The 141,395-nt window shown below is 42.7% G+C and overlaps 5 protein-coding genes and 2 long non-coding RNA genes across 12 annotated transcripts; 4 read left to right on the forward strand and 3 right to left on the reverse strand.

Annotated features, from left to right (window-relative positions):
• Nucleotides 1-2,879: 2,879 nt before the first annotated feature.
• On the forward strand, nt 2,880-17,057 carry LOC142602623 (uncharacterized). Its single transcript, XR_012836376.1, has 4 exons — nt 2,880-3,102; nt 3,498-3,732; nt 9,746-9,933; nt 15,485-17,057. It is a non-coding gene; the product is annotated as an uncharacterized LOC142602623 (long non-coding RNA).
• Nucleotides 17,058-17,958: 901 nt separating this feature from the next.
• DUSP13B (dual specificity phosphatase 13B) lies at nt 17,959-42,051 on the reverse strand. The gene is made up of 4 exons (XM_010307744.2): nt 42,032-42,051; nt 27,122-27,313; nt 26,196-26,416; nt 17,959-18,391 (listed from the first exon to the last, which is right to left on the reverse strand). The coding sequence occupies exons 2-4, from the start codon at nt 27,310-27,312 to the stop codon at nt 18,180-18,182; spliced, it is 624 nt and encodes a 207-aa protein (XP_010306046.2). The 5' UTR covers nt 27,313; nt 42,032-42,051; the 3' UTR covers nt 17,959-18,179.
• A 1,970-nt stretch (nt 42,052-44,021) lies between these two features.
• On the reverse strand, nt 44,022-62,845 carry LOC104638038 (dual specificity protein phosphatase 13B). 2 transcript variants are annotated; one of them, XM_075758617.1, is made up of 5 exons: nt 62,711-62,845; nt 61,936-61,964; nt 47,606-47,795; nt 46,261-46,481; nt 44,022-45,125 (listed from the first exon to the last, which is right to left on the reverse strand). In XM_075758617.1, exons 3-5 carry the CDS (start codon nt 47,746-47,748, stop codon nt 44,899-44,901), a joined length of 591 nt encoding a protein of 196 aa, XP_075614732.1. In that variant the 5' UTR covers nt 47,749-47,795; nt 61,936-61,964; nt 62,711-62,845; the 3' UTR covers nt 44,022-44,898. The 2 variants fall into 2 exon arrangements, with proteins under 2 accessions (XP_075614732.1, XP_075614733.1); XM_075758618.1 differs by lacking the exons at nt 61,936-61,964; nt 62,711-62,845 and adding an exon at nt 54,921-55,370.
• Nucleotides 45,017-68,048, forward strand: LOC142602624 (uncharacterized). 2 transcript variants are annotated; one of them, XR_012836378.1, is made up of 6 exons: nt 45,017-45,149; nt 49,881-50,027; nt 52,883-52,965; nt 57,880-57,977; nt 59,698-60,126; nt 64,740-68,048. It is a non-coding gene; the product is annotated as an uncharacterized LOC142602624 (long non-coding RNA). The 2 variants fall into 2 exon arrangements; XR_012836379.1 differs by lacking the exon at nt 59,698-60,126.
• A 2,748-nt stretch (nt 68,049-70,796) lies between these two features.
• On the reverse strand, nt 70,797-73,774 carry DUSP13A (dual specificity phosphatase 13A). The gene is made up of 3 exons (XM_010300937.2): nt 73,587-73,774; nt 73,082-73,299; nt 70,797-71,983 (listed from the first exon to the last, which is right to left on the reverse strand). The coding sequence occupies exons 1-3, from the start codon at nt 73,745-73,747 to the stop codon at nt 71,784-71,786; spliced, it is 579 nt and encodes a 192-aa protein (XP_010299239.1). The 5' UTR covers nt 73,748-73,774; the 3' UTR covers nt 70,797-71,783.
• Nucleotides 73,775-80,993: 7,219 nt separating this feature from the next.
• Nucleotides 80,994-99,787, forward strand: SAMD8 (sterile alpha motif domain containing 8). Of its 3 annotated transcripts, XM_075758614.1 has the most exons (7): nt 80,994-81,138; nt 82,651-82,805; nt 88,806-89,413; nt 91,150-91,245; nt 91,993-92,110; nt 92,940-93,090; nt 94,044-99,787. In XM_075758614.1, the coding sequence occupies exons 2-7, from the start codon at nt 82,707-82,709 to the stop codon at nt 94,346-94,348; spliced, it is 1,377 nt and encodes a 458-aa protein (XP_075614729.1). In that variant the 5' UTR covers nt 80,994-81,138; nt 82,651-82,706; the 3' UTR covers nt 94,349-99,787. The 3 variants fall into 3 exon arrangements, with proteins under 3 accessions (XP_075614729.1, XP_075614730.1, XP_075614731.1); XM_075758615.1 differs by lacking the exon at nt 82,651-82,805; XM_075758616.1 differs by lacking the exons at nt 80,994-81,138; nt 82,651-82,805 and adding an exon at nt 86,352-86,627.
• Nucleotides 99,788-116,264: 16,477 nt separating this feature from the next.
• VDAC2 (voltage dependent anion channel 2) lies at nt 116,265-128,529 on the forward strand. Of its 2 annotated transcripts, XM_075758620.1 has the most exons (10): nt 116,302-116,439; nt 117,123-117,177; nt 120,635-120,706; nt 121,728-121,777; nt 124,022-124,174; nt 124,263-124,315; nt 124,768-124,995; nt 125,897-126,047; nt 126,581-126,638; nt 127,466-128,529. In XM_075758620.1, exons 2-10 carry the CDS (start codon nt 117,144-117,146, stop codon nt 127,555-127,557), a joined length of 891 nt encoding a protein of 296 aa, XP_075614735.1. In that variant the 5' UTR covers nt 116,302-116,439; nt 117,123-117,143; the 3' UTR covers nt 127,558-128,529. The 2 variants fall into 2 exon arrangements, with proteins under 2 accessions (XP_075614736.1, XP_075614735.1); XM_075758621.1 differs by lacking the exon at nt 117,123-117,177 and having other exon boundaries at nt 116,265-116,439.
• Nucleotides 128,530-141,395: the final 12,866 nt, after the last annotated feature.

Raw genomic sequence — 141,395 nt, forward strand, 5'->3', positions numbered from 1 at the left:
CCTAGGCAGAAGGCAGAGAGACCAGTCAGGACAATCTCATGATACTGGGAAGTAGCCCATTGGTCTCTGCGCCTCCTTTTTGGGGCCTCCCAGCCCCTTCTGTTGAGATGTCCATCTTGGAAGCGTTCCAAGAGCTGTATGTGCTGCTTGCCTCATCTTCCTGGCTCAGAGTGCTCCCTACTCTCACCCCAGTGCATGCAAACAGCAGCCAGTTGTCGATGTATACCCACTGTGGAACTCTTTTCATCTCTTGCAAGAAAAGAAACAATTTTCTGCGACTGCAAATGCCTGGCCAAAGTTTCAGGTTGCCCAAGAGTTTTTTTTCCAAAGTATCCAGGTCTCACAGTGGGTGCCATTAATTTTCAGTGGGACACAAGTTCCTGACTATGTCAGGTATTTTTAGTGTTGCTTCAAATCCTTACAACCACCTTTGTCATCCCCTGCCTGCTTAAAAGATAAAAGTTCATCCCAGAAGGACTAGGACCAGACGTGGTCATGGGCTGTGGCTAATGCTGCAGTACAGATGTGAAGAAATAACAAACAGTTTCAGTTCAAGTTCTGGGCATTGGATCTGCTGCTGTTTCATGCTAACAGCATCACTGTAGCCAAGTTTCTGTATTACAGAGCAGCCAAGCTCCTCCCTGCCAATTATTCAGATAGTCGCTCTTAAAACGAGAAAGAGCTTAGATGTTAGAAACCTGCTGTGCCTTCTAAGTTACCTTGGAAGGTTGTTGTGCAAATTAATTCTATACTGATAACAGAGAAACTTTGTGGAGGAGGAGATACAGACCCCGTATAACAGAAACTAGCAGCAGTTGTTTTATTTTTATCCCTGCAGGCGACCCAGTATGGGGGAATATGGGTAAGATGATACAGCAGACCAGACCGGCAGCGCTGGCAAGAGGAGGCTATGTAAGGTGTGCGATGGAAGGTCTGTGCAGCCCGGCGTGGGGATGGGCAGTGGTCTGTTGCTTCTCTTGGGCTGTCACTCCCCAAGGTTATCTTTCTGATGTCAGATCGATGGCATGACAATATTTTGTGGTATTGTTTTTTCAGGCTGGCATTTCGAGTTCCGGGAATATTAAGCTGAAACAGAAGTATTTGTTTGTCTGCCTGGCTGTCAAAACAATACGAGCCCTTGTGCTCCTCTCTCCGTAGGGTCCCAAGAACATGTAGCGAGGGATTTTTCACCTCCTGGAAAATGTTCTATTTTTGGGATCGGTTCTGTATGTTTCCATTAGTTTTGCTTTTGTTAAGTAAAAAACACTAGCTGCTGAGATGTTTTGAGGGTGGCCAATGACTTAGAGTGCTTTGGAGCCTGGACACATTGGAAACACAGCAGGAAGGCTCTTATTTTGGAAGAGGGAAGCACCTGCCCTCTGGAAAGTTGAATAGTTGCCTTAGGCTACTAAAGCAGATGTTTGTCATGTTGTCGGTCACTTTTGAAAATCTTGGCTAAGCTGATGATGGCACTTTGAACATGCGGATCACTCCCCCTTCCTGGAGCCTTGAATGCATTCAGCCCGCTCATGTCTAGCGTGCAGGTCCCTGCTGTTGGTGGTTGGCTCTTGCGTGTGGTCATCTGCTGGCCCCACGGTCATCTGCTGGCCCCACGGTCATCTGCTGGCCCCGCAGCCAAGAACAGCGCCAGGCACTGTTCAGATACACGATAAAAGGCAAGTCCTAGCCGTGGGAGCTGGTGTTCTAGATAGAAGAGACAAAGGCTTTGGTGGGAAAAAGGATGACACCCAAGCAGAATGAGCAAGACTCTGGCCAAAGAAATGTCACAGACCAGCTTCCTAGGTGGCAGTTTCTGTGGGACAGAGTATGGAGCTGTGGGAAGGATGAGAGCTAAAGTCCCACTCAGGGGGGAAGGGGTGAGAAAGGGGAAAAAAAAACCTCAAAAACTTTAAAAAAAAAATTTTAAAAATCTTAGGAGGACTGAATTTCTTCCACAAACACTGGGTAAAGAAAAGAAGGGAGAGAAATGATAGATTTCTGGCCAGACCACACTAGCGGTACAGTTGGAAAAATCTGACACTCTGTTTTCTAAGGCTTGAAATTTTTATGTTGGTTTAAAATAAAAGCTTGGAGTAAAGTTCTGCTTTAGAAAACTTCCCTCCCCCATTCCAACCTGGTGGACTGGAAGATTTCCTCTTTTGCTACAAAATATGCTATTATTTGGAAAAGCTGGGGTTTTAACAATTGCATGGGAAGAATAAGTATATAATTATATTAGATTGTCCTAATGGACATTTGCAGCTGTACTGAGATGCTAACAGCATGCAGAAACCATTATGTTTCCAGTTGTTTGGCAAAAGTTAAGAAACCTTATATATATATATATATAATTTTTTTTAAAGTTAACTATAAAGTAAATCCAGATGGTTCTCTCTTGCACAGACAAGCAGTCTTCAAACTAGACATATAGCTGTAGCCTGGCTATAACTTGTTTTGATTACTGCAGATAGAGAGAAATGTTTTAAATGACTGTGCACCCTCCTCGCAGAATGCTGCCCGCCCTCAATTCTTGCTGAAGTCAACTGGCGTTTACGCAGCACTACATAAAACTTGTCTGACAATACCTTGTGTGCATGAGTATCTAGCTGGGTGTTACTTGTTTAATTTCTCTTTATACTGAATTATTGCTTAATGGCCCCCATCAGGGGCTGGGGCTCTGCTGAGGCAGGTGTTGCAGACCCATAAAACAAAAAGGACAGTTACTGCCCTATGTAACCTACCGTTTGAGCTTGAGTTTGTCCTTCTCTCTTCATCTCCTGGTTAAGGATTACCAGAAAATATTGGCTGTATGCTTATTTTTGATTGATATATTCAGAGTTTTACTCGATTCTTTAATAAGCATTGCCTGTTGTGTTCATTACTGTATTTCAGGCACATGTCTGTTGTGTTAGCTTCGATCAGCAGGGGAATCGGAATCACGTTGACTCGTGAGACCATTCTGCAAATCAAATCAAAGGACAACTTTGCTTCACAGAGCAAGGATTTCAGTGTTTGAATGTTTTAAGTCATCACATTAGGAGCATTTCTGAAATTCTGAAAGTAGGGAGAACTGAAAGGTCCATCAAAAATGATAGATTCATGGTATGTTACTTTTTATATTGTTTAGTATTAGTCAATAAGCAAGTGTTCTTGAAGATAACAGTTGATGTTGTTTGTCCAAGTAGTAAAAGGGGTAGAAGTACTGGTTTATGAGCTGCTTGGGCAGTGTTGTCAGGAGGGTAACTTGGATTTGACCTGGTAGGAAGCAAATTTACTGGCTGGTGCATCTCTTGCTATGTCTCTGACAGGGCTAGTAGCCCAGCAGTAATGGCTGTGTTTACAAGACAGTATTTGAGGCTAGGGACGAAGCAAGCTCCTGGGGGCTAGGAAGGAAGGACCCCGGCCGTGAACGAGGTTCCCTGGGCTTGGGGGTGAGGCTGGGGCCGGGGCTCTGAGAGGCGTTTTGTTCACTGTTCTGCTTTTTCTCTCTCTGTCAGCAGAAAAAATGTTCTGGGAGATTTGTGTTCAAGCGGAGTATAGCTCCCAAGACACAGTAATGTGGAAAAATACGGGATGAGGGCTTTCTTGTTACCTTCCCATACCGAAGAATGCCGGGAACAGGAAGGTCTGGGGCCCCAAACTGCTTACTCCCCTGTTTCTCAGCTGATGCTAAGAGGAAGCCCTGTGAGAAGAGCATCTACCAGAGAAACCCTGCAGAGAGAGTGTTAACCAGTGAGTACATCATGCTGTGCTGTGCAGGGCATCCTGACATGCTCCTGAGGTCCAAAAATCGGGCACCTTCAATAGTTTATACCATTTAAACAGCCCTACAAGGAAAATGGCATTGCCAAAATTCAAGGTGGTTTTGTCCCTAGCATGCCACAGGATTGCACTTAAATTCTCTTGATGACAATTTGGGAAACTGCCACAGTCTGTTTCTCCTCTTATTGTTCATTGGGATAACAAGGGTTTTTTCTTCTCCTTCACTATATCCTTAATAACATGTTGCTGTAGAGATTCCAGAAATGTGTGGTTCCAACCTAATCCTAAGCATAGCGTGTTTTTAAAAAAATAAACAAAAATAATGCATAGTTGGTACGTAACTCTGATCAGAAAGTTTTGTCCAGACATGCTGAGAGCAGGTTTCAGGTCAGAGTAATCTCATGGTATACTGAGTGCCAAATCTAGACTTAAATAGACCTGAGAGCCAGGAATTGGGTTGATACTTGCTGTCCTCTTGGTACAGGCTTCTGGCTGGCAGTGCAGGTAGAGAAACAGCAGAGTTGCCATGCTGGTGCCATTAATCCGGTGTCTGTACCACTGACCGTGGTCAGTAATAAGAGCCTTAAAGGAAACTACATGAAATCTGTGCCCCCCACTTATGGGACAAATTCTCTGCCCCGCAGAAAATCTGTTTAATCTCCCCACTCCACCTCCTTAGATAAAGTTTGGCTGGAAGCCTGAAGCATGAAGTTTTACAGCTTTTCCAAAACTATTTCTTTTCTTCCAACGTAAATTGTCTCTGGTGGTGGTTTTTCTTATTTATGTGACTTCTCTTTATTCTCTTTAACTCTTCCGTGCTCTTCGCCTCCAAGTGTTCTGATAATGAGTTCAACAGACTAAATAATGATAATAACTTATGACATTAAGTAGTTTGAAATATGTCCCCTTTTCATTTTTTCCTGAGCCAGCTTGGGGGAAGTTTTCCCAACCGCTGCTCAGGTGCAGCTGTTCTGCCATACTAGGAACATCTGGTCCTGTGGTACCATATGGTTACGACCCCAACCTACCCCGTCCTCCTAGAAGTAATCAAGTACACTTCAGGTCGTAAAACCCCACAACAGCAAAACAATGCCTCATAATCCGCCAGGAATGCTCCACACCACCTGAAGGCAAGTGCCTTTTAATGGCTTTTTTGCTCTGAGTTTGATCAGGTTCCAGACTCTTTTAAGCTGAGAACACCGTAAATATAGGAAATGAGGTACTCCATTTCAGGAAAAATACAAAAGCCAGACCAAGTAGTTCTGTGAACTAGAAATAGAGTTGTTACACTATGAGAGATAGCAAGACTGCCTTAATAGATGGCATTCAAGTGCAGCTGTTTATGGGTCTTAACTGGTGTTGGCCCACAAAACGCATACTTAGAAAGGAAATCAGGGAAAGCTAACACATGCCTGGGGGCTTTGAAGTTGTTATTATCATCCACATGCATAAGAACAGGAGATCCTCTCTAGTCCAGCAAGTACTGAGAAATGAATGAGTTTGGCTGGCGCGTACATCAAAGGTCTTCACTTGTAATTTGCTTAAGAGATTAAAAATGAAATATGAGGGAATTATTGAGGAAGAGCAAGCTGCTGTTTTTTCCCCCTTGCAGCAGGAAAGAAGAACAATTGAGCATCTATTCTGGCTGAAAGTGATTACTGAAAAGCTTTCTGACAACCTTGAGCAAAACAGCAGTTGCATCTTAGTTTCACTGACATCAAATAAGCATTTGATTTACAGAGACCCAATTGGACCTGTCCACTGCCAAGGAGTGTCTTTGAGAAGCAAACAAACTTGATAAAGCTCGCTCTTTACAGAACCACAATCTCTAAAGCAATGCATTGCCAGACCATGAAATGTGCTCTGCATTTTAGCTACCAGAAATGTTTTGCTTCAGAAATAAACTAACAAAAGCTAGTGACAAACACTCAAGCTTGCTACTGTTCCCTTTTTCCTGACAAACGTGATTTTTACTGAGGTTCTCCAAGAGACTGAGTAACCACTAGGAAGGAGACAGTGTCGTCAAATCATTAAGCCATGGTTGGACTGGGAGATGTGAAGGCTTGATAACAACCACAATCGCCTGGGATAAAACTGACTACAAATGCTTTTGAGGTGGAAGGAGGAGAGAAATGGCTTCCTGGAGCAGCTTCCAGTAGGAATGCAATGTCGGAAACCTATATTTTACGGTTTTGAGGAATAATTGTGATGAATTTTTGAAAAGCATCCAGAGATGTTGGCAGAGGTCTAGATCATGTCAGTTTCCCACCCCATGTCCCTTGCTGTTGGTGAGTCAGAGATTTTGTGGAATGACTTGGAGATTCTGCGTCAAGATCAAACACCTCAGAAAAGAACCTGGCCTTTTTTGGCGCTAACACAGGAATCATGGACGTTAGTCCACAAACTGTATGACCCAAAATGAAAGATGCTGACTGCAGATAATTTCTATGTTCACTTTGATAGTTTCTTTGATAGCATAAAATTTGTAATACTTGCTGACTGTATATCCAGCATGTGCTTTATAACCTTTTCTCCCCTTCACCACACAAACTCTTATTCCGTGTTCTTGGTCCACATTATCTCATTTAGATTGGGATTTTACCTGCCCTTTTATGTTCCAAAATGGGTACTCCTAAAAAAAAATTCTGACTGTAACTTCGTTGTACGTAGAGCAGGTGATCATCAGTCCAGCTCATGTATTGTTTTATGTCAGTGAGGCACAAGGCAGGACAGTAACAAATGAGCGCATGTTTCCCAGTCAGAATTAATCAACTGCATTTATGAGAATTACTACTCATAATTTTTAAGTTAAAATGTTAAAATAGTCTCTCTTTGTGAAACCAGCCAGTCTCCCACACCTTTCAACCCAGCCATATAAACATGCTAGCACTGAGGATTTTAAGGAAAGCTTTTAGCTTGACCCATTGCTTTTCCATTAAGACTCCAAAGCACTCGCATTTCTCCACGAATCCATTCAACACACTTTATTTCAGCTGTTGCAGATGCTGAGTTCAGTATGAATTATGAATTCAATCCCCTGCATTTTCCTAATTTACAGACAACGAAGTGACAGCCAATTGTTTAAAAGAACATTCATGTAGAGGATTTTTCATGTGAATTAAATGAACTCAAAGCTACAGCAGACCTGAGAACACCGCCGGGTGCCAGAGAGGAGCGTGCAGAAGGGTGTCAGGAGATGTCCTGCCACTGGAAAGGGAGTGCCCAGGGACAGGGTTGGCTGTCAGGAGCTCAGGCTTGAGGACTAAAACCGTGGGAAAGCTGGATGGGTGGTCAGTGAGAGGATTTAAAAAAAAAAAAAAAAAAAAGTCTTTCCAGGAAAAGAGGACTTGGGACTGAGATGCAGAACTGAAGTTTTTGGAAAAAAATTGAGCTATCAGTAGGAGTTGCTGCCTATTGCAATTATAGCTCACTTACTATCAGAAAAGTGATATGTATAAACACTGCATAAAATTATTGCTAAGCATATTTTTGAAATGTCTTGAATTTTTCAGTGCTATGAATAAGCCTGGTTTTAGAGAGAACTGTGCTGCATGTCAGAGATAAGTATGTACAGGTTTTACCTATTGACTTATCCCTTTAAAAAGGGAGGGAGGGAGCGGGGAGAGGGGGAGAGGGAAGGAAGGAAAACTTGAAAGTAGAATACATCAAATATTGTTTCCTTGGAAACAAAGAGGAAGATTACATCACAGGGTTCAAGCCTATAAATAGAAACCTAGCAGTGCAAATGCAGAAGAAACTCTTGTTCCTAGAGGGAAAATTTAGAAATGAAGATGACCTCCCTTTAGACACTGCTGTCACAATGCAGTCAGCACAACCTGATCTTGAGGACCAGCAGTAAATTTAGCTGACAGTACATGACAGTCTTCTCTCAATTAGTTGTAGCGTTCAGCTCAGGGAACTGGTTCAGTTGGTGAGAAGAGGTACAATTTTCAGGCTGCTATAAATACCATCGGTGTCTCCAGAGCCCTGCTATGTTGCTGTGGCAGAAATTACTAAAAGTCTTCAGCCTGAACTCTAAATCCTTCGGGCAGCCATGACAGGACAGTGAAAACCTCAAGCCCGTATTTATGTTTGTGAGAAACAACCTGTGCGAAGCTCTGGTGGGAGTTTAGACCTTTGGACAAGATGAGCTTTGGCTCACGGGAGCAACTCAAGGTGCGTGTCCTGCCACTTCTCTCCCTCTTTAGTCACCCTGCGGTCATGCAGCAGTTGTGCTCATGGCCAAAGCATCCCTCTGCCCCTGGGAGGGTGAGCAATAGCATCAGAGGAAGGTCTAAAGGGAAGCAGAGGGGGATGGTGGCTTGGCACACACCAGGCGGCCCCACTCCAGCCTGCTGCAAGCTCGTGGTCCCAGCCGTGTCGTGGGGCCCGTCTCTTGCAGCCTGCTAGCATTAATGTGGATTGCAAGTGTTTGCTGTTTCTGACTTCTATTCCTTGATGTTATAAAATGTTTATACCATTAGTTACAAAACCAAATAATGATGTTTTTGTTGTTACAGATGGGTTCCTTTACACTATGTAGCGGTTCATCTTATAACGTTTACTTTTTAGTGGCATGCAACTTTCTCCCTGCTTCTGCGCCCGAACTCTCATCTGAGTATGTGTATACAACACTGCTAAAAGGGTAGCTTCAACCTTGGGCAATTCACGCATCATATGGGCTAATGGAGCTAAATCTTCCCTCTAAAGACTAAAGCCTTGTATAAATGGTATGGTCTTTCCAGATGTTTAAAATAATAAAATTTTAAAAAATAATTGATTGGTTATGGCTCTGTCAGTAAATGATTCCTTTCAAATTGAGACACAGATTTGTTCCATCAGTTTGTATGTGATAACACAGGGCCTGGTCAAATTTCCACTTTCTGGTGGGAATCATCTCAGTTTAAGTAGTGATCTGAGTGTGATTGACGGCTCACAAAGGGCTGTTCCTTCCCAAAAGTGACAGAGCAGAGCTTGGAGCTGCTGGTAAGCGAAGAGATTTGTTAAATGTCCCAATGTCACGGATGTTGATGAAGCCGTAATATATATGTGTGTATACATCCTTCCCTGGCACTGCTCATTTTAAGGCATAGCCGAATAAATGAAACAGCATGTGCTCCCAGCTGCTTTAGCCCTAGGACACGTCTGTGGTGTACCAGGTGGCAGTACTCTAGCTCTCGTAGCTTTTTCCATGTCTCATAACATGGTACGCACTCCTAAATCTACCAGAGAATCTCAGCTTTCCCTGGCAAGGGGAGAGGAGGAGGAATACAAGTTTATTGCCCTTGTCAAGAAAATAATGAAAACAATGAACCTTAAGGCAAATAATAATAATAACAATAAAATCCCATGCTTTATAAAGACATTCGCACAATGGAAAAGGATGGGTGGGTGATACAGGAGTTGAACATCTGAACATCTGGAGCTGGCAGAAATACAATCCTTGCTTAGGTAGATACAGGGGTGATTTGTATGTGTGTCTGAGTCTAGCTGTGATTCGGGATCCAAGGTTGTGATTACCATAATAAACTTTAAGATCCTAGGCCTGTAACTGTCTAGTGCTAAGGGAAATCTGGATAAGATTTGAACCTTGTAGTTTGTGTCAATCTTGAGTTAATCTTATGTTTTAATTTGAAAGAATTGTAAGGAATTTGGCATACCACTTTTGATGGGAAAAGTGGTTGGGGTGGGGAGGTGATCTTGATATGGTAGTGCTTTCTTCAACTTGCTTTGGTTTGCTGCTGTAATCTCTCATCTCTGTGAGTCATTGTGCCTGCACAGTTTGCTTTTTTTTTTTTCAAAATGTTTGTTCCACATTGTGAACTGATATTCCATGGTGTAATATTCTGCCAGTACAGTCGCAGCACCCCAGAAGTGCTCTTGCAGTACATTGCATGGGATAACTACTAGAATTTACAGAATTTTTAGCCTCCCATGATTTTTTTGTTTCAAGTAGCCTAAAACTTATTTCTTTACTTTTTAGGAAGCCAACATCTTTATTGGCAGGCAGATATTTCTGAGCATTGGGATGACTGTTCTCAACTTGACTAACCTGAAAAAGATGTATTAATATTCATCTCTTGAAATGCTTTTGGATGACTGGCCAGATGGACCGCTATGGCACTGATACTTGACATCTGACCAAAAGGATCTGGGATAGCAGAGATGCAGGTAAGATGGCATTTGTCTGTAGTGCGAAGCAGGATGGGTTAAAAATTAGAAGGCTTGCTGGAGGTTATAGTGACCATAAAATCAGGGTGTAATCACACGGAGGCGTAACTGAGTCTAAACCAGTTGGTTTTGTTGGGTTTTTGGTTGGTTGGTGGTTTTTGGTCTTTTTCCCTTCCATGAAAGATGACAGTAGGTAAGGACATCAGGTGAATTGAAGATTTGTGTGAATTGATGGAAAGCAACTTTGGTTTTAAAAATCTAAATGCTCCTTTCTGTTACTGCCTTCTCCCGAGCACTCCCTACCTCCCTAAAAAGTAACAGACAGCTATTCTGCCTGGTCAGATGAGCTGTTTAAATTAAAGCCACTCCATAAGACTAATGTGCATGCCAGGACTGTTTTCCTTGGTACAGTTTGCATTTCTTGTTATATGATGTCTCCTTTGATTAATTCCAATAAGTAGGAAATGAAAAAGATGGTCAGTCTTGATTTTTTAATCAGTTGTGTGTTCCAGTCAGGTATCAGCTAATTACATACAGACAATTAACAGTTGCATCTCAGAAATGTGTTGCTTAGCTATTGAATGTCCAGAACGTGCAAGGCTGGGATTTCCCCAGGAGACCTGAGGAGGAGAACAATCTCCCCTGGCCCGTGGCGGTATTTGGTCCCACCAGCCAGGAGCTGCTGCACAGCCTTTCCCAGCAGCCGAGTGCTGCCTGGCAGGGGGTGGCATTTCTTCACGAATGGAGATTTTTCTTCTGCAAAAACTCTTGGCCGGGCAAGACCTTCCGGTTATGATTTCTTGAAATCATCTTGTCGTTGGCTGTTACGGACTGAACCCTTCAGAAATGTTCCCTGCGTGGGTGACCTGGCCAAATCACATGTGCTGGTACATCCAGGCGTGGTCATAGCTACAAAAATTGTGCAGCTGATTTGTAGTTATACGTGCATGCACAGAGGATTAGAAATGAAAGTCAATGAATAGAACAGAGAGTAAAAAGTAAATTTAATTTTCCAAGTATGCTTAGTTTGAATAGTCTCTGATAAAATGCTGTTTTCCTCTTGTGAGAATGGCAAAGAAAAGTGTCTTTGAGTCCAGCCCTGGGATCCTGCTGTGTTTCTCTTGTGAATGAGTAATGAAAAGTGGCCATTCATTGCTGAATGATTATTTTTCCCCTTCAATGGAGGCGGGGGGTGGGGGGGGGGGTGGGGAGGGAAGAACCCTCCAAAATCCAAGGCCTCTATGAGTACAGCAGACTAAAAGCATCAGGAAACCTCTGGAGGGAAGTAAAAAGTTATGAATGGAGAATAAAATATTGGTGCGGAGCGAAAGGGCTGTTGTGTATAAAGAGCAGATGGGAAAATGTTGAGTTTGAAGTTTAAAAGACAAGGATCTGAATCTCATTCAGCTGAGCAGGGGGAAGTGGTTTGGGTTTCCTTTCCTTGGAGGTTGGCTCCATTTGATGAATTGTCGAGATGTGCTATAAATGTTTAAGATTTATAGGAGAGGCTCCAAGTAATACTAATGAGCAGCTAAAAATAGATATGATAGGAAAATATAAACTGATGAACAGATCATCCAGCATAACAATAACTTCATAATCATGTAACTGTTGCCAACTGAAGATGGGAGACATGGCATGAAAATGAGCTTTTGTTTTTCACATCTGAAAGTTAAAGAAGTCGGAGTGGAAACAGATGTTCTCCAAAACAATGTGTCAGAATAACTCTAGTAACAGCCAATTGTCACCAGAGCTGAGCAAATAATTCCTTGCTTGCTCTTTGCTGGCTGATGGTTTTCCAATGATGGGTGGGGGTTTTGTAAAGAATTTATTTATTTATTTATTTACTGTAAGCAACCTAAATGGTTTTTGTGCAAAAATTATCAGGGTCTCACTTCTTACAGTTCTGTCCTTCTCGGGTTTTGGGAATTTTTGTCTAAGAACGGTTGGTCCTCCAAATCAATCTTAAGGGCTTTGATAAATAATTTTGGCTGTAAATTTTTGTGAATATTTCATTGTTGATACTATTGAATTAGGAAGAATTAGATTAATTAGATTTTTTGTTTTAATAGAAAGGGGTTTGTAGAGCAGCAACTGGCTTTCAGAAGAGTTTTACACTGGGAATAACCACAAGGCTAGATCTTGTCCGCTAACAACAGCAGAGTTGAGCTTTCAATTTTAGGGTCTGTCTGCTGAACACCTACAGAAGAGAAACATTCAAGTCAATTGGGTGATATGTGGACAGACTGAAGGATCAAAGATCCTTTGTGCTGCTATGAATCTCTGTGCTGGGCACCTACTGAATGCGCTGGAAGATCTTTGTGGTCATGAGGATGACTGGCAACCAGCAGGATCAGGCTGCAGGAACTGAAAGACCCTATCCCTTGATGAGTGGCATTTTCTGTGAAGGGAGGCTCTGCCCACATCTTGGGCAAGAGACAGATCAGACGTGTGAGCTGAGTCCCAGACCTGCTTTTGAATTTTACCTGGTTTAATAACTGATGTTTTTGTCAGCTGGCTGGATTTTTGCCATGCAGATTTTCTACTTGTACTACTGTGAAAATATGTTTATTTGCAATGGTATTTCCATTGGGAGATACTTTGTCTCCAGGGTAACTTCCCTGAGAGTGGTTTCAAAAGTTAGTCTGTGGAGAGTACTGCATCTTGTTTTGCAGTCTTCAAACGGCCCTTTATAAAGGAAAGTAAAAGATGTTATTCTTTTTCTGGTACTATTTTTGCCCCAACTTGGCCCCTTCTTACTGTCTGAAAAGTGGGCAGACCCAAGTAGGTGTACTCAAGGATTTGACAAAGATGATGTGGATTTCACTGTAATTTAGTGATCGAGTGAGAAAACACTAGATGGGACATGTCATGGCAACATCGTGGAAGTAGCTCTGTGCCAGGGTGGGGAATGGCTACTGGCAGAGGAGGAAGGAAAGGAAAGATTTTTTTTTTTTTTTTTTTTTTTTTTTGAGGGTGAGACAGGAACAAGGTTGCTTGAACAGCCGGCGTTGTTGAGCATGAAAATGATGGAAGGATGTTATGGAGGCAGAAGCAGGAGGAGGAGAGACAGAACCAGATCCTCAGCTAACATCAACGGGTATTTTTAGGAGTGCTTCCTGGGAGTGCTTTCTGTATATAAACAGTCGAGGTTCCAGGAGGCAGTGGTGAGGGGGAGCGGTATAAACCAGTGATACTTGTACCACAAATAGTACATTGCAAAGAGCAAATTGTTTGACTTTATTAAACTGCAGCCTCCTGCAACAGATCAAGGGTCTAGTTTCTAAGCAAAATAATTGTAGGCTAAAGAAAACTTAACTGTTGAAAGCCTCGTAGGCCCTAGATTCCTGTTTGACTTGGCTTCAGGAGCTGCATATACTCTTTGAACCTCAGACTATGAAGTAAATTTGCAAAGCATAAGCTATTTTGAAGCCCCTCTCCACAGTAACACATAGCTCAGCCTTGTTATCAGGAAGATACAAGACAAAAAATAATTGGAGGAGAATATTGTCTGGCAAGTGGACTTGACAGTGCTTTGCAATTCTGGAAGGGCTGGCAGGAGCTGGGCAGATCTGATCTAGACATCAGGGTTATGCAGAAGAAGTTCACTTGGTCTTGGTGAGCAGCGCCAAAGCTAAAGCAGAATTGAGAGCCATGGGCTAAAGTGGAACAGGCCAGTGTAATGAGGAACCAGGGGATCTGCTGTAAGACTGGCTTGCCTTCATCCTGCCTACAGGCGCTGGCATGTTACTTAGGGTGCTGTGTCTGAAGAGCAATCGGTGTTCATTCATCAGTCATGAAGGCCGCAAACAGAATGGTTCTTCTGGAATGTGGTCAACTTAGGCTTGGCCAGTGGCTTGGTACTCAACCCTGACAAGTTAGTATTGGTCACACTTAGTTAAGTGTTGTGTTTTGGTGGTGTCTGGTGGTTTTTTGGTGGGGTTTTTTTGTTTGTTTTTGGGGGGTTTTTTTGGTTGGTTTTGTTGTGTGGGTTTTTTGGGCTGTGTTTTTGGGTTTGTTTTTTTTTTTTGAGAAAAAAGGCAAAAGCTATGAATTAAGAAGTTCCCATCAGAGGGCCATTCTTGCTGCAGAAACCCCAAAGCTACCTGTGCAAGGAGGAATGAATTAATACACCGACAAGAAAAAGGCTGACACTCTTAGTTGTTGCCACTATACATGGTGCATACCTGGGCAATATCCTGGCTGGCATTTCTTTCCATGGGAAACCTGTCATTGGCATCATCTTCTTCCATGAAACTTGTTGAAAATTTCTATCCTCCCTTCCCTTGGCTCCTTGCAGAGCAGATTTATGGTCCCACTTTCCTTCTACAAATAAAACCCTAAGTGTAAATCCAAAGGATAAATAACACAGTGCAGACATGCCCGCAGCAATATTCTCTGTATTTATCATTGCTGAAAGCCTGGGAGGAAAAGCTGGTGAAGGCAAGATATCTCATGTGAGAAAACTATTCTCATGCTTCCCTGCCAGTTCTGGAAGCTGGAGAGCAATCCCGTTGTGCTTTTCCCCAAAATCCTGCTGCAGCTCAGGCAAAGTCATCCAGGTGCCTTGTCTGTGAAAAGGGGCTAAGATACCCCTCCTCCTTCACAGGCTCACTGTGTGGAAAGTACACCAGCTCCACCGCAGTGCTGGAGGTTGCTTCTTCATAAGCACACAGAATGGATAGGTGCTCGTAAATAAAGTTCAGTGTTTGCTCTGCACTGGGGAAGGAGTAGGCATGGAAAAGATGGTAGCATCAATGCTGCTCTGTCCATTAGTATGTCTGAACCTGCCATTCTGATCACTTCCACCCTGCCTGCAGTCTCAACTGACATTGCTTTTGGCAGGTAATATTTAGCGAGGGCACTGGACAAATGTGATTATAGCTGGTGCTGCAGAGGCAGTACACCTGCAGGGGAGAGTGGGGCTTCCTCTGCCTGACTCAGCAGCAGCAAAAATGACAGCTGCACGCCAGGACCAAATGCCTTGTTGTTAGCAGGCATGGCTGTGGTGGAAAGAAGGTGTTCTTTGTTTCTCAGGCCAAACTAGTAGCTTGCAAAGAGTCAGCAACTCTGGATCTTTAAATTGTAGCACAAGATATACCTGCACCCACCCCCAATATTGTTTTCATTTCCTGTGTCTTGATTCCAGCTGTAATTTTAAGAGACTTTTGCTTAACTAAGCACAGGGGCAATAAGCCACCTCAGTGTGCAACGCACAGTCAGAGATTAGGACTGCTTAATTGTCATCAACTACTGAGCCTGCACTTGTGCCCCTGCCATACTGCCTCCATGATGCTGCATCCCTTGCGTAGAGGGAAGGTCGTGGTGGGCTCAGGTACTGTCATCTGCTGGAGGGTGGAGAAACTGCGAGGAGATGGAGGGACCTGCCTCCCACTGCCTGAACTTTGCAGCAATGCAAAGTGCTGGAACCAGCCCAGGCTTTTCTAGAAAAAGGAATTTTATGTCCTGGGGTTGGATAGCTACGTGATTGTCTTTGGGTCAGTGTTTTGACCTTTTGTTCTTTGTTGTTTGGTTGGTTTTGTTTTTCCAGGTTGAAAAGGAAGCATCCATTATACACCTGTACAGTGACATCCAGCCAGCAGTCCTGCTTTGCCAGTGCCCTGGCTTTCCTGGTGGGCTGCAGCTCCAGCCGGACTTACTGCTCCCACGCAAGTCACGCGTGGCAGGGGAATCTACGACTGTCCTTGGCCAGCTGAATTAGTCCTGCAATGGCCAACAAGCCTTAGCTGGGGTAAATTTAGGCTCAGTCACTCTGACAGGAAGTTGTTCACTTTCAGTTCTGCCTGCAACCACAGATGTTTCCAGGCATGCAACTCGCTGGGAATTATGACCTGTCCTGCCTGGGCTCAATGCACGGAGATTTTAGATCCGTTGTGTTTCATATATAACCTTGTGCTTTAATATAGCGCCATTTGGCTTGGCATAGGCTGAGTTACAGAGAGGTGAAGGGAGTGGTTAGTAAGGCAACTGAAAAGACTAGTCACAAAACGGCTTCGGCATGGTCTGCAATAAAAAATGATCCCCAGGCAGACCGAGGTGGAGGAGACCCAAGTGCCAGGAGTGGTTCAAACACCATGCTCACTGAAATCTAATCTCCTTGCTGTGGCAGCCAGTAAGAGGCCTGTGAAAGCTATAACTTCACTGATTTTTTTCCATCATTAGCTATAAGCTCCCTTTTGGACGCTTACGCCAGTCTCAAAGGATGGGACCCTTCTGGAGGGAAGACCTGTCTCTCTGTTCCCTGAGAGGAAATTAGTCTGTAGCATTGCTTGTGTTTTACTTACTATGTTTATAAAGTGGAACTACCACCTGAATTTCTCTATAGGCTCTGCAGGGAAATCATGTTTCCATATTGCATTATGAGAAAAGCAGTGGAAGTGTGCTATGCTCAGTTAATTTTTTTTAATGTACGGAGGCAAAGGAAACCAGTTCAGAATGAGTATATGCTTCTCTCTTTCTATTCAACATCCATAGTACTGTAAATACAAACTGCAGGGTACTTTCAGAACTGCAGGCCTTTAAGACCTCTCAAGGGAAAACATCACACCAAATTAATCTGCCGTCAAGTGGAAATTCTATATTGTTTGCATTTGCCAATGTTCTGTATGTGGCTGTAATTGCACTGAAGCAAATATCTGCTTCGAGTTCTTCACAAGATTAAATGTGGCCAATTGGGCGTAAAAGAGTAATCAAAATGCAGAGCTGCTGCTTTGGATTTGTTAGAGGCATTGCTCATTTTTGCTCTGACATGATGACACTTGGTTCTGGCTTTCCATTAAAACAGGGAAATTTGGGGAATGTGATTTGGAGTGCCGGGTTGCAAGCCAAGAGGAGGACGTTTCTGTCTGGCACTGCTGCCACCCTGCAGTGCACTGGCGGGCAGTGTGCCCTGAGCGTGCCCCTTGCTTTATGTGTGCAAGGGGACACCTTCCTTCCCTCCGACCAGCAGTGAGGCTGTCGATAGCCATGCCCCAGGGTGTGGTGTCTGGCTGCGACCTCCAATATTTTGTGGTCTTTTCAAGTTCTGAGTATTTTCCATAGATGTGAAGCTAAAAGGACTTGTGAAGGTCCCAGCAAGAGCCTCCATGGCTTGTAACAGAGAGAGCCCAAGGTCTGAGTTGGATCTTGACTAGTGTCACCGTTTCACGCTAAAGGAGCATGTCAGCTTGCAAAACCTGAAGTCTTGCCCTGTGCCAGCTGGATGTCAAATGTTAAAGATTTGCTTAAAAAAACTCATGCTTTCTTGTTCTTTTTACTAGTTTAGCCCTTTTCTCTCTTGCTATATAAATGCAGTGTGCTGGTTTTGGCTGGGATAGAGTTAATTTTATTCATAGTGGCTAGTAAAAGGCTGTGTTTTGGATTCGTGCTGAAAACAGTGTTGATAATAGAGATGTTTTTGTTATTGTTGAGTAGTGCTTCCACAGAGCCAAGGCCTTTTCTGCTTCTCACACCACCAGCAAGTAGGCTGGGGGTGCACAAGGAGTTGGGAGGGGACAGAGCCGGGACAGCTGACCCCAACTGAACAAAGGGATATTCCATACCATACGACATCATGTTCAGTATATAAAGCTGGGGGAAGGGGGGGGTGGGGGGGCATTTGGAGTGATGGCGTTTGTCTTCCCGAGTCACCATTACATATGATGGAGCCCTGCTTTCCTGGAGATGGCTGAACGCCTGCCTGCCGGTGGGAAGTAGTGAATGAATTCCTTGTTTTGCTTTGCCTGTGTGTGTGGCTTTTGCTTTACCTATTGAACTGTCTTTATCTCAACCCATGAGCTTGTTCACTCTTCCAATTCTCTTCCCCACCCCACTAGAGCGGGGGGGAGTGAGCAAGCGGCTGTGTGGTGCTTAGTTGCCAGCTGTGGTTAAACCATGACACGCAATTATAAGCAAGTAAAAAGTCTTTTTTCAAGTTGACTGTGCTGGCTTTTAATTCTGCATGAAACCCCAACTGCTCCCTATGCCCTGCCTAACAGGTAGTTAAATAAACAGGCCCGGGTGGGCAAAACTGCCAGTTTGCATCCTCCTTTATTTGGTTTTCTTTCCAATTAGTGGGCTTATCCAAAAAATACATACTGAACTCCTACCAGCTCGCTCACGCTCAGCCATTTCCCAAGGCGTTTCTCAGTGCAGCTACAGAGCAGTCCTGACAGCATCCTTGCACTGTCTTTAGTGAGGGCAGCACCTCTCAGTCCAATGCCAGGAGACATGCCCCCTCGGCACTATCAGGCTTCTGCTCCCCTGCCTTTTCCCCTTCCTAACTGGAGGTCCAATTCCCAAAGCTGCTTGAGGAAGCCAGAGTTGGGGCAGATCCCTCTGTGAGCGCGCACAGTCTGAATTGCATCAGCGAGGGACATATCTTCACAGATCATTAAGAAAGCGAGGACAAGTGTTGCAGATCGACTGATTCCCATTGCACAGTGAACTAGTACTTTGCCTGGAAAAAGGAGAGAGAGAGAGATGCAGTTTATTCCAGGAGGCCAAATGGTGGGGTTTATCATGCTGGAGCAGAGCGTGAAGTGGTGCTGATACTGGTGCCAAGCAAGCAGGTGTGCGCAAGCCCTGCAGGGCAGCCCTGGTGCAGTGCTGGTTGGAGAACAGTAGGGTTTTTAATGGCTGGGGACAGAAAACTCATAATTGTATTCCAGGATCCATGATTGCTTGTTTGGGCTTAGCGGTCAGCCTCATGGCATGCCCTTAGCCTTCCTGCCCAGCCTGCCATCCGTGTTGTCCCTGCTTGCTCACATGTGGTTTTGGGAGTGATGTGCTTGCTGGCAAAGCTTCAAGTCTTCATACCTGAAGGCCGTGTTATGGGAAGCAGCCTTGGCAGGTTGGTTACTACCAAAGGGCCCGGAAACTTGGTATATCAAATGTGCAATGCTCAGGAGTGCTTGCTGCTATTACAGGAACCCTCCTGGTTTTCCACAAGCTCTTTTTTCTTCTTTGCTTAGGGCAGTAATGCTTTCTGAGGGTGCTGACTGCTGCCCAGACCTTGTTGGAAGCGTGTGAGAAAATGGGCGTTAGCATTAAGAACAGCTCCTATTTGCATATGCCATTTGCGCCAGCTTCCTTATGTTTTTTATTTCTATAGCCTACCATGTACATCTATAGTCACTATCCTTCCCTAATGCGTTTATCTTCCCTTCTGTTATTAGGTGATCACTAGAAAAAACAATGTATGAAATATTTTGAGTTCCTCAGATTTCAATGTGAGGTATGCATCTTCAGTAAGGGTTCATTAAGAGTAATATCATGACTCCTTCCATGTTGCTGTAAGCAAACGTCAGGGAAGAACTTCTAGGGATCCAGGACCGTAGCTCCCTCCTTTCCTCTGCTCTGATTTTGGTTTTTCTGCTGTGATGACTAATAGAAGCAGCCTGAGAAATGCAATTCTGTAATATGACTGCTTCCCAGGCTTCTAATGTGTGTCTTTGACCCATTCTGGAAGAAGACGAATTTTACTAATTTTTTTTTTTAAATGGTCTTATGTGTGAAATTAAAGGAAATTTTATCAAAAGGATTGCTTTCAGATGGAAAAATTCAGGTTTGTAGTCCTTTCCCTCTGTATATGAATAAAGAAGCTGCCTGCAACCTGAAAACCTGCATCTTCCAAATCTTGTAAAATGCTTCAACTTTCACAAAAATGGTGTGATTCAATGAGAAATTTTTAATTGGAAAAAATATGTTCTGTTGTTCTACTCAATTATAGCCATGCCTAAAAATTTCCAAACTCTCTTGTACTTTGCTGCAGTCAGCTCTGGTCTTTTCATGGAGACCATGGCTCAGCAATTGGACATTATTAAAGTAATCAGTGATTAGAATCAGATTTGAGCTCCTGACCACCTAATGGACAGCTCTGTCTCCTGTTAAGGCAGCTGAAAAAAAAATGTATTGTCTTTAGCATTAAAATTTCAGAACACTTCTTCACTGGAAATCTTCACAAGTTTGAAATGAAATATTTTCTGCATTTTTAAAAGATTTTAATTTTTTAGACCGTCATATTTGTAGTCTCTTTTTACTAATTGTATAGCTGTAGAAAATGCAATTTAACAACAATACAATTTATGTTCAGAAAAAATGAAAAACAGTAAAAAAAAAATCCCATGTTGCTGCTTTTCCTTTGAAGGTGGAATAAAGTATTTCAGATGCCACTTCTTTGTAAAATTGTAAGGAGGGGTAGAAAGAACGGACAGCTTTCAGGGCTAGTTTCTTATTTTGTTTGTGCTTACAGCATCTTAATTTCTCTATTACCCGGGAGTGATACAAAAATATCCTTGCTGGATGATGAGCCTAGATCCAGCCCAAACCCTCAGACTGATTGCCCCCATCTCCCTGGGTGTTAATTCTAGGTACTTTGTGCACAGCTTTTCATCTTAAATCCCATTTTGTTTGTGACAGAGTATTTATTTAGCAACCGTTCCAGTTCTGACTAATGATGATGGCATAGCCACATGCTCGGAGAGCTCGAGCATGTGTTGTAAAAACCTGCTCTGGCCAGCAGGTTGAGAGAAGTGTTGAATTCCACAATGTATGTGACACAGCCCCCTTTCATTATCCTGGCATGAGAAATCTGAGCTCAGCCCTAAAGATAGACGTGTCTTCAGTAGAAATAAAGGGACAAATATAGTCTCCAAGGAAGCGGTGAAAAGAGCTCTGGTGACAGCAGACTTGGACTGGGCATTGAAACCTTTGGGGGAAGGAAGAGGATTTTCCAAGGTAATGTCAGTTTTGCAGAATTAGAAGATCAAGGGATTTCTATTTGTGTTTTCCCATTCAGATACAGCTTCACAGAATTTACAGAGATACTGATGTCATTATTCAAGTTAAATTCTATCTATCTGTCAATTCCATTAATTCCATGGAGATTCTTGGAAATTAAGTCCTACTTTTTATGGGAATATGGAGAAATGCTTTGCACCCCTGCTAAAAGATAATGCTAATTTGCATTTTCACTAGACTTTTTTTTCCCAATGTGCTGCACTATCATTAGCCTTCTCACCAACCTTGTGGGATACGTGTGCTGTATTATCGTCCCCACTTCAGATCCAAATAATCCAGATCTGAGATTTTCAGAGGAACAAAAAGGAGTCAGGAGCACAATTTCACTTTGAGAAATACCACGAATAGGGCTAAGTCCAAAAGGTGTTTCGAAAATCCATGCTTTGGTAATTTGCAGTAGGTCTTACTGCAACATAGTGGTAGGTACTGGGGAAATCCAGAGCCTCACCCTAATGCACACCCCGGATAACAGAAGCCAAGGAACTATATGTTCTGAAAAAATTCTTGGAACTAGAACCACTTTTTTTTTTTGTCTGAAAACTCTACTAAGCTACCAGCACTCTACAACTAAAAGAAAAAGAAATTATATTTATGGTTTGAACTGTACCAGGAGGGAGAAAAACAAACAAAAAACCAACCAAAAAGAGATGGCCTTGATGTTGGATTTGATTCTGAATTACTAAATATTTTGAAATTCAATCTATATTTGGCCAGAAATTGGATGGGGGACAGGAGACTTGCTATTCTGAACCTGATTTCTGTAAAATTGCTCTTAGGTCCATTTTTTTTTTTTTTTCCACTCAGATGGAGCCTTCTGTCTTGGAAAATGCTCAGCCCCACCTGCAGTCCGAAACTGAAGATGGGGCTGAGCACAGGTATGGAGGCTGCCATTAAATATTGCCCAAGGTTTTTTTATTGGGGGCACAGAAAGCAGGACAAATTCCAGGCTCCTGCTTGTACAGGCTGGCTCTACTGTTTTATATCTAACTCTGTCTGAGAGAAGGAGGTGGCGAGTAAGAACACACTGAATTTTCTTCCCTGCTTCTCTGTCTTATCTGCACTTCAAAAGAGTCCTCCTAGATCAGCAAGTAGCTTTAGAAGGTGTCTCAGAAAAAACCTGGACAAGCCCCAACCATTGACCTTGGACCTAGTCTGCATGGTGTTCTCATGTACTTGTTCCCATGAGGATGCAGGTATATTATCTCTTTTACATGTGCAATATATATTCCACATTGTTAGCCTTTGTTTCACCACGCACGGAGGTTATGATAAATGCGGGTGCACTGACAATAAAATGACTGTTTGTTGCAGATAAATCAGTCATGTGAAATGATTTAATTAATGTAAAATTGCTCTAATGAAAGCAGATTTGAATTTACTATGTGATTATTTGTAGCAAACAAATTGAATGTTAAACTTGAGTCAGGAAACAAAAGCTGTGTTGCTATTTGGTTCTGTTTGCAGGCTCAGACCCTCGTCTCTTGGCAGTAGCTGTAAATGGGTTAAGTGGCACTCTGAACCCCCCCCATGCTATACTGCATTTGAGTAGTGCCTGAAGCACGTCTGCGCTGTGTGGGCTGACTGCAGTGGTCTCGATAACAGCGTGTTGCATCAGCCTCTTGTGGGGGGCAGCCGAGATGCACCGTCCCAGCACGGAGGCTCGGATTCCTGGGTGGCTGCTGGACCACGGCCTGGGAAAGCAGCGTTCACAGAGGCAGTCGTGGTGCGTGCCCCTGTCATGGGGTGGGCAAAGAAGTTATAACCAGATCTTTTGTACCACAGAATCCATGCCATAAGCCGACATCCTCCAACTCTGCCCTCCCCGCCCTCATTTGTTTTAAGATACAGTGCAAAGAGAAGTTGGACTCATCCCATATTAGAGGGCCATGTTGCAACCTTCTCTCTGAGCGTGTAACAGGATCCCCTAGGAATAATGGGATTAACTGGGGAGAAGAGGGGGCATTTAGCTTCTGGCATTATTAAATCTTGCAATCCTTATTTGAAATGTTGCACTGCACATCTCAAGCTACTTTTTGCAGAGGCAGACAATAACTGTCATCTGGCTGGGATTTGTGCAGAACAATAACACTTGGTTTTTAACAACGGATTATGGATATTATATCCAGCTCATGCCTGCTGTAACTCTACTGACATCAAAGGGTTTGCACTAGGGATAAAGTTTGCACATTCAACTTCGTTGGCCAAATTCAAGTTGGGAAATTCAATGTTGTTGAACAAATCAGTCATTAAAACACATAATATCTTATTGTCCTTTTGCTACTCATCATTAACTGAGCTAAATGTCCTGAACTAGCCCTTGCTTTCTTGCAGGATGGATTCAATTTGGCTTAAGACCAGACTCCAGATCCGTCACCCGGAGTGAACGCCCCAGCTGCCCTTGCTCCATTGAATCCAGCAGAATTATGCTGCTCAGCAGGAGGAGAGCTCAGCTGGGCTAGAGGTCCCCATGGGCTCTTCCCACTCCACTGTGGTTTTCTCATCTCCCATTACATTTTAGCCACTGTCCTGTAGCCAAGTGCAGAAACAATTCTCTATTTCTTGATTAATCAAGTGTCTATTTAGTCAGAGCCACAACCAGCAAGAAGCCTATGGAGAGCTTTAAATGGTGGCATGCCCCTTCTTCCCACGCCCCCTGAAACAGGTAAGGGCTGTTGTCTGCTGGAGAGTGGGAAGTTAAACTGATGTATGCAATGCACCTATGGCAGAGTCAAGAGAGAGGATGCTTCTCTCCTAAGTTAAGCTTCTTTCATAACCACCACCACCAAGAAGGCAGCAGGAGAGGGAGCCTAGCTTTTAATTTGTTCCAGTGAAGTGGAAGAAGGGAGATGCCTTTGAGGGGGTTTGCTGTTTCAGGAAGTTAATGGGTGATTTTAACCTGCCTGTTTTAAACATGTTCAGAGGTCAATAAAAGGAGAAGCTCTCTACTTGGGAATCTTTCTCTCTGCGCAGTGCTAGTTTAATAGTTCTCATGGCATGCTTTCATCTGTGCTCTCAAGTTCTCTTTCCCTCTATCTTCTGCTAGACTTTACCAAACCCTGCTGATTTATGCTTAGGTTTAGCTGTGCTCCAGAAAATGCAAATTGTATAGATGGCCATGCAAAGGGGTGAGATTGATATCCAAGGTGTTGCCCCTTGAGCATAAGGGAGAAGGCCAGTACTTCCATGACACCATGTTTTCCTTGCAGAAAAGAGGGCAGATTGATCATCTGCTGAGCCTTCCCAAACAGCTCTGTTATGGCATGGCTGCAATAGTAGTGCGTGTATTTCTTAATCTGTACAACAAAGATGATGAAGGAGGTTGTTCAGGGTGTGATGCAGCCATTGACCACTGCAACAGGAATAGCTCCCAGTTAGGAGCATGTGAGTGCATGCTCGCTCGCTTCCTTTTGCTCAGGCTCTGGCATCCAGGTAAAAAGAAATTGCCTTAAAAATAAATTCCTTCACCAAAGACATGTTCTGTTCAGCTAAGGTAGAAATCTGGAATAAATCTTGCCATGCTGTTTTTCTGGACTTCTAGCATTAGAAGCTAGATTTTAGATTGCATTAGATTTTTTTTTTCCTTCAAGCGTGATTGGAGTAACAGTTCTTACTTAATTCTGATGTGTATTTGATTCATAGTTTTAGGTATGTTTGTGCCTCATGTAGTCTTAACTTTGACTTATCCTCCCAGGTGAAAAAGATAATTCCATTAAAATAAAAAAAATGTTGAATTTGCTTGTAATAGTTAAGCAGCAGTCTTAAATGACTTCTCAATCAAACATCCTGAATTTAATATGAACAGGCCTCTTGTCACCTGCTATAATTTTTTGTTCAGCATCACTGCTTATAATAAATGCCATATTTTCTCTTCTTCTAAATAATGTGAGTAACAATTCCCTCTCTATCTCATCCCTGCACAGGTCATGGGTATTTAGCTGCTAAATTTCTGTACCTCAGGAAATTATGCTTCCAGAACATCTTGTTTATATATTTTCTAAACTGTTGCACTTTCCTTAAAATGATGAATGTCAGCAACAGCTGGACTGTATATGATTGAATTTCACCTTGTCTCCATTCCCAGAACCCTTCTTCCATATGGAGTTGTGGAGCAATATCTCTAAAAGCATGGGAGTGGGGATAGATATATACTCTAGACATGATGAGTTCATTGTGTTTGCCTTGAGCCCTAACTTGTTCTGCATTCATAGCTTTAAGTATTTAGGCGTACATCTTGCAAAGCACTGGTTTTGTTTGCTTTTGTGGCCACCATGATTCATCTGTTGTTTTCTGTCTTTTGTCAATTGATTTGGAACTTTTTTTTTTTACACACGCATGAAAAGATTTTTGGATCTTACCTTTCTCTGGAGCACCACCAAAAATGACTTCAATTGCAAATAGCATATGCTGTAATAGCCATGGGTGCAGATCCAAATTCCACAAATATGTTAGTGGTTTTGAAATCTAAATGCAGCCCTCAGTTGCACAAAGGCAAACACTTTCTAACTGGATGGATCAAGCCCTCCAAACAGCAGTAAATGCTGAGGTATCTAGCATGGTGGTGCACTATTTTTGCTGACTGTGTTTCCCTTTCCTAGCCTGTATGTTGTGGATCAGATCTACTAGCTGCATATGATTAAGCTGGGTAGTTAGTATTTTAGGACCTTGACTGATATTAAAACTCACCACAATGCAAGCAAAATAATTTGCTGAGTGTATAACTTTTCTCTTAATAAACAACTTACTTTTGAGTGGCTAGCTGTACAGTTTTGTGGCACAGCAGAGACTTGCTTTTCTGAAGGTTTGTCCTTAATAGTAATGATCCCCCACTAGCCTCAGGCCTCTGGCATTGTACACGACCTGTGTTTAGTGAGTCCAAGGATTTTGCAGGTTATCTTCCTATTTCAAGGTTATACTCCTCCTAGCAACAGCATGACGTTATCTCCTGGCTGGTGGTGTTGCTTTAGGTTCTCTCCTACAGAATTGCTTCCCAGCAAGTTCTTCCCTATCCTGTGTTTGTAGGACTTGCACAGATTGTAGCATTATAGTTGATTCTTTTAACTCAAATATGAGGCTTGCCCTTGTCTCTTTTCCCCATCCCAGCTTTTATTTTAAACCTCATCACTAATTTGAAAAGATGGAGCATACGCGCCTCCTCCCAGGTCAGTGTGTCCCTATAGGTAATAAAGGACACTTGCTATTTTGTTTTTGCTAATGAATAGCATCAGGCATAGGGAAAACCCCTTTGACAGCCTGTTCAGTGTATTCTTCACTGTTTCAGGGGAACAGGGGAGCTACCACTCACTGTGGGAGTTCAGGAGGCAGGCATCGGTGCTACTCAGTTTGGGTATCTCCATTCTTGCCCACATCTGCAGGTGGTTGGTTTATGCCAAATACTATTTGATAACTTGCCCTACTTGGCTCCTATGCAGAAGGTATGCAACATGCACAGGTGGTCTAGTTACCTCTTGGGGAATTCAGTGCTGCTCTTATGTATCGAGCAACTGGGTAGAAGTAAATGCTGAGATCAAAGTTTGGGTTGTCCTCTGCTTCTACTCCATAGTAATCCACAGACAGGTCTTTGTAGAACTTGGGTCCGGTGTCAACGCGAAATTGCCCAGCAGCAGCATTCACAACATGGGAGATGCCCATTTGGCTCAGCTGTACTTTGTCACGAGCGACATACCTGGAAGAAGGACAGTGGGTTACGTTTGCCTTCTGCATTATGATGTGGAGTAGAACATGCTGCTGATGGTGCAGTTTGTTAAAACCGCATGAAGTTGTAGTGGCTATTTTCTGGCAGGCTGATCAGGTCCAAAGTGTCCACCAAAATGCTTCAAGACAAGAGTGACTTGTTAAGAAACTGACTTTTATATTTCCTGCATTTTTGTCCCAAACATCAGTTTAGGTTGTTCTTCTCAAACGATGGAAAATAAAAAGGTTGTGGTGGTGGTATTTCTGCACAAGCCAAGAGTTTTCTGGTTTGCTTTCTCACCAAGTCACCTCTGCTGAGCATCTGTCAGTTCAGAGGACTGATGCCGTCTGGCAACGTGAGGAGAAAACAAGGTTGATCCTGTTTTACCTAGGTCTGGCATGACTGCCTGCAGTACCATTGCCATGGCCCCACCAGGCTCTTGCAGTGTGGGACTTCCATACTAATGCAGGATGAGAAATCGGAAGGGGGAAATATTCTTTTTGGATACTTAGGATGCCTTTTTTCTGTGCTACAGCATCCTATGTATGGTTCAGCCTTGCTGAACACTTAGACTTACTGTGAGGGGTCCCCAAAAAGAGCCTAGCTCTTTTTTAAATAGAGAGTGGTAGATTTTGGGGGAAATAAGTTGGGGGCTAAGAGTTGCATTAACAACTTCAACCCTTCCCTCTCTCTTACAGGTCTCCCACGTAAAGGTTTGGCCAGACTTCATCCACGTGCCCGGTGGGATGTGTGCGTGTCCAGAGCAGGCGCCGCAGCTCCTGCAGGGACGGCGTTCTGGCGCTGCTCCGGCTACCGGGCGTCCGGCTTGAGGCACTCCTTATCTTGGGGCGCAGTAAGTCCCCGCTGCACGGGGAGTCCCAGGCCATCCTGAAAGGTGGAGGGCAGATGTTCACCATGAGCCACAGACATTTCTGAGGTCGCCCTCTCTTCCTCTCACCTTCCCTTACGCCCTCACAAAGCTTGCCCGCAGTTGGAACAGTAAGCTTTTTGGGGAAGATACTGTCTTTCTCTTGTGTGTTTATGTGCTTTACCACAGCAGAGGCCGTGGCTGGACTTGGGAATACTGTTGTAATCTAAACAGCCGCAGTCCACTGGCTCACGAAAGTCCTGTGTTGTGGCTCAGACAATGATTTTGAAGCTGTGCTTCTTAAAGTTTTATATTATTATGGCAAATTGAAAGCGAAAGCTTTTGCAGACTACTAGGCTCAGTAGGCTTATTTTGACCTGACTACTCAACCCTTCTTTCTAGGTATGTCAGACAGTCAGTTAAAACTTCATGATTATATTTTTAAAGATTTTTTTTCCATAGGAAGTGGGAAAGTTCATACTACTATCTGGAATTCTAGACACTGTTACCACCGCAATGAAACAGCCTGGTCTTTGATATGCCGGCACGAGCGGTCGACTTTCAAATGGAAAGAGGCAATGCTATGAAATGTAGCTACTCAGTAGGTATAGAAACAAGTTATGGATTTAGTATGCTGAACCTTTCCTTTAACTATGTAACTAGGACTTGCTTAAATATACTTTATCTGATTTGTCTTTTATAATTTACTCAACAAACTGAGCTGAATAGAATTGGTCATGCAAAATCTTATTCACTGGTTAGCTCTTAATTGTCAGCTTCAACAGGAGAAACTCTGTCAGGAGTATTTTGGTTCTTTCCAATGGTAGTTACCAGCCATACTTGTCCTGATAACAAATGCTCATGGTAGAAAAAATCTGCATGAGTAAGTTATAATGATTCCAGCTGCCATTCGTATGAACATTAATATATATTTTTAATAGCTTGTTTCATTTGCATTCTTCTCCTCTCTGTTCCCTCCAAGAACTATCCCATTTCTAATTGTGAAGTAAGTACTTTAATTACAAAGAGAAACACTTTCTTTAGGCATCAGTTTATCTCTGGAATTACTCTGTTCCCATGTGCTAGGTTTCTTTTGAAATAGTGGTTCCTTGTGTTAGCTATTGATTTGAACTGTTGTGAGGATTTTTAAGAGGCAAATAGGAATTCTATTTTTACCAGAGTTCTGTTTTCAGAAATTGTTTAATATATACATATATTTTTTTCTATGTTCTAAAAATTAGTCAGGCATCTGCATTACAGAGATATTAGGAAGTCTGTCAACTCATGCAGCTTTAGAACAGAAGCATCTGTCTAGGACGTGGGTGAAGTTGTAGTCAATGAGTCTTGCTCTGCCACTGACTGCTGAGTGTCCTTTGCTTAAATGATTAGAGTGGTGGTTTGGGGTAGAACAGTCCAGGACAGCAAACCTGAAGTTTTCCATCTTTCTGCTAAACATCTCTATAACTTGCAGATAGGTTGCATTCACGTTTAAGCACTTCCATCGACAATTTCTTTCCAAACACTAACTGTGGTGAAAGATTTTCCTAGTTTCCCATCAAAGTACTTTGACTAGCCCTAAGCTCACATTTGGTGCAATTTCATTGAAAAATATTTGTCTTTGTACACACAAAACCAGAGAACGAGTCTGAAGACTAGCGTGCTCTGGGAGCTCGTTGCACCTTTATATTAATCCATAGTTTTGCTGAAGGAGAAATGGAGCAACTAAGTCCCTGAAATGTCCACAGGAACGAAGGAGGGAAGCAGGGACTGTTGTGTCAGTGTTAGGCCACTGAATGTTGACTAGAAGCCACCCTTCTGCCGTGCACTTGGGTGATTTGCCTTGCCACCCAGCTGCCAAGAGGGGCCCTCGGCTATTTCAGTACACCACCTTCTGCCACCTTCACAGGCAGCCTTGTCCTCTTGAATACAGTAATTTTTCACCAAATAACAATGTTCCCAGGACGGTCTTGTATTGTCTGTATTACAAAGAGCTCCACTGTGGAATGTGCTCCCCTCCCAAATGTGCATATCTCCTCCAGTGTCAGCTTTGACTGTGAAAACAAAAGCAGATGTTCTTGCCCATTTTGGATGGCTTTATGCAAGAGGAGGCGTGGAGGAATTCCCATACTGGAATGGACATCTTCCATTGATTTTGATAGCTTCTTTACCACTGGCCGCCCCAGTGCCCACCGTGCCAGGTCTGCCTGGCTCCCGCTGGTGATCTCAGACACCAGCATGACTTCTCAGATCCCATGCAGGAGGTCTGCAGCAGAAGTGGGACTTGCATTTCCTGTGTCCTGACCACAGGGCCGTCTGCCAGTTCATTAAATACTTTCAAGAGTAACAGCCTCCTCCAATCCTTCCCACCTCATAATATCTGCAGCAAATGTTCCCCTTTTTTGATGTCTCTCATTCCTTGCAGTGCAGCTAATGACCACTCTAGGGCACTTCTCACTCCCTATAAAGTTCCTTTCAACTGTTTTGGATTTTTTTTCTTATTTACTACTGCCTGTTTGCTTGCCTCTCACCCTGTCCACTGTATAAATACTTTGATTTTCATATTACCTAGCCTCAGAGGACTGAAGGCTGCTGTCAGCCTTGCTTTCCTAAGCCTCACAGGAGTAGAGAATTACAGGGCACTGTCCAGAAGTTCTGGTAGTTTTGTGATGTTCAGACTGCCATTAAGATGGGGAGGGACAGGCGGCAACTCACTCATACGGCTCTTCCGGGGAGCTGTGCTTTCCAGGTCCATAACTTCATCCCTATAACAGCTAGGTGGACAACTCTGAAGTATGGCACACCTTAGGAAACGTGCTCCTTCAGAGATTTTTTTTTTTTTTTTTTTTTTTTGGAATTTGTCTTTCTAGAAGGGAACATAACTGCATAGGCTTGGCAAAAGAAGGTAGCGTGTGCTTACGTGGATATCGAAAGTTGTGGAATAATGGTCTTTATAAGATGGGTGTGCTTCTTCAGAATTATTCTAAGATGACTTTCAGCTTGTGCTCACACTGGTCTTGTATTCTAGCAAAGGAATTTACTCCTGTTGAAACACAGACGTGAACTGCTGACGCTGCATACAAAACTTATTCCATCTGCAATCTGGTCACATTTGTTCAACTGGAGAACAGCATCAGTTCATGTAAACTCTATGTCCAATAAAAACAAAGGACTGGGGTTCAAATTTCAAATGTGAAATAATTGGAACTAACAGGCTGTGAATGATTCAAAAGCAGAGAAGTCTCTGTAGGACTATTCAACGAATATGTTAAATAATGAATACACTGCAAAAAATAATAGCTTTCTGTAGAAAATTTACAGACAGGAAAACAAGGCAATTTTTTTTCTGAATAAATGACTGCTCAGTTCTAGCATCAGTCTAACATTTTTAACTCACTAAATTTGTACATGCAAGTGTCACTTCTGAAATGCACATATTTAAAGAAAACAATGTTATGATTAAAATTTAGTGTAATGTTTTATAAGGGGCACAAATAGATTAAACCAAATTAGTGTGAAAGGAAAATGATTATATGTAATAATGTGGTGGTTCTTAATTTTAAAAATATGGTTTTAGTGATTCTCAGCTCAACTCCTCTATATTCGCTTTTTGTAGTGGATCTGTTTCTGTGATGTGTGTCGTATGATTGAGCAATACAATTTTAAAATGCCAGTTTCTGAATGATATTCACATGAAATGTTCCTGATCTTTGCCCTACTGGAGTTGTATTGCAGTAATTATTCAATTGGGTAGGAGAAATTTTACCATTATATTTAGATTAATTTTGAATTGGTTTGTACTACAACTGTAATTGTATCTGAACTGTGTAATAGAATTTCCTTAATTATGACTAGCAGAAGAATTGCAATCAGAGGCCTATCGCAGAGCAGAAGGTCATTCTGATCATCTAGAGTGACCTAGAGCATGACACAGGCCATATGTGTCACCACGCCATGCCTGCATCTGTAGCCCCTTTTCTGGAAACCCACTCGTGGCTTTGCTGCAGTAGGGCTATGAGAGTGGCCAGGTGAATGGTTCCTTATATATGGAATATCCCAGGAAGAAAGGAAAGTGGTGCAGTGAGACGTCACAGAGACTATCTCCCTCCTGAATGTTTAGGCTTCCTCCCTTCCCAGCAGTGAATGCTCCTGAGGACTGCATATGCTGTGGATGCTTTGGTTGTTTTTCAATTATGTCAGTGATTATAGTTTTATCCGTAACATAATTAGTGCTGTTCAGTGGCATGCTGAGGAGAGGGCCTTTAGAAACAGGTACCCTTTGACAGGTGTCTCAGTCCTTGGAAACATGTGCCACCTTTTATCCAATTTCTCCAACACCATAGTAATTAATTAAATAAGAACAAATTCAAAAGTCAGTGTAATTTGACAATTTGGCATTACATTGGTAGGAGATCAAGCTGAGAGGATAGTGTGAGGGCTGAGACAGGGTGACACCAAACCCTGCAGCATGATGTTGTGGAAAGTCAGGAGGAAAATTCAACTCTTGTATCTAGGATATTTAGTAGAAAGCCTTTATGTGCCCTGCTTTTCCTTACATTTCCCAATGCCAAGATAAAGGAGGGAGCTGAGTGTAATATCAGGATGTCAGTGCTCTCATTTCAATGATGTATTGACCATTTTAACCATCCCAGGCATTATGTTGGCTTTTGTGTATGGGTAGAACATAGCCATTTTACTCTGGCTTTAGTAAAAATATTTTTGAATTTTTAAATGCTGAGAGCAAAGTGCTCCACATCCTGTTTTTTCTCAAGCTGGTATGTGCTGTAACCCTGTCATCTCAGTGAAGATATCACTCTGACTGTGCTTCAGACAGACTGTTTGATTTGTGGTGGTAAAAGACCAGGGCTGAAGCCCAGGGCTTGGCCAAAGTAGGTCGTGTCAAGTTCATGCCTATCGTGTATTCAAAAGTCATAAACGTTTCTCAGAAAGCCTATCCCTTGGAAAGATTCCTCCAAGATAACATATGTTTGAAAGAGGGTTTTGTGTTGCTACATCTCCACACAACTGACAAATATTACTGTCATCATTCTTTCTTCCTCGATGTTTAACCCGATAGTCTCACTGGAGCCATAATTTATCAATTGCTAGGAGCGCTACAGGATATAGGTGGTATGAATCAAATACAGCGATGACTGAGGTAGGGCTGGCTGGACTTGAAAGCTGAGGCGGTTTCCAGGGAGGCACAAGGTATTTGAGTAGCCAACTGTTTGTAAGAAGATCTCTCCAGCAGCTGGAGGATGTAATCTGAACAGCACTTCCAAATTTAGTAGGGGCTTCCAGACCCACAACTTTAACCCAGCTATACGTTTAGGGTAAGGCACCCACTTGGTGTGACTTGGCAAAATCCATTTGGATGGCCTTGCTCTCAGCAGACCACGCAGAGCCTATGTTGAGGAGCAGACTAGCTAAATTAATCTCTGTATTGGACAGCTTTGAGCAGCACAAGGAAGAGGGAAATATCTGATCGTGGGGTGGGGGTTCCCCCCTCAAAAATTTGGTACCAAGTTTTCTGCCCTAACTAGAGAGGGATTGTGACGCCTCTCCTCTGTCCGGGTAGAACAGTCCTCCATGTGACATCCAGGGAAGTCAGCAGCGACATTTCTGATGCAAATCACTACTCAAATGTAAGGAAGAAATTAATCAACCCATCTTGGTTCTCAAATATGCTGAATTTACCACAGCTTCCACTGATGTTATGGGAGCCAGGCCTCAGAAGCCTCAAAAATGTCTAACTTTTTCATAGCAAGTCTGTGGACAAGGCTCAGACCTGATGGGTTTGACTGTTTCAGGATGTACATCAGCATGCAGGCCCTGAGGCAGGGTGGCCTCGTTTTTGTCTGTAACTGCAGTATAAAATATTCTCTTGTCATCAGCTGGTTAGTACACTTGCATTTACCAGCCGTGTGTGTGGTTCCTGACGGTGACTAGACAGAAGCAACCATCCTTTCATGTGCAGTAATGTTGTATCAAATGTGCAAAACTTGGCCACCTGCTGATTTTGCTAATTTTTCTGGGTCTTGCATGAATATTTATTCTTTAGCCACAGGAAATCATCTCTGATTCACAGGAAATCATCATCTGAGTGTGCCCACACTGCAGCTTTGACTGGATAAAAGAGAAGTGGAAAAAAATGGGCAGCTAAATGGATTTTTTTTCCTGATCCACCCCTTCTTCATGGAATGCAAAACCAAAGGTTTTCTGGAGACAGACGCATTTTTGTAATATAAATGGGATCCTAACTATGTTTCTGAGTCAGGACAGAGGCTGGGACTCTGCACCAGGCAGGAGTGGGGACATGGAGAATGCTTTACAGAAACCATGGCTGATAGGTAGCACCACCAGAAGGATTGCGGACACAAGAGGAGATAGCTCATCCACCCCAAGCTTTTCTGTGGCTTCTTCACTACTGAAGCTTGGGGTTTTGTTGCTGAATAACCTTTTATTTACTAGTTACAAATTTTACATGCCATTTTAATAGTGTGCATTGTAACTGTTTAAAGCTGTGCATTAAACAGGCCCAGACACTGTTAACAATCTGCATGTTATGATATATTTTTTGTAACTGTTTGTTATAGCATCACCTATTAAGAATTTATTACTAGTGCATTTTAGGTGGTGCTTTACAGTCATTTAATTACAGCCATCTAGCAATCATTACATAAATATGCATCGAGAGCAAGAACCCCAATACAAGGTGACCCGAAAAGCTTTTACCTGCCAAGACCAGAGTTCAGGCCCTCAGGTGGCAATGATATCATCGGCATATGCAGGGAAACACAAACATTTAAAGCTGTGCAGGGAGCTGTGTTCCTCCCGATGCTAGGTGTTCATGAAGTCATCAGCTGGAGCAAGAGCACTGTAGAGCTCTAAGGACCTGAACTTGGCTCTTGGCAAGCAAGCAAAGGAAAGTCGTTCCCCTCCAGCCCTAGTCCCAGAAAAGATGCAGAGCTTTTGGCTGTAAGCACAGAAGTTCAGCTGCAAAATTGGGCCCTCTGGAGCGCCTTGGTACTCCTGTGCTCTCAGCTGCCAAGTGCATCCTTACACCCATTAACCCAACCTGATCTGGTAGAGAATCAGACACACTGCATATGACCCAAAGACAGTAGCTGGTCCAAAATGCATCTGCCACATATTCATGCAATTTGTCACTGAAACAGCATGCCCACATTTGAAAGTCTCTCTAGCTCCCTGCCAGGCTACCCTTCCTAGATGAAACATCATTGCTAGTTTCTTCAGCAGTGGACTTCAGCCATCAGACTTGACCAGTGATCAGTTCTGACAGTCTGTAATTCCTTCCTCCATTCAGTACTGGTATTTTTCACTCCCTCTTGAGAAAACAAACATCCCAGTCTACAGTATTGTAACACTAAATGGCTCTTGGATGTGCTAGATTCATGAGACACTCTTGCTATCCCTATGCTGCCATTTGAAGACAAGCTTGCCTAAAATTCAGTTCTTCCTGTGTAAGGCTGGCTCTTCTCTTGTATACAAGGGTTGTTGCATTGCTTTATCTCTATTGCCTCCAGCAATAACCCATCCAAGGTGAAAGCTGGTATACTCTGAGTAAACTCTGCTTTTTCTTCTGGAAGCACCCTCAGAAGATCCTTGAAAAACTCAAAGGATGAAACAATTCTGAAAGACAGGCTAGCAAGTTGATGCAGGTTGCTATAAATCAAGATTAATGTGTGCCCTTTGATTTCCTCCTTGGAGCTGCCAGTAACCGGCTGGGTTGTCTGGCTAATACTGGTGTTTTGGTACAACCACTCCAAAGGCTTCACCCTCCCTGAACAACACAACTCCCAGTTGCTTTTTCATGACTTTTAGTAATGATCTACCGATATTTGCAGCCTGCAGTTGCAGAAAGTGTGTGGTGCTCTCATTACTGGATGATGTTAGTACAGCATGACCCTGCGGAGAGGTACAAGCTTGGGTTTATTCACAGATTGCCTGAAATGTGCTGCGCCTATTTCTCTGAAGCAGATCCAGTGGACTGGAGGATTACGTTTGCCGTGATGCATTTCAGCCTCAGCACTGTTGCTTTGTGGGAGACAGAGCCTGTTAGCGCTATGCACCACACGGTACTTTCTCTGCTCCCTCTCTGTGGCTGTTTGGGGAAAACTGTGACTGCCAAGCAGCCTGACTGTTACGCCTTTTTGCTTACTGTCTACTTTGTAAGGGGTGTCGATCCAGACATCTCACTTCCAACTGAACACAACAGGCGAAAGCCACAGACAGGTTGCTGGGCATACTGCATCTACCTTAATGAAAGAAAGACAAAGTATCACTTGGATGTTGTTTCCAGTCTCTCAGCCATGGTTTTACTCTTCAGGCTTACTCTGTGTTGCATACTCTTAATCTAGCCTGATCTAATTTTCCCAGGTCACCTCCAAAATGATCTGAGGCAGAAGTCCTATTTGTTTCTTGCTTCAGCAATAACTGTTCAGAGGCCAGGGATGTGCTGTGCCACGCCTTGCACGGAACCCCTGTTGTAATGCAGTGCCTTAGGTTGGTGTCCTGTGTCCCCACCAGAGTTTAGCAGGCCACATCTGAAGGTGAATGAGGCCGCTTTAACAATAAGTAATATAGCAGTGTTCTCCAGCCCAGCACTGGAAACATCAGGCTTCAGAATTCAAAGAATCCCATTACAAATGAATGGTTTCTGCCCCAAGGATTTAACCAAAAGGATGGCACAATGCAAAGCCCTTCTCCCCTGTGACTAGCTCTGCTATGTTCTTCTATCTTAAAAACAATATATTGCTCTTTTTTGGGTCGGTTCTGTTTGGGGGCATTGACAGCTTCACTGCTCTTTGTTCTTGCCCTGTGGTCTCTACCAGCACCACAAAGATAGCTCTATGCTACCCAACTTACAGGAGACGGCAGACGTGTCCCTACGCTGGCATAGCAGGAGGGCTGAGCAACCTGCTAGGAAGGAAGATGGGAAACAGCAGGAGGTAGGCAGCTGGTTCCCTGGTGTTTCCTGAGCACTGGAATGCATTTTATAGTTGTTATCGCAGTGAGCCTGTGAGGAAGACACTGCTGTTCCTACCACACAGGTGGAGATAGTAAAGGTAAGTTGGATGATTTTTCTACATCTCTCCACAAGTCTGAGCTGGGAGGCAACTGAGGGGCAGAGTGCTGCCAAACACTTGTAGTGATAGCTAAACCAGGGTAAAGAGCCACCCTTGGGTTTAATTTGGGTCAAAAGCTGTGCCCATCTCTAGTGAGTCAAAGGCAGCTTACATTATGAGGTGAAAGTCACAGTCAAGTTTGGACTTAGTGCTGGGGGACGAGGTTTCCTACGAATGCGTTGGCAGATTTTGGCTTTGGTGCTCAAAATAGAATTCAGAACATGCAAAATCAAACCAAGAACACAGAAATTCTATATTGCCATGCCGTGCTCCTGATATCCTTCTTTCCATGCTTGCAAAGTACTTCTTTAGAGATACCTTACAAAAAATGCATGATACCTTATTAAACACAGTGACATTATCACTTCAGAACAACTGCATTGTCTTTCTAAGCTTTTCTTCATCTTTCTCTCACCCTAGCCTCTCTGATCTGAGACTTTCTAGCAATGTGATAGCCATAGCAGGACTCAGAGAGGTTTGGAAGGCTAGTTCCAGTAGCCTGCATTTCTCACCAGTATCTTCTGGCAGAAAGATAAACCACAGAGCTGATAGCAAGCTCCTGTTGCTCAGGTTTCTGGCTACAGAACTGGGAAGGATAAACACCTCCTTAAGCACTGTAAGATAGAAATAGAACAAGAGAAAGGAATGGAAATCCTCTCATAATGCAATGGCTAGAAGCAATCCAGCTGTTTTGTTTTATTCCCACCATGAGAACTACGCTCGGTCCCAGTGCAAGCTTGGCCACCTGTCAAATCAGGTTTGTGAACTACAGCTTATTGGAATTCGACACGCTCTTGTCTTGGAGCACGCTGGAATGATCAATACAGACTCCTCCTATAGCAGTGACACAACACGTATGCTACCCATGCTGTCCCAGATGCCCCTCATAAATCATTAAAATACTGGCCAGTTCTAATCAGACCCTTTGGGGTATAACGTAATATACTATTTGAGAACTAAAAAACAATAAATCAAGTTAGTACAGAGGTCAGACTGAGACTGAACAGAGCTGAGGCTTGCTTGCTGATTTGTGTATAGTCTAAGAGATGCATCGGAAGGAGATGAAATCTCAAGTCAGCTAAACAAATTGCTTTCTTCTCATTGTAAAATCTCACTACTCAGTCTGCTGGGGGGGAAGGAACTCATCATATTCTGTAGCACAGCTGATTTGACCTCAAGAATTTCCCAGCAATTGTGTTTGCTCTTGGGATTACAGGTATTTCTAATCATTTGTCCTTTAGGTTAGCTCTTACCATATTTCTAAAACAAACTAGCGTTTAAAAATATGTGCCCCCAAATGTCTTAGATCACCTGGTACAAAAAGAACAGAAATAATTTTCTTCTAGAGCATAGAAATCAGTTAACCACTAGCAAAAAAATAATTCAGATCCCCTCAGAAGGCAGCTGCTGTGGTTGCACTCTTCAGTCCTGCCTGGGACACAACAGGCAGCTTTGTGAAGGGGAGGTTGCCTTGCAGTGCCCGAGTGCTGGGAACCAGGAACAGCCTGTGTGCTGAGGTGCTGCTGCTTTCTCTTTGATACAGAAAAGGTTGAGTCCCATCTGGGTTTTTCAAGTGTTGTCTGACTCTGAGGACAGTGTGGTATGGGGTAGAGCCAATCTCCATGGCCAACATGTAGTTTGGCCACCATAAATGTTATCTGGCAAAGAATGATACTAAAGGCTGACTCCCTCACTCATGGTGTATCTGCATGTACCTTTTGTTTCTTACCTTGTATTCAGAAGAGAAATAGCTAATAATAGTTTCTTGTCTTACCTTAAGGCAAGGGCAGTCTGCGGCAGAAGATCCTGCTCTGCGTGTACACTGCAGATGCTAAAGCTATATAACTCTCAGTACTGCTGTTTAATTCCCCTTGCTTTCCTTGCACTTCTTCCTCAAACCTTTCTCTGGTTGCTCTAAATTGGGTAGAGTTTTTTTTTTTAAAGCCCGCACAGCAGAGTAGCTTGGCACCTGAGTTTTACCTGTGGAGCTGTATTTCTCGTAGTTGCCTGCAGGGAAGGCTGTCAGAGGCTCCAGTTGTGGTAGCCTCCCTTCAGCCATGAATATCAGAAAAGGGCTTTGCTCTAATCCTGTGAAAGCTGCTGTTATGCCGAGCACAGGCTTTGCTGTGGGGAGGTGCGAGTCGTATGAACTCTTGGGGCTCATGTTGGTGGCTCTTAAGTTGAAAGGTCTGGAGAGCAGTGCCAGGAACTGATCTCAGACCTTGTGTTTGGTAATGCAAACCACTAATCCAGAAAGTCACCATAAAACTGTGAACAAAGTCTCTGTGAGATACTGGCAGTAAATAAAAGAGCTAGCAAAAAGCCAGGCAGTAAATAACTGGTGGTGAACAGAGGGGAACCTGGCCTGTTTGAACGATGCACCAGCACCTCCAAACTAGGTGCATGCACGGGGCAAGGTGGATTAATATTGTGATTTATTTCTAATTAGACCTAAAGCAAGTTTGAATTTGTTGTAACCCTGGTGGAGAAATAGTTGAAACACAGATGGAGACACAATAATCAGTTTCATCGGAGGTGCAGCACAGCTTGGTGTGGGAACTTAATGAAGATTTGTTGGTCAACAACAATCTCCCAACACACTTAACGTGCTCTCCATTTAATTTGCTGTGCTATTGTAGTAAATTTGAAGCCCCCAGGTCAGACTCGGCTCTTGTAGTCTCTGCAGTGTCAGCAGGAAGCACGAACCGAAGACTTAGAGCCTGGACTCAAGCAATCTGTATTTCTGCTAATGAAACCCAAAGCCAGGTGAAATTTTTTGGGAGAGAGGAAACAGGATATGGAGTCCCTTTGGGGGATGGAGGGTGTTCATAACACTCAGAAACTTGGCCCACATTTCTGGTCTCCTCCCTTTCTATTCCACAAAGGGCTTGTAGCATTTTTAGAGAAACTTGGATCCATCGTATGTTGTGAGAGAACCTGCTGGGAAATTTGGTGATTCCTGCACTCCAGGGCAGAGGAAACGTGTGTTTCTGCTTTGTGTTTTTAGGAAAGTAGGAAGATGAAATTCAAAATAAAACACAACAGATGGGAATCTCACAGAGACAGACACTGGGAAATGTTTAGACAAGCTATGTCCCCAGTCCTTGAGCTCAAGATTTAGCAACTAAACTATAGAGAGACTTCAGAAAGGCAATGAAATGCATTTTGGCTTCAAATACAGTTCCTCCAGAATCCAATGAGAGTTGTGCACGTGAATCTGAAGGCAGAATATAGCCAGCAGTATGGGGAATAGATGTAATGTGAGAAACTCTCATGCTATATTATTATAGTCTGAATTGTTTCCATCATTTTGGGTTAAGTAATTCCCCACTATCCATCTCTAAAGTGCAAACAGTACAGCCTTGATGTGCCCCAGGGAAAGGAAGCAAACCAGCCTTTGAATCTTTACCCAACCTCACTGCTCATATTTTGCTTTCAGTGAATAACTGTTCAAATCCTTTAATATTTCATTCCCATAAAAATATATTTACCAGGGGTTTTTGTGGCAGCAGTGAGGCTGTGTTTATTATTTTAGGAACACCACAAGACTGACTTTAGAGAAAAGACAAGGCAGGAGCAGTGTGTGCTGCAAATCTATCAGAGAACAGCATGTTTTCCACCTGTTGAGGCAGCAACCACAATAACAGATGCACATAATAATTACCTGTACCTCAAAGGCAGTACCAAGTCCTGCACCTCCTGCTCCCCACCTAGCAGACAGCTTGATAATGGAATTACAAAAGAGGAGTGCCGAGAGAGGAGAGTAGGTAACGCTTCGTGAAGAAGGAAAGAGCAGCTCTTATTAAAGAGAAACCGGAAGGTGGAAGATGAGAAGGAAAGATCTGAGACACCATGATGCTAAAAGAAGAGTGGAGCTAAGGAACTCCAGGAGCCTGCCTTATTTTTACAGTGGTGGTCAGATTTTTGCTAATACCTTTTCCATGACTGCTCTCATTTGTGCTCCTAACATCAGTAATAATTTCTATTGATAAATAGGTGTCCCACACACCTACTGGAGCCCACTCCTTCTCAGAGGTAGATGGCCTTGCAGTGGCAAGAGTAGCACATGCCCCTGTAGGGTAAGGACTTCATCTCAGTAAGTGGCACCGTGAGCGACCATGACTGTGTGCCAGGACCCTGTTCCTCCTCCCCTCCCGGTTGCCTGGCACTGGGAGCATGCTGGATCTATGCTACCCTTTTGTTTGCAAATGCCCCAGAGCATCTGGTGTAAGCAGAAGGGCTGGGGACAATATGGGGAGCAGGGATGTAGTGCAGGTGAAACACCTCCAGTCTTTCCTGCTGAAGTTCTGAGGCTTGTGAGGCTCTTTTTCTCCCCTTCCTCTGACTACCACGAGGAAAGAGGTAACACTTGCCTGGGTGAGGACTCCCGGAGCCTGGACTGTACGAGCTCTAGGGTGGTTTGTACCATGGTAGTCCCTCACTTGCAGGAAAGAACAGATCCTTCCTAGCAGGGATTTGCAGAGGAAGGGAATGATCTCAGCCCCAGTTTAATCTTGACAGAAGCAGATGATGAGAAGACTGTGTGCTGAGTTGGAGTTTTCCTTTGAATTCCTACGGTGTTGAAGGCAGTGCTATAAATAGACACAGTATCCTTTTTACCCTGGTACAATTCTGTCTCCGGCTCCCCATATAGACAGCAAGTCTGCTGGTAGGTATTTAGCAGGTATTAATTTAACCCAGTCTTCTCTTTCTGTATTCTTTTACTCCAAGCATCCCCATGGCTTCCACAGCCATACAAACATGTTTCCTAAATAAAAATGTTCTGAGGAATGGTGTTGATATTAAAAAACCAATTTCTGTCTGAAAATTCTATCCTAGTTATAAATACTCCATAGAAGCCCCAAACTATAAAGAATTAGTATTAAAAAATCCAACAAAAAAAAAACAAACCCAAAACCAAAAAAGAATCCCTCACCTCTCTCTCAAAATTCTTAATCTCCCCCCTCCCCCCAGTTTTGTTTTTAAACTGCACAGCATTTTATTCATAGTCTGTTTCACATTTTCTCCAGTGTAACTGGCTGGCCAGTTTCTCCCTTCCCAGGAAAGAATCTTACGAACATCAGCTGAGAAGGAAACCCAGATACAGTGTTTCATGGCTATTATCTTAAAGATAGATCTGTAAGAAATTTAAATACAAGCCGGATTGGTATTTGAAAAAACAAACCCCATGAATTTAAGCATCTTTTTCAGTGAGAGATCCTCAGCCTGGGAAGCCAGCTGGACAGCAAACTGGAATTTCACAAACATTACAGTTTCTGAGTACAGCAGCAGAGACGATAATCTGGCCTAGCCCTGCAGTTGTCTCGCTGCTTGCAGAGCTGGCTGTGGTTAAGTTCATGCTGCTCAGTGCGTGTATGGAGTTCACTGGGGATTGGTTTGTAAACAAGCTTAAAAGTACTTGCCTGGTAGTCGAAGCTCCCGCGCTGCGGTGCCTTGGATTACCTTTGTTTGAGTAATACCACTTAGTTTCCTCCTAACGTACCGGTTGCACAACAGATTTCTAGCCTCTCTGTGTTCAGCTTATTCAAAGTCTATTTTTAATTGTGTTAATTATAAACCATAATCCCCTACCCTCTTTGGACCTGCAACCATCAGCCAGAGAGGCAAGTGGAGGGCGGCAGCAGCGGGAGGGTGAGTTTTGATCGTCAGGGGGTGTAAGCAGATGCGGCCCGGCCACCCTTGCTGGGGCTACAGTGGTTTACACCGGGCACACCAATGCTGGTGGTGGTACTAAGGTTTGCACCAGAGATGTGAATGGCGATGGGGTGGTTGGGGTTTACCCCAGATACCTGGGGTTTTATGTGTGCACTCGTTGGAGGGGCAGTTGTGATTTACCCCAGATGTATGCAATTGAGGGGGGTGTTGGTGGGCAGTTGGGGGTTCATCCTTACAGCAGCCATCAGTGGGGCGGTTGGGTCTTACCCCAGCCATGTGCATCACTGCGGGGTTGGGGTTACCCCTGCCGCGTGTGTTGGGGATGCCGAGTTTTACCCTGGAGGCGCGGCAGGGGGGTGCTGGGCTCTGTCTTGGCGGGGAGAGCGTGGGTGGGCTGTGCCCGAGCCTCCCGGGCGGCACAGGGCGCCTGCGGCGTGCCAGGGCGGGCGCTCTCCCAAACACAGCCCGCGCACCGACTGCTCCTTTGACCCCAATTCGGACCAACAGGGCTAACACGGGGTTGAGGCCCGGGGGCGGCGGGCACGGGTCCCGCGGGGTTCCCCCCCCCCTCCGCTGGGCCCCCCCCAGCTCCGCCGCGGGTCCTGCGGCCGGGCCGCCGCCCGTGCCGGGCCGACGGCGCCACCTGGCGGCGCTACCCGCTGCGGCGGCTGGCGGAGCGGGGCGGGGGGGGCCGGGCGAGGGGGCTGCGCCCGCCCGGGCCGAGGTGCGGGGATGCGCCGCGTCTTTTGGGGGGAAAACAGCGTGTGCTACATCGCCGCGTGAGAAATTATGTGCTGTGTGTTATTCTGCAGCGTTTACAGTAATTTATCATCAGAGTGAGATGCAGGTTTTCCAGTTGCACCAATCAGCGTTTTAAGAATGCGATAAATTTTTATTGCATGAAGTGCGTTTAATTTGCAGATACTCTCGTACACCCAGTGAGCACATCGTCAGCTGTGCCCTTCGCTCTACAGCCGAAAATGGCTGACTGGCCTCAGTCCTGCTGCTGCTAAAGGCAAGGAGAGTTTTCTTATAGGTGGGGAGCATAAGGAAATGCGGTTCTTGTGCTTGGGGCTGGGGGCATCTCTATAGCCAGATCCACTGGGGTTTTTTCCCCACTCGCTCTGTAAGTTGAAATCAGTTTGTTAGAGCTAATTGTTAACTGAGACGTGCATATTAGATTTTGATTTGGGTCTGAAGCATACTTTTAAGCTGACTGTTCCTACTTGCTGTGTTTCTGTTGACATTGCAGAGCAGCCCCGGAGCTCACGAGTAGTTTCTTTACACAGGCAACTAAAGCAAAGAAGTGCTCCAGCACTGCTCTGCTGCTGCTCAGGGATGTCCACGCCACAGGGTTAGTCCAAATCAAACCCCCCTGAGATGCCCTCTGTGTGCGGGTCAGGTCCTCAGTGCCAAATGCTCTGTTTTGTGCTCTCGCTTCTATAGCCTGGCCCACCAGCAGATGTAGATATCTCCAAAGAGCATTATAAAAGGTGCTGACTTGCCTGTCCTGGAGGCAGAAATCTGCCTTGCACACAGCACTGGAAATGGTAAGGCATGTTTTCCCTTGTTGCTCTGCTGTTCTTGAGCAGTCAGCTCACATGGTGGGGAGTATTCATGCCTCTGCATTCCTGAGTTTGGTACTAGGAATGCAAACAACTGCCATCCCTGAGCTGGCTTTGTGCTGCGAATGTTTGTCCGCTGGGAACGGAAAGCCAGATGTGCTTCACATAGTTTCCAGGCAGCACTGATCCATCAGATGACAGTAGCTATTGAGTGCTCTTATGGTGGCCCAAAAACACAAAGATGAAAGCCTGATGCCTGTCAGCACCTCCCTTGCCATTCCTGTGTCACTTCAGTATTCACTCGAGTCCTCTCACAAAAGTAAATGCCACAGAACAAGTTGTTGCAATGTTAATGGCCATTATTTTTGAGAAAGAAAATCATGAGTTTTATAACGTTGAACTGTCAGACAAATTTGGAATCCTTTGAACTTTGTTGTCAAATGCTTTCCTGCACTCGCTCCCACTGCCCATGCAGCCTCAGCTGGGAACCCACCCTCCTCTTCAGAAGCATTTTCCACAGCATCTCCTGGATGGATTTTATCAGGGAAGATGAACAGTATTTGAATGTCCTCTCAAACAAAGGTATTTTCATGGAGTAAAGAAAAATTATATCTGATGAACAGTTAAAGAGAAAACACTATATAAATAGACATGGAATAATTTCTTAAAGAGTGGTTTGTATTGTTTCCCAGCTGCTCTGCCTTTAAACAGCCTCTTACCCCCAACTCAGGGGCTCCACCAATTGTAAAAGCAAGAACTAACCAGTGCCAGATTCAAGTCTCAAAATACAAACCATTTTAGATATGGGGAGCAAAGGGGTGGGGGGCTGATTCATAAGAAAACTTCTAAGCATTATTGTAGCATAAATAATATGGCATCTTTCACCTCAAATAGCCTAACACTTCATAAAGTGATATGAGCTTCACTAGTTGCTGAAACACAGCTATTTCTGAAGTGGAACCTGATACATATATACACAATTTATTTTTTTTCTTCTCCCCAGCAGAGAGCAATATTTTAAGGTGGAGAGTGAAGGATACAATACACAACCAATTGTAAGTATAATCTAGGAGGGTTTTGCAAAATGGAAAGATCAAGTAATAATACACATTCTGCTGTATTATAAACTTACATCCTTAGTTTACAAACACAATTCATTTAAGAGAGATACAGGAAACTCAAATAAATTTTTGTCCTCTCTCTTTCAGCAATACGCTCTTACAAGTCTTTAGTAGCAGATTCTCTGGTTCCTTTCCTCTCTTCATTTAATTTGATGTCCAAGTCCCGGAGCTGGCTGAGGAATCCTGAATTTGGGCAGATGTCTCTGTGAGCGCTCACTGTTTTCAGAGCATCCACAAGTGTCATGTTTTCATGGATCATTAAAAAGGCAAGCACTAAAGATGCAGAGCGGCTTACCCCCATGGCACAATGAACAAACACCTTACCTGCAAAAGAAGAGGTGCAGCAAGGTGAGTGAGCTTTCGCATGTCTGAAGGGAGAGGGACACAGGGAGGACAAAAACTACTAGAAACTAGGTGGGAAAACAATGGTGACGGTTAGTGGATACTCATGTTTTCATGGACAGTTAGCATAAGGTCGCGTCGTACATCTCAGGCAAGGTGGTATTTCATACTGACCTCATGCATCTAACCTAGGCCTCGGATTAAAATAGTTGAAATTTTCTATGGAAGGGAGAAGCTTTCTGCGACTAAACTTGTTACTGTAGTTTTCTGTGGAAAAAAAGCAGTTTTGGCAGAAAATTTTGGCCCAACCCTGACTGCGATCACTGACAAGTCCCATAAACTTCGTAGGATAGTCTGCCTGTAAAAATGGACTCATAATTTACTGTATCTCAGCAGCCCAGTGTGAGCTATAACTGGGGATTTAATAAAGCACTCCAGTGAAAGCAGCAGATCTCGCAGCCAGAGTTGGAGCAAACTCTGGAACAAATGGAAATTATGATAACTAGGCCATAATCCAAACTCTGCTGACAAAAATGCAGCAGGCTGTGGGTCAGACTCGCCGTTTTTGACTTAGTTCATTAACTTCTGCTGCTTCTCTAGATTAATAGATAGTCTGAATAAAGCTCCAATTCTGCGAAGCACTTAAGCACGTGAAGCATTTAAGCCAGCGCTGAAGTGCTGCTGCTCCCAGCTGAGTGCATCGGGAGCGGGAGCGGGAGCAGGGCTGCTGTGCCTGGGGTAGGATCGCAGGGCTGGAGCCTGTGCTGGCGTGCAAGGGGTGCGAGGTGCACGTGGAGGCACACGGATCCTCCCAAAGGACCCGCGGTGCCATAACCTCTGCCCTTCCCTCTCGCTCTGCTCCTAGTGTTGGCCCTTCCTCCCACCACGCTGGGTTTGGGGCAGGCAGCCCCCGCCAGCTCCCGGGGATCTGGCTGTGGCCACCTTCCCTGCAGCGCATGGCATAGGCGCCCTTGTCCCATCCTCCGAGCGGCGGTTCTGCCTCTGCCTTCTCCAATTGTACGCTGAATCTGAGCTTTGGCTGCCTGTTACTGCAAGGAGAAGCCATTTGGCTCATGTTGAAACTTCCTCCCAAAGCTTCTTTTTGCCTCCCTCTTACCTCCTGAAGTGTTTAAGGCTTTGCCTATAAAATTGGCAGCATCGCAGAAGAAGATACTTAAATCAAAGGAAGGATCATCAAATGCTTCTACTCCATAGTACTCTATTTGCAGATCTTCGTAATATTTGGCTCCCGTGTTGATGCTATATGGCCCATCTGCTGCATTAAGGATATGAGTAATGTTGAGGCTTTGAAGAGTAGCTTTGCTCCTAGCAGCCCACCTGTTGAAAGACACGAAGGGCTCATTGGCAACACTCCTAATATTCTGCTAAAATAGCATGGTTTAAAGTTAGTGCCGGCTCCCGCTAGTGAAGGATGCAGGAACTGCAGCTTGCTGACAGTAGCAAATTTTGAGAAGCCCGTAGTGCTTTGCACGTGAAAAATGTGATATGGTGTTGTGGAGAGCAGCAGGAGTACAGACTTGCTGGTGGGATACTGTTAGTTAAGCGAATGCCTCCCAGCAGTTAATCCTTGGGAACATAGCATACTGCATAAAGTGGTCAAGATTTTCCTTTAAATAGCTGTTTAGCAAGTTCCAGAGCTAATCTCTCATTCATAGTGTGCATGAGTCGCAAGATCGAGAACCCATAGAGGTGCAGCAGCACCTTGTTCCTGGTTTGGACATGAAGCAGCTGCATCATGCTCACCAGCCAGGTTCTTCCCTCTTCCCACCATAAACTGGGACTCAAGTTGTTCTACAGGAAAAAAAAAAAAAATTTAAAAAAGTCTCCTCATGTATTTATGAAGAGTTAGGAAAAATGAGCTGATGATCTATCTAATCTGCAGTAATCCAAATAGAAGGAAATAGCAATAAATACAAGTGGTCACAAGAATAAGGTATTTGCATGAAAATTCCTGTTTGATATTTTCAGTTTTACCATCTTTGAAAGAAAGTTTGGATTTGGACTGGCAAACTCCCTATTGTGTAATTCATTTGGGTCCTCCTCCATCTGGCTCTTGGTCCTGCTACTCCTATTTGACTGTGAGGGCTACTGTGTTCTTGTCTGCTGCCTTGGAGCACAGTTTCCAGGGCAGGTAACACATCTCAGAGTTGATGCTGATTTGGAATGGGTTTTTAAAGACTTTGCCTAGAATACAAATAATTCTAACCCTGCCAAATCTGCTGTGGTTCACAGAATATAGAAAACCCAACTCAGATACACTATGAGTAAGTTACCATTTTGTATGTCATGTTTTTCATGACATCCAAACTCCCTATGTTATCAATTTTGGAAGCCTGTATTGCGAAAACATTCCTGCCGACCTGAAAGCTGGTCCCCAGTGTACCACCCCCGCTCCTCCTGGGGACCAATAGCAGCTTAATGATAGGACCATATGTTCTTACGCATCTCCCAGGTAAATATTTGGCCAGACTTGGTCCACATGATTGTCAGAACCTCCTCTGAACCAAAAGAGCCGCTGGAGGTCTGATAGCGCTGGTGTTTCATAGGAAGCTCTGCTCCCTGCGGAGTCTCTGGCGTGAGGCATCTTGCTCCTCTCTTGCACGCACTTGGGCTGTATCAGAGACAGCTTTTCTGAAATGAATTAAGATGAAATTTTCATACAGAAATAATATTCCCTAGAAAGTAGTCCTGTTCATTACCCTCCAAATAGCATTACATTATTATAACTAGTATGTGCAGCGGGGCCTGCAGGTGTTGCTAAAAGCATCCAGAGAGCAGGACTGAGTCTGTGTTAGGACTCTACAGGCATGTAATTCATCCCCTGAGAAAGCAACAGCATAAGACGATATGATTTAATTTCTTGTCAAGTAACGCTGTTGAAAAAGAACATCCTGTGCCACCCGAATGCAGCACTGGCTGAAACTCGTAGGTGCAGGCATTATTTCTGTTACTATAGCGCTGGTGAGTGTATGCGGGAAAGCTGCAGTACTTTATGTTGGAGAGTTACCAAAGTGTTTGTACGCACTTGATTCTCGTTAGTTAAAACTGGAAGTTTTTGAAAGCATCAATCATTGGACTGACTTATATTTACAAAGCTTCTAGGGCCAAGGTGGAAATCTTAGGATGTGTATGTAAGACATATAGTCATATAGTGTATGTGTATACATATATAAAAAATGTACATGTGTACAATTTTCTTTCATTTATAGGGATATATTTAAACACTATACATGTATGTATATGCATGCGTGTACGTTATGAATGGATTTTCACATGCAAGTATACATATCTATATGTACGTCTGTATGTGTATAAATAGAAATGGAGGTAATTTGAACTAGTTTTTTCTGTCTCTCAGGTGAATACCCCTGTACACTCAGTTATACTGGTATACTTGCATCCGCCTGTCTCCGTCTCTCCTCTGGGAGCTGTTCCACTTTGTATAAATAATGTGATAGCTATTTGCCTCCGGAGAGAGGCTGTTTCTCTCATCTGAGGGGCAGGGTACTTACCTGGCATGTGAGAAAAAAGAGCAGCTGAGTTTTGGGAAATTACAAACCTGAAAGTTCTGGCTTTGTTGCCCTGTTGAGAATCCCATCTAGGACTGTTTTGCTCCCTCACAGATCATGGAGTGGAATAAGGGCATCCCTTTGGCAATGGTGTTTGCCGGTTCAGATCCAGGAAGCTCAGGCCAGCCAGTCCAGCCTGAAGTAGGGCTCAGTCAAGAGCAAGTTCAGAGATATCCAAGCAGTCCCTGCTCTGACACTTTAGGAGCATTTCTCCTGCCAGGATCTCGTTATTCTGAATTGCTGTTCTCACCTCCAGAGAATATTGATGAGTTTTGTTTGGTTGCTTGTTGGTATTAAAGCCATAATCAACATGTGAGCCACACTAGAACTCTTCCCGAAGTGGGGTGGCTGGTGTTTATTCTGATGTGGCATCAGCTTTCACTCTAATGCCTGAATGCCTAAATCTAGAGTTTGAGTCTATTTTCTCAGCAATTCTAGAAAACAAGTGCAGATGGGACCTTTGGAAGCCATCTAGCCTGTCCCCTGCCCCGCAGCAGCAGCAGTAGCCGGATGGATGTTGCTCCTAAAGCAACAACAACTTTGTCCAAACATCCAGATACGTTATTTTTAACAGTGTGGGCTGATTTGGGAAATAAGTAGAAAGCAAGGGAGAATATCCTGTTGATTATGGAAAAAGAAGTAGAGATGATGCGAGGCACATTATTGAACACACCACATATATTTCTGTGACCTCAGCCTAAATTTGCTTCCTCTGCCCCCTACTCCCTCCTCCTTGCCACAAATGTTAAGAGGAGTTACAGCTTTTTGTACGTTCCAATAAAAAGGAAGTCTCCCTAGGGTAAGTACTTAATAGGCAAAGTATGAAAAGCACAATAAAAATTACAGGAGAAATGGAAAAAAAGCTGACTGGTTTTACTTTTAATGATGAAGAAAAAGAACTGCAGGGAAGTAGAGAGGAATATAGGGATAAAAGCCTATGAATTTTTCAGGGCAGACAACATAACACAAAGCGCTTTGGTAAATGAATATGTTGTGCAATTGCAGCACAGATTAACATGAAGAATAGCACAGAAAAAAGATTCTGTGCATTGCCCTACAAGTTTCACTGCCTTGCAAAAGTTATGCACTGTGCTCAAGAGCTACTGCCAGCATCGTCATGATGACCTGTTTGTACTTTCACTGACAGAGAATGTTAAGCTGAAGCAGTAAAAGGAAATCAAGAAAAAGATAATACAGGTTCTACATCAGGAGATTCATAAGACCACAGGCTCATTTTCAAGGAGTGTGGCTGACTTTTGATCGCTGCAGGTGTTTAAAAGCTGAAGTTGTGGAGGTAAGCAGATGGATACTAAACTTTCGGTTCTCCTAGCCCCCATTGCTTTAAACTTCTGCTGTAGCCTGTCAGCTAGTTACAGTAATGGAGATGATCAGCAGAAGGAGAGAAAGGGATGATTAACAGAGAGAATTACATTGCAAGGCTTCTTGTTCAAGAACTGACTTTGAGGAGGTTCTCCGAGAATTGAGTCATTTTGGTGCCGGTGAAACTTAGCAGGCGACTCCAGCCTTTGCAGCCGGGGAGGTGCTTTGCAACAGAGCTCCCTTTCATACAGCAATCCTCTTTCCAAAAAAGTGCGTCAACATCGTTTGCTTCACATGACTGATGCCAGACAAGCGAGCTCCTCGTGTCAACGCGAAGCGTAGCTCCTCCCAAGCACACTGCTCAGTCCTGAGCTACACTGGCCTTGAAATTGAATTGTTCTGCAGAGCCTTTGGGGTAAGCTTGGAAATAGCTATACCAGATGATTGGACTAATGAGGAAAGTAATATGAATTTTTTAATTGAAGGCCAGGGACTTTGCTGAGAGTTTCCCCACCCCACCTCTTCTACTCTAAGATACTGCAAAGCTAGCAAAGTGCTGCCACCGATTACATTTCTCTAAGCTTCTCCCTCTGGGTGGCTCCCAGAAGCTGGAAACAGCCAGTGAGTGCAGGAGGGCAGGAGCCCCTGTAATTGGGGAAAAAATATTTTCTCTCCTACAAGGTCACTAATGTTTTCTGCAGAGATCTAGACCATGCAAGTTGGATAGGATTACTTTTCTTTTAAACCGTAGCCTGGAAGTACCTAAAGAGCATCTCATTAGATTCTTTCTTTCTATGTTTCTCTCCTCCTTCTTTTTTTTTTTTTTTTTTTCCTGGTTAACAACAAAACAGCAGCAACAAGAAAAAGCCTTCTATCTATAGGAGACATTTGAGACTGGATAGAGGTTTTAAGGGCAATCCAGATGTATTAACCTCCTTGCTTCCCTGGGAGAATACAAGGTAGCACAAGCTTTAAAACTGTTTTGTCACTACGCACCAGTTCCCAGACACCTAGAGCAGTGGGGTGCACCCCAAATGGCTGGGGCCTGCTCGGATCCACAGGCGGTTGGATGTCCCCAGCAGCTGGAGAGCCGCCCCGGAGGCAGAGGCTGCAGGTGGCTGCAGGGCATCGCCGAGCTGCGGGCAGTGCCCAGGAAGGCTGCGGGTTTGCCTGCAGCTGGGCGCAGGGACTCGGTCATGCCAGGACCTCGTCTACAACAGCCTAGCCGAGCTTTGTATCTCCCTGATAGTATCCAGCCACTTGAGGGTTTGGTTTTTTTTTTCTTTTTCTACATTGGAAACAATTGCTGTTTTCTACTGAAGATTTTTCTGGCTAAGAAAAGAAAAAAAAATGCACAACCCCCACTGACTTGAATTGGCTAAAGCATCTAATAGATTTGTGTTGCATTTGCAGATTCCAGTCAAGGAAAACTCAGCAAAGTTCTGGAAAAAATGGAAACACTCTGTTTAGGTTTGAAATAGTTCATTTTGTTATTTAAAAAAAAAAAAATTACCATTTCCATTTTTCTATTCAAAATTACTGTTGTTTTGGAATTTTACTTTAGCATTGCAGAAAAATCTTTTAAAATATTAAACCAAGATGAAGTGGCTTGTTTCTGGTTGAGAAAAACATGTTTTATTTAACTAAAAATGAACCCAAACTAACTGAGCAGCCACTTATTCACCTAGCCTTCATTTTGACCATTTTGCCATAGTTTCACCTTGTCTCCAAAAGGCAAAACTGAGCTGTAGAGAGATTAAATGACTGTCTGAAGTGCCAAGAGGAGTCTGGGACAGGGCATTTGTTGGGCCTCAAGTTATCTTTCCTCTATCCCTTTTGCTAGCACCTTCCTAGCTGGCACAGCTCTGCTTGCGGTTATGATGGTATGATCAAAAGCGTGACCAGCAGGCCAAGCCCCTCTACTCGGCTCTTGTGAGACCCCACCTGGAGTACTGCATCCAGCTCTGGGGGCCCCAGTACAGGAGAGACATGGAGCTGTTGGAGCAAGTCCAGAGGAGGCCATGAAGCTGATCAGAGGGATGGAGCACCTCTCCTATGAGGACAGGCTGAGAGGGTTGGGGTTGTTCAGCCTGGAGAAAAGGCGGCTCCAGGGAGATCTAATTGTGGCCTTCCAGTACCTGAAGGGGCCTACAGGAAAGATGGGGAGGGACTGTTTATCAGGGAGTGTAGTGACAGGACAAGGGGTAATGGGTTTAAACTAAAAGAGGGTAGATTAAGGTTAGATATTAGGAAGAAATTCTTTACTGTAAGGGTGGTGAGGCACTAGAACAGGTTGCCCAGAGAAGTTGTGGATGCCCCATCCCTGGAAGTGTTCAAGGCCAGGCTGGATGGGGCTTTGGGCAATGTGGTCTAGTGGAGGGTGTCCCTGCCTGCAGCAGGGGGGTTGGAATTAGATGATCTTTAAGGTCCCTTCCAACCCAAACCATTCTGTGATTCTATAGTAGCCCAGATGGGGCCAGGTGTCTTTCAATAACAAGGTCTTAAATGAAATTATTGATAGCCTTGGGCACAGCAGGGCACTGATTTTGGCTGGACCTGTTGTTAATACAATAACACAAACATTAGATAACAATAACAATACAGAAAGTTCCTGCAGCCAAACATCCTAAATTCCCTGAATCAAAACCTGTCATACTAAATGGTTCAAAATACCAAAGCATGAGATCAGAATATAATTCACTTGGGGGGGGGGGGAATAAAAATTGCCTCACAATGCATTTGAAATTGCTCTCTAGTCTGTTATTTCTTCTCTTTTCTCTCAGTAAGCATCTCTGCACTCATCTTACACTCCTTGCTCTTTTCTCTCAGGTAGTGCTTAACACTATGGCTCTTTGTCCTCCTGATGGAAAAATCCAGATGGAAAGAAGTGTGGTTCACAGGGAAATGATCATGTAAGTGGAATTAATCTTTCAGATACTGTAATGTGAAATCTGATCTTCCTTTTTGTTAAGAAGACCCAATCTGTGTCTCTACATTTTGGCCAGAATCTGACGCTAAGAGAACCCAGGAGTCTCTTGAGGTAGAGCTGAAAGCCTCGTGTGCAGAAACAGGCACATTTAAAAGCAATAGCAAAGTTAAAACAGCCAGATGGGAACCTAGCAGGCAACCGAGAGGGGAACTCTCTGTTTTCCTTGCAAGCCTACAGGGGCTTGTTTGCAGGAATTAGAATCTCTCACCAGCAGTTCACTGCAGCTCTAATACCAAGTGGTATTGAAAATGAGAAGCAGGTTATGGCTGATGGTTTAAATGAGGCACCTATGGGAATTTAGAAATGAGATCCTGGACTCGTCTTGGTGTAGACCGTGCACATGGCAGAGCAATATTGCTTTCTTGGCTGACTGCATCATATATTATGGCCTTTTATTTTGCCCACACTCGAACAGCGGGGAACAGTAGAAGTTCATTGCTCCTGCTCGCTGTTTAAACCCTGATCTGCCTCACTAGAGGCAGTGCCCCTGAATAATGGAAAGCAGAATCGGTCCCTTGGCCTCAGTGCGGGTATGTGTTCAATGCAGCACTGTATTAATGCCATTGCCATTATTCTGGAGTGAAGAGAAAAGCAGAATGTACAATTAAAGCTCTGTTTGGTTCGTTTTTTAAGAGAATTTACTACCCGGGAAAGATGCCAGATCGAGGGCTCTGGAAAACACAGCCCCTTCTCTTTCACCACAGCATTGGGAAGGAGTGGGAGCAGCCCTGCAAGCCTCCTCCACGGCTGCCCCCTCAGCTCAACTCAGCTCGCAGATGCCCCTCGCCATACGCCGGCGGCCGTGTTTTACTGGGTGGGAGAAAATCTGAATCTTCACACCTCTTCACTGCTCAGTCTCCCTCCTGACACCTCCATTCGCATCCGGACTGGCGTGTTTATGATGGGGCCCTCTGACTCCTCCAAACCGAGCTGGAAGGTACCAGCTTCTGCATGTGAGGAGCCTGGGCTGGGCTGGAGAGCAAAAGGCTTCTTGCTCCGTGAGCCCTCCCATCCCTGCGCGGGGCTGGAGGGGCTGCTGCAGGGCAGGGATAGCCTGCTGCTGCCCCACCGGCACTGCGAGCACCTGGGGATGGCAGGGACACGTGAGGCTGTTTCAGGAGTGGGAGCAGTCAGCGGGCAGGGCAGGTGAGGGTAACCAGCCTCGGCCCATGGTTCGGGTAGCCAGGAGAGCCCACGGTGGTGAGGCAGGTCCCAGGTGAAGCAGAAAATCAAGGGGGTGCGTGGCCGGGCATGGGCAGAGCTGTGAGGTAGCACGGGTGGGGATGAGGCCCGAGTGTCTTGGCTCAGATGGGCTCCTGGGTGAGGTGGGGAGCCCCAGTGAGGTCTCACACAGCTCCTTCCAGCAGCCCTGTCCCAGGTCACACAGCCACCATAGTCCTTGGGCAAGGCGAGGCAAGCCCCCAGGAGGGGCAGAGCTTACTGAGCCAGGCTCATGGCCCTGCCAGCAGGATTCAGGCTAGTGGGGAGAGCTTCAGCTGTGCCCTGCTGGTTTTGGGGAAGGGGATGTTATTGCTAGCTCATGGAAGTGCTCCTGGAGAGCATTTCCTTTCCTTTACAGTGTCACTGATCTGCACATTTTTTCCCAAGACCATGTCGACCCAAGGGGAGAACCTCCATGCTGCCTCCAGCGCCCCAGCCTGCCTCCCCCAAGCCTCCCGTTTAAGAGCCACGCAGCTGTGGAAGAGGCACCTGCCCACACACAGGGCTAACGCTGCAGCAAAGGGTGCTTGGAGAATGGGGGGGGCGGGTGGAAAAACAGGGAGTCCTCCTTGCAGTGACAGGCTATAGCTGTGACAGGACGACAGCTTTTACATCTGCAGCTTTCAGATTCAAAGGAGATAAAAAAAGAAGTATTACCTTAGCAGCTGGCATCTCTGAGCTATTCAATGCACCATCCCCAGCAAGACAGCGCTGCCCTCCACAGGCTCGTACCATAATTTCCGACTCGGCTGTGGATATCCGTGAAGCCTAGGGTGATGCTTTCACCTTTAATTCTCTTCTGGGGCGTTCCTGTCCAGGGTACCACTGCTAGGAATTAACACCCCCCCCCAAACTACTATTTTTCTTGACACATCTCGAATATGCTCATGCTTCTTCCTGAATTAAAATAGCTGTAGTTTTAAGTCCTGCTGCCAGCAGCCATAACTGTGCTGTACGCATCAGGAGAGGACACAGTCGCCATGCAGCTAACTGCTTCTAATAGTAGAAACTTCACTCTAATCTTATGTAACGCCAGTAATGGAGCAGAGAGGCTGTGGCTTGCAAGGAGCTTAGACAGCTTCCATGGGCAGCCCATGCCCTGAGGGCAGAGGAGCTCCAGCGAGAGCAAGAAAAACAAAGTGACCTTGATAGTGATAACAGTCCAGTGAGCGCTGTCACAGCCAGCGCCACACCGAGATTTCATCAGTGTCACAGGCTGGTGATAGGTGTAAGTTATGGGCAGTTCTGACACAAATGATTTTGAAGAGACCAGACTCTGGAAAGGGCGGGGGGGGGGGGGGGGGGGGGGGGGGGAATGCCTTGCAAGCTTCAGGAGAGACAAACAAGGATGTTAATATATTGCTATTAAAAGGAGCTCCAAGCACTTGCCCTTCTGCAGGCAGTATGGATTTGTGTGACTGTGGATTAAAGGGGGTTTGGTTTTTTTTTTTCCTTCTCCTTGATTTACTCCTCAAATGATTTCTCTCTGACTGCTGCTGTCAATACAAAATTGACAATGCTGTCAAGCTTGCAAGATTTCAGAATATTTGAAAGCACGAGTAAAGGGGTTTTGATATTTCTCAGTCATTTGGCAGGGGTATCTTTGAGCTGTCTGTCTCTCCCTGCACTTTTAACATAAGCAGGGAAGTGTGCTCTCTTTGCCTTGCCTTGCTTGAAAGCGTACATATGGGAAAGGCACCTTTTTCTAAGGTTGGTAAAGCTGTACAAACTCTTTGCAGTGGAATCAAGAGCAAAAAGACTTCAAACTTCTACAGTGGAAGATCTATTTTGGCACTTAAGTTTTTTCAGGCAAATCGCGGAGCTTTCAAGGGACACTCAGCTTTGTTGAGCAGGATATTTTTTCTTTAGATTTTTTTAATTGCTGACTTTAAAAATAATGATTTTTCTTTAGTTAAATCATCATTAAGTACGGTGATAGTTTGTATCAAAGGAATTGACCACCAATTAAGTGTTTGAGAACAGCTAAGAAGAAAAACTAAGACCTAGAGCTGGGGTTTACTTTCTTTTGTGAACTTTTCATTGTGCGTCTGAGGAATATTTGCTCCTAATTTCTTATCTTGAAGTCGAAGAAATAAACCAGGTTGGTTTTCCTGTTGCTCCTCCCTGGCATTGGGGTACCAGGTACAGCAGAGTGCAAGCAGCCAGGGAGCCGCCTAGTCAGGAGTGCGGGTAAAGCGGTGTGTGCGCCCACCTCTCCGGGCTGTGATGGGTGAGGGGCCAAGGGCAGGGGGGAACACGCTTGCTGCTCTGTGAGATGTCCAGTCCCAGGGTCACTAGGAGAGCTTGTCCTGCCATTTTCTGGCTCGCAGGAAAGAGTTTCCCTGCTAAGCCCTGCTGCTGCGCTGTCTCCGCGAGGAGCCGGCAGTGCGGCACTGCCCTACTCCCCAAATACTGTGTTGAGGCCACCTGAGTCATGCAGTTGGTCAGGCAGGGCAGGAGCGAGGGTTGTTCTGTGCCACCAAGTTTTTGAAGGGGTTTTTTCACCTTTATCTTGTCAGGTTTTATGCCGTTGTTTTTTCTGATGCTGTTTCTTGCCGAGGCTTGGTGTGGACTGTAGATCGATGCCGAAGCCAGTAGGGTGATGGAGGGAGGAAGAGCCTCCAGCAAAGCAGCAGCCTCATGGCTCCCAAGAGGGTGAGGCAAACACAGGTAGCAGGGAGGGGTGCACCCTTGCTGGAGGTTGTGCCTGCTGGAGGCAGTTTATAATAGACAGTTTGGGAACAGGCTGCAAATATAACAGTCCATTTTCCCAAAGCAAACCCCAGTGCCTCCAGCACAGCCCTGGGAAGGCTGTCTTCTGCTTGAGAAAGTTGCTGTGAGCAGGAATACATTACGGACTGTGAGCTTCTCAGGTACAATGGCAGTGGGATCCATCCATGAGCTATAAATAGCATTAACACCCTTTCTCTCCAATGCCTGGCATCCCAAGCAGTCATTTTTGCTGGTGTTAGTGAAAATGAACAAAGCTTTGAACAGCTTTTATTTATGTTCTCTTTGCAGGCTGGAATTTTGTGAGTAGTTTTTCTCACTGGCTTTGAATTTTGAGTTTATTTTAAGGAAAAATATTGGCATTTTCCCCTTTTGGATTATTTCCTTTTTTAATTATTGTACATTACTTTCATATTTTTAGCAAAACTATGTAAGAAAAGCTATTGTGACAGGAGAGTGGGGATCACAAACAGTCATATACAAAGAACCTCCATGTGATTGCAGGAAAAGGGGAAAAAAACCCCCCAGAAACCATAATTTAATCTTATCTAAATCTTACATACATTTTTAACAAAATACTGAAAATGTTTTGGTTTAGAATTAAGCAAATAATGCAAAGTGCTTTGGCTTGATTTGTGGTGTTTACATTGACAGATCAGAAAGAAATAGTTGTTGCAGTAGAAGGAAAATCTTTACATGCCTATTGGACAAGATCTTCCTGTGGTTTCATAGGAAACAAAGATGCCTTTTGTCAAGGAGCTATGAAAAGCCACGAGCTAAACTGTCAAAAAGGACTCTCTTCAAAATATTTAGGGTACACTCGATGAAGTCCTGTTATAAAATGATAAAGCCTCACATGATATGCAACTCTCCTTTGCTGTTACAGATGTTCAAGAAACGCAAGGTCTACAAAACAGACATTTTGCCCTGGGATAACCACCGAGTCACTGCTACTAGATCAACTGGCAGAGCTGGAAGAACTAGGTAAGCTTTCAAATAAGTAAGAAGGGCTATATTTTTTCCAATTATGCCAAGTGATCTAATTACACAGTGCCTGTACTGACAACCCTTGCCTTAGACCAGCACAGCAACACTGCTGTTACTGAACCGCTGTGATTTTTTATATTGCCAGAAGATGGCAGAAGAAAGCAATCTTGAATGATTTAAAAACACCAAGTATACTCATGACTGGCTTTTAAAGGGAGCTGTTACTGATAAACTGCACGGGTTGGATGGAAGAAAAATGTGAAATGTACTGGATGAATTAAACTGGTATTGACCTGGGTGTACATGGAAATTATCTACACTGTATCCTTTCCCATGCAGGTTTTCTGTATAAGAAAAGCCTGTAACAGTGCTCATTTTTCCAATGCACAATGCAGTTTGGCCTGGTTTTGCTCCACCGGCAAAATCTCTTGTACAAACCAGTCCAGGACATCATGCAATCACCCAAAGTAAAAAGCAGGGCGATTCTTTTAGTCTTTTATTCTCTCTCTTTCCAAATATGTTTCTCTTTGCTTTCCCAGTCCTTTTTTTCCAGGAAAAAAGGCAGGATAGTGCAAACAACCCCTCCTCTGGCTTTCAGGAAGAGGGAGGCGCAAGGGGCAGCTGCTGGGTGGGAGAACACGCCTGAGTGCTGACACCCTGTTGCATTGAGTTGCTGGACCGGGCGGTGGGCTAGCGGTGGTGGACACCTCAGACAGCATCTCTCCTGCATGTTCTCCAGGGGAAAACTGACCCTTCAGTCTCACAGAGGAGACATTTCCACAGCCAGGACTGAGCCTCTCTCAGGAGCTGGGGGAGCTCTGAAAGGGGGTTTGAATGGAGGAGTCCATGCTGCTCGTGCTCTTTCCCCAGCTGCTTTCAATTCAAATACTTTTCTTAAAGGAAATAAACCCTCTACAAGGACAGAAATTGGTTTGGAAAGTGCAATAAGACTAGCTGGGGGCTTTGACTTAACCAAAGGCGTTATTCCTCCTCCCCAGGGAGGGCGATGCTTCCCTTGTATCCTTCTAAAAATCAAGCCGAAGAAAACTTGCAAAGGTTATTGAGCATCAGTGAAAATTATCAGGCGCTTAGTAACCGGTAAGAGCTGTTTGCGAACGGCAGCACTGCGCAGCTCCCGGCCGTGGGGCCGCAGCCCTGGTGCCGGTCCCGGTCCCGGCCCCGGTCCCGGTCCCGGCCGTGCCGCTGCTCCCCGCCAGGTGCCGCCGCTCCCCGCGCCGGCTGCCGCAGCCGGTGGGAAAGGCGGGGTGCAGCCCGCTGCCGGCCCGCTTTTACTTCCCGCAGGATGAGGCACCCAGGGAACTTATCGGTAGCTTTTGCGGTTCGTCCGACGAGGGAACGCAGGCTCACGGCCACGGCAGTCATGCTGGAAACCGGCGGCAGCGGGCCCACCCCGGAGCCCTCCTCCAGCGCCAGCAGGCTCAGCTTCCCTTCACCCTTCCTTTTCTTCTTCCCCCCGCACAGCCTGAGCTAACATCCCTGGAGCTGATGGAGGCAGGGTATTTGTTGGGGTCGGTGGTGAGGAGGCAATTCGGGAGGTTTTTTTTTAACTAAGACCAGACCTTCTGTCTGGTCTGCAGTAATTAAAAGCATCATGAGGTCTAGGAAGTAGGCAATCTATTGAAGGCCAAAAGCTGGAAGATACACAGGGGAAGAATCACTCTAAAGTTGTCCCGTTTCTTATCTTGTCTTCCTCTAGGCTCTGCTCTGGGCTAATAGAGAATGATTGACTAGCGAGACCTTCAGGTCTAACCTGCCTTGGCATCTTTTCCATGTCTCCTATCAATGAGGTGTCCACAATACCCATTACTAAATAATGAACTATATAACACAGGCACCAAACACCCAGCATCTGCTCCCCAGGCTGGGAATACATTTGTCACTATGAACCAAGATTAATTTCACAGTGGCAGCAAGGAGGGAGATGACAAGGGATCAGGAGTGAAGAAAGAAAAGAAAAATGTTTAAAGCAACTTTCAACTGTTGTGACGATGAGGAAAAACAACTGATGATATGGATGCCCATCACTTGGGCAGGAACACCTTTGCTCCAAGAGAAGATGCTAACACAGACCCCAATGCCCTCATACCTTCCCGTTCAAGATTCTGATCGTACCCGGCTTTTTAAGGTATTGTTCCTTATATTGTTCCTTATATTGCTCCCTTGGGTAAAATGACTTTGTTCCCAGCTTGGTTCCATGGTTAGCAACAGGAACCAACTTCATCTTTTGCCCTTTGGCTGCCCTCCACTGAGTTATGGTGTCCCACCTGCTATTCAGAAGTAGATCAAGCCTTGCTGAGAATGAACAGGTTTAACAGGTTTAATTCAAAATGACTTTGAATCTGCCTTGTCCAGAACATTCTACAACCTAGGTCCTTTTGCCAGGCTTCCACCTACTGATCATCTAGGTCAAAGCAGATCCAAGGTATGCTTAATCCTGCTCTGGACATGAGGTGAGCATGCACATACCCTTTACATGTTGAGGTTTTAGTAGGTATGTGTATATGAGGGAAACAACACTCTATAGACACCTGTTCCCCTTCCACGCTTGAAAGGAAAATCCTCCCCCTTCAGCACTGAAGCATTAACTTCAAATGTTAGTTTGTCATCACTTTGGTGAAGACAACAGTGAGAAACAGGTCAGCACAGGTAGTTTATCCCCAAAACAAAGGCAAAGCAGGAATTTGAAAGCTCTGGGTGGAAAGGATTTTGCAGAGTTTTCTGTTTGTTCTATTGAGCGAGGTGTATATACCTGAGAGGGAAAAGCACGTGTGCAGGTGAGCTCAGAAGGGAAGAAGCTACTGCACAGCTGAGGCAATTGCAGTTGTGGTGCTGGGTCAGGTCTTGAGAGGGCTACACTGATCTCAGCTCTTCTCCTGCCTCTTGCTCTTGACCATTGCCACAAGTAAGGGCTGAGACTGGGTGGATCAGTCCTAACCCAAAAGATAGAATTTGGTCTGAAATGCAGGAGCCCAGAGCTAGGTCAGCTCAGTTGGGCCCTTTTATCTATTTCTGGGACTGTCAGACACAGGAAGGCTGTTGCTGGCTTCCTGGCTATTGGAATGGAAAAACATGCTGCAGAGCTAGGGTGCTTTCTTACCCTGATTTACTAAATGCCTATTCCACTTTCTTCATCCATGGTGATAGCAGACTGTGCTAGGGTCTGCTGATCATGGCTGTCCCACTTTCTGCCTTTCTAGGGTCACAAGCAATTGTGATTACCAAATAACTCTTATCTCATCCTTCTGTTAGCTGAAGCATCCTATTGATGAATCACAAACTGGGTGACAACAGGCAAGACCTCTATGGTTAAAAATTCAAACCCCCTCTGCTAGCAGAGGTGCTGGCATGGTGGCGAGGCTCTCTTTGCACACACGCAGCCTGCCTTCTGGCCGGTCACGTCTCCTCCATGCAGGATACTGCATCTTGACTTTACAGCTCCTCTACGTGGCTGCACATGCTTTCAGAGTGGCATCTGTTAGCACCAACCAGCCCCCCCTTGCAGAGACCTGAAAGTGTGCCACCTTTTGGCACAGAAATGCAGCCTCCTATCCCCAAAGGAAATAAGGACAAAATCCTGGCCAAAGAGGGAATCATGAGAACAGAGCTAAGGGTGTGATTTTCTAAACGTTTATCTTCAGTCTGTGTTTGATGTCTAGATGATAAGGTGACCGTTTCTTTCAGACACCTAAGGCAGGTTGAACAGCACAGAGGAAAACAGTGGTTTTCCTGAGCTGCAGGACAGAGGATGTGCAGGACCTCACTATTCCCCACTCGCGACCTCTTTGGCTGGGAATTCCATGCAGTGTCTCTTCCTAAGCCCTTCAGATCTGAGCTTTAAGTATGGTCGATACAGCTGCACTCCTTTTTTATTTATAAAAGAATGGCTTTCCCTTTGTACTGTTTGCATTTTGTCATGCTGCTTTGGTTCACTCACCGTCTTCCTGAGTTTGGTAAAGAAGTTGTCTGTGAAAGCAAGAACAAGAAAAAGCAAAGTTATCAAAGACTTTTTTTAAAAAATATATATATACGGGGGAAAGATTTTTCAAAGGCAGAAATGGGAGTCTATCAGGTTACACACCTAAGTACTATTTATGCCCTTGAAAATCTTTCGCTTACAGTGCTTAATTGGTCTGTTCAAATCCATTGCCAGAAGAGGTAATTGACCATTTTTATAGAAGGATCAGTAACGAAAACACTCCAGGCTATTGTTCTAGAAATTTAAAAAAAATTAGGAATTAGGGAAAGAATATGTTTCAGGGCATCAGCCAGCCTCTCCTGAAACTATGCAAATTCACTTGGTGAAAACAACAGCAGACACAATGAAATGAGTTGTATATGAAGAACTGAGATCTCAAATGCGATATTATGCAGAAGGTAAAGAGTCTGTACTAGATAAGTAACAGCTCAATGTGTTATCAAGGGTGTACTTTGATTTTGATGAATGTTAAAAGAACCTTTAGCCTTGAAAATAAAGAGGATAATTTCTCTCTAGGCAATGGCTGCTCATGAAAGTCATAAAATAAGAGCACTGGAGCCCTAATTTTATAGTGCTTTTTAAATGATTTTCAAATGGTCCAGCTGCTTTGTGCCACAATAACACAAGGCAGAGATATTTACGCCAGCGATAACAAGCATGCATCAGCCTGCCCGAGCTGCTCTCCGCAGGCAGCCTGCGTTAGGCGAAACACACATGGAAAGCTGATACTTGCCAATGCAGATTGATCACAATTACACCGTGGCTACAGCGATCCTGGGAAGCCGCTTTTTCCACCAGACAACTTGATTGTTTTTCTTTTCTGTGTCTTGCCTGCGAAGCACGGGATGTATGCGGCCAGCTATTCTGGTTCTATTTTGACACTTGAGAACCTGCCAGCTCTGTGTGCCTCTTCGGCCATACCGTCCTTGGCAGACTTCTCTTTTCGGAAATAGAAGGGTGAACTCAGCCCTGGGTTGAACCACTAGTTTTTGGTGGGAGTTTCCCCAAGGATTAATTTGGCCCCAGTGTTGGTGTTCTGATGGTGCACTGTATTATCTTGTACGGAAATGCATGCACGCGGCAAATGAGCTCTGGGCAAACGCTACGTAGTTCTGCTGAGATGCTGGAATTGCCACCAGCAACTTTCCCCAGGTATTTTACCTGTGCACGGACTTCAGTCTAAAACTACAATTTGTTTTCCAGGACCTGCTCTAAGATGAGAACTACTCCAGGGTGGTCTAGCTTAGCTTGCCAATTTGAGTAGTCATTTCAAAAGTCTGATTAGCGTTTCATCTTTGCAATCCCTTTCCTTTGTGAGACATTGACAGCAGATACGGTACTGGGGGAAACCTGTCTTCCGAGCAAGCAGAGTAGGGTTGAAAGACCAGTTCCTTTATGAAATATTCCTATAAAATTAAAGAACTTGGCACTCTCGGTGCTCACGAGTGCTAGAGACACAGCAATGTTTCTGTAAAAAGAATTTTGGTGGCACTAGGGAATTCTGAGCATGAAACGAAGGTTAATTTATGGCTGAAAACTTACGTGCTGTAAATCTCAGGACCACAAAGCTAAGAGCTGGGCAGAGTGCATGGCGGGAGGAAGGTACCTCTGGAAAGTCCCCAGCCATTGAGCATCTATTGTCACCAGGGTGGGAAAATCCTGTGCCCCATCTGGGTGACTTCTTGTACGTGTTGGACTACAACATTTTTCCCTCTTTTCGTTTGCTGATCCCAGTGCAGCAAAACAAGTTAGCATCTTTTTATGTGCAGGGATATCCTTAAGAGTTTTAACTTTAAACGGGGGCCTATTTTATCTTGGATTTGAGTTTTAATGAGCAGAACGGACAACAAACCAGGAGTGTATCCTAGAGTATTTGCTGCCTCCATTTAACCAAATCACTGAGGAGTGACTGGAGCATACAAAATTCAGAAACCTTCTACCCCCTAAACAGAGAGGAAAGATAGGTTTGATGCCAAAGCTTTAGGTCATGTTCCTTTCATCTTTATCTCATATTCAGATTGTCTGTCTGACATTTCTCTGTGTCACTTTGATCATCTTTTTTTTTTTTTTTTTAAATTTCATAAGAGTTTAGAGTTTCCATAGGTGTATACTGTATCTCAGTTGACGATGTAAATCCTGCAGCTTGATGAAATTGCTCACTACTGTATAACTCTTTGGACAGCATTGCCTAGAGGAAAGTGGCAGAAGATCATATGGTAATCCAGCACAAGGGAAGCAGATCTGCTTTTTCTAAGAATACAGTGAACAAAGATTTTCCCTTCAAAATAGAAATGAATACTTGTAGTGCTGTTTCAGACTGCACGGAATAGCACCATGGTCACAGATTGTGTAAGTTCGTACTTCTGCCTCATTCGCATTGCATCTCATCTCATCTCATCTCTGAGAGATCCAATTTACAGCAACTGAGATGAAGTAGCCTCCAGGGTATTACATTCATCCCTTTCATAAATCAAGAACCACTTTTTGTTAGTAGAGATCTTAGTCCAGAAAGACAGGAAAACACATGGCATTAGGCTTTGTAAATGGCCAATTGGCATGTCTCTACGATAGCTCTTTGCAGCTTTTGGCTGTTTCTCAAACCAGAAAGTAACAATTTTTGTCTCGTGTATTCTGATGAATCAATACAGAAAAACTTAAAAAATCAGTGGTTTCTGACTGAGAACTCAGAACTTTCTCCCTTCTCACTAAAATAGGCTATCATTCCCTTTTATAATTGCTTTTTTTCTTTTTTTTTCCTACAGAAGATACACTCTGATGATTACCAGCAGACCATGTGTGATTTGGACATAGTTTTGTCGGTTACTCCTAATCTTTCAGGATCCTGCTGTCCTCCCACCTGCCAATGGAGACAATGTCTGTAAGTGGATAATTAGGCTTACCCAAGTGGTCGAGTGAGGTTTAGTTAATGCTGCTAAAATAATTTGTGATCGCTTAATGAACATGCTGCGTAAGAGCAGCGGCTTACCACCAGGAGAAGGACTCACCATTTGGCCTTGTGAATGTACTCAGAGGCAGTACAGAAATGTGCGCCAAGGTGAAAGTTCACCGAGTTCTCTGCAGGTATTATTCCATAACAATGCATTTCCTGGCCACGGAGAGTTCAGTCTCCTTTGCTTCCCCATGCAAAATGTGCAGCATTCAGTGCATGGGTGACACCAAGGCTCCTCAGGTCTTGCTTGTTATGGGCTATAGAGCTGCAGAGAGTCACATACAAAAGCTCAGAACAGAAAGCAACCCAACATATTTTGTTGCCTTGTTGTGTATCCCTGTTTGCAGAGCACAGTGCCCACCACACTTTGAGACCCATGGTGTAAAAAAGAGTACTGTAGTAAAAGAAGGTTGTGATTTCTGAATATAGTCAAAATAGGTGGGGAAAATGCAGAATTCCAAGTCATTTCACTTCTGCAAAGACAAATTTCCTGCCTACAACTTCCTGTAAATTTAAGAAGTGTTACAGGCTCTGTTTGACTACAAAGCCATGGGGAATTACTGGCCCAAACACCTTGCAAAATTCGCTTCATGAGGTAGCTCAGGCCCTCCTATAATTGGACTTGAAATATGTATGTTGGAAGAACACGCTCTGGTTTTAGTATAGCCTGCAACCATCTTGCAATTGTACGATGTTTCTTTGCTGGAGTGGTACTAGCCTTGTTAATCTGGGTAAACTCCGCTTGATAAACCTGCCTGCTTAAAATCAGCATGAAGTTTGATTTCTGCAGGGTATTTTACATCTTGTGCCCCCAGCTGCTTATTATGTAGCACTTTAAAAAATACTTTACCTTTCAACCCAAAGGTTCTTGGCCTTGGCCTTGCATATCAGCAATGGCTGATAGCCAGACAAATGTTTAATAATCAGTTTGTTGACCACTTCAAAGTCCTCTGGTATGAAAGACGTCATGTAAAGTCAACCATCCCTACTTTATTTTACTAGAGATATTTAACTCATTTAAAGAGGCTGACCATCAAATTTCTGATAAAGTCATAAGGAGACATATTTACTGTAAAATACAGCTTTAATTCTAGATTGACCTTTAATTTCCAAGTAGCTCCTCAGAAACTGCACATAACCGGTTCCCCAGGAAAAAGCAGTGACAATTTATGGTACTGCTTCAGGTTATTTTAGCTCTGGCACAAGCTCTGATGCTGGCACAGATTTACTCAGTAACAAAAACATCCTCTGTTTATTGACTTTACTGAGTATTGGGTTGGGCCCTAAATGCAAATCCTCTCTCTATTCCCAATTTTCACCTCAGGAAGATCCCATGAAGCCTTGTTCTCAGGTGTTGATCGTATTTGTCTTATTGATGTTGGCAGAATAAAGAAAATTCCATCTATAGCACTTGATAAACTTCCAGTTTCACTGATTGCAGTCTGTAACTCTCTGCATTTAACCTCAATATTAGTGATCAGCTGTTACATTAGCAAACAAACCTGTTTACATTTTTATTCCTGTGAGCTGAATGTTCTCAAAGTTCATCTTTTCCTTCCTACATGTACACACTGTTGTTAAATATATTTTTTTTTCCCCCCATTCATTTTGCTTTCCCCAAGAAACTGAACGTGATTGAAAATAAACATGCAAGAATAATTTGGAGCATATATACCCACAGGCATTAAAAGGAGGTCTTAAAACTGCACTTAGAAGAATGTCTAAAATCAAACAACTGTGTTAATACAATTTCAGTGATTTTTTTATAGTCTTAAATCTTTGCTTTTACTACCTGTTGGGCTCACTTCTGCAAATCCTTATTTCTCCAAATGGTTCTAATAAAATAAAAAGGTTAATTTACAAGTATAGTTATGAGGTTTAACTGGAAAGGCAAAGGTTGGTCTCCCACTCTCGTCACTGAGGCAGATCAGTGAAGTTCTGCATGCTGTGCTGGCTTCTGCCTTTCCTCACCCAGGGCCAGACCTGCACACGGGTGTTTCTGGGTGCCCACCAGTGCCTACCAGTGGACAGCTACCCGCTGGGCACAGGGCTCATCTGCAGGGCATCACGTTCCTGATGGGAAACATGGTGAGATTAGGAAGCAGGCTGCAATTTGTAATCTGCATTTGCAAACCCTGGCTTCATTTCCCCAAAGTCACCTAGCTCATTTTTAGGCTTTGCTTTTTCATACCTAAAAGAATGCCTAGTTTTAGCTGTAATCAATAGGCAATTAGCCAAAGGTTCATTAGTTCCTCCTGCTTCTCTCATTCAGGAATTATTGTAATTGTACTTTCCAGACATTTCCACACAAGTTTGAGAAATAAACAGTGAAGTCTGCTGTCATTCAGAATATCTGTATTTTTTTTGTCAGAAATTTCAACTGCAAATCAGGTTGTTATACAAACAGCAAATATTAGAATACTTTTTTAATGTGAAAATTTCCCTTCTAGTTAAAAGTAAACTGAAAAAGGTAAAAACCAATCATAGTTTAATTTTAAGGCTACTCAGGATCACGAGTCTGTCTTATGCTTTATATGGTAAATGTTTGCAGCATTTATAAAATTTATTTGTTGAATAATTATAAAACAATGCAAAGCAATAAAGAGTCTTATTCTCTTTTTAATAAATTTTGTTCTGTTCTGTAGGTTCTTTCTTTAATGGACAGTCCTTTTGCTTTCTTCTATGCTGATCTTAAGTCTATTTTAAGGCAATGAAGTATAACAGCGCTATCTAAATAAAGTAGTTGGACAGCATATGTTAACAAGTACCATATTCCCCAGCCCTTCAGAACAGCTCAGCCTCACATAACACTTCTATATCGCCTGTGTAGAGATTAGGCTACTCTTCACCCACGTGATTTAATTCCAGCTTGCAGCTGTCCAAAATATCTGGCAGTTCCTGGGCAGAGGGAGTGCCAGGCTCAGAGTGTTCCTGGGCTGACGGGGTCTGACCACCCTCAGGCACTGACCCCTTTGGTGGCCACAGGCAGGTTTAGGCAGGGGAGAGCCGGCTGGATGCCGCTGCTGCAGAATCCACAGGGGAGGTTTTTTTGCTGAAGCGTGCTCTTTGCTGCCGCTTGATGTTCCCAAGCAGGTGGCTGTCTCTAAATATGGCACGCGCCTTGACGCCTCCCCGAATTAGCTCAGCGCTACATCCCTGATGGAATGGGGAACAACCACAAAAATGAAAAGTCTGCATTAGCGAATCTCATGCAAAAAAACCACTACTCCTCTCCCCATGTAAGCTATATTGCTGTGCCTGCCAGCACTGAGCTTTCCCCGTGAAAGCAATGTCGGTCAAGGCAACGAACAGTCCCAAATGCTATGTGTGACCCAGTTCTAATAATAAGCTACCAGGAAAGAGGGGACAGCTCATCTTAGGGGGGCAGTTCAAAATAAAGACCATGAAAGCAGCTGTCCTGGGCCTCACCAAAGGTCCATCGAGCCCACTATCCTGCACCTGTGGCCGCAAGTGGATGCCTACAGAAAATAAGAACACACGAGCATGAACTATACTGCTTTCTAACACTCCCCCAGCTTCCATCTGACTGCAGCTCGTGATCTTCCAGATCTGGATGGAGTTTCTAAGTATTTGTAACCCTTAATGGATTTCTGTTCCATAAAGTTTTCCAGTTACCCCTTGAACTTTTACAGGCTTTTACCCTCTGCAGCATCCTGTGGCAAGGTTGTTACACAGCTCACCTAAACTCCCTCCTCTTGTTTCACACCTGGCTTCTGCTGATTTTATCTGATGCCCTCAGTTCTTGTACTGGAAAATAAAATTAAGGGAAGTTTCCACTGGAATTTTACATGGCTCCCTTCGGGTGACACGGTGGTTTTGTGATTGCTTTATGCAGATTTAAGTCTGCCATAGCTGGGACAGTCCTTTTCACTGCGCTCTCTGCTCACAGTCACACACTTGCAGCCTCTGCTGAGCTGGCACTAGTCATCATGACCCACTCAGGTGGCTCAAAAGAACAAAAAATTGTTTTTCAGATTATCTTCAGAGGAGGTCTAACTCTTCTTTGTGGCATAGTCCTCCCCCACAGGAAGAGTTCGTTCCTGAACCCTATGCACTCTGCTGCGGGCTTTGTCAGATGCATTCTTCAGCTAAACACTAAAAAAATGTTGAAAAGTGATAAAGGAATTACGAATAGATTTAGGAAAGACCCCATGATGAGGCAAGCCTGGGGCAGGAAAGCCCGTGCACCTCTTTGTCTCAGAGGAGATGGAAGGTGATCGGCTCCTCATCAGGCTGACAGTTCCTGCGGGCGCTGGGGAGGGTATGCAGGCACTGCTGCAGGAGCCTAGGTGCTCTGGCCAGCTCAGCAGGTACCCAGATTCCTTTTAGGTACTTAAATATCTTTCAAAATGGGACCTTCCCTCAGTTAGGAGTTAACATTCAGTGCCTTTAGTCTCCTGGGCTGTGTAGACCCTGTTGACAGATGTGCATTTTCTGAACAAAGTGCCGCTGGTGAGGCAATATTTTTCTTTTGTTTTGGTTCCTTAGTCTAACTTGCCAAACCAATATTTGAAATATAAGTTTTCCTGCTGATAGTGGAAAACAATGAAGCACTAATGTCACGTCACATCATGACCTGAACTATGGGTAGTGTGACAGGTGAGAAGGTCTCTGTTCCTCCTAGCACATCACAGCAGACAGCTTTTTCTGTTTCATGAAGTTACAGGACTAATTCTACCTCTTTTGCTTATGTTGACTGGAATCTTTTCCCTGAGCAGACCTGGAGCAAAAGTTAAACTGTATATAAGGATGGGAGCAATACAGGCAGGCAGGAAATATAGGCAACACTCCACAGATTAAAAACACTTCTGTGATTTGCCAGTGCCCTTGAAAAGAGTTTCTAACTCATTCATCCCCTCCACTGGGGTAAGTAAGTCTTGGAGTACATGATCACTATCATGTCATTGGTGGTATGGATGCCATACTGACTCAGCTTTGCTCTGTACTCTTCTCTTCTCTACCTTGGTGAAACAATACTCTCCCAGGATGAGCAGTATCGCTGAGAGCAGGTACTAATTTACAACAGGAGCAGCTTTCACAGCTGTGGCTTTGTGGGACAGATGTTCAGGGGCATGCAGAGCATTATCCTGATGGGAGGTTCCATTAATCTTGCTCACATGTGTCTAATTTTGCCCAGCCTAAAGCCATTAAGATGCATTATTTCACTCACATGAATTTCAGATTTTTCAATGCCATGTCTTCAAAAGGTTTCCAGACTAAAACCTACCATAACGTGAATGAAGTATAAATTATAATGAAATATTAACTCATGTAAATCCCTATTAACTCTAATGGAGAACTTCAAAGCAAACCCAGCTCCTTCTCTACCACTCTGCTACTTTGTGAGGTATAAAGATTGCCTTAGCACTGTTGGGTTTTAAATGTGATTTCTATTTGATCTTTTTACACTACAATGTCTTTTTCTCTCGTCAGATTTAGGAAAATCTGAACAGTCAAACAGACCTGTGAAAGGATCTTAAATATGCTTATTTTGCAAAGCACTTGTGTACACTGAAAGAGGGAGGGATTTCTACATTCCCATAAGTGCTAGGCAGAATCAGCATTCATGTCATAATCTCTCCAAGAATTAAGGAGGATAGGGGGTCTGGGAAGGAAGAGGTTCAACTCACAAGTCACTACTATTTAAGTCTTCTAATAACCTTGCAAGTCTCTTCCAGCGGAAAGGAAAATTATCAGAACTGATGCTTCAAATGCAAACAAGCAAGCAGAAATGTATTTACTTAATCAGGCAGGGAAAGTTTGTAAGTTCAGCTAATCAATAAATCAAGCCAGTAGCAAAGGGCAAAAATAGATTCAATTATCACTTCATGGTTCACCACAAGGTAACAAGATAATTTTCAGGCAGAGTGGTAGCATGAATTTCAAATGCTGTTGCTGTATTAAATATCACATTGGTTTAAGTACCGATTAACTGGCGGTAGGGAAAGCGACATCCTCAAAACAGCTTAAAACTAATCTGTATCAATTAAGCCTAGCCACAGATGTAAGCTAACTAAGTTCCTACCTGATGTTAAACCAGGGATGATTCAAGGCCACTTACACAGAACTGATTTGGGATAATTTGGAGGGAGAGTGAACTAATGAGTTCAAGCTTACAAAATGCTTTGAAGATCTGACATATTTTTTTTAATGTCCTCAATATACTACATAATATACATTATCTTGCAGAAAACATATTTACACAAGAAAAGGTTTGTGGGTTTGCTGACCCAGAGACTGCAGAGAGCTGCACAGAAGTTTATTCTGCTGGTGTGGGTCTTTGGACTGTCACAGCTTTCCGTAGCACTGCAATATTTAGCAGACCAGTGAAAGAGGAAGGTTTCTGTAGCAGTGTCTGGGATCTTAAGAAATTGCCCTCACCACATCACCAGGCCTGAAACACAAAAAGCTTTTCTTATTGAGAACACGCATATGAGAACTGCAACCAAACCAAGGAAGCTGGTTATGTTATACTCCCAAGTAAAGGGGACTCAAACACACTGTACAGCTAGATGCAATTATTGAACTTGCCTCTGGCATTACCACAAACCAGGAACAAACTCGGTCCGTCTTAGCCACTCCAGTGGAGTGAGCTGATAGCCCCACGGTAGGCACAGCAGCTCGGCAGCACACAGTGCTTACAGTGGTGATGTTGCCTGTGCTGGTCTTGGAGGAACTGAGCTATCAGAATTAATCCGTTTATAGTTCTGTTGACTTTTTTCATTGACGTATAATTTTCTTCATTTTTTTCAACATGCTTTGATCATAGGAAGCATATGTGCAATGGCTATGAAGGCTGAAATTCAGAAAAGTGAATGTAAATAGGTTTGCCCTTTCAGCAGTCCTTCTTTTGCCGTAGCTGAACATCCAAATTTCGCAGATGTTTCAGAAAGCCACGATTGGGTGAAATCCATCGATGTTCCTTCACTGTTTTGATGGCTTCAACCAACGAGAGGTGGTGATTTATCATGAGATATGCTAGGACTAGGGAAGCTGACCTGCTTACTCCAACTGCACAATGTACCAAAATTTTAGCTGGTTAAAAAAAAAAAAAAAAAAATTATAACCATAGAAGAGAAGCAGTATAGTGGATGAAGTTTAATTTAAAGGGAAGCCAAACCCCTTCTGCCTTCTCCAACTTGGTCAGATGGAGAGAAATACAGCAAACATGATGTATTTCTTACCCTTCTGATAGATCACATGAACTGCTAACAATTAAGGCTAATTTGCAGTTGTTACACTCATATGAGAAGTGCCACGACAGCCCAACCTGATCTCAGAAACACTGGTAAATCAAAGAAAACCCTGTTGAAGTAATGAAGTTGTTCTGTTGTGAGCAAGAAGAGAATCAGCCTCATTGGTTTCAGAGCAGCTTACTTTGGTGGAGAAGAATGCTAAAATCTGGCCTGAAAGGATGGAACGAACACATTAGCCACCAAGAAAAATGACTGGCCTAGTACCATTGCATAATAAGGCAATTTGCTGCGACTGTAATTCTCTTTCAAAGGCAGAACTTGTGATACAGACTGAGACAGCTCCATTAATGCCAGTTTACTCATGCTAAGAAATGGTCTTTTATGTAATACAGGTTAATTAGTATTTTATTGCACCAGTGCCAAGAAGCTCAGTCTCTTGTGCAACACACTATAAATCTCCTTGGGTAAAGGTAAATTTTCTCCTGGAGGGCAGAGCCCTGCAGGCCCTGTTCACACAAGAAGCTCATCTGCAATATATGAACCTCTTCATGCAGCTGGTGGCTGTAGAAATCTGGACATGTGTCTCTTTATTCATTTGTTCTTAAACATACAGTTGCTATAAGAGGGTCTCAAAAGAGGGTGTCCATTTTAAATGTATGGTTTTGCTTCTCCCTTTTTGAACCAGCCTTTCCTTCCAGATATTTTTCTTGGGTCTCTCCTGCACTGTTCATCCCTTTTCTCACATCAGCTTTTTGGGACCTAGTTAGAGCTGCACACACGTACCCAGCACTCCCTCCTCCTGCCACCCGCCGTGCAGGTGACCATGTAGGTGACAGGAGACCATGTAGGTGACTTATCCACCACTGAGCTGGTGGAGCCTACCTGTTATGAGAGGCTGCCAACTCACATCATAATGCAACCAATAATAATTTCGTACCTCCTGGCGTGTTCAAGGCGTTGTGGATAAACTGTGCCGCGGAGAAAAAGAACTGGCTTATATCAAAGCTTGGGAGGTCGTGGGCTGGTATACCATAGTAATCAATGGTCGCTCCGTAAAAGTCCTGGCCTCCATGGCTGTACGCTGTGCCGTGGGCAGCATTTAAAACATGGGTCACACCCATCTTCCACAAAACAAATCTGTTGTGAGCTGTTACTCTAAGGAAAAGTCAAACACAAAGAAATCGAGATGGTTGCAGAGATATTCACGGAGCAGGAGAAGCTCTGCGATTGCATCTCCCGAGCCATTTGCTGGAGCGTCAGCCCATTCATTGCTTCTAAGATCTAATCCGTAAGCAAGTACCAGCTTAGTCATAATTTTATCTCGGAAACTGTGCTGTCTGCAGTGTAAATGACAGCAATTAGCAAAACTATGAGCTGTCTAAAGCCGCACCTATGAGGCATGCTAACACACAGTGTGTATGGCAGAGGTGTGCCGTACTTACAGGTCTCCTAAGAAGAGATTAGGCCATACTTCATCAACGTGATTGCAAGAAGGCCGCCCAGTGTTCAGGAGCTGCTCGATTTCTTTAAGGGAGGGGATGTCCCCCGTGCACACCCCATTGCCTTCGGGTCCCCTGGGGCCCAGCACCCCCGCCTCAGACATGCCGAGAGCCAGGGAAAGACCCTGCTCCCTCCGGCCAGAGGCACGGCGCTGCGTGCTGGGGTGCTGCCAGCCCCCGGGGCGGTCATGGGGGAGGCCGGGAGATGGGCTGAGGCAGGTGCCGGGCAGCAGGTCCCGCCATGGAGCCGTGCCAGCCCTGCACCGCGGTGTCCTTCGAACCCCTCCTCAGGGCTGGCCGCTCGCCTGTACGTCGCCCTGACAGGCACAGCCAGTTGAAACAGATGCGTGTACTGAACCTGGCCTTACCGCGTCCTTGTTGCTTCCAGTCTGCTCCCCAGGGCTCGTCCCCAGGGCCGCACTGCTCTGCCGCACAGCAGCCTCGGCGCCGGGAGCATCCGCCACGTGTGGCAGCGGCCCCCTCCCTGCAGGACGCCCACCAAGAGGTGACTGCCCTCGGCCATGTCCTCGGCGCAGCAGCTGCAGCCAGCGAGATCTAGCCGTTCGTCTCAAGTGATTAAACGCCCAATAAAAGAAAATAGAAACCTGTCCAGTGCAAGAAGGGTGGCTACTCTCTCCCAGTAACAACTGTCTCCCAGTTACTTTGAAGTGCTTAAAAACATAGCTGCGAAAGGGTCAGAAATGCACCAGTGGGTCCTACCAACATGGTCACCAGGAGGTTAAACACCAAGCGGACAATGATGTCATCTTGCCTATCACCAATAATCTAGAGAATTGTATCTCTTGAAGTTACTGGTTTTTTCACCAAGTAAAATTATCTGAGCCTAACTGTACATTATGCATTTAATCCTTTCTATTGCAGTCACTGCTTTCACCAGTGTGTTAATACAATATACCTGCCACACATTGTGTGATACCTCCCTCTGTTGAAGAGAGAACAAAGGACCTGAGTGTGATGGTTGACAGGTGGAACTTGTAAGCCACTAGTTCATATAGGGAGGTCTGGAGGGTTACAGGTTGGAGATTGGTCATGTCAGGTTGTAGTGTCAGTGGGCCCTTTCAAGTACAGCAGTGCTTGTGTGTCTGGTCTGCAGGGCTCCTGGCAGGGTGACGTGAAGCTGATGGTGATAGAGCTACAGGGCAAAACACATGAAATGCTGATTCTCTTTGTAAGCCTGGCAGCTGATGTGCAGAGTATGGCTCCTCTACCAAAGGAGTCTAGAAGAGAAGGTGACCCAAGAGGAGAAGCTTGCTGCTGATATTATCCCCTGTAGGAAAAGGGTGATGAATGTGAAGAACCCTTGGTCAGGTCTGTACCACCTTTATTCCACATGCATTGATTTATTATGATGGAGAGAGGGCTTGCTTTATTTTATCAAGAGGCATATCATGGAGAGCTGTTTGAAACCAGGTATTAAAGTCTGGACTAATTAATTATGCCTAGGAGTACTTAGGGTGAGGGATTACCCTAATATAAGGTAACAGTTTCCAGCATCAGAGAGAAAAAGTTATATGCAAGGGGAAAAAAAAAAGTTACTTTGTTTAGAGTCTCTCATGAAGCAGAAATTGCTAAAATGCTGTGGATTTAGAGGAGAAATTGTTTAAGAGCCTCCTGTATACAAAGAGATTGCTAGTTCCCATTGCCATGTATGCCCTAAAAGGTAAAATAAGAGAAATTGGAAGCAACAATGTTGCAGTGCTTATTTCCAGAGGGCAGTTGGACAGGCAGCCAGGTTCTGCTGGGAGTGAGCCAACCAGCTGGCCAGATCCAGCAGAGAACTGCAAAAATGGTTAAAGGTACAGTTCAAGCACTATGCATATGCCCTTAATATGTTACCTTATTTTTCTGTTTTTTCTTTGGTAAACTAGTGTTTTTTAAGCTGCTTCATTTGTGCTCACGAATGAGGAAACCTAACTGACTGAGCAGGTGGAGTTCTTTAATTTAGTTTACTTTTCTCAGGTTTCTGGGTGGAGGCTCAACTGAGGCTTTACTAGCAGTTTGTTGGGTTTTTTTTTAAATGTAAGCCCAGCCCTTTTGTTGCCAATCAAGTTCTGTCAGAAATGTGACATGTTTAATTCTGGCCCTTTTCAACTGTAAAACTTTTATTGGCCTCTACCTCAAATACACTGACTAAGAATTCAGAGTTCATCTGCAGTATGAAAGCTTTTGAGCAGAAAAACATGACCTTGAGAAGAATGATCTCCAAGGCCTGCGTGCTTCCAACATTTGTATGATACACATCCATTCGCTTCAAAACTCTGGCCTTCTGCACCTAGCATCTTCTAAACATTTAATAGTCTGTAAACATGGCTATGGTAAAGTTGTATTACTGACTTTTTTTTTTTTTGCCATGAGCTGTCTTTGAAACAGACAGGAGGCAGAAATCTGGCTTTCAGACCAGCTCTGTTACGCATTAACCCACGGGATGTAACCGCGCTACAGAGAACAAGACCATCTCTTCTCACTCCGTGTCTCCCTTGCCTGCTGTTCTGCCCATGGTGCTGGGCCTGGATGTCTCACAATATGCCTCTCCTTACATGCATTTACGCAGGATTTAGCTATCAGGTCTGTGGGTTGATCCAGGACAGTCAGGCTGTCCTCTGTTGAGATGTACCTCGACCTGAAACTCCCAGGAAGCTGGAGATCCTTCTCAGCAGAAGTGCGAACTCCCCTGAAGTGAAGCTGAAGGCTTTGTTCCATCATCTCCTTGCTCCTGCAGTGCCTTACTTTGTCCTTGTGCTAACATTCAGGGAAAGGCTGTGATTCTCTGACTTTGAGAAGAATTGTTGTATTTTAGTTTGTATAAAAGTAGCCTGAATGCAAATGCTAAAAGAAAAACTATGGAAAGCATGAATTTAGCTTTGTCTGCAAAACAGGTGGCAACAGTGTAAACTGTCATGGAGTGCTCTAGTAGCACACACGGCACTACCGGGAAAACGTTCAGCAGTCGAAAACACGATGTTCGTGGAGGCTCTTCTATTGAAAATACTGCTACCAGTACTAGCTGATGCTGTGTCCGTGACACTCTTCCATCTCTCTAGTGAAAACTGGACCAAAATCAAACTCCTTTCATGTATCCTGAAAGACAAAAGTTTTTATAGTGAAAACTGTACAGCATGGAAGTTCAGCTAGTGTAAACAAACATGATTCTACAGATACAGTCATCTCTAACCACAAAAGATCTACTCATTTCACTCATCAGCCTGTTTTCATGATTTGATTTTTGGGATGGTTAGCTATTGAAGAAGAATTGAACTAATTGAATTCTGGTACATTTAGGTCAATACTAAGTGACTAAGAGAATTTTCTAGTGTTCTACAACATTGATGTATTTTTAATATACAGAACAATTTTGTGTGATTAGCACATGGAGTTCACTCTTTTTTTTTTCTTTCTTCCTGTCCCCCCCATAAGCTTATTTTCTGCCTTGAAAAAGAATTGTTTCACTAATTTGAGTAGTTCTTAGGCACTTAGTCCCTTTTTCTTCTCTTACGAGAGTAAAAAAAGTTGAAGACAAAACAGATGTTTTAAAGTTCACACATGAGATTACAAAGAAATTATAAGGCAGGACCTGATCTATACAAAAATGAGATTACCAAAAAACCCCACCCCAAAACCCAGAAAAAGAAAAAAAAATCATGATTTAGATCAATTAGCACTTCTGGTGCAAGATGTTCCCCTTGCCATGTTGCATTCATTGCTGGAAAAGAATTTTTATAAGCAATTCATTCTCTATTCAGCTGGGGCCGTTCTTTCTTGAGATCTGTTTGAGATAGATTACTTCAAAGTATTAAATGCTAACAGTATTATTTAATGACAAAGTGTTTAAAAAAACCTGAAAAATATTACACTAACACATCTCACTTTCCTTTGCTATATACTGTAACTGGAGCTAGTTGGGAAATTTCAATATAAATTTCCTTTCTTTTTATTTTTGATTAAGTGTCAGCCTGAACATTGAATCAATATAACTATGTGAATTGACTAAATTGTTTCCAATCTAAAGATGCACCCAGCATAATTACACATCTTAAAGACTTTTTTTTTTCTTGGCAATCTGCAGTAGATTTAAAAATATCTGTAGCATGTAATTTATCATAAATTCTCAGACTGACATGTCAGCATTGGTACTGCCTGTCAAACTTACATCAATGCCTTCATGTCACGTGGCACGAAGTGACATAACTCAAAGTGAAGGAATGAGGTTTATTGGAAATTTCTGTTAAATAAAGCACAAATTATTTAGATAATTCACCCTTTTAAAGAACATCAAATGTTAGCAAGGAGAAATAGTTCTCAGCTTTGAAGTGCAGTGGCTAAGCAGCTATTACATGTCTACTTCCATTTAAGAGTTACAAGTTTTAAATTGTGCTCTCTATCACTTTTCTGTGCAAGTTAATTTGGTCATTTTCAAAAGATTTGTTAGGTGATGAAACCAGACAGAGCAAAAAAAAATGTCATTAGCAGTTCTAACTTCAGATAGAAACCCACTGTCAAGGCTTTCTCCAGTGCTGAGGGTGCCAAATCACTGCTGCAAACCAGCCTGGCAGCCCCCAGAGCATCTCCAATGCCGCGTGGCCGGGCTGCGTATGTCTGTCTTCGCTTTTACTGCGGATGCGGCTCTTGGCCAGGGGTTCACTGCATGGAACTCTGTTGCTGATATAACATACCTTGGGGCCTGTAAACTTCAGGCAGTCCTGGATTCACAGGTGTATATATAACTATGGCTCATTTTCCAACCTGGACTTCTAAAGTCTGGAGACTGAATTTGGGAAGTCGTTTGTAGGTGGATTGCCTGTCTTGCTATAAACAGTGTAGGGAAACAGGGTAAGGAAACTTCTGCTTTCATTTTTGCTTCCTTCCTGCAATCTGGTGAGCTGATGGACTCTAGTGCACACTTATGTTAAAAGAAAAAAAAAACCCAAAACCCACAGAACAAAGCCATAGCACTCTGAACAAAGCAGCGCTTTCCTGGCGTGTCCCATGAAAAGGCTAAAATCAGATCCCAAAAGGTGAGTTAGCTCCAGGACTGTGCTTAAGACACTGACACCATGACCTGCTCTGTGATGAGACAGTTCTGTAGCCTGCTATGGTTATTTTTGCAGCAATTTATGAATTCAATTTTTATTTATTTTTACAATTTTGGCTTAAACCAGTTTTTCAGATCCAAGCAAATGTGACAATGTATTGTAAATTGTGCCAACTTGGCACCTGGAAGTGTGCAAAAAGTTGTGATTGGCAGCTGGTCACGAAAAATTCATGGCAGAAAAGGGAAAGAATGCACGTAGTAGAGAAGCACAAAGTCTTTAACTGAATTGCCTATAACTTTCTTTTTTTCCTTGTCGGATAACTGCCAGTTATTTTGAATATGAACATGTGGACCTGGAGTAAGCAAAATTCCCTCACCTTTCAATCAGCTTTATTAACAGGAAGACAAGGTCCATTTGATTTTTTTTTTTTTGGTCAGATTCATATGTATGTGTTCTACAGTTTTTCACTGAATAATTCAGACTTGTCGGTTTTTCATCTAGTGCATGTAAAAGGAAAGAAGGGAAACATTGCAAGGGCTGAAATTGCATTTGATTCCTACACTGTTTCCTACTAAACTGGCAAAGAAAGTGGAACATTCCCTCCAACTTCAGCAACTCATTTGGAAAACTACACATCAGCTGGTGTAAAAAATAAAAGTGGGATGGCAGAGACTGTTCTGAATATCCAGAATTTGATCTATCTAACCAGTATATAGTCAATTACAATCGAGATTATACAATTGCGGACATTTGCATTAGACTGCTTGATGACTTGACAACTTGATGCAAATGTGAAGCATTTTGAAATGCAAAATTTCCTTGTTTCACTGTAGCAGCACATGGGTAAGGATTGCAAAAGATCCTTTTTTCCTCTATGAAGAAAGAATACAAGGCCAAATTCTCTGAAAAGGCTAGTGTCATTAACTTAATAGAGCTACATTGGCACCTTCCTTTTACTTCAACTGAAGCTACCACTTCGGTCACTTGTCTTGGACCTCATAGTAATTACATCGTCAACAAAGCAAATTCTGACTGTTCTCTAGACTGCATTATGCTGCTGCAAAGGGCTGGCTGCTACCACCATCCATTGATATACAGAATAAATTTATTTCTGGAGCCATTTGTTTCTAGTTCATCTGTCTCCTCCTATCCCCTCTGTTTGTATTATTTATAGGTTATGGAGCTCCTGAAGTTATGGTGCCTTGCTGAAGTTTCACAGGTCACCTGTGCTGGGGATCACCTTGGGTGAACAACTGACTCAGTGCTGTCAGCCAGCTGCCAGTTTTCAGATTTGTTTGTTTCTACACACATTTGAAAAGAGTAGAGGTGCAAAAAGTGGTGCATCTAAAGAGAAATGTCTTGTAATGATTGCTTGATAAGAAAGTTGAAGGTATGAGGGCCCCCCAAGTTTTCTCTGATTTTTTTCCTGACATATGCCTTTAAATGAAGCACGGGGTATCTTCATGCCATCAGTGGGTTTTTAAATGATGGCAGCATCACTCTAAGTGTTTGTTCATTTCTCATGTAAAAAATCAATGAAAAAATCTGTTTAGTGTGTTTAGAAACTTCCACCTTTCTCATGTCCAGGCTGTACTAAGGTACTTCCCAATGACGGACAGGAAGATCACACTGGAAAAAAATGTACTATAGTGTCTTCCAAGAGGGGAATTTTATACCCTAATCCTGGTTTAAGCATGTTCTGTTCTTCAGTTAGAAAAGCAAGACACCTTTGCTCCTCCATTCAGCTGATCCCTGCTGGGATTACGGAAAAGGCAGTCATTTGTCTTATGACCTCTAAAAAATACGCCACCAACCACCTCTGGATGTGGAGCTTCTTACAGAGCTCACGGGAGCTGTGCCTGTGCTTCCATGTATTTAACGCTCGCTTTCCCACAAAACCAGGGCCGAGGCAGTCCAACCAGCCGTTCGCGTGTTGCGCGGCCTGCACCCAGTGAGGAGGCTAATGAAGGGGCACCGGGGTGCAAAGCTGCCCGCAGGCCCGCGAAGCCGCAGGCTGCAAACGCTCCGGGCTGTGAGCCCCCGGGGACCCGCCGCCTGGCGGTGCCCCTCGCCGCCGGTACTGAGCCCTCACTGCGACGCCGCAAGGCCGAGGCGGCGCCCCCGGCCGTGCTCCCCGACCCGCCGCGGTTCCCCCGAGGGCGGCGGAGCCCGACGGGCAGCGGGAGGCCAGAGCCCCAGAGCCCCGCCGCCCCGCAGTGAGAAACCAGCGCTGCCCGCCGCCGCGGCCCCTGCCGGAAGCTGCCCCCGCTCCGTCCCCGCCCCTTCCGCCGCCCGCGAGGCGCTGCCGGCCGCCACTTCCGGCCGGGTGATGGGGTGGTGGCGGTGGCCGCCGCCGCCGCCGGAGAGAGGGAGGGCGCGCAGGAGGCGCTGCCGCCGCCCCGGGGCCGGGAGCTGCGGGACCGCCACTTAGCGCTGCTGCCGTGGTGGCAGGTGAGGTGAGGTGAGGCGGGGCGAGGTGCGGGACTGGGGGTGGGGGGCGCTCACCTCCCGTCCCCTCCCGCCCGCGGGGGGTCGTGCGTCCCCCCGCAGCGGAGCGCGGTGCCCGGTGCCCGGCCCGCAGGGCGCCGCCCCGCTGCCGGCCGGGGGCGCGGAGAGCCGCCCCAGCGTTGGGAGCCTGCCGCCGAGCGGCCGGGTTCCCGGGCTCTACCCCTACCGCGGCGGGGCCGGGGGCGGCGTGTGGCGCCCCGGGCTGCGGGCGGGTCGGGGAGGGAAAGGGCCGCTTCGCTCCGGGGGCTGTGCTGGGGGAGAACGGCTTCGCCCACCCCGGGAGGGGGGAAAAGCCTCTTGCATTGTCTGTTTGCGCTAAATCCCCTCCGCCGCAATTAACGCGCGTATCTTTGACGGGCACCTCTCTGGAGGTCTGACCCTCGTCCCGTGTAGGCTGGCGGGCTCCCGGCGGCGTGCCTCGGGGGCTTCCGTGCCAGCTTGTGAGGGAACCAGTCTCCTAAGAAACTAAAAATCACGCGTGTTTCTCGCCTAAGTTATTTCGTCTGCCGCAGAGAGGATGCAGTGTTGTAGTTCTTGTGCCTGGTTGCGTCGATTTCCTTCTGAGTTTTGTAAATTTTCTACTTCAGCGAGGATGATCCAGGAGGAGAAGGGCCTGGTTAGCAGGGAGGGTGTGAAGGCGTGTGTCAGGGGCGGCGGGATCCGTGCTGTGCGGGGAGACGGGGGGTCGGGACGTGCTGCTGCTCCTGTGCCTTGTCCTTCCAGCGGGTCTGGCGGGAGAGGGGAATCGTGTGGTTTCTCGTTCCTGTGTCAGCCAGCACAGGAAACAAATCGCTGCTGGAAATGATGCCGAGTACCTGTGCTCTGTGTCAGTCTTACGGTTAGGTATCAAAACAGATACTCAGCTATCTGACTGTTTTCTCTGCCAGTGCTGGAAAATTGGTGGGGTTTCTGAGGGCAAAGTCTTTAGTTTTGAGTAAAAAAGTTTTGGAGCGTGTAGCTTTTGACAGTTAGTATGGCAGCCCGGCAAAGTGCTGTTACTGGTCTGCGTGCATGCTGTTTGGGCTCCAGAATTACATGGAGAAGGCTGCCGGCGTGGGGCAGGTTTTGTGTGAGCTTAAGTTAAGGCCGGCGCGTGTTTAGAAAGTTGAAACTGTGCAGGAGCTGTTATCCACTCAGTCTCTCGAATCTACATTGCTAATGCATTAGGTGGTCTCTCTGACTATTCGCTTAATGATTGCTGATTGCTATTTTTCAAACATAATACTTGAAAAGGGTAAGCTTTTTCAGTTCTGTGAGGCAAGAGAGGCAAATGAGAGGTAGTTTTAGTGTTTGCATATTTATTCGTTTGTAACTGGAGTTGAAGCGATCTCCTAGTTTTGTATTTGATGCTTCAGCTTGCAAAATTTGTCTTATAAAAACCCAACACATGTTCTGCTTGTAACATGATGGAAGATTCCACTTGTGCTAAGTATGCTCCATCTCCACAGAGCTCCCTCGTGCAGCTGGACACGGTGTCTGTGCCACTGCCACAGAGCAGCTGGTCATGCTGTGCTCTGGAGTGGCAGGAACTCAACAAGACATTTCCTGGTATTTAAATGCCTCTCATGTTTGTTGGGGGGGTGCCTCTTGCTGGATATCAGAGGTAAGGAAACACCTGTGGTCTTGTTCTTCCTTTTGCTTTCTGTGATATAGAAAAAAGGTGGAATTAACTCACAGGACTGGGGCGAAGTGATTTTTATACCCAGTGAAAGGAAATTCTTTGGGAAGTTTCCTAAGTCTTTGTTGCGAAAGTGCTACTTAGATGCGAAGGAAACATTCTGTAGATTTGTAAAGAGCAAGAATTTTAAATTATCTTATTTGCTATTCTAGGTGATCTTCTTTTTGCTGTCTGGTTGGGATTTTTTTTTGGTAGTATATCATTAAAAACAGAGGTTGTCCTAGGAGTTGCAATCTTTCAGGCTCTATACTATGACATTTGTACAGAGCTCAGTGTTGCAGCCCGCTAAGCTGGTTGAGATCCATAAACCATATTACATTATAAATGTTTATTTTATAATCACATAACTTTTAAAAGTTTTTTATTTCTTATTTAGTTTAATGCATCTAAAATGAGAGAGGCTCCTAGATTTTTCACTAGACCACAAAGATCAGGTTGTAAATGATTGTGAAGAGTAAGAACAAAGACAGTTTCACTTCAGATGTTGTTCTGGTATTAATTTGGATGGAGAGTTTGTTCATGTCTTCTCTTATTTCTGTCCGAAGATGAGGGTGTGGGAAGAAAAGAAAGAAATTAAAGGGGAAAAGCAAACTGGATTTCTCTTACTGCTAAGTTGTAAAAGGATAAAAAGCAGCAAGCATTCTGTTATGAGATGGATGTACTATTTCTTGAAGTTGGAGGAAAAAAAATACTTGACACTTGACATTTAGCATGTGAAATGTTCAAGATCTTGTACAAATATTAATGGAATACTGAATTACATCCTAACATAAGTGGTGGAGTACTTGATCAGTTGTTTGAAAATCACTTGTGTGTGCTTTGAATTATGGTGGTAGGATAAAAAAAATGTTTTGTTAGGTGGTTAGTAGGTTGGGAGTTGAGCTGCTCTTAGTGTTCACTTGAGTATAATACAACCCATTTGGTTTAATGAGGTGTAAAAGTCAGGGAGCAGTATGTTTTCTGTTCAGCTTGCTGCAATATGTAACTGTGCTTAGTGATTCTTAAGACAAATATGTTTAGCTTTCAGGACTTTATGTAGTTGCTGCTGTCGGTTTTGCATGGAGGAAAGACTCTTCTAAGAGTGTGGAGCTAATTCTTGATTTTACAGTATCAGTTCTATATTTTCCACAATGCAGCACTTCAGTGAATAATTCTTGAAAAGCACATCTTCCTTGATGGTTTAAAACCTAAGACATACAGTAAACTAAACAAGTGTTAGTTACTCTGTGAGATTTCTTATCTTACCTTCATAAATAGCACTAAGACCTTTGAATACGGTTAAGATACTGCTGCTAACTTCACTTACTAGAAATGTTTATGGAACAACTCTGATAGCAAAGTCACTAAGTAAAACTGAATGCAAGTTTTATAGGAGTATTTCTGCATTTGAAATTATTGTATGCTTGCTTCAGGAAAATACTTATCCAAATTTTTTGGTCTCATGGTGGGCATCATGCCATGTTCGATCTGTTTTATATGTAGCATGGTAGCTATTGTATTAAAAAAAAAAAAACTTGAAAAAACAAGTATTGTTTTTGCGAATCTAATTTTTCTCCTTTTGTTTACAAGACACTGTACTATATATGGTGGCATTTAGAAGGTAAGGATTAAGTCAGTGTATACTATATGGCAATGAAACCTTTGGTGCTGTTTGTTTTAAGCAATGAAGAATTAAGAGTTTTCAGAAAGAGCAAGTGACAAGCTTCTGATGCAAGTCAGCAGAGTATCTGAGACTTCTGATACGTAACAAGGCAGTGCTGTATGTTTTTTTCCAGCACAGCATTACTGAGTTGGTATGTGACAGTAGCCTTATTATTGCAGGCTGGCTCAGTGCACGTTTTTGAGTATGGCTTTATTTTTTTGCATGCTGGGGAGCCAAGGCCTCAAACCTGGGTCTTGTCCACATTGCGAACCAGCAGCCTTCGTACAGAAAAGCTTTTCACCCCGGCTGTGAGATGATGTGCTCCTAGGCCAGCAGACCCAGCAAAGGAGGGGCTGAGTTGTAATCGCCTATATTCAGACTTCAGCTTGAAACCTTCCACAGAGAAATGTAGGTTAAATCATCTAAGATCTGATAGTTCTTCAGCGTCCTGCCTAAAATTCCTCTCAAGGATGGTGAGACCTGAACTTGGCTGGGAAAAACTCAAGAGGCGTGTCAGCAAGGAGAGCCATAGGCTCTCCCAGGCACACGTGGGCAGGTGGGGAAGCAGAGATGATGCTGGGAGTGTTTTGCATGCATGTCTGGAATAAACAAATCCAGTCAGCGTTCTGCTAACTGCTGTGGACGTAACTAGGATATTATTTAACCCTTCAGCTATGATTCTGGTGTAATCGAGTTTTGTTTCTGTAACAGGATGGCAGCCCAATGTTAGTGTGATATTAATGCTACTTTTTCTTGGCTAGAGGAGTGATAATCATATTCAACTTTCCACATTTTTACCTTAGTATAGTGACTCAAAGTCTGCATGCTAGGAAAATTATGGACTTAATGGTTGACTAGTAGTAATTCAGTAGAGGAAAACATGATAGAATTGTGGATAATCATTTTGAGAGGGATTAATTTTCCATATTTAAATATTCACCTAGGAAAAAATATTGTGTTAAGGGTATACTCAGCCTCTCGGAGGCATGTCATTTTTTAAAATGCCCTAACCAAATTGTAGAAATGTTCATGGCTCAAAAAGTAACACTTTTCTTTTTAAAAAAAATAAATACTTATATACATGCACATGAAGTTCATATTCAGTTGTGTTCGTGCTGTTAATTAAAGGACTGGGGGAGGAAAAAGGGAAGCAGGACATGTGATACATACTGCTGATGAGCTGACTAAATATAAAGTCACAGTAGCAGGAAAGTAATCAACTAGCTAGCTACAGACATTGCTGATGTCAGGCGAAAAGTATATTTTGCCCTCTGACGTTTAAGTCTGTGCTTGCTCTGTGTTACTCAGGCGTGTTATTCATCATTAAATAATGTTATTCATTATTTGGTTTCGTCAATAAACCCAGAAATGTAGAAGGGAAAGTAGTTACCAGTGCTGTTTTCTCTCAGAAGACCAGTACAGTTATCTAGGTGACTTGGTCTCTTCTGCTACGCTGGTCTGTCTTGCATTGCAGACTGGTAGTCCTGGAAATGTTATGGACTGTTCTTAAGCTTCAAAAATGAACAGGAGCAGTTGAGCACAGAGATCTGTACTGTATTCCAGGTGCTCAGATTATTAGGGAGAGTGCTTTTTACCCTTTAAACTATGGAAGTGGCATTAAATGAGTAGTCTGAAGGAGAAGGCAGTGTCTGAGTTTAAAGAAATTGCCTCGTCATCAAAACTGAACTTAACTGTTGCTGTTGACATGAAATTAGTTACCAGCTGTGTGGAATGGTCTGTGTTTTATGTGTGTGTTGCTTTCTTTTGTTGATTTCTTTGTCTTTTACAGTTTGTTAAATGCCTTGTCTTTGACAGCATTTAAACACAGAAGCAGGTCCTATCAGCTGCATCTTAAGGTTAATGTAGACTTTCTCCCAGGTCCAGCCTATTCAGTAATGACCTTTGAGTATGCTTACTCAGTGTTGTAAGGCCCCTTTTATTGCACGTCATGTAAAGGGTTGATTTTTATTCCTGCAATGCCAGACGAAGAAACCCTAGGCTGGTGTGAGGCTACTTGACTTGTGACAAATGAACAAAATTCTCATAGTTTAGGGAGAGTTTCCTGCCTTTGCCCTCAGAACCTGCTTTGGTTAGAAGGCAAATCAGTAAGTTGAGTCTATTTGAGTCTAAATTTGCTGCTTTTAGAAAAAATTGTGATGCTTAGTGTTACAAAACTCACTGTGATTAACAAACTTTGTCTTTATTTCATCTGTAGTTCCAAGTAAGGAAAGCTGGATATAAGCAGATAAGCAACTCAAGTTTGGTTTTCTTACTGGAGTAAGATAAAAAAAGATGTAGTACAAAAAAGGCCAATTAACTGATTGTTAATTACAAATTAAATACCATAATTTCTTTTGTTAATAGCTGTGTAAGCCACAGAGTTGTTCCAGATGTTTTGAGCAAGACTTTCAAAAATACTAAGATAACATAGAAATGAGCAAATACCTTTTTATATGGAGAAGAAAGAGTATAGTAGATACAGAGATTCTAGTGGTGGTTTATGGATGTTTTGGCAACTATTTAAATCAAGGTATTCAAGCCTATATATATATTGACTGGATATGGAGTTTTGAGAAATTAAAACTAGGCATTAAGTACATGTTGTTAATATACAGTCAACTCCAGAGGTAATATCTTCAGAAGTACCACTCTCTTAATTCCTTTAGAAGGGCAACTTTGTACGCTCGCTTTTGTTCTAAAGTATTTCTTTTGCACTGCTGAGAAATCTCACTGGGCAAATCGAATCTTCTCTGATATAGAAGAAAATAATATGTGGTCCTCTTAGATGTAAGTTGGAAGAGAAAGTTGCATCCAATAATTACGGTAAGAGTTACTTCCAGCAATAGGTACAGTACCATTTTAAAAAGAGAAGTGAGAAGGAAAGAGCTTCTGTTTGTGGAAGACCTGTGCCCCTGAAAGCAATATAAAACTTTGTGTTGAATATTCATGATGGATTTGAGTACCTATTTACTATATACAGAAGGTAAATAATAGTTTGAATAGACTGTTTCCTTGCTTTCACTCTGAAAACCTTGAATGATGTATGTGGCACTACTATATTGTACTATCTTGTATTTTCTGAGATTTGGTTGGCACCATTGAAGCATTTTAGTTAATTAGACTGGTGTTTTTGTTTTGTTTTTTTTTTTTTGGTAGAAAAGAACTGTGAAATTGTAGTTGGTTCTTAGATGGTAGCTGTACATAAGCCACCACATATAAATTATGCACAAATCCATTCTGTGCTGCTGTGGGTCTTAAATATTGGATAGGCTTTTTATTACTCTTGCATCACTGGTAGCCTTTCAAAGTTTTTTCATTTATTCCATGTAATGTTCTGTGGTTAATTTTTCTGGTTGTTCTAAGCTGTTCTGGTGACTTGTCACCTCCATGTGACTTAAATGTTGCTGAAATGTCTCGCCTTCCTTCAAGCAATATTCTAGAATCAAGAAAACAATAATTGAGAAATCTGTATGGATGGAAAACGTGTTTTCTGGTTTTGGTGCATTATGTTGTTATCTGTTACCACATCACTTTTAAAGATGCTTTGGAATTACATCTAATGCTTAATTTGTAGTAATGTTATTTTGAAAGCTGAATGTTTTAACGGATTTGCAATATAATAAGCATCTATCTTAATTACTGAGAAACAAAGATAGAAATACTATGGCTGCATCATCAACATAGAGCTAAGATGCCTCAGGTTGATGTTTTTGTAGATACCTGGTCTTAGGTTTAGTTGGACAGGGTGGGGAGGAAGTGCCATGCCATCAAAGCTTTAGTATATATTTTAAAACAGCAGAATGTGTTGGACCTGTAATGTATTATTTTAGCTTTAATTCATTTTTACAGGGTTGCCAGCTATACTTTCTTGCTTGGTTTATGAACTGCAAACAGTGGAGAAGACTAATGATTAAGCTGGTATTTAAACAGAGTAATCTTTGTTTTTCGTTGCCTAGTGTAATTAACAAACTTGGATTTATTTATTTTTTTAACAAAAGAATAAAAGTAGACTGAGGAAAATATTCTAGGACAATATTCTGCTTCTTGGTAGTTGTAAATTTCTATTTAGGAACAAGTGAGATAATTTAGTTTTGCTTGAATAAAAAATGTTATAAAAGCATTTTTATATTACTTAGCTAATAAATTATGTGTCTGGTTTTTAGCTGGCTCTTGTATAAAAAGCCTTTGGCTAATCAAGCATCTAAAATCTCACAAAATACACTGGCATTTCAGTAATCTTCATTAAACATTCAGGTCTCGTCTCTTTCTCCAATATATAACAGGTCTATTTTATTGGCGGACAGCGAAGGATGATGGCAGGCAATAACCAGCTTTGCATTCGACGTTGGACCACCAAGAACGTAGCCAAGTGGCTGAAGGAAGAGGGCTTCTGTGAATATGTGGATGTTTTGTGCAATAGACACAGGCTAGATGGAATTACCCTGCTGACACTTACTGAGTATGATTTACGATCCCCTCCCTTGGAAATCAAAGTCCTGGGGGATATCAAAAGGCTAATGTTGTCCATACGCAAACTACAGAAGCAACATATTGATGTCCTGGAAGAGCTGGGTTACAACAGCGATAGTCACATTGGCACAGCATGCCCAAGTGTTGGTTCACTACAGGGTACAGATTGGTTTTGTAATGGTGAAGTACCTCGGGACTACGATGGACCAATTACTGACTTGAATGGTGATCAGTATCAATATGCAAATGGAAAAAACAAACACTCTACGCGAAGACTGGACCCAGAGTATTGGAAGACGGTTTTAAGTTGTGTGTATGTCTTCATAGTGTTTGGCTTTACATCATTCGTTATGGTTATAGTACATGAGCGAGTACCTGACATGCAAACATATCCACCTCTACCAGACATATTTCTAGATAGGTAAGAAATTTTCTTTTAAAACAAACCAGTAACTTGATGGTTAAAGTACAGGCCGTCTTTTCTTTGTTCTTAAAGTTTCATATGCTCTTGAAGATGCCTCTGCAAAATAGTAATTAGTGTAGTAAACCCTTCTGCTAAGATTGAAATGCACATCAGTTAGATACAGAGATTTAGTCTTATCAGGGGAAAATAAATTGAGCTGCTGTTCTGACCAGTTTATATTTAATTCTGTATCTTTAGCTAATCAGAGAACTGGAATTAATTTGTCCATCCTCTCATTCTAGTAAAAAAAAGTGATGGTCAGCTGGCATAGATAAGTAGTGATATGTTTTTTTCTGAAATCCAGATGCTGCTATGAAGCTTACCATGTCTTGATATAGAAAAAAAATTGATGAAGGAGTATTTTGGTCTGCTAGTGAGCAAGGAAATGGAAAGGGCATAGCATTGATAGTATATTTTTTGCTGTCTCCACACTGTCAACTTGTTGAAGATGGTTTAAGGAAACTCTGAAGTAGACTGAATAAACCATCATCTTTTTTACCTGTAGAGTATCTGTATGCTAAAACACTATTGTGACTTACGCAATACCTGCTCATTTTTTTAAAGAAAATATTCCACTTCAGAGAGACACAATAGCAAAGATGAAATTCTAGTCATTGGCTACAGACTTAACATGGGATACATGCTCCCTCTGAGGAAGTGCACTTGCACTTAATGCCTAGAGAGTTTTAAAAGACAAGATAAACAGTTTTAAGAGTTCAGTCTTTGTGGTGTTTGTATTCCTGCCAGTAATTTCCGTTTTAACAGTTTTCATTGTCAGTAGGACTCTGATCTTTTGAGTCAGTATGCAATATCCCCCATAAATTTAGATATAACTCAGCAAGGATGGACCACGTCCAGCAGAGTGGAAGAGGGGAGAGAGAACTGGAGCTATGGCATCACTGGATTTTGTTCCCAGGGCACTACCAGGGTATTCAGTGGGCAGGAGGATGGCGGAAGTCAGAAAGCAGTAGCTCCCAAAACAATGCAAGGGGATTACTGCAAAGCTAGCATTTGAGCAGCCCTTTGCTGCCCCTTTGTATCAGAGGGAACACAAAACTACCTCTCTTGAAATCTGTCTGTCTGTATTTTGGTGAAATTGCAGAGCGGAAATTGTTACTGGTGCCATATGTCTGCAAGAAAGTCTTAAATCTTTTGAAAGGCAAAGCTGAAGGGTTCGCAGATAGTGATTATCACTGAAATCTATCTTCGAAAACAGTTTTTATTTTTCCTAGCACTTTTCTGTGCAGTTTTGATTCATTACAAGTATGTAGGGTTTTAGGCTTTGCATCATTTCATTAATTGTGTTGACATGGCATTCTTATAAGTAGCATAATTGACGTGATGCAAGTCTGTGTCAGAATGGAAAAGGTTGTTGGGAAACAATGGTAGAGGAACACATCCTGTTAGTAAATCACATGTAAATTAAGATATTTTCTTGGACTTACTGAATTCTGTGTAAATACCTGCTGAAAATACATTATTAGAAAGGACATAATATAATGAAATAATTCAAATTCTATATCATTCAGTCTAACAAAATAATTTTTGGTTGTAGTTTAAACTATTGTCAGATTAACACAAGTTAGTTTTGTAGTTTGGACTTTATATGCCTTTATTCGCAATACTGAGACTAGAAAAAAAAATTAAGCCTTTGTATTGTAAGTTAACTTTATTGCTTCATCTTCTTTTTTTAGCGTCCCTAGGATACCATGGGCTTTTGCTATGACTGAAGTATGTGGCGTAATTCTTTGCTACATTTGGCTGTTGGTTCTTCTGCTTCACAAACACAGGTACAGTATCTAAAATTCAAATTAACTATACTTTGATTCAGTGAAAGGACTGTAACGAGTTTATGGTGATTGTTTAAGACATTTCATTCAATAAGAATCTTGTAAGCTTCTAATATGTCCCTGTTAAAATGGATTAGGGAGGATTTAATCAAGAATGGTGACTTGTGAATCTTACAAAGGAGTAATCTGAATTTACTTTTCTACCAGATTTATATGTAATTTCCTTCAGAATATAAGTATTTCGGAGAGTTGTCAATATATTTTCTCATACTGTAACAATTTTGTATATAAGAAAATCTTACGAGAATGGCATTCCACAGGATGACTGAGCCAGCCTAGCAGCTTGCTGTCACTAAAGGGTAGAAAACCCTTTTGCGCGCGTGCGTATTTTAAGTTAAATTTTTACCAGTTTGTTGATTTCTGTCAGTTTGTCAACAGAAGGTATGAGTGCCAAAGCTAGTATGAGTGGAGCAGTACCTTTTGGTGACAGTAAACTTGCTACCGTGTCTTACCCTGTCATGTGGAACCATACCTTTATGTTACTACTTTCACAGTAAAAAATTGTTTGGGTTTTTTTTTTTTTAAACTTGCAGCAGTGATGAAGGGACTTCATGGGATTAAGTTGGGGTGCTGGGAAATGTTTTTATCATAACTTTCCATAAACATATTTCCATAAACAATATTTCCAAAATATATTTAAACAATATATTAGGATTCTTGCAATCAGTTCCTGTGCACTTTTCCCAGATCTATACTTCTGCGAAGGCTGTGCAGCCTCATGGGGACAGTATTCTTACTACGTTGCGTTACAATGTTTGTTACCTCACTTTCTGTGCCAGGCCAGCACTTGCAGTGTACTGGAAAGGTAAAAACTTAAAATGCTTTAAATTACTTTTCCTGTTTCCTTTTTTTTTTAAATGATTTATTTTATTTAAGATATGATTAAGATTGTTGTGACGATAGTGTTAGATGCGTGTTTGTAAGAAGTGTCATTTCTCTCCTATTTCCCTCCACACCTCTCCATTAATTGCCATTATAAAGGCAAGCATCCTTAGGGGTCTTAGAAGCACTTGCCGCTTCGGAGAGGAGGTAGTTACTTGGGGAAAGGTGTTCAGAATATTTCACGATGTAAACTGGAGAGAATACATCAGAGAAGCGTGTGCTTAAGATACTGACTTCATGAAGCAAGGCAGAAAGTGCAGTAATCACTTCTTTGTCTTATTGGATGCATGGTTTTGAAAAACAAAACAAAAAAACCACAAACCACCCAACACCCTATTATTATTTCACCCCTGCTAATAAGGCATATTCCATAGAACATGGGACTTTATGGTTTTATCCTAACTTTTAGTTAGAAGAGGTTTGAGCTGAATATATTGGAAGCTTGATAATGACACATTGAGAAGTTGAATACATTCAAAAAAAGGTGGCAGACTCTGTATGTAAATCACTTGCAACAAAATACTTGCTCTAAATTCCAGTATTCATCAGAGGTATGATGAATACAATTAGTAGTTGTAGTTACTAATGTGACTCACTGCCACAATAAAATCCAAAGATGTGCTACCTGCATTTTAATGAGACCCAACATGATAAATGGTAGTACACATACATAGTGCTATATAGCTAACTTTACGGGCATACTGTTCAGGCGGTGGGGTTGGAACTTAAAGGTTAATGTCACTGTCTTTTAGTTGTATGGCAATGTTTGGGCAAAACTCCAGCGGGCATTTGCAATATGGAGTGGCTTTGGAATGACTCTGACTGGAGTACATACGTGTGGAGATTACATGTTCAGTGGCCACACTGTCGTCCTGACCATGCTCAACTTCTTCGTCACAGAATGTAAGTGCAAAGTGTCAATACTTCAGCGTCCTTAAGTGTTAAGAGTATGTACTGCTTGCAGTCAACCAAGGGTGTGAGAGTGTAAATACTTAAATGTCCTTAAGTATTAAGAATACCTGCTGCTTGACCTCCTCAAAAAGTTCAGAGTGTAACATTAAAACAAACAAATATAAATTCACATTGCAGTGCTCTTTCTCAGGTTTGTGACAGCTCACTTGCAGACCTGAAAGGATGAGCACCACCTAGATTAATGGAAGGCGGAATACGGCACATTTGAAAGAACATATGAGTCAAGAAAATTAGAAGGGCTTCTGGCTTGCTACTGGGAGAATACTAGGGAAGATATTTCTGATTGTTCCTGTACACTTCCCTAGGTATCTGCCAGTGGCCCCTATCAGGCAAAATACCAGGCTGGGTGGGTGTATGTTTAATATAATCCACAAAGCCAAAAAAACCAAACCTCACAATGAGTGAGAAGATATGAAACAATAGTGCTCTTCTGTAAATAAAAGTGCAATTTGATACATCATATAGCAAGCTAAGGTAATTTGTTTGAGTTCACCTATGATGGAATGACTGCAATAACAGTATAATGTATGCTTTATGACACTTTTCCCTTTTTTACATGGAAAAGGCATGTTTTTCATTAACAAGTTGGTTGAACAAAGAATTCTGCTTTGCATGATCCGAAACCATGTTAGGATCCAGAAATGCATAATAGCTGTATTTGTAAATGAAGTCATGAAGTGATGGACATTTATAATTTCTGTGGTTGTTTTCATTGGATTTATTGGACCTGTAGATGTAAACAAAAATTCCAAGTGAAGACAGTAACTTCATCACGTTTTTGGATTAAAAAGTCTGTATAAAAACTTGAAATGTCTAGGCCTGGATTTCGTAATGACCCAGATGTTTGAGTCATTCAAGGTTGGTCACTTTCTGTTTTCTCCTAGATACACCAAGGAGCTGGAACTTCTTGCATACCTTATCCTGGGTCCTGAATCTCTTCGGAATCTTCTTTATTTTGGCTGCACATGAACATTATTCTATAGATGTCTTCATTGCCTTTTACATCACTACAAGACTCTTTTTGTATTACCATACGTTGGCTAATACTAGAGCATATCAACAGAGTAGGAGAGCAAGGATCTGGTTTCCGATGTTTTCTTTTTTTGAATGCAATGTTAATGGTACTGTTCCCAATGAGTATTGCTGGCCCTTCTCAAAACCTAGTATATTGAAAAGACTGATTGGCTGAAGAGTGTGTGGGCCAATTCAGATTTTTATGAAGCATTGTGACTAAGATCTGACAAGGCTAGCTGGGAGAGGATGTAAAGTAATATTTTTTTTTTTTTTCACTCCGTGATCTCCTCATCGTCTTGTTTCTTAGATTCTTAGCCATAAAATGAGGTTCCCATACTTCACAGGGATGTGTTTTGTTTTCTTACGCTTTAATAGAAAACAGTGCAGGAACCGGTAAAGGCTATCAGTAAACCGTGAATACGAACCAGAATACTGTTACCCTTAGTAAGGTTCTATGTCAATGTTTAAGTTACTTTAACCTCAAATATATGCTTGTACTAGATATAATATACCCTTTACAGGTCCAAATAATCTCCGTTATCTGATATGCCAGCTTTTACATATACTGACTAAAAAATTAGAACTTTATGAAGATTTTCTTTTAAATCGGTCATAAATGTAATTTTCAAACAAACAAACTCTGTGTATACTTAAAGATTGAGGAGTACTGTGTCATAATGAGGAAAGCAGTATAGTTCCTTGCTAAAAGGGTCTCTTAACCGTTAAATAACGAGTCTTAAAGTATAATTAACAGTATAAATGGTCTGCCTACAGGTTGCCAAAAATGAAAGTCTGCCTTGTGGCTATGAAGTGATGATGTTTTTTTAATGAGAGCTTATTTAGTCTAGTCTATCAGTTGTCTATATGGTTGTTCTAGCACTTGGAAGTTTTCCCTTTTGTGTTTAAATAAATGAGTTTAAGTAAATGCTACATCCAATGAAAGTAAAGTTAATTTAGCTTTAGCGAGTTTAAAGCCACAAAATAACTTTTCTTTGTGGTTCTAATTGCTTTATACCCAAACCTGTGCATGCTTTTTAGGAGCAGCTCTTTAACATTGGAAAAACAGAACAGTTATCTTCATATATCTTACTGTCCCATAAATGGATGGGGAAAATGCATGTAGTAACTCTTTCAGGAAAAGTAATAATAGTGAGTATTGGAAATAGTGCTCATGTTGATGTATGTTTTAGCACTCTGGTGTCAACAATATGGTGAATATCTCTGGATATATATACACACAATATATTTGTTTATATATATAAACACACACAGTGTGTGTTCTTCTAAGAAGTAGGAAAAGAGATTAGTTCTTAAATTAAGTTGCTCATTTACTACACAGAAAAAGTACCATAAGCAGTTGAGTTTTGGTTGTTTAAAAAAACCCCACAAATCCACCCCCCCCCCCCCCCCCAAACCAAACAACAAATTACCCCCAAAAACCCCAGACCAACATTCTGAGTCCTTAATGCGTAAGCAAGGGTCACACAGTTGGTGATCTCTTATGCGGTGGTCTGTCAGGGGACAATACGAATGTTGGCTGTAGAGACTTGAAATTAGATTTATGCTACATGAAAACTGATAGGTAAAAGGCGCAAATCATAAAAATGGTGTAGACCTTTTAGTTCGGTTACTGTAATTTCAGAATAGGTGATATGTGCAAAAGGGTGTGTAAGTCAGCCTTGGAAAGTTACACAGGGCATTTCCAGCTTGGTACAAGCTGACTTAATGGTCACAACATACTTAGGTGTCCATGGAAAAGAATTCCTTTGGAATTTTGCAAGACAGTTTTGTATTTGGAGGCTTGTAACATACTGTGGGCTGCTACTCACTATACTGTGTTCCTTTTATAAACCTGGATTGTACTAACTTGACTATCTGCTGCTCTTTGTAGCATATTATTTCTGTAACTTAATTTAGCTCCTATTCCACAGAGGAGCTGTGCTTCTATAGAGTATCTCTGCTAACTGTATTGAGCACACATACTTTGTACTATTCTGCAGACTTTTGTATTTGTAACATTCCAATTCTTTAGCAAAATTGCAAGTGTAATCCTATATTGTTCAATCTGCCATAGCCTAATGGCTCTTGCCATCCAAATTAGGGGAGTATGCGTACGCTTAAGAAAAAAAGGGGATAAATTTTTCTGAAAGATTTAGACTTTTCATTTGCCGTCCTTACCTTTCTGATTTCAGAAAGGCAATTTGAACATTCCTCTTGAGACTTTATAATCAAAGAGCTCTATTTGTTAATTCATATTTGCCTTTGCAATGCACAGCTATGAATGCTATTTTTTAAACTCTAGGAAAGCATCTGTTCTTAGGATGTGCAGGATTGTATTCTAACATATGGAGAGATAGGCAATTAAACTTGCAAAACTGAAAAGAACCATGTCGGTGCTAACTGGCATAGCTGTATCTAACCTGAGAAATTATCTTGCAACTTAGACATGCAGGAGAATTTTCAAGTATAGCCCAGTGTAATAATGTTTACATAAAGTAAAGCTATCATTTCAATACTTTTTTTTTAAATGAAGTTCATATATTTTGAAACATGAGGCTTCTCCTTTTGTTCTAATTTAATTTTTCAAATTCTGTTAAGTAAATACATGTTTTAAATGAGCATTGCCTATCAGTGTTTTTTAAAGGAAACTTGTTCTTTTGAGCTGTTCCTCTTGATACTAAATATCTGAGTCCAAGATAAGTGATATACAGAGGTTGGTTTTGTGAGCATTGAAGTGGGTTAAAACATTGTCAGGATAATTGTCCTCTATTTTGGAAGTTAATTTTGTCTGTCTATAAACACACAAGAGGAAGGCTTGAAATTCATAGAAAAATCTGATTTCACATGCAAAAGAGCACAGGTCAATCTGTTAAGTTGGTAATGTAAGCTTTATTGTTAATTAGATGGAAACAAGTGACAAGTAACTGACAGGCTTAAAATTCTGTACCTCCTTTTTAAAAAGTCAGTGTTTTAAAAGCATTTTGCTGCTTCTCTGCTGCTAACAACCCTTTTTAAGTAAAGGCAGCAGGGCATCGTTGGGCCTTGGATTTAATGCTAAATATGTTCAGGGTTGTCCTTCTCTTATGTTCATGCACCAATCTTTTTGCTGTCCCTTAACTTGCTGCATTATTTTGTGCAAAGTCATCTTGTGTGGTCTGTGGGAGTGCATGCGTAGTCTGAATTCAGGGTAATGAATTATTGCATTATGTCAGCAAGTGCAAGTGTCTAACTACATTAGTACTACAAAGTGCACAAACTAAGCATGTAGAAAAGTCTTAGCTGAATAACTCTGGATATACAAAAGAAGGGGAGGGTCACTTTTCTGTAGCTTAGCAAATCTGGTAATATTTGAGACTTGGCAATAGTCTCCAGCTCTTCCTTATTATCAGTTTGCAGATAAGTATGCACATACCTGAAAGTGATAGACATGTAGTCAATCCCCCTTCCTTTTTTTCTTTTTTTTTTTTTCTTTGCACCTTATGACACAGTTTCTTGGAATACCTTTCCTAGACTTTTTGCCTTTAGTTTTTCCTTTCTGGAAGATCCCTTAAGCTAGTGGGTTTATGACATTACACCTGCATACAGAAATTAGACTTTCATAGATGTGGGTTTTAGCAAATTCTGATTACACTGACAAAACCTTATGGAAGGATCTTCAAGCAAGGTTCCTCCAAATGTTCGAGAATAGTGATATAGAAAACTTCCATATATGTTAACTATCTTCATGTCCTGTTGCAAACAAGGTAACACACAAGTGTTGGTACAGAAATGTGCATAGACCTGAAGTATTTAAATGTCCAAGACTAGCAAGAATTGGGTCCTGTAAGTATACTGCTTGTGATGAAACAAATGATAAGCTTAATTTTAAGGAAATCACTAAATACCCTGACTTCAGTGAGGGCTGCCATTGAAGTTTGAGTATTTTCTTGGATAAGGCCAAGTGCGTGCTGTGTGTGTGGTATGCTGCTTCATTAATGGGAATAGGTAATGTCACTTTCTTTTTTAGTTTTCCCTGATATTCCTGCCCCCCTCACATCTACTAAGAAAACATTCCAGTAGAATTTCAAATAAATTACTACTTAACTGGATTCTGAGAGAACAGGTCTGTAAAAAAACCCCCCAAAACATAAAAATAAAACCTTGATAGGTAACTGCTATTAGAAGCAAGAGTCAGTTAAATGATTTGGAAAAAAACAGTTATTTTTTGATGCAAGCATGTTAAATAAGGTTATTTAGAAGTATGGAAACCCTTCAACAAGGATAAAAGCACAGGTTCCTATAATCTTCCTCTGTGTATGGCTGTGTCTCGTAGTGCCAAAAAGAGTATCGAAGGGAAAGAGGGAGGTGTTGAACTCTGACATCAGTACAAGTCTCTTTTGCAATCTCCTTGGGGTTTTTTATGCAGTGCTTGCATACTTCAGAGCTATACTTGTTCATTACAATTTAGCTAGTTTTTTGATGTACAAGAGTCCACTAGGTTTGCAAACACCAAGACTACTGGGGAGCTGAGTTTTAATCATTAAATATGCATTTGAAGAAATAGCAAGGGGCGGGGGGGGGGGGGGGGGGGGGGGGGGGGGGGGAAGTAGGTTTTGTGGACCTGGAATATAACAAAAGTAACCTGTAATGACTATGATAGTTTTTCATCCTGTCCATGTACTTTCTACTGAAGAGTTAGGGAGAATTTGTAGTAATCTACAGATTATGTTGAGGTTTCTGGGTTTTTTTTTTAATAATCTAGGATACTTCTGTAAAAACTTGACCTGTAACTACAAAAACCATCATAGTCTTGTGAAGATGGAAGTATATTTGGCAGAAGTCCTAGCAGTGAGTCAGCTTACCCTCTGAATTATGTTGTGCACGTAGACTTTATCAATCAAGGGTTAATTGGTAGGCCACTGGTGGTTCATACAGATTACTATTGCTGATGTAGCTTTGACATTGTCACTATTCTAATAGAAACAGTATTTCTGGGGGGGGAAAAAAAGTCCTTTGGAGTGAACCTACTGATGTCTTCTTCATTATATGAAGAAAAACACCCCAACCCCCCTCACAACCTTTAAAACACTATAGTATTGTGAATGCTGAACTTTCCATATAGCAGTTTCCTGCATACTTACCACTTCTGTCTTAAGAAATTTGCAGTGAGTGTTATGTATGTAATTCAGTGACATGCACATTTTTAAAGCCAGTTTGTAATAGGTGTGTAAGAACTTAAGATGATAACTGTGGAGCACAGTAACCTGACGTGTTAGCCCAGTGACTGCATAGTTAGAAAGACTAACTGTAACTTAGTTTTGCTCTTTCAATTCAGTTTTGTCAAATAAGAGAAATATGTCAAATGTGAGAAACCACAAACTGCATTGTACATGGTACTTAATGTAATAGGCATGTAGAAACATGAGTTTTCACACTGAACTGTTACTTCAATTTGTTCCTACAGAGAAAATAGTATTACCTTATGGCTAGAAGGTATGCCAGTGAAGTTTAAAGTGAGTATTGTAAATAAGTAAATATTGTTTTGATTCTAAACTCAGATTGAATTAATATATTGTTTTATATCTTTGTTGTATTAAAACATATTTAAAAGTACTAAAATAAAATATTTGAAAGATGACGAATGTTTGATGTACTTTATATGTAAAACGATGGCTCATTATCTCTGTTAGTGTTGTGACCATAAAAGTATACCTGAGTAATCTAGGTTTTAGAGTTATTTTTCCCCAAAGCTCTGTGTTACTGGTGTGAAAATGCATGCTGCAGAACGCATATATCAGCATGCCTAATGTTTTTGCCAGTTGTAAATTGTTTTGGCAAATAATTTAAATATTTTTTGTCATTAAAAAGTTAAAATTATTCCATATTGTAAGATCTCAGTTAAGTATGACGAGAGCTTTCAAAGACTCCCTTCAGCTGAAGTAACTAGTGTCTCTAGGTATGGTGGTGAGTATCATTACAGTAAATCAGTCTATAAAAACTGTTGGAAAAACTGCGAAGAAGGACAGTTAACTTCTGAAAACTTACATACTCTTCTAAGGGGTTTGTATGTTAGGTCTCTTACTATCAGTCACGGCTTTCAGTCATCTGGTACGTGAAAGGATGTACACTCATTCCTATGGAGAAACTTAGTATACCAGTTATGCTGTGTGCCTTGGAGTTGTATGTTCATATTTGTAAATGGCATTTTTGAAATGTATTTTGTGACCTTAATCCAGGTAAAATATCCTCCAGTTAGTGTGAGACAGGTAAACTTAATGTACTGAACCATTAGAAAGTTTGTAACTTACCTCCCTCTGAATTATAAAATCTTGATCAATGTAATTTAGAGAATGAATCCTGAATATGAAGCCTTTCCTCAGTATGATTTTTTTAAAATCAGTTGTTAAAGACAGGATTCAAAAAGGAAAATAGATGTGGCAATGCACCTTTCAAAAAAAAAAAATTAACAAGGAAGAAGGGGAAGCAAAAGCAATAATGTTCAGTGTACCAGTTGCAGAGTACTTACTGTGGCCTTTGGTCTAATATTCTGAGAAACAGTAGTTTCTGTTGTAAGCAACTTTACACAAGTATGTGCTTTGTCCGTTGTAAATACAGATTGGGAAAACTTCCAGGGAAAATAACTGCCTGCTTCCCAAAACATGTTACAATATTGCTTAGAGATGTGAACTTTGAATAAAAAAAAAAAAAAATCTTTCCCCTCAACAATAACTTGCTCTTCTCCGTGGTACTCCTACAACCAGAGCTAGAAAGAGAAGTAGTTGCTGCTGTCTGTGATGAGAAGAAATAAAACAGAATCTATGCAGATGGGCTTAAGTCTGTTGTTAAAATGGGGGTGAAACAGCCCTCACTAGCCCTCACTCTTATTTGATAGAATTTAAGGAGAATCAGCTTCAGATTGTCCTTCTCAGATCATTTTGTTCAGATTTATTTTCAAAACTCTCATATGGAAATGAGATACAGAACAGAAACTACTCTTCTGATTAAAATACCTTTAGTATCTGCGAACTCTTTAATTATACCATTGCATCCTATCTCTTTCTTCAGTGAACTTGTTGACTGCAAGGAAGTAGTTTATTCTTATCTATTAAAAGTGCAGCTGCCAGTCTCATTTACTGTCCATCATTCAAAATGGATATGGGATTGTTGATCTTGACCTTTCATAGAGCTGTCAAAGTTCGCAAAAAATGGGCCTATTTTGACAACTAACTTCGAACTAACTGAAATTGATTTCTTAAAGCATAGGTGTGAGAATAAGAATGGTGTTATGAGCTCTTCCTCCAGTGTGGAAATTAGTAATGCTGACAAAGTATGTGCCAACTGTATTATGTGAATCTGTTACAAATATGTGCATGTACTTCAAACTATTTCTGGAGAAATAACTGTTCTGGGGGATGTAGTAATTAAAGGTTACAGCTATGGTCTTAAGTCTGCTGCTGTCTATGAATGGTTTGCTTTTGATTTTGGTGCTGGTCTACGACAAATTCTGGTGAAATTACTGATTCTCTCTGGATTGCTGATCAGCTGCCAGATACTAAAATAATTACTGTTGCTTTTGAAACTGTAATGAAGCTGATACTAGAATAGGTACTCACTGGACTGTTCATAGTAGTCATTTGACTTGTGCAAAATATTGACAGCCAATTCGGTAACAGTTTTTTCCTAACAGTGTCATTAGTTTCTCAAAAGGTTCTTTGCAAGCCCTAATCTCTAGCATACCACAGCAAGCAAGATCAGTTTGAAAGGAGATAAGGAATGCATATGTTCAAATAAGCATCATTCCATTTAAATATAAAAAGCAATTAACTGTTTTCCCCTTCACTCTGCTAGATGAAGTCCTCAAAACTGAATCTGTGTCTCTTGATCACTGGTAGATTCTCAAATACTATAACTGGAGGCAGTAGCCCTAAAAAGAATGGGGCAGAGAGGAAGAGGAGGCAGCAGCAGCCCACAAGTTTGCTGTTCTTACTGTAGCACTGAAGAAAGGTCTTTAGTAAATGTAGGGAAAAACAATTCATTTCACAAGTGCTGTGAAGGAGAGTGGAGAACGAAGCTCGGGGGGGTTACCGAAAAATGTTCTCGAGGTGACTGCCCGCTAGGGAATCTCTCTGGTGTATGAAAGGGGCTGATAAACTCGCAGTTTTGCTGGCTGTCGTGGCTTTGTTACAAGTCTCATCACAAAGGGCCCCTCAGAGCTTAAGTTGTTGGATTCAAATTATTTCATGATGTTAAGGTTTTGTGGGTTTTTCTTGGCAAAGCTAAGAAGTTAAGACTTCTGTATCCCAATGGCACTTTTTAAAAGATTCCTCGGTTGTTTTTTTTTTTAATATTGGGGGACGCTTGTAATACTGAATATGTGCAGAACAATAACCCGGCTATTATTTACACATGCATAAAAACTGTTACACATCACAAAAACTATTTTGTGCTTGCTTCTGCCAGAAATAAGGTGAGTGCTGTTCTCCCTGTCCTCCTGTGCTCCAAGGTAAGCACAAGCTGTGCTGCGTGTTTTGGCGGGAAGCGGAGAGAGGAGCGGGTCCTGCCTGAGGAGCAGGTTTATGGCTCCAAGTGGCCTTTGGAGGCATGCTGGAATTGTTTGTGTGAAGCGGCAGTTTGACCTAGAAACAACAGCCAAAGTTATGGGGAGAAAAGGCAATAAAAACATGAAGCACTAGCTCCAGCTTCTGTAAAACGGCAAATGTTATTTTGCACCAGATCTGGCTCAGGCCAAACTAAATTGTACTTGATGCCCAAATGAGACCTAGATTCTTGCAGCCCTTATTTTGCTTCCCAGTAGCTTTCAGTTTATCTTGGCAGGTTCTGCCTTCTCTTGCAAGATCCTGACACAAGCCTGGGGATGTCCCCTCAGTTAACAGTGCCCTGATGGATGACTGCAAGGTGTGCTCTGCTCCCCACCCTAAGGAAAGACAGTACTCCACTGTCTTACAGGGGGATTGCTTGCTGATACCGGTGCTGCTGAAGAGGAAAGCAAACAGTTTGTTAGCCAAATGCTTTCATGAGTGTGCCAAAAAGTGACTCGATCTGTGAGTAGCAGAGGGTTGAGGGCTCTGCCTCCGTTTCTGCCCTGCCTACTAAAAATAGTCCCTTGGCTAATGCCAAGGGAGGTAATAGCCACTCATGTGATGATCACAAGCCATCAATCATGAGACTGGAAATACCTAGAAAAGTTTGCTCTACTGCAGGCTGCATTAAATAAGCAAGAGGAGACAACAGAGGAAGAGGGAGAGTGGTTTGCAACAGGCTCTGCTAAACAGGCCTTGCTGAAGGCCTCTGGCGGTTCCTGAGATGACTCCTTTCACAAAGGTGGTCTTCTCTTTAGTTGTTCTGGGTTTCTCTGAATCGGGCTGTTTCTCCAAGCTGTGGGCTGCAGTAATTGAACACCGGAGCTTTCGCAGAAGGCTGGTGTCTGCTGCTGGCCAGGCGAAAGAGCATGTGGGTGCTGTCTCTGTGCTACTCCAGGCTGGGACTATCAAAGCAGGGCTGGTGTGATGGCGGAACCGAGTTACGGCAGCACCGCTCCCACACGTGGTGTGCACGCTGACAGGGAGTGGACTGGCGTTTATATGCCAGAATTAACTTGTTTTACTCCAGGAACAGTTGCCCATGAGACAGAGTTACACCAGTAGCTAAATCCAAAGCCAGGCTGCTACCTGGGCATTATCTCTACCATGTCAAAATGCATCTGAGTTAAGCTTAAACCTGCACTAGCTGGCGTGGTTGATGGATGGTTCACAACTTGTGTCGTTTTCACTTTGACTTTTCAGTGGGGATGTAGACTATATCATCTGATGGCTGTTAAATTGCCCTTGATTTTCCACATACTATTTATTAGCTCAAATCCCCCCTCCACTTTTCCTATGGCATGGGGGAACTGGCAAGGAATGACAGAATAGCCCAGATCACCGCAGTGCAAAAGGAAGTCACAGGATCTTCCCTACCAGCACATTTTCCGTGAGAAGATAGTAGCCTGAGCTTACCTTTGGCTACCCGGTGTACATATTCATATCCCATCTGGGCGTTCAAAGTCCAATGCCAACTAATCCAATACTAATAAATGCTACCACATAGATGTAGGAAGAGTTTACACCTAGAGTTGCACAAAGACGAAGGAACCCTAAGGAAACTGGCTCAGCTCTTTGACTCGATCTGAAGAAATCCCCCACATAAGACTAAATGCATATATATTTTTCAATATCCTTCTTTGTTTCGGCTCTTGAGACTGGGGACAAGTGCTCCCTCTTCAGATGTGTAACATGGGAATTTAAACCCAGTTGGATCCTGAGGCAGTAGGTGTTTGGGATGTGGATCCCTGGTATCCCAAACTCCAATCTAACAGTGGAAGAGGTGTGAGAATTCTTATCCTGAGATAAGAAAGATGCTGGCTTAGGAAGGAGGCTTTCTTACATTCCTTGGTAGGAAATGCGGGAGCTTAATAAGACAGATAAATAAGCTCCTCCGTGTTTCTAAGGGCGTTTATCAGAGGCAGAATAAAGGTAGTTTGGGTTCCTTAATTGACTACACTGGCTTTCTTAAACATTTAATCTCAATCTTGAGTGACATGTTGTGTTCTTGAAAAGTATTCTCCTCTTCAGGTCATTAAGGGGAATTTAGTTTTTTCTAAGGATTTCTGTACATTAATGTTCCCAAATGCAGGGAAGAAAGGACTGAAATTGACATGGATTCACATCCGTATTTCCTTGATTGCCTTTACTTCTTTTTTCCCCTCAACCACAGAAGACTTAAAAAGCTTGTGCCACATTATCTGTCTTCTAATCATCATCCCTGTGATACTGTCTTGCCAGATGTCTGCTAGGCATGAACTAACTTGTCAGCTAGCTATGAACACAGGCAGGGTAACCGCAGACTAACACCCTATTTAGATATAGAAACCTAAGATGTGTGGCTGACAAGATTGTTGAGTCTTCCACGATGGACCTGTGGAAAATCTTATGGCAAAAAAAACTTGGGATCATTCTCTCTGTTAGGCTGAAGATCCCTTCTGGCACAAGCCTTATATGCTGCAACATCCTTTTTGCTGCTTGAGTATAGACCAGAGGTGATTTTTGGAAGCCTTTTCTTCTGCCTGAAGTAATTAATGGAAAGCAACTGTCCAGTAGATCAGAGTAACAGCTGGAGTGCCAGGGTCCTGCCAAAAGAAGTATGCTTGTGCATTAAGATTACTGATAACTGTCTTTTGCCACGTGAAAATCTGTATCCTGCTTGGAAGATTTCAAAGCACTTTTGAAACTTATCCTCCTGGAAAATGAAAGCACATAAGTAGTCCCAGCCATGCCAAAGACTGCAATGGGTTTACTCAGACAAACTTACTATACTGCATCTGGCTTCTCAGAGAGCTTATTTAAAACAGCTAAAGTATCTTCAAATCGTAGTCTCCTATATATAAATTCTCTGAGCAGTAAGAAATCAGGACTGCAGTCAAAGAAAATAAACACTCTGCTACTAAAAATGCTTGTTTGTGCCTGTAATGAACAGCTGAGCAAAACTACAAAAAAACCCACCAACAACCCCCAAAAAACAACAAAAAAAAAAACCCAACATGCACACAATTGGTTTTGGTTCCACACATCTAGCAGTCTACAAAACCCTTAAGAAGCTGCTGGCAGTGCCAGTTGTAAAAGCATGGAGAAGGCAAGGCTGTATGTTGGTTGGTATGTTGTATCCTGCGGAGAAAATGCAGGGAGGCAGACGCATCAGAAAGCATCCACAGCATCACTTCACACAAACTGCAGCCTGTGTCAGAAGAAAGCTGCCGAGTATATTGAAAATGCTGCTGGAAGCATGAAAGCCTGGAGACAAAACGTATCCATCATGGGAATGACCACAACTCAGCTGAGATCCCCCAGGATGGGGTGAAGTTGTACACAATATGACCCGTACTGGATTTGGCACTTAGTGCAGTTAATCTGATGCTGTAGTACTGAACAAATGTTAATGGCACGAAGTTCAGAAGTCCATTGCATCACTGAATCAGTTGTCCTGGACACTGTTGGTGGGTATCCGGCCTGAAACTGCAGCTCTACTAATGGAAGAGTCATCTTTATTTGGGGATTTTTTGTTTGGGGTTTTGTTACTACTTTTTCCCAACCTGAGATACTATTAAAAAGCTTCCATTTCACAGGGTTTGATTTTCAAAGGGTAGATTATTCTGCCCTTCCTGGCTTAAAAGAGTCTGAAAAAACCCATGAACTTCTTGTTGGATGGAATTCACATTTTCAAAGTGTAGATGTTTCCATTTACTGCTGCTGAGTTTTTCAGTGATGGCATAACCCTGGATGATGATGTCATCAAGCTGAGGCATGTTAGGCTGCACGTTAGGTATGTTGCTAGACCAATTTCCTGTGTCCAAACAGAAGGACATCTCCAGGTACAAGCATCTTACAATCTTTGTCATTCTGTAACTTCTTTTCTTAGTCTAGTGTATAATAAATTTTATATTAATATCTCCTGATCTCATTACAGCTTTCTCCTATGAATATCTAATCTCGGTGGATGAACCTAACGTACTGAAGGATGACTTTTAGGTACCCACTGATTTGATAATACTGAAAATGTAGAATTGCAAACACCAACCATGAGATTTCCTGCATAGCTAAATCTCTATTACTGCTATTATTTGCAACCTTTGTACAGCATGATTTATTTTTTTTAAACTCTGAAGGAATGAATATATCCCATCTGTAGGTGTATATCTAGGTTATTCTAATTAGTAGCTTTCTATTTCATTCATAAAAAGCTTTCAATTTTATCCCTATTCCCAGTGGAAATAGAGAGAGGCTGTACTGATAAAGAAAGCACCACAGTTCAAGCCTGACTTAGAACTATAATTATTCTGGCTTCGTTGAATCTCCAAGACTGCCTTCAGGAAGAATGGAAAGCTTGAAGGAAAATAAGAGATTTTTTTTTTTTTTTTTTTTAAATCTTTTCCACAGGGATACCTGGGGTGAGGTAACTTAAAGCAGTTTGGCATATGGGACTGAAAACAAAAGACACACGAGAAGCCAGATTTAGTGCAAATACACAACAGAAAGCAAAGCTTCTGGTTTTGTAAATTTCTGAAATGCACCAAGTCACATATCTAGAAACTGAAGCATTAGAAACATTCTACTTCTCAATTTCGTGGGTCTTCTCAGACAAAAACGTGTGTTTTCCTTTCAGTCCTCTGTGAAGGAGAACCCTGGCTATAATGGAGGATTGTGATGCTCCAACCTTAGTGTCACCTTGGAAGCATTACTAAGCTGTTGATATTCACCTTTATAATACACTTGTAGACAACCAGTATGGTTTAAAATATGTTCCAATAATTTTCTAAATTGTGGGCAGCTACGTCAGTAAAAATATTGAACTTCTTTCAAGATAAATTTTTTTACTACATGCATACATTTAAAATATGTAGGGTGTACCTAAGTTTTAATCAAAATGCAGCTGGAAACATGGAGTTGAAATGTGTATTAAAATACATTGAATTAAATTGTAGTTCTATGTTATATTCTATTTCTTAAGGTTATATTTTCTGCTTGAATTATGTGAGTTATGTGGAAGTGTGGAGACTTCCCTCCTGGGTCTGAAAACATCCCTCTAGAGAACTTTTCTCTATGTGACAAAAATGGAGCAAAGGATCATGTCTTTTCCTGAAAGGACTCCTTCCTTGCGATCACTCCTTGTGATCAATGAACCACGTGCTATTTCGTCTATGTCCTAGCCAGCCTCTTAATGTTTATAATTTCCTTACTCTGTTGCTGGGTTAATTGAATTGTTGGCCTGTGTCCTGCTGTGAATACCCACCAAGTGACAGAGGTCTGTTTGGATGCCAGTCCTCAGTAACGTTATTTTTAAGAAATATGTATTTTGTGGGTCATTACTTGTAGGTCTTTGTTCTAAAGATTTATCTTGGGTTCCGGTCATAACTGATGCTGATGGAGTGAGTGACGTTGAATTTTTCCACAACCTGCACCAGTGAGCCCATCTGCAAATACATGCTGTCCGTTTTCCCCAACACAGGTTTTTCAAGTCTCCACATCACAATGTATCTGAAAGCCAGTCATTTTTTACCAGTGACTTCATACTTAGTTTTATGTTACATGTGATCTGGCTAATGCAAGATAACTTTCTGAAACAGTTAATGCCCATTTAGCCTTCCAGGCCACACAGGCAGTAACACTGTTGTCGTAAGAATAGGTTTCGGTATTTTCCCTAGGTCAATGCATACTGTCTAGGCTAGTTTTGAAAACACATTTATATACAGACACCCATATAAAATTATTTCTTCCTGTTCCTCCATGAAAATACAAATTTGCAAAATTTGCCCTTTTTTAATCTTACAATGTACTAAGCTTTATGCTCTTTGATCATAGCCACTTATACAATAAAATTGCTTTTCTTGGGTGCTTGGCAAAGCCTAAATGAACCACATGCTAAGTAAACATCAATTTTCACTTTATGTTTGTGAATATTTAGCCTAAAGTAGTCATGTGCATATTTAAATCAAAGCATCAGGTGTAAAAGATGAGGTCCTCTGTTGGTAAAAACCTTTAGGATGTTACTCTTGATTTAGGTATTATTTTACTATAATGGTATCTGCAGTGAAAATGAGGAGGGACAGTGACAGGATCCAAAGATCAGTCTTCATGTGGTGTTTGCTTATGAACATCCAGGTTATCCACATTAGCTTACCCCCCCAGGAACACCACAGTTTCTCTCTATTCCCAGCTCAGAGAGATGGAGCTCTTTGTGTCTCTAATAAAGCAGCCTCTTAAATCCTCTGCTATGCTTGAACTCTTGGATGATCTAAAATTTATCTTAACACTTCATTATTCTAGAAATTTCTCAGTATTTGTGTTATAAACACTGGAGATATATCTTTAAAAAGTATGCAGCAGTACCAGACAAACGTTTCTCCAAACTATAGTGTAGGAAAAATTTTTTGAATGCTGGAATTTGAAGAATGTGGTGATTGTGTTCTCAGGGTAAAAAACAGGTATGTCCCTAGACACATCTTCTTTCCAACCAGAAAGAAAAGGGGACAGCTAAGAAGTTTAGTTTTATTTAGAACGGGGCATGATTTCTTCTGGTGGTTTGGTTGTGTACAAATAGACTGTGATAGGCCACATTTATTGTATCTATCTTGTCACCTTTGAATGTGGAGGATTTTTGTCTGTGTAGATTTTTAAGCAATATCTTATCTGTCTTTGTATTACATGCTCTGTTAGTTTTATACCTGGGTGTGCAAGTTTTTGAATGTGACATTAAAAAAAAAATGTAGTTATGTAATGGTTGGAAAGCAGGACAATTTTTTTTCGGCATTCTCTTTGTGCTGGGCTCTACAAAAGAGGTCAATATCATTACTGCCTTTTTGCAGAAGGGCAAAGAGTCTTAGAGAAGTGAAATTAATTGGTGCAGGTAAACCTGCAGTAAAGCCCCAATTTCTTCATTCTTGTCAAGAGACACCTTCGCCCTTGTTCCTGTCAGAGTTCATTATCCCCCTTTGTTAGTACTTACTCGTGCTTCTGTCTTGCCTTTGGTTTCTATATCCTTTTCTGTACTTCACTCCTCAGCACAGGAGGCATTTGGGGTTCTTACGCTCGCGAATGTTTGCCTGTGGGGACTTTCCGTTCTGCTCTGAATCACAGTCAGATTTACAATACAGAGTTAAAATCATATAAGAAATCTCGTCCCACTTCTTCAGCTGTGGGATGAAGTATGCACAGTTGCTCCTGGGAGATGGCTTAGACCAATTACATTAAGTGCAGAGATTAAGCATGCTCCATCAATAAACCCTTTGGAGAAATCAATTGCCAGGTCGTACCATGAGAGATCCTTCTGAAGTTTATAGATTGAATGGGTGAGTTTTACTAGACAGCAAAAGGGCAGTCTTTCCATGTGATGTCTAAAATACCTGTTTCAACATGAAAAGCACAGAGCCTTCTCAATTAAAGTATTTCAATAATAAGGACTATTTCAGTTGGGTAAACAGCATTTTTCCCTTATAAAGCACTGAACATTTCAATCAAAACTTTTGACAAAACATTCGGGCTGACACAAATTTCTGGACTAGAACCTCCACTCTGAGTAAATAAAAAGGAGTAAATGAAATAACGTATTACTAAAATACGTTTTTCTGGGGTAGTTAGGCAAACCTAATTATAACAATCATTATCGTCAGCTCTGCTGCACTGAGACCTGCACTGAGCACCTGGCAACTAACTAGAACATGATTGTACATACACATAGTCAAATTTCTGTGAAAGAGGAAAAGCTGCCATAGAGTAGATTACTCCATGGGTGTTTTTTGTGTGTGTTCTAATATCTTCTATTCAGATGAAAATGCAAACCCTTGAAGAACTGAAGAATTCACACAGGTTGGCACAGGTTGCTCACTTCACACGTGTCCATGCCACATGAGGGTGTTGGTCCACAGTTTTCCAAGGAAATCATGCAGGTGGAAAAGGTAATTAGTTCACTACTTTTTATTTGTCAGCATGAGAGCTGTCCAAATAGATCTGTAGATAAATCACTTGTAGGTTTTATAACAGGTTTGTCTTATCAAGGTAAGTTTCTCCTCCCAGATAACCAGCTGTGCCAGATTGCTCTGGTGAAACTCTAGCTGTTCACATATCAATCGGTTTTAGGTCAACTCCATCAACGTTGTCTGTTTCCCCATGGGATGTGCTGCCGGGTGGTGTGCAAGCTATTGTTGAGCACTTGGTGTAATACAGGATGTCCGTGTGCTTTTACAAACCGTGGTAGAAACACAGCACACACACCCCACACCCCCACACACCCCTTTTTTTCCCCACCTCTCCTTCTGTGAAGCTCTGGGCTCTACCTCAGCATCTATAGCTCAGTTTCCCTCCTACAACCAGACCTGGCCATGCTCAACTGGCCGGGAAAGCCTGCCCTCCACTGCCTGTGCTCCTGAAAGGCAGCAGCTAGGAAATTAATTGCTCAGCAAAGTGTCTTGACAGCTGGGGTTGAAGAACGGAGCAGTCACTTTATTCCTATGTGCCTATAGGGTAAAGCTGAGGCTACACCACGCTCTTTAAGGGTGGGCGATGGCTGGTCCCGAGCTCGCTAAGGGGTCACTGGCATCGCATCCACCCAACACAGCTGAATGGTGCACCCAGAACCAAAAAAGCGACCGCTGCAGCACAGCGTGGGGTCCTGCTGACCAGCTCAGCCTCATCCTGTCGCTCAGCACCATCACCCTACCCCTAACACGTCTGCTTCCAGAATCTGCTGGTTTCCACTTGTTTAAAAACTCGTGTCCCGCAGTGTGGCCCTGCCCTGAGTCAACCTCCCTTACCTACGCAGCGGGGACGGCCTCCGGGAGCCAAGGCACGCACCTGTGTCCAACCTCAGCCAGCCTCTCCTGGCTGCAGCTTCCTCGAAGTCTGAGGCCATTTGGGGCAGGATCTCAGGTTACAGCAGCCTGAAATCCCTGCAGCTTGACTGTTGCAAATCACTTGCTAGGTTTGTAAAGCCTGCTACAAACAGGCACCCTAGAAAGAGAGGTGACCTCAGGAAAGACTTACTTTCAGGGAGAAATTGATTGAAGTGCAGGTTAGAATGACAGCAAATATTATTAAGATTTTTACATTGTTTATTTGTTGAAGAAGAAAACTTAGTCCCTCAAAAATGAAATGCCCAACACGTGCTGTTACTGTACAGATGCTTTCAGATTTGAAGCTGTGAATCCAGAGCAGTTTACAGTAAAGACCATCATCAGAAACTCAGCATCATAAGGACACCCTATAAGTAATGTAAAACGTTGTGCTGCCAGAGAAGCACTTTTTTTTTTTTTCTCAGGGCAGGTCTTTCTTGGGAAGCAAACAGTCGCCCAAGCCCCCTCCCCAAGCCCCCTGTTAGCACTTCTGAACACAGTACATAACTTGCAATGGCTTGGGCACAGCGCTCGGGGTGTTGTTCCTCCTCCTCCATGGCTCAGCTTTGCTTTGCTCCCCCTACCTTTATGGTATTATTTACAGAATTTAGACTTAACTGTGGAGTGGCTTCAGTGAGAGACAAGGCCATAAAACCACCACTCAGCATCTTGTGCACCTGTGTCCCTCACCGGGTCAAGCTTTTCATGGAGAGAAGCAATCAGTTTCATGGAGGCAACCAAATTGTTTTCAGCTAGGTGAGAAAAGTCTCGGGGGCTTGTTGCTCTGCGATGTCATTTCTTTGGTGTAAAATGCACTGTGTTTTCTGAGGCATGTAATCCTCATTGAACTTCTTATGAAAAACTTGAGATAATTCAAAAATTTGTAACCTCTAAAACTAAGTGCCAGGCATCTATCTGACACAGTAACTGCTACAGTCTGCACCATGACCAGAAATGTCAACAATACAGCAGAAATGAGTAGTTGTTCTCATATTTACTCCAGGTGAGAATTGTTGCACCAATCAAACCTATTGCTTCACGTAAGCGATTTAGGAACACTGGGCATATCTCTTTGAGCTTCTCAGTGAGTTTTGCATCAATGGTTGCATTTTTCTGACAAACCAGCATTTGATTACTTGATTGCCCCTCCCTTTCCAGGAGAGATCTCCTCCAAGGAATGAAGCCTATTAATTTACTTATTTCAGAGTGTCAGGAAACCTGATGGTTTGTAGATCTATCAGGTAGTAGTTAGCTTTGCTTATTCCTTGAGCTACTGAAGATAAAAAAAAATAAAAATCCTGAGGCAACGGAAACTGAAAAAGAAAGAAAAATAAAGGAAAAGAATTTAGGATTAACCAAAGATAAATCAAGAAGAAGGAATAAGTACAGGCTTTTCTGCATGGGTTGGTTTTCATTTCAGTTTCTCCTTGTTCTTTAATGGAACCATTGCCATATCTCTCTTACTGTTTATTTGTGAATAGAGTGCTTTAGCATTGAACATGTACTAGAAGAGTGTCTCCACAGGCCATAACAAGAAGGACTGGATTTTTAGCTTGCTTTGGCTGCAGAGCTAAGGGCAATCAGCTCTTGTTAGCTGTGTAGCTGTAAGGTGCCTGTGTCTCCGTTAGCCTTTGCAGGGCCTGCAAACAAGTTTGTTCCCTTGTTGGTTTTCTCAAATTTGTTTTCTGTTTGCCTTCTCAGCTCTAAAATCCCAGGCTAATATTTGTTGGTGTTTCTCTGAGCTAAGGGATTATCTGCATATGTGTCTCTACCAGATGATTCAAATGTGTTGGCTTCTGTGTGGACCTGTTTTTTTAAGTGTATCTTAGAATCTGGTTTAAGTTAAACTTCTTCTTAATTGTTTAAACTAAACTGAGAGAAGGCTACTCAAAACTGCTTGGGAAAAAAATTTAAAAGACATGAAGACTGTCGGTCTAAAGGATCCTAGCAGTATGGGCCTTGTCCGGTTACCCTCTTAGGGCTTTTCAGACGCCTGGTTTCCATAATGGCAGTTGTGTGGTATTGAACAAGAGGTGTAGCTAGCCTAATGTTTTTGCCTCTGAGATGATGAATTAAGCAATGATTTAGGTAAAACGTGTGCCCCCAAAAAATTGTGTAAGAACAGAGTAAGCCTAAACGATACCTCTTTCACTAACCTGTCTAGTTTCCCCTGGAATCCATATAAACATTTAACTCCTTGTGGCAGGTAATTCCACTGAATGGCACTCCTTTGGTGGAAAAAAAACCCCTTTGCTTTGCTTGTTCTGAACTTGTTTCCTGCTAGCTTCAACTATTTTCCACCCTTTCCTTGCTGGTCATATTTTCATAATCTCTGCTATATCCCCTTAGGTCAACTTGTTTCAAAATGAGGAGTCCTAATTTACTTAGTTGTTCATTGCTAGACTTTCACTAAGGTTTTTTTCTGCACTGAACCTTCAACTTGAAGGTCTGCATCTGAAAGGGAGAGCAGACAATGACTTGAGGCTTGTGTTAGAAGTGGACATAAACTTATCTGTTTGAGAAACAAGGTGTGGTTATACGAGTGAAGAATGAGGGGAGCGAGGGTGAAAAACGCTGGTTGGTGGAGGCTGTTGCTACAGAAGCCTGGACCGTTAATGCAGAGGAGTTTGTGTGCTGTTGTCTGTCTCGGATTATGTCTCTGCTTTGTCTCACAAAGCAAGTGATTCATTGCTTTTTTTTGCTCAGGGTGGGGCAGTAACTACGTTCCTGGGTTGATAAAAATAAAGCTGAACCATGACTAAAATATTAACCTTTAAAAAAAAAAAAAAAAGCAAAAAGCTGATGTCTCATGGAAGTAACTGAACTTTTATTCAGAATGGATTTATACTATAGGTATGAATAATAAATGCATGTCTCTAAGTAATGAACAACTTATGCCACAATCTATTTTTACTTAATCAGGCCTCTATTTATTTCTAATGTACGTTCCCATGCACAATAAGATACACCAGTTTTCCTACTGCAATTTATTCTCTCAGTATATGGTTTTCCTTCCTAATTCATCAATACATATCCTTCCATGGAATGCAAAGCTGTCCTATTTAAAAATATCTAAATGAAATGTACTAACCTGCTGGGTATTCTGATGGGAAAGTATTGGACAAAAACCAACCAAACAAAAAACCAACAGTTGCTTATGTTTTGCTATAAGTAGCAGGTGCTGACTGGCATTGCTGCTAATCTGTTCTCTTTTTAATAACATGGAAAATTAGTGTTGTACCATGTGTTCTGGTCAATTGGTAGTGTTGGATGATAATATATACTTTTCATACTATGCCAATACAATTTGTATTTGTAAATAATTTTTATTTTTTGAGGAATTTTGATTGTGTCATAATCCAAGTAAGCAGGGGAGAACTATGAATTCCAGAAACGCCTATCCTGCAGTTCCTTGGCCTAGCAATGCTCTGCATTGGTGACTCAGTAATTCCTGCTCCAGTTGTGCAGTGCCTGCTGCAGAACAGTCATCTGGTTCTTCCAAGAGATCTTATTTATGATCAGGACAGCACTATCCAAGGCAGCTTTCTGAGGGTTATTGCTTCTCTTGACCTGAGATACATTGTCTGCTGTTGCAGGGTGAGTGTGGGGGTCTTCTGGTGGGAGGGGACCCGAGGATCAAAATGGAGCCGAGGCAATGGGAGAGACTGCAGCACGTGTCTGGAAGAGGCAGCAAACCTCCCTGGACAGAGTAGGAGCTGTCACACCAGCTATGGGACAGCCGTGTTACTGGGTGTTGCTGCGTGTCTGTGGGTTTTGGGGTAGCAACAGGAGCACGTGTGTTAGGTGTAATGTGTTAGGTGTAATGAGTTTCAAAGAGTTGCGGGAAGCGGGAGAGCGAAGGCGAGCATCCCTGCGGAGGGATGGTGGGCAGCGTGCCATCCAGCACCCCAGTGCCCCGCGAGGGCTGGCCGTTGTGGGGAAGGGGCCTTGGGGGCACAAGGACAGCCTCTGACACACGCTCTCTGGGCAACCACCACCGGAGCCACCTGGGCCGGCTGCAGAGCTGGTCTCCCTGGTTGTTCCTAGGTGAAGGACTTCACAAGTCCGTGCTCCAAGACTGGAGGCAGGCGGGCCCCGAAAGGAAGGCGAGCAGTTTCTTGGGAAGGGCCGTGTCCCCGTGCACGGACCCTCCTGTACGAACCGCCGAGAGCCGCACTCAGCCTCCCGTCCCCACGCCGGGGAGCGCGTCTATTTACTTAAACTCTCCTAAGGAGCGATGCTCCTTGGGTGTGGCTGCCGCAGGCCCGCTGAGCAGCCAGCACCTGCGGCATCCTCCGCCCCGCTGGACTCCCCCGGCCCTTTTTGTCTCTCCCCAGCTCCGCTCCCTCAGAAGGACGGCACCCGAAGGCCACCGCAGCCCAAACAGCCGCTCCCCCCGCTGCGCCTCAGGAAGCTTCGTTCTCCCGCTCCCCTGGCGCCTGGCGCGGCCGTTACCGCCCTCCCCCGCCGGGCGGCCCCGCCCGCCCGCAGGGCCCCTCTCCGCCGCCGGGGCTGCCCCTCCGAGCGCCTGCCGGCCCACGGCGCATCCGCCCGGCTCCTCACTCGGGCGCGCGACGTCTCTCGCCTTTCCCCGGCTCTTGGCACCGGGAGGCGGCGCCTCTCGCCGGCCGGGTGGCGGCGCGGTGGGGCGGGCGGGACAGGCGGCGGGCGGGGCGGCCCCGGCTGGTTGGGGTCCTGTGCGGCGGCGGCGGGCGGGCGGGCGGATCGGTGTCTCCTTCACTTCGCCCTCCAGTGCCAGTGGCTGCAGCAGCGCGGCCTGCTCACGGCGAGACCCGCCCGCGCCCCCGGCCTCGCTCCGCCCGGCCTCGCCGCTCTCCCGCGCTAGCCAGGTGCCGGCCTGGGCCGCGAAGGGCCCCGCGGGAGCAGGGGAGGCGGGCGGGGTTCGCCCGTGTGCGAGCGGGCGGAGGGGTGGCGAGCGGGGCTGGCGGCCGCGCGGGGTCGGGGGCGGTGGGGCCGAGGGGCGCCTTCCCCAGCGCCAAGGCTAACGGCGGGGGCGGGCGGGGCGGCCGGCAGTGAGTGTGGGGGTGTGTGTGTGTGTGTGAGAGAGAGAGAGAGAGAGAGAGAGAGAGAGGGGGGGGGGGGGGTTTCTCCGCACGTGTTGCCCCCCGCCTCCTCCCCCGTGGCCTCCGCAGGCGCCGCGCCCTCCTCGGCGTGCGGGCCCGGGCCGGGTTACATAAGGGGCGGCGGGGAGGGCGCGGCGGGAGGGAGGGGGTCAGGCCGGGATGCCCAAGATGGCCGCGTGGAGGAGTTCACCTTGCAGCAGCAGCGGGCGCTGCTCGCCCTGGCGGCGGGCCTGGGCGCGGGGAAGGTCCTGGCGCTGGGCGCCGCGGCCCGGGCCCTGCCCTGGCAGGAAGGGTGTGCCGCCTCCCCGTGCGCCCCGGCCTGGCTCTTCGCATCCCCGTTTTCCCTTTCGGTGTCCTTCTCTTCTGGGAAGCTCTGCCTTACCCCTGCTTTCGGTTTCTGAACACGTAGTTCGTTCTCAGATGTTTAATTTTCTTTCCCTTCTCCGTAGAGTCTCTAAATTGGCCTAGTTATGGCTGCTAGACTAGCGTGGCCACCTCCGAGATGTAAGTAGGGAGAGAGCTGAAGCAAGGGTGTTGAGGTGTTTCGATTTTTTTATTTTTCAAAGCTCTAGTAGCTGCGTAAGTCCAAAGGTCAGTGGTGTTTCCAATGTATTTTAACAAAATTATTTTTTTCTATCACTTTCTCTGTTGCTATTTATACTACTGGAATAGAGTGTCAGTGTAGGTATTGCCATTTTTTTTTCTAAACTGTAGAAGTACTTAGGGGTTTTTTTTAAATTATAGTCTGATCTAGTCTCCAAACTGACCTTCAGTATCCTGAGATCTTAAAATTGTTAGAGATCTTTATAGAAGTCCTTGGCATTCCTTTAATTATAGGGTGTGAGAGTTTTGAAATATTACCTCAAAGAAAAACTGTGATGTAATAATTCTGATAACATTTATGCATTTCTCTGTTCTTGGGATTATTTCTTTTCTTTTTACAGAAGAAGAAAGCGTGTTTGTGGCTCTTGAGTAACAGATTAATTAAACTTTTTTTTTAAGGTGGCATGAAACAAAGATCAGGGTGGAGGCTCCCTCTTGATTCAAGTAGATTCTGTGTTTTTTGAATGAGGAATGAGATTATCTGATAGTTGCTTTTATAACAAGCTTCTTGTTATTAAATGGTACTTCTATTTTAGACACTTCTAATTCATAGTTTTAAAGTGAAAGACACTTCAAAGTAGAGTTGAAAAAAATTACTTCTGATTACAAGAATTTGCAAACCTAACTAACTTGGCAACTTTGGAAGACACAGGAATAATTTTTTTTTTGGCCTTAATTTAATGAGCATTCTGATGATGGCACTGGCTTACCAGGTGTTTAGCATACCCAAAATTAACTCTTGGTTTCCACTTTTGTCCTCATCCATCCTTGTTAGTATAGGTTTAGAACAGCAGCATGACAGTTGTACTCTGTTTTAACTTTTTATCACAAAACTCGCATTTGTAGGAAGGAATGTCTGACAAATACTGGTTGGTTTCATTGCAATGGGAAGGATGCTTAACTAGGCCAGATAAAATGGCAACATCCTTTTACCTTTGAATTTAGACACAGATACTAGTTTGTTAACTTCTCAGGACATTACTGCTTAGCATAAATCTCTTGTCTGTAATGGTTGCCTAGTCAGATTGGAAACTTTTAAAACAAAAGCGAAAAGCTCATTTATTTACACTGTAAAAGCATGTCTGTGCTAAAGGCTAGTGTAAAACTTTAAAACCAGGACTAATTATTCTGAAGATGCTAGTTAGAAGTGAGACCTAGTCATTAGAGGAAAAATACATAGCTAAACCTTCTCTAAATTATTTTAAACTGCTAACGAATTGTACAGTTGCTGTACAGCAGAAATTTATGGGGGAAAGAGCAGTTCCTACACTTTCTTGTAATTTGGTCTAACAACTGGTTCTTTTTATTGAATAAATAATAGGAACCACTTAATGTCTTATCACCAGGATTAGTATCTGTTCTGCTATAGAATTTTCTCAAGACTTACGTTGTTTATTATGGACTTGAATGTGGACTAAGCCTTTTTAAGCTTCAAGTGTTCATTTCATGTCCTTTTTTCTTTGTTTTTTAAGAGATTGTTTATATTAAGTCTATGGAAAACCAGACTTGTTTTATATTCTTGAGCAAGCGATGGATGTCTTGCTACCTGGTTGTAGAGTTTAAAACTCCTTACTAAATAAGTTGGGGTTTTTTCCCCATTTTTATTTTAGTTTTAGTTGTTTGTTTGTTGTTGTGGCTTTTTTTTTTTACTTAAACTGTGAATGTAAATATTTTTGCTTAGAGGAGATTGAAATTATCCTCTTAAGGTTTAAGGAGATGGAGTAAGGTACTCTGGAAAATTGCATTAAAAATCATAGAAAGATAAGAAACAGTCTTGTGCCTTACTATTGCTTGCTAAAATAGGTGTGTTTTTTAAAAATTTATTTAAATAGTAGCAGTTCATACAATTAGGCTACATACGGCAAGTGTAATCAGTTGTTTCAGAATAGCATCCGCATAAAAAAATCCAGTCTGTTTAGTGGAATGGTGCCCTAAAGGAAATTATCTGAATCAGGTGTCCTAGGAAAGTTTTCCCTTTATGTAGATAAGGCCATGAAAAGATGGAAAGAAACTTTTTTGAGAGGGGAAGGAAAAAAAAAAAAGGCTTGGCTTGATCCTGTGTTACTGAATACACTTAAGATCTTGCAAAGATCTGCGTAAGATAAGCAATTCTATAGCCAGGTGTTGAAAATTTAAATATGGGTTAAAAGTATTATATAAAAATGAAAGTAATCTTTTCTGCTTTCAGTTGAAAGTTAACATATGAGAGTACTGCCCTTGTTATTTTTGAGGTCTTGAAGATATTTTGCCATTTACTTAAAAACCCCCACACAGGAGCCAGGTTAACAGTCAGTTATGTTAATCTGACTTTCTCTGTAAAAACAAATGTGACCAATCAGTTTGAAAAGATAAGAGAAGACTTTTCTTTGCTTGTGTTTGGCCTTTTTATGGTGCCTATCTAGTTAGTTTCATTGTTTGCTCCCTCCCCCCCCCCCCCCCCCCCCCCCCCTTCACAGCATGAGAATTATTAACTCTTTGAAATATGCTCTGTTTTACTTTAAAATACAGTGCCTCTGTAACAGTGGCCTTTTGCTATTGAAATCATGGGAAAACAGTCACCGAAGGCAGTTATAGATAGAGTGTATCTTCACAGGGAGAGAACCATACCGGCCTGTGTGAGACCTTAGGCTGGTATCTACCCGTGGGGCTGGGTCATAGCTGGTCTTGAATGACAGGTTCTTTAACAGTGAGATTGCCAGAGGCTCTGCCTGGGAAAAGGACTTTTCAAAGAGAGCTCTTCTCACTGACCAGCACTCCTGCCATTTGTTTTAAGCTAACAAGACAATTCCCCCAAAACTCTTGTGCACTACAGGGGAAAAACTTCATTAGATTGATTGCCAGTTAATGGTATTAGATGTTCCTTTTTAAATCGTATGTCTACCATTTAAAATGTGGGGCAAATGCTGTTGCAAAACATATGCACTCTTTTTATAATTTTAAAGTAAAACCTTTCAGGTAATTTTCTTAAGCATCTGTCAAGTTTGACTTTGCGGAACTTCAGGAAATAACTGTCTGCATTATAGTTTTTCAAATTCCAATTTCCTGTTTTTTGGTGATAACTGCCAACTCTGGAAATGTGAGCTATTTATTTCTGGTAATTAAAGATGTATGGAGAAATGTACTTGAAATAAATGCCTTGTGTCTACAAGCAGATTACCTAAACCAAGAAAACATTCAGTGTTCACAGTGACCATCACTGAAAATCTGTAGGTGTTTCACAGAATACTGTAATTGAGCCAACTGTCTATTAACTGCCTTCATATATGAATCTGCCTTAGAGTATCTTTAGAGTGGTAGCATTTTTTTATGTGCGTGCAGTGGTAAAAGGTTCACTGTTAATTAGCCCATTACCTTTCAGCTCCAATGGCGATTCCTCCGTCATATGTAGACCTGGGCAAATCTGCCAGAGATATCTTCAATAAAGGATATGGTAAGATTAGTACCTTTTATGAAACCTGGTGTTTGTGGTGCAGCAATGAATTGCCTTTTTAAGCCTGTATGCAAAATTGAATGCTCAGGTGCCTGTGTTTCTGGGGAGGGGGAAGGTGTGTTGTTTTTATGTCATTACTGTCAAGTAACAGATCATTGGAGGTTTTTTGTGGGCTGCTTTGATGTGAAGTCTGTTAAATCTTAGTGCTTTAGCCACACAAATGTCAGAGGTGTACAAGTATGCAAGAATGTAAGCATCAAGTGTAATTTAACTTAGGAGTACATTTTGTTTACCAATCTGTCTGTGCCACATTTGTTGATATAGAAAGGGATATATACTGCTGTAACATTATAACCTTTTTTGGAATAGAAAGAGGAATAGCTATTGGGATAAAGAATCCTTCAACACTTAAAAATGCTTCAATACCGCGTGGTTAAATTCTGCTTTGTTACAGTGCTTTTTCTTTCTGGTCTTTGGGAATGCACGTGAGGGCTTTTTCACCAAGGCTGTTACTCAGTTCGAAGGGTAGCAATGTGAGTTGACATTCCCATAAAGCCTACTTATATTACAGTTCCAATGACTGTGTATTTCGCAGTGACTTCACTTTTACAGTTTTTTGTTTGGGTTTTTTTTTACTTTGAGATATTTCTTCTTGGTACTGAGACATGAATTTTATGCATTGGAATAATTGACTACAAGGCCAATGCCATCCCAGGGACAGAAAAGAAAATGCATTTTGTCTGTCGTTAAATTGAAAGTCATGGTTTGGTAGTTAAATACACAGTGCTCAACTGAGAGGCTACTCACCACTTCCTGTATGGTGATGATAGAGCAGAATTCCTGGCTTGTTCTAGAGTGGCCTCCTCTACTTACTGTGGCCTCTAAAATTTAGTCTATGGTTGTTTTTATATATGTATATATGTGGCACATTGCTGAGACTGTTTGGAAAACTAGCGTCTTGGAAAATGTGTATGGTCTTAGTTAAAGTCTACTGGTGTAACCTTGACTTCTGTTTCTTAAGGTTTTGGGTTGGTGAAACTGGATGTGAAAACAAAATCTGCAAGCGGAGTGGTGAGTTTAAATATCTCTTATTTGTTTTATTTTTTTTCTGAATATGTTCTGATGTTTAATTAGAAAGGACACCTTCCAGATGCTTTTAAGTAGTTTATAGGTTATATGAATGATAAACTTCTGGTGTGAAATAATTTCAGAAGCCCCTAAAGATCCGACTTTATTTTGGATGTAACAGAGGTATCACACTGTTTAGTAATACTTGTAGAATAAAAAGGTTTATTAGTTGTCTTCTGTGTGAAGGTGAACAAATAGCTGACACATTTTTGAAGTATTTTAATATATCAATCATAGTACAGAGAATTTATTTCTGAAATACTTTGTGTTACTATTTTTATTTGGTGGAAATTTCTGGCATCTTAATGGTTGTGTGAAGTAGTTGGCAGTGATTTAGTGCATCGAATCTTTGGCTCCTCTTTAAAGGTATTGAAGTTTTGCAGTAATATTCTATGCAAGCAGTGCTGCCTGTAATTTTTATCTATTTCTAGAGCAAACTTTGCAAGATATAGAGGTAGATTTTTTTTTTTCCATAACTGGAAGCTTTAACAGTGTAAATGGCTGTTAGAAACAAGGTGTGTGGGCTATATGCTGTGTTTTTACTAGAAGTCTGTATCCCAACTGAAGCACAGTTTGCAAGAGCCCTATTATAGATGTAGTTGTTCTTATTTTACCTTGTTTCTTTCGAGGACTGCCAGGAATACTGGTAAAACTCTGAAAAATCCAAGCCCTCATATGAATCCCATATCGGTTATAAGCCATCCTTCCCAGGAGGAGAAAGTGCTGGCATGTATGTACTGTAGATATTTTAAAGCAGAGATAAGAGATAATGTAATAATTTGCTGCTCCTGAAGCTACTACCACAATGGTTGCAGTCACATACAGCCTGTGCAGTAGGAATAGCACAAAGCACAAAGTTAAAGCTGAAGGTATTTGGACTTGAAGTTGTGTAGTTCCTGTTGCTTGCCAAGAAATAGACCTTACTAAAATTATGCAACTGTGTGGATGGTTTAGTGATTCACTAACATAATTCAAGTAAATGTCTTGGCCATGGTTAAATTTGATCAGCCACTATTAAAGAGCGGTCTCATGTGCGTTTGTGATGTGTGCTCGGTCTTGGGCTGTGAGAATACAGATACTTAAGGACTTGATTTCAAATCTGTATTTCCTTCTGGGGGAGGTGAGTGTGAGGAGTCGATTTGAAAATAATACTGTGCATGGAGAAAGAGATTAAAATTTTGATTTATGTTTTAAAAAGTTGAAATAATAAACTTTTTAAACCACAAGGGTAATAGTATTTCAGTGGAGAGAGCTCCTTAATGTATATCTGCAAACCAGACTTTCACTTCTGCTAGGTATTGCCTTTAGTTTCTGAATAGTGGTACACAGAAATTATTCATTCTGTTCTTTATGAGAGTCCAAATAGCGAGAGACATCAGGGACTATTTAGTTTAATAAGGACATGTGAGTGATATTGCTAACTCTTAAATACTTTCAAGAATCTAGTCTAGAATTGGTCTAGTGGAAGGTGTCCCTGCCCATGGCAGAGGGGTTGGAACTAGATGATCTTTAAGGTCCCCTCCAACCCAAACCATTCTGTGATTAATTCCAGGGAAGACTCTACCAGAAGCATAAAATCAAGACTGTTGCCTTAGCTCACAAATCAAACATTTATGTTCCTCCTGCGTGTCATTAAACCAGAGTGTCAGAGGAATCCGAATTGTATAGATGTCAGTGAAAACGCGTGTATGTAACTTATTTTTGGAGGTGGTTGACTGGAATAATGAAAATACGTATGTGATCCTTAAAAAATTTCACTGGAGTTGCATTATGTGCCTTACAGTGTTCTTCGCTCTTAGTTTGATTTTTAATTTGCTTGTTAGGAGCCTCAAACTTAACCTTATATTTCAAGAACCTGTTTCAGCTTTTGAGGAGAGTACTTCTGGTAACTATTGTCTTGCTTCTGAGTTATGTTGCAAACCTGGACACTTTGTAATAGTGGCCCAAACCTGCAGTTGAGATGGGGAGTGGGGGGAGGCCTCCATGTTGGCATGAATCATCTAGTTCTTCTTGTCTGTGTTGTTCCCCCTTCTCCCACCGGCAAGTTGTCTAATGTTGTTAAACTTGTTGCATAGAATAACAAGATCTTAATGTTTGCTGAAGAAAAATCTTTTCTCTTTTTGCACTGTGTAATGCTTTCAGGATCACATGCATCTTCTGTATAACGTGGACACTGGTTTTTTTTAGGAATTCACAACATCTGGTTCATCGAACACAGACACTGGAAAAGTGAATGGGAGCTTGGAGACCAAATACAAGTGGGCTGAGTATGGGCTGACTTTCACAGAGAAATGGAACACAGATAACACTCTGGGAACAGAAATTGCAATTGAAGATCAGGTAATAGATTAGGAGAGTGTTTATTTGTTTTGCCTAACTAGCAGAACTGAATTTGTAGCTTTATCTTATCTTCTCCCCTTTCAATTAGATTGCCAAAGGCTTGAAGTTGACATTTGATACAACTTTCTCACCAAATACGGGGTAAGGATTGTTAACCTTTTTACCTTATTTAGGGCAGTAACAACACTCAGTCAGTAAATGTTCGTCTGGTCTGCTCTGTTGACAGGAATGTTTGTATGGTTTGCTATTGCTCCAAATTAGCAAATCCCAATGCTAAAGGTTTCTGCTCTTTAGCATCACATCTTATTCTACGGGGTTAGTATTGGACATTTCACAACAGCCCATTTTGCTTATTTTCTAGGGTAGAAATACTTGGAAGATGCAGGAGGCATGAAAGTGCCTCTACGTTAATCAGAAAATGCCTGTGTGTGGTACCCCTGTGCTTTCTTGATGGGCTAGCTGTGCTTTGGCCCAGTCTAGAGGATGCATGTGCATGGCATTTAGAGACATTGTGTATAGTCACATGGCTCGAATTTGGCAGTTCATTGAGGCAGATCAAGCCTTGTCTTAAGATAACTGTTTCTCTGTTTCAGAAAGAAAAGTGGTAAAATTAAGTCAGCTTATAAACGTGAATGCCTAAACCTAGGTTGTGATGTTGACTTTGATTTTGCTGGACCTGCAATCCATGGTTCAGCTGTCTTTGGTTATGAAGGCTGGCTTGCTGGTTATCAGATGACATTTGATAGTGCCAAATCAAAATTGACAAGAAATAACTTCTCTGTGGGTTACAAGACTGGAGACTTCCAACTGCACACTAACGTGTAAGTACTGAAAATTGTGTCCAGATTTACAGAAGCAGGCTTTCTCCACCTTGCCTTCTAGTCAGAATACAAATGCTTGAAATACCAAGAGGTGCTTGGATAGGCCCTTAAGTGGAGTGCATTTTTCAGTAGGAAACTCTAAATAAATAATAACTGTTACTTTGTAGCTTTCTCTTTCAAAACAGTAAATACCCATGGCTTGTTAGCACTTAAAGATTAATGTATGCTACAGTTTCCCAAATACTGAAGTACATCCAAATTGGAAGTGCAGTAGTTCAGTTATGCAGAGTTGATTGTAATGCTTTTTCCGGCTTTCCCATTACATTGAATTGTATTTGACTAATTTAAGGGCAGTAGATTTGTTAGAGGTAGTAATTAGTGTTGCACTGTTTAAGTAGGCCAGTAATAGTTTCTGGAGCAATATTAGAGCTTTGCTTTTGGACTTTTTTGAGTAGGTTCATCTTCTTGCCTGTCTGGGAGGAAGAATGCATGAAACACTTAAAGCATAACTTGAGTAAGACATCTATCTCATTTCTGAACTTTCTTCAGGCTTGCTGACTTTGCTCTGAAGAACATTTAAGATCTAAGCTGATCAAACCCTACTGAATAACATGGTGTTTTCGATCTAAGTTAATAAAGATTGGTGTTGTTCTAGTGCATTTAGTTAGGAAATAATTGATTTTTGAGGCAGAATTTCCCCTTTTGGAGGGGGAGGATTCGGATTGTGTCTGTCTAGGTTTATGGAAGTTGAGGGGTATGGGAGGAAGCTATGAAATACTTTATAGTCTGGTCTGTAAGAATGCCATTTCAGTTTACTAATGTTAAACATTGTGACAGTTTTTAAAAATAATACTGAGATTATGTCAATATAGGAAACTAACTTTTTTCTTAATTTGCGCAGCAATGATGGTTCAGAATTTGGAGGGTCAATTTACCAGAAAGTGAGCGACAACCTTGAAACTGCTGTAAACCTGGCTTGGACAGCAGGTAGCAACAGCACTCGCTTTGGCATTGCGGCTAAATACAAGTTGGATTCCACTGCTTCTATCTCTGTAAGTATGGCTCTAACCAACAGGGTTATGCTAAGTGTATTTTCCGTTTCTGCGAATCTGTGTGTTATTAGTACAAAAAAAGGTAATAGGTCAGGGAGTCTTGTAGGAATTACTCTGACAATCCAGGCAGTTATAATTAAACCAGCAGTATTTAAATTCTGTAATGTTGTATACAGCAAAGTCTCTCTTAGAATCTGACTGTCAAATGTTGTACTAATCTAGAGTATTTAATGTATTTATTAAAAAAAAAAGAAAAAAAACCCCTTCATGTCTAGTTTTGTAAATTTACACAATTTTTTTAAACTCAGTTTTTGGGAAGCTCTGTCATGTTCTTGTGATAAGAACTCTGGTGACATTGGTTAACAAGGCAATATGCAGAAAAGTTTTCTGTATGTTATAAAGTTAGAATTGAACCTGGATTGTTGGAATCATCCTATAGAGGAAGTGGTATGAAGTGAGATAAATAATTTTGCACGTATTGCATGTGATTATCAGTTACAGCACTTCAATTGCTTTTGTCTTTTTTTTTTCAGGCAAAAGTGAACAATTCTAGTCTAGTTGGAGTGGGTTACACCCAGACACTGAGGCCAGGTAAGGATTATCACATTAATTACATCACGTATATGTCTTTTATGCATTACAAATAAAATCTTTGAGATCTGTGTATTTATGTGCAAGTATTTCCCTTCTTCAGAATAGTTTTGTCTTGAAGGTAGATGTTTTACAGTAGCTTATGTTGCACATCAAACCTTTATCTAAACAAGACAAATTTTTTTGTATCTAATGGTATTTCTGCATCATGTTCCTCATTGGTTTGTGTAGGAGTGAATGGTATGGTGTTTGATAGCTTAGCTTTAGGCTGTGCAAAGCAGTCTTTTTTTAGCATTGCTTTCTCCAGTCATATCAGTTGATAGCGGGTCTTGAAATAGTGATTAATTGTCAAAAGAACACACTTCCTGCTCTTAATATTTAGTAAAAAAACTTGCAGAACTTAACTTGTTCTGCTTAAATATGAAAATGCCTATTAATGCTATATTACCATTGGTTAGTTCCTTATTTGAAAACCAATAAAAATTGTAGTTTCATTCCATACCTTCCTTGATACAAGTGTCTGTCTTTCTTTCTATGCATAATTTTTTCCTTGTTTGCACAACTTAACGTAGAAAAGGAGAGCTCTAGTGTACTTGCCAGTTGGTGACTTTGTATAGCCGTTTTATAACACAGTATTTATAAAAAGCATCCAGCTTGAGTCACATGACTTGCTTTCAGGAGATTTCATGATTAAATGGATTCTTCTGTAGAAATCTTTAGAGGAAAGTAATAGTGCGCTACAACTGGGACTTGTAATGATGGAGGTTGAGTTGCATGAAAGCTACTCTGATTGTATGTTGTAAACATGCTGTTTAAAAATCTTACAGGTGTGAAGCTTACGCTGTCTGCCCTGATAGATGGAAAGAGCATCAATGCTGGTGGCCATAAACTTGGTCTTGGCCTGGAATTGGAGGCTTAAAAAGGTGAAGAAACTGCTGCAGAGAAGGGATATCAGAAGAATTTGGCCTTAAAATGTATTTCCAATGTGACCAGCAGGCTTTTTTTCCCAAGAAGGATGACCTAGCACAAGAGCTGTATTTGAAGTATTAGACAGTTACTTGTTAGCTGGTTTCTAGTTAAATTGGTTACCCATCTAGTTAAAATTCTGCATTAGTGCAGTCACTTAAACATTATTTAAATGTATTTAACTGTTTAATGCGCTACCCACAAATAATGAAATAGACATTTATGAAAACTGTACAATTGTGTGCATGTTTGTTTTTACGTTCCTTTTTGACATTCGATATTGCCATTGAATGAAAAATGGATCAGTGGATGTTTTGAAATGAGGTCAACAATTTTGTTAAATCACCTGAAGTAGAAATACATTTGGTATCCCAAGACAAATTGTGAATAAAACAAGTACACACACATATTTGTGCCTCAGATATTTTAAGAGTTAAGATATGAGGGTAGTGCTCAGTTAAGTTTTAACTTAAAATAATCCAAGAAGTAGCGCTCTATACCTTTGTGCAGTTAAGGACCCCCACCCATGACATCACTGAATATAGATGGTTTTCACTGAACAGTTGGATTCCTCAAGCAAGTTGAATGTACCTTACTGTCAGGTAAGGTTTGTCATGACACAACGGTTTAATTCCCCCTGTGTTTCATGGGCAAGATTTACTGCATTACTAGGTGGCCTCCTGATGCAAAGAGTGCAGAATGATGCACTTGGCACACGGAGACATTTAAGAACTGCTCCTTGATGCTTTTGCCCAAGGGGTGAAAAACCTCACCACAAACACACCTTTTGCTTATATTTGTATGAAGTGAGACGTATCTCTGCAACTGAATGTAACAGTGTAATGGTGTAACAGCCTGCTTATCCCAACTGCTGTGAGAGGTTTCTGCTTAAAATGACTGAAATAAAGGCTTAATTTTAAATGGAGATGGAAGAAAATGCATCCAGTTTTGCTTTCCCTTTGACTAATAAATCTTAGGAGATATCCATTTGAAGTCCAGAAACATGCAGAATAATGGAAAAACCTCATGTTTTTCCAGGGTAGAATTGAGAGATTAGAAGTATGAGGGATATTTGGTCTGTGAATGTAACATCCTTTAAGGTCAAACATAACTAGTTGTGACTGCTTTTAATGTGGAATATATTAAATACATGTAGTTACAGCGCTTACATTTACGAATGAGGATTTACTGAGTTCAGGGGAGTGCCTGGAGCCTACTTCTTACAGTCTCATAGTTGAGAAGGGTATCTTGACACTTAGTCTTGCAGTCTGTAGTTCGTAACAGTTTCCTTTACAGGGCAGGTGGCTAGCTTAAGATCAGGAAGCTTTTATATCTGGTTTGTGAGCTGTGTGCAGTTCATGCTGGATTAGACTTAACCCTCATAAAAGTGATATGCTCGAGGTCTTGTTCCATCCTGCATTGTTGCCCTCATACTCAAATTCTTGAGTTAAGTACTCGTGTTGTAAACTGCTTGTGTTTAGGCTTTAGCTGTGGAATAGCTGAGCCACCTTCTTCACAGAAGGTAGAGCAGAGCTTAAGCTTCCAGCTCAGGCTCTTAAGTAGGCTTGCCAGTCTATCGACTAGTTTTGTTACATGACAGAAGATTTGGCAGTATTTGTGCTTTGGAGTACCTTTACTGCTATTGTCACGAAATGCCCTCTTCTGAGGAGCACTCCCAGCACCTGGTGATGGAAGAAGCATGTAAGGTGCAATTTGTCGCTCTTATTGCATGTTAACATTTGTAAATTATGTTTTTAGTCTGAAGTGCTTTTATGTGTTAGACCACGTAAAGGTAGAGACTTCTGAATTTTAGTGTGGATTTTCTTTTTAGTATAACCATCTCTGGTGCCTCGCAAAGGGTGTCCAGGCTTCTTCGGGGGTGGGGGGGGAAGGAATGCTGTGCACCTGTATGCGTTGTCCAGCTGTAGCACCTGGGCAAATGAAGAACTCTTTTGCATATGAACGATGCCTTGTTTGCATCCTTAAACTAGCATGGCTGCAACAGTGATGTGTCTCAGTTTTTTTTGAATCTTTGATAGGGCCGTAGTGGTCTGACACTTCTTTTTTTTTGGTGGTGGTTTGTTGTTTTTTATAAACAACTACTGTAACCCTTTTCTTCACTACCTGCTCAATTCTAGGTGTCTTTCCTCAGGTCACAAAAAGAACAAGTGAAATAAAAGTGGATATTTTAGAGTTTCTCTTCAATTCTTCATACAAATCAGTAATGGAAAGCTTGAACCTATTCATTTTACTTTGTTTTCTTGTGCATCACTTTACTAGTCCTTAGCCTTTAAACCTTAAGTAATTTGTTTTAATGCTGATAGGCAACTGGAGAAATAAAAAGGCTCTGCAGTAGTTAATACAAGTGCGAAAATAGGAGTTTTCCTAAAACATTCTCTCATAAATCACTACTTTGAGCATAAAAAAGGAAGTTCACTGTCTATCTCTTGACATCTCTCAAGTGAGGCTTATAAAAATGGCTTTCAAACTTTCTTTTCAAGTGTGCTACAGAAACTGGTGGTGTAATTGGAGTTTTGTGCTAAGGGATATTGGTAGTTTAAATAGCTCCATTTTGTCAGAACATGTAAAAAGCCTTAATGATAACTTTCAGTGCTAGCCAGCCTTTCTTCAGGTGTCATTCTGAATAAAGTAAAACCTCTCGAGATAACCAGTGACCTGAGCATGGCTGTGCATCTTGTTTGTGTGAACTGTAGCGTTGCATTCCCACCTGGTACGGCTGGAGTAGAGTTGTCTGCATATTGCAGGGAGACCTAATCACACTTTCATAACTAAAAATGCTTTCACATGAGATTATGACGCCCTGGGTTTTGCAAGTTACTGTCCAAGTGACTTGAACACTTATGTTCTCACTGTGCCGTAGAAATTCTCCGGGTTGTTTCGATTAACCTTGCACTCTTCACGTGGTTCAGCTTGGTGGGGGTATGTTCTCAAATCTGCCACTTGCACATGGCAGCCATTCAAAACCAGGAAATTTGTTTGGAACTGTTTGGGAGTGGGCATGGAAACCTTTCACCTCCAAGCATTGGGGCTCAGGTTTTTACTTTTCCCTTGGCTATTGCTTGGATAAAGCCAGGTAGTAATAGAGCGTGCTTACTGCCCTCTAATGTCCTGTCTGGTGTTTGGCTTAGTACTGCAATCGGTCATCTACCGGGTACAGAGATGCATTTAAATCTATGGTGACTGGACTTCTATAGGAAGTAGAACCGAGCAAACAGAAGACGGCTCACACACGGATGACTCAGCACTGCTTATGTCAAAGGTCCTTGTTTCCTTATCATACCAGTTGGCAAAGACAGAAGCAATTCTATGGAAGGTAAGCCACTAATGATGACAAATACTGGGTCACACCTGTGGCAGCAGTGTCTTAATGGCAGGTACAAATGCTTCCTGGGAATGGGCAGAAAGGAAAACCCAAATAAAAAGCTGGCTGGGTTGTTGCGTGGCATGAAAGGGCTACGTTTGTTGTAAGTGGCTTTATCATGTTTGTCAACCTTCCTTTGCCATGGAATATTTTTTGTTCCTGATCTGGAATAGGAATAAAAATATAGATTATATAAATTATTGCAGTATGCATTGTATTTTAGTGATGTTTCCCTTCCCATGATTGTTCCTGGGCCTGCCTTTTAGTTGCTCATTGTGTCTGTCTTTCTGCATACTGCTGGGCCAAATGGAAAGCAATGAACAACTGAATTCATTTTTGCCACCCTAACGTGCAGCATCATCTGCTTAGTTGCAAGTTTGATACTGATGCTTACATAAAAAGGCTTTTTTTTCCACAGCAATTTCTGAAAAGTAATATGCAATTAAAATAAAATGTAGGGTGTTACACACTGAGATTTGGTTCCTGTCTACGCTCGTATTTAATCGTGTTGGGAAAAGCTCGGACAGACCTTTACAGATGGCAAGTAGTCAGACTTTGTTTCAGGTCCAAACACTTGACCTTTACTACAGCGTGTGTTTTTTAAATGAGAATTTTCTGCTGAAACCGATGCCTTGGAAATACTTGCAGTACAATTACTGGTGGTTAACAGCGATGCACACTGGAGCTCTTTCAAGGGTTTGTGTGTGTTTTCATGGAATGTTCTTTGCCCTGGATCCCTTGGGGAAGATCCTCATGCTAAAGTAATGACTGTTTAATGATTTTGCATTGTTAGCAACTCAGTACCTTTTTTTGTTTACTTTTCCTGTTCTCCAGTGAACATTGGAACATTAAATGGCTATTACAGAAATCACTAATCTTACTATGCAGTCAGTTTGGGTGTGCTAGCATGAGTCACAGTTGAAGTGCTCTGTCTGCAGCCTCGCACAGGTGGGAGAGTGGAGGGAGTAGCTCACAAGGAACTAACGAGCCTTGTCCTTGGCTATTTTATTGATCCACGGTGGCATTATTAAAAACACACCTTAACGGAATTTTTATTAAGCGCACAACTTCTCTTAAGAAATCGGAAGTTTTGCTGCGCTGTGTTTAGGGCTCGGATGTTGCGTGGGTAAGGGGGTGTGGGGAGGGGCACTATTTCTGCAGAGATATGACAGCTGCAGCTGCTGAAAGAGGATTATTGTAATTTACTATTTCTAGTGGCCCATTCCGGTCATCGCCGCGGCAGGAGCCGGCAGGGGTGTGCTCGTCCCTGCAGACGGGCCGGACCGGCGGCTGCCGCTCCGCGCGCCGCCCGGCCGCGGACCAACGGCGCCATCTGGTGGTCGCTGGTGTCCTCTGAGCCCTCCCAGGGGAGCGGCACCGCCGGGGAGTTTGTCGGGTGCGTGTCCCCAGCCCGCCGGCTGAGAGGAACCAGTATTGCGGTGAGCCTGAGCCTGAGCCTGAGCCTGAGCCTGAGCCGAGCAAAGGGAATCAAAAGAGGAAAACCCTGCGCGCGCTGGCACGGGGATGTCCTCCAGCCCCGCGTCTGAGAGAACCCGGCAGCGCGCGCTGACTTCTGAAGGAGCAGCTGGTTCCTGCGTGCATCCCTGCTCCTATCTAAACAAAATTAATTAACCAAGCAGGTTATCTTCTCGACTGCTGCTCTGCTCTTGACAATATCTTTCTAGAAACCTCCAAATGGCTTGAGATCCCCTGATTTCCAAACTGTTGTTCCGGCCACTCTCGGCTTTGAGAGCTGCTTGCTGACAGGAGGACAGGGCACGCCAGCTGCCAAATACCAGAAGGCAAGAGGGAAGGATTCAAAATGTTGCTTGACGTGATCGTCCCCTGTCTGGTGGTGCCAGGTGCTGTGGCAGGGCTGGACTGACCCTGTGGTGACCACGTGCCATGCCAGCAGTGTGGGTGTGCTGCTGCTGCAGCAGCTCCGGGACCTTGCACTGCCACAATGTAGGTAGCTCACAAACTTTTCCTCTATCTTTGCAATTAATTTAAGTTGGTATCAAGCAATTAGAGCATGGGGAGAATCTAGCAAGTCTGCTCAGGGTCTGTCTCAGGGGGATGCCGTACCATTTTGCTTGCTTGAGTCCCTGGTGCCGCAAGGCAGCGGCCTCCCACCAGAAGCAGTTGCAGGGTGGTCAGCACTGCTGTGAGGAGTGACTGCACCACCATCCCTTTCACACAGAGAGGCTGTTAAAAAGCTGGTTTTTTTGGATGTTTTTGTTGAGGATGGGGAACGAAGACAACTTTTGTTCAGGAACGTACAAAATTTGTTTTTCCTGGACTAAACCAGAAGACCAGTGTGTCCATGGGGCCGGGCAGTGAACTGTGCAGCCAGCGCTGCTGCCCCGGGGCTCCCCACTGTCTGCTCCTGGGGGGTACCTCACCTTGTCCTGCTCCTCTCTTTGGGCACCCTTGTTGGTCTTTGGGGCCTTGTTTCCCTGCCCAAACAGAGCATGCGCAAACACCTCTTTGCCAGGTATGTTGAGCCCCTCCGCTGCTGGGGGTGGTGGGAGGAGGGGGTGCACTGCTTGGTGCAGGGCCCAGGCCCAATTTACAGTTATAGTGAATTTTTTCTTTGCTATCTTATTGAGTGGGTTGGGTGGGTTACAACTGATTGTGAGAGTCACCTGGTATCATTTTCACCTTTCTAATCGGCAGCGTGTGTTTTGGGGAGCAGGGCAGGGAGTGCTTCTGCCTTCCCTTGTTGCTGGTGATGCTCCACACGTGTCCTTTAGCTCACACAAAAGCCTGCCCATAGCAGAGGAGGGTGCAGTAGTGTTTGGATGTGGGCTGCTCGCCATCATACCTGGGAGGTTCATTGGTTGGGCTGTACAGGACTAGCTCTGATGGACATCCCCATGGATGTGGCAAGCAGAGGTGGTGACCCTCCACACTGCCAGCTGTGGAGTCTTCACTGGCAGAGATGGCACCAGGTGAGTGTGAATGGGCATCTCTGGTGTTTCAGGAATCAATCTTTTAGGAAATGTTTTTAACTAAACTGCAATTCACAAATGTTCTTTAGAGTACTATAATTTAGCGTGGCTGCAGGCTTGTATTGCAGCCTCTGTAACAGAAGGCTGATCTGCTTCCACTGTGTTTGAAGAAAATTTTTGTTTTACTTTTTTGAAGTTCCTTGGGAAATCTGGTACAGCGTTCAGTCCTGGTGCAAGACTGGTAGGCTTTCAGGTGAGACCTAACGCTTTGTAACAACAGTCCTCTCCACATTTAGGGTACATCAGCATGCTGTTGAAATTGTTTACAGCCCATTCATATAGCCTGAAGCTCACCTGGTTTAACTTTCATAAGGTGAATTCATGACCATGCATAAATGTTGGAGTCACGGTAGGTCTCCCGCCAAGCTGGCACAACCAAACTAATCCACCTTCTGCTTCAAAATTTTACCCTTTCATGGGCTAAACAGTCTGGCTCAAAGTACCATTTCCTACTATTTCCTTTTCTTTTGTGGGAAGCTGTAGCAGAGAGGTGTACTATGCAGTCTCACTGCAGTCATTTGTAGCAGCGTCTCCCAGAGGCACAGCTCCTCCTAACTCACAGCACACCCCCATCCTGAGAGGTGTACCAGGGAGTAAGGTGGTTGCTCTTGTTTCCCCTGTGCTTGGCAAAGCATCACTCACTACCGAGCGCACAGAGCAGTGCTCTGCAGGAAGCAGGAGCCCATGGCCTTGTAAGGCTTTTGTGTTAGACTAATCCAGTTTCATCTTCCTGAAATGAGACTGCTCTCGTATTTCTGTTGGGGATTTCCTGAATTAAAAATATGGTGTGTCACTGTAAGATGTACTTAATTTGGTGGGGCTGGCCCCACCTGGCCCCTACATGCTGGCTGCAATGCAGTGTGGCTGTGTTGGTGTTTATAGAATCATAGAATCTTTAAGGTTGGAAAAGACCTCTCGGATCATCAAGTCCAACCGTCAACCCAACATCACCGTGTCCACTAGACCATGTCCTGAAGTGCCATGTCTACACACTTTTTGAACACCTCCAGGGACAGTGACTCCTTGCAAGTGGGTATGTGTCTGCCTTGGGTGCAGGAGCCGAGCTGCCGGCCCAGCAGCAAATGGGTACCTGAGGGGCAGGGTTTCAGGCACAAAGACCTCAGCCTGGTTAGCAGCAAGGGAGAGAAGGGAAGGGAAGCAGAGAAGCCTTCAAAATGTATACTTTCCAGGAAAAGAAGACTTTAATTTTAATACTTTCCTGTGCACAGGAAAACCCATTCTTACCTCTCCTCTGTTTTTTTTTCCCTTCTACTTGATAGTCTTTGATCTGTTGGAGGAAAAGTCCAGGGAGTTAGCTGAAATGATTTGGTGGTGTTGTTACAGTCCAATTTTCTTTTATGTAGATGAAGTAAGATAAACACAAAGTGGAAAGAAAAAATAATTAAACATAGAAAAGGCGGTTATAGCTTCTGCTGGTGATTCCCTAATTTCCTCCACCTCTCTGCTGGAGAAATGTGACCATGGCACAAGGCTGCTTGGCCCTTCTGAGACCTAGGAATCCTCTACTGGCACAGGCTGCCTAAAGCCAGCTATTTTCCTGTTTATAGGTTCTCAGTTTATTAGCCTGGAGGCAAAAGAAGTAAAATAAGACCTAATAAGGTCAGGAAAGAGCACATAAGAGGTCAAATGCAGAAATGCTTGATCATAAAACTAAAATCTATATTATAATGTCTATGTGTAATAGAGATGGTCAAAATTAAGATTGGTCGTGAAAATTTAATTAGTCTTTTGTAACCTTCTGAGTGCTTAGCTTTGCAGCCTTAATTATGTGCCTTTAATGCAGTTTGTGGAGGTGACCATAAATGCTTTCTAGGTCAACAGGTAGACCTTTGCTGCAGGTCTGAAGTTTTCATTAAGAGTTTACCATAGTCCATGTCTGGAAGTTTAGACATATGCTTGAAGTTAAGCTTGAGCTAAAGGGCATCATTCAATATCTGGTATGTGAGTGACTATGTTGAAAATCAAGAAAGGAAAACTTGGCAGCACCCATCAAAGTAACCAAAGCTGCGTGAGAGACGGGATGCATGACTGGCTCCGTGGCACCTGGGACCCCGTCTGTAACACCAGGAGGAATTTTGGGGCCCCACGTCTCTAGGTGTTGATTAAATGTGTCCGTGCTTTTGCCTCTTTCAAGTTAGTCTTCAGTGGTAACTTGGATCAGTCTCGAATTGTGAGGATAGGTCTGATCCCACACAGCAATCCTTGATGGGGGCCAAGGGTGCTTGGCTTTGGTACTGTGGCCCAGGCCCTCAGCAGGACACCTTACTGGCTCCATCTTGATGGTCCTCTCGGCCTGAGGAGAGGGAAAGCTGCCTGTTGGTGGGAATAGTTCCCAGGAAATGACTGTGCCTAAAATCCACAACAGGCATGGGAAGACCGAGAGGTGATGTAGAAGCTAGCTCTACGCATCCGTGGAGAAACTGCAGCTTTTTGTACAGGAACTATTTTGTCAGGAGTTTGACCTAGTGCGTATCGTTTTGTAATTGCACTTTGATAGTGAGTTAATGCTCCTCTGCACTGGTGATGTCTCTGACACTCACTGGAATATAATCTAGCACTGCTGTTCAAAAGAAACTAAGGAAGGCCATGGAATTTCTTTCAGGTTGTATTAATCTCTTTGATATAATACATGACGGCACAGTAGTTGCACAATTAACTGTGGCTTTGTGCTTTGGAATGACCCCACTAATTACATTGAAGAGATGGATTAAGTGTCTTGGGAGACCATTTTATAGCAGCTGACATTTAGATGGCTAGAGGACATCGAAGGTGACATTGTGGAAATGGCACACCAATACCCTGCTGATGTGTCCAGGAGGCTGAGGACACATCAGTAGCTGGGTGGAAGCTGTGGGTGAAGGTACCTGAGGGACCCTTTCTCACCTCTGCCCGTGGGTGAAGGTACCTGAGGGACCCTTTCTCACCTCTGCCCGTGGAGCTGGCCCTTGCCAGAGTCAGAGGCAGATGTGGGTCCCTCTACACAGACCAGCGTGGAGGTCTCGCTGCTCCCTCCCTGTCCCTGCGTAGCCCTCGCAGTGTCCATAGCCATCTGATGAGACTTTCTGCTTCTGCTGATTGCAGCTGTTACTGCTCCTCCTGCCTTCTGTGTTTTGACCTGTAGCAGACATCAGCAATGTTGACTTGCAGTAGGCAAATGCAAAAATATATACCTTATAAAGGAATGAAGTAAGCATTGAGTGTTGTGAATCACAGCCTGTGTCAATTTAGCTGTTACAGGGAAAAGGTTAGGACCTGCAGGGTAAACCATAATGCCTAGAAGTCAACATTTTGGATCTTTACATATATTCACCTAAGTTTTGTAATTTCTCCTTTTTTCTTTTTTTCTTTTTTTCTTTCTTTCTTTTTTTTTTTTAAAGCTAGTCCAAGGATCTCCATGTTTTGCTTACTTTTAAATGTAAACTCCTAATGTTTGCTTCCTAACAAAACACATGTTAAACAATACAAGTGACATCATGGACAAGCATGAGGTTCCTTACAGATAAGCCTAAATTTTATCTCCAGCTGTTACTGTTTTTATTTTCATTTAGACTTGCAAGCATCCATTTCCCTTCTACAGGTTTCTTTGTACCTGTTTTAAAATACATGTTTCTCCTGGTGGTGTTTCTTTTTTGTTGTTGTGATTTGGTTGGTTGGTTTGTTTTTTCTTCTCATGCAGGTAGAACCCCCCTTTCTGTTGCTGGGGGTTGTGCTACAGGCCAGTAACATCTGGGCCATAACCCTATGGACTCCTGTGGCTGTGACATGTGACAAGACACGTAGAGCCCGGGTGTCCTACCAACCAGTCCTTCCCTGAGAGCAGATGACTTCTGTTGATCTTTTGCATTTATGAATTTGATTCAAATTCTTGATGTTGTGAACATACAGCCAGGCTTTATCCTGGGTAATGAACACTGTGTTGTCAGGTATGTATGGAGTAGTTAGACATTGCATTTACTTGTGACAGCAGTAATAACACTCTCTCATTAACTGTCTTCTGCAAATCTAATTTCATGATGTCAAAAAGTTACTACTTTCAGATCACTAACATAACCCAAGTCCCTACCCCAGCATAACTCAAAAGGTTGCTGTAAAAATGCATGCAGTCTCTTGCTTTTTCAGTAGGTGAATAGGAATAAAATTATGAGCCTTTAAACTAAATAATAATTTTTTTCCTTGTAGCTTGAGATCTGTTCAATCAATAATCTTTCTGCTAACTCTGGGGAGAATTTTAGTTGCCTCCATAAAATGTTTTAATTATTTAAAATCATAAAATATAAGTAGGCACAATTTGCTTGGAACTCATTAGGGAAATATATGAATAAGAAGAAAAGATAATGTTTGCTTCTGCATTAATTTAAAGCAGTCTCTAAAATATGAAATCTAATCCTGGAAAGCAGTGACTTATCAGCAATGTTTACTTTTCCTATAATAGGAATAAATATTAAAGCAGCTAGTTATGTGCTTATCCCTACAGTATTGCACTGAGCCAAAAAGGAAGATAAATAACTTGTCTGAAATCCCACATTAATTTCCCTCTTTTACAGGTTTTATGTTTGTTCATTTCCTTTTTCAAAACATTGCTTTTAAAATTATTATTATAAAACAGGTGACTTAGAAACCACGAGTAGCTGCAAATGCATGAGACCAATTTGTGTGTGATTAGAATTATGCAGAGGTAATGCTTTATACTTGCGCAGAGCTTTTCAGCCCAGTGCAAATCACTGGGCACAACACGCAGCAGCAGTGAAATGCCACTGCCCTGGGGCAGGGCTTGGCAGACCAGAGAGGAGAGCAAGTGATGGGTGAGGAAACAAAAAAATCTTGTTACTTTAAGTTTCTCTGAAGAAACTTCAGTCCTCACTGTGGCAGGAAATGTTCATCTGCAGCTCTTTGGTGTGCAAAGAGGGAAGAATCGGCTTTGTGTTCCCTGCTCAGTACTTCTTGTTCGGGATCTCATCAGAAATCCCTCCCCTAAAGACCCTTCTCATTTTATTTACAGCTTTCCACATTTTCATTCAGGGAAGGGCATGATAGTGTTGCCACTCTTGTGAAAATGAAATGAGCAGTAAGATTAAACGTGCTGCAAACCACCCAGAGATGGGTCCAGATCTCTTGTGCGTGGGGAGCTCATAGGTTATCCAAATGTACTGGTGTACCCGTTGTTTGGAAGAACGGATGGAGCCATTCAGCATGGTCACATTCCTTGTGGCAGTGCAAGGGTGGTGCCAGAGATGGAGAAGGTCTGTGCAGTTTCAGTAGATGGGTTAGATAAAACCAAGCTGTATTCATCTCTACTAGTAGGGAGAACAGTCTCTTAAAACAGCACTGACCTCTTAGCTTATTTACCCCATTTGTGGCCATTTAGGAGGGATTTCTTCAAGGGACAAAGAGAACACAAGCAGGGATGCAGATAACTGTGTTACTATGTCATTAAAAAGGAGCCAGCTGCAAGTTATGGCACTTGCTCCTATTGCCACCTGAGTATCATCAAGATCGCAGTGCCTGAGACATGGCGTGTGCCTCAGGTCTGAGCTCCCAGGTTCTGGGGGATATGGGGAGCTGCTCAGGCTTCAAAGGGAGGCAGTTTAGATGAGGTTTATATTCTCGTTCCTTTCCCTGTATCCTAAGGGCTTTATCACAAAAAGGTTGGTCATTGTCTTCCATGAGCAGCAATTCATGGAAAGCACTGTCCATGGGTAACGTGGCTAAATTCAAACAGGTTTAAAACACTTCATGAATTTGTTAAAAGGAGGAATGGCAGTGCCAGAATTTCAAACAAATGCCTCCAAGTTATGCTGCACCCACAGCCCAGTTTTCTTTTAGGCCTGCAGCAATGTGAGAGACCAATGATGCTCCCTGCTTCGTCCCCTGCATGTTCCAGTGCGATCAAAAGCTGCAGCATTGAAAATGCAGAAGTGAGCCTTGGGCATTCAGGAATCCCTATGTCTCCCTTTGGACAGTGAGTTGCTTCTTTTTGGAGGGCAGCCCTCTTTAGATTTCTGATCACCCAGTCTGAGTCCTGAGTGTTTTCCACACTGTAGATAACTCCATGCTCTTACCATCTTTCCTCTGGAGAGGGCCAGCACAAAGGGGGAGCATGGCAGCACTGCTGAGTGAGTGTTGTTTGCTTATTTAATTAGCTAATAGAGATGCAAAGTCTGCTCTGAAACAGTCTTCTGTTCCTTTCCCTGTCACCCATCCAAATATCACACCACGCTGTTTTGAATGTGACATCTTTGGAGCAGGGACTGAAATACCCAACCAGCGGCTAGGATTACATGCTTTCATTCTCATGGTGGCTTCTGGGAGTTATTGCACTTGGGGGAATTTTTTTTTTTTTAATGCGCTATCCTTCAGCCCCCTTTAGTTCTGCACAAGTCCCAACTCTACATTTGCCATCTATGTTGGCCTCTCTGGGGTCAACCCTTGCAAGTAGAACAGATGCTGGTATTGCGTGAATGGCTTGGTGGTAGGGTTTGGGCAACAGCTGTACCCCCAAAGCTCCCCTAAAGCTCCTCTTTAGGGGTGGAAAATCCTGACCCTGTACAGTGTGAGCAGTAGCTCAGGCAGGTGTGTCACTTGGAGGGGTGAGCAGACCCATAAGCTCCCATACATGATCTTGCCATTAGAGAGAGACAAAGGCTTGCACTGCATTATCATATGGTCCACTCTCACCACCTAATGAAAGCCTAAATTCCCATTGTCCCCACAAATTCCCCAAAGCTGATTCACCACTTGAATTAAACCATAATTATATATTATCAGCAGTCACTTTATAGTAAGGTTGAAGGATTAAATGCAGTTAGCTGTGATGAATTCCAGACGTGCAGGACAGAAGCCTGAAGAGAAGGCCAGCCTCTGAGTAACTGCAAGATAGAGTGTGATGTATTCTAAATATTTGATTCAATTAAGCTTCCTTCTGCTCTTTGTTTCAGCTTACAGATGGCTCATCAATCTATAGTTTAGGGACACATTGCTATTCTTTCTAATGGTAATTACGTGATCAGGATGGAGACAGTTTTGATTAAATGCTCACACTATGCTCTGCATATTTAAAATAGAACAGAGTCCAGAGCAGAGGCAAAATGATAGCCTGCTGCACATGGCTTCAGCATCAGGCATTGGATAGGTCTTCCTCTAGCATAGGTGACGGGGACTTTGCTAGTTCCCACCATACAAGGAACAGGAGTTTTTGAATTCATGAACTGTGATTCTTTGTATCTGGTTTTGCATGCTGCTAAACTGCTATTTGACATTGTCTTGCAAAAATAATCACAGTGCTTGCCCATTTCTGGCTCGGCTTTACTAACAGGATTCTTGCAACTTGGAAATTAGCAGCAAAACAGTTACAGAGTCTGTGATCAATCTTCCAGTGAC

The sequence above is a fragment of the Balearica regulorum genome, chromosome 7 (assembly GCF_011004875.1).
Source record: "Balearica regulorum gibbericeps isolate bBalReg1 chromosome 7, bBalReg1.pri, whole genome shotgun sequence".
In the NCBI taxonomy this organism is placed as follows: Eukaryota; Metazoa; Chordata; class Aves; order Gruiformes; family Gruidae; genus Balearica; species Balearica regulorum.

Coding starts and splice junctions, on each gene's coding strand:
- DUSP13B (XM_010307744.2), bottom strand. CDS start 27,312: ATGGCCTGGGACTCCCCGTGCAGCGGGGACTTACTGCGCCCCAAGATA. Junction 26,417..27,121: donor AACCTTTACGTGGGAGACCT/GTAAGAGAGAGG, acceptor TCCTTCTTCCAG/GTATGTCGCTCGTGACAAAG. Junction 18,392..26,195: donor AGCACTGAATTCCCCAAGAG/GTAACTAGACCA, acceptor TCCTTTTTCCAG/GCAAAGTACTAGTTCACTGT.
- LOC104638038 (XM_075758617.1), bottom strand. CDS start 47,748: ATGCCTCACGCCAGAGACTCCGCAGGGAGCAGAGCTTCCTATGAAACA. Junction 46,482..47,605: donor AATATTTACCTGGGAGATGC/GTAAGAACATAT, acceptor GTCTTTCAACAG/GTGGGCTGCTAGGAGCAAAG. Junction 45,126..46,260: donor AGCCTTAAACACTTCAGGAG/GTAAGAGGGAGG, acceptor CTTCTTTTGCAG/GTAAGGTGTTTGTTCATTGT.
- DUSP13A (XM_010300937.2), bottom strand. CDS start 73,747: ATGTCTGAGGCGGGGGTGCTGGGCCCCAGGGGACCCGAAGGCAATGGG. Junction 73,300..73,586: donor AATCTCTTCTTAGGAGACCT/GTAAGTACGGCA, acceptor ACTTTTCCTTAG/AGTAACAGCTCACAACAGAT. Junction 71,984..73,081: donor CGCCTTGAACACGCCAGGAG/GTACGAAATTAT, acceptor TTTTTTAACCAG/CTAAAATTTTGGTACATTGT.
- SAMD8 (XM_075758614.1), top strand. CDS start 82,707: ATGCTGTGCTCTGGAGTGGCAGGAACTCAACAAGACATTTCCTGGTAT. Junction 82,806..88,805: donor CCTCTTGCTGGATATCAGAG/GTAAGGAAACAC, acceptor AATATATAACAG/GTCTATTTTATTGGCGGACA. Junction 89,414..91,149: donor CCAGACATATTTCTAGATAG/GTAAGAAATTTT, acceptor TTCTTTTTTTAG/CGTCCCTAGGATACCATGGG.
- VDAC2 (XM_075758620.1), top strand. CDS start 117,144: ATGGCTGCTAGACTAGCGTGGCCACCTCCGAGAT. Junction 117,178..120,634: donor AGCGTGGCCACCTCCGAGAT/GTAAGTAGGGAG, acceptor ATTACCTTTCAG/CTCCAATGGCGATTCCTCCG. Junction 124,316..124,767: donor ACTTTCTCACCAAATACGGG/GTAAGGATTGTT, acceptor TCTCTGTTTCAG/AAAGAAAAGTGGTAAAATTA.